A 120,537-nucleotide genomic window follows, 5' to 3' on the forward strand; every position below is an offset into this window, starting at 1 on the left:
CCACGTTGTCACAGATGGCAAGATTTTCTTCTTTTAAGGGTGAATAATATCAAATTGTATACACACACAGACGTCACATTTTCTTTATCTGTTTGTGAATGGAAATTTAGATTTTTTTCCATATCTCAGCTGTTGTGAATACTGAATTGAACATGGAAGTGCAGATATGTCTTTGAGATGCCGGTTTTATTTCCTTTGGATATATACCCAGAAGAAGGAATTACTGAATCATAAGGTAATTGTACTTTCAGGTTTTTGAGGAACCTCCATGTGTCTTCCATAATGATTGTAGCAATTTACATTCCCACCAACAGAGTATAAAGTTTCCCCTTTTCTCCACATCTTCATCAGCACTTGTTATTTTTTGACTTTTTGATAATAGCCATTCTAACAGGTCTGAGGTGATATCTCTTTATGACTTTGATCTCCCCTGCCCCCCCTCTTCCCCCTCCCCCTCCTCCCCCTCGTCCCCCCTTCCCTCTCCTCTCTTCCTTTGTCATCCAGGCTGGAGTGCAGTGGCACAATCTTGGCTCACTGCAACCTTGGCCTCCCAGGTTCAAGTGATTCTTGTGCCTCAGCCTCCCCAGTAGCTGGTATTACAGGCACATGGCACTACGCCCGGCTAATTTTTGCTTTTTTAGTAGAGACGGGTTTCCCCATGTTTGGCTGGGCTGGTCTTCAATTCCTTACCTCAAGTGATCCGCCTGCCTTGGCCTCCCAAAGTGCTAGGATTACAGGCATGAGCCACCGTGCCAGGCCTGGTTTTGATTTTCATTTTCCTGATGATTAGTGATGTTGGGTAGTTTCTCATATACCTGTTGGCCATTTGTATGTCTTCCTTGGAAAAATGCCTATTCAGGTCCTTTTCCATTTTAAAATCAGGTTAGTTGTCTCTTTGCTATTGAATTGTATGAGTTCATTATACATTTTGGATATTAGCCTCCTATCATATGGTTTGCAGATATTTCCTCCTGTTCTGTAGGTTGCCATTTCATTTTATGGATTGCTTCCTTTGCTGTGCAAAAATGTTTCAGTTTGATGTGGTCCCACTTATTTTTGTTTTTGTTACCTATGTTTTTGGTGTCACAGGCAAAAAAATCATTGCCAAGACCAGTGTCAAGGGGCTTTTCCTTTCTGTTTCCTTTTACAATTTTTATGGTTTCATATCTTACATTGAAGTCTTTAATCCATTTTGAATAGAGTTTGACATTGAAGTCTTTAATCCATTTTGAATAGATTTTTGTCTATAGAGTAAGGTAAGGGTCCAATTTCATTCTCTTTGCAAGTGAAAATTCAAGTTTTATAGGGATTGCATTGAATCTGTTGGTTACTTTTGGTAGTATGGACATATTAACTAACCATCATAGTCCTTTCAATCCAGACATGCGGTATCTGTTTCTTGTGTCTTTTTCAATTTATTTTTATCAGTGTTTTATAGTTGCCAGATTACAGATATTTCACTTCCTTGGTCAAATTTATTCCTAAGTATTTTATTCTTTTTGATGCTGTTTCAAATGGGATATTTTTCCCCTTAAATTCTTTTTCAGGTAATTCATTATTACTATATAGAAACACAACTGATTTTTGTATGTTGGGTTTATGTTCTGCAACTTTGCCAATTTTTAAAAACACAAAAATTAGCCGGGTGTGGTGGTGGGAGCCTGTAGTCCCAGCTACTCAGGAGGCTGAGGCAGGAGAATGGTGTGAACCTGGGAGGTGGAGCTTGCAGTGAGCTGAGACTGCACCACTAGACTCCAGCCTGGGCAACAGAACAAAGACTCCGTCTCAAAAAAAAAAAAAAAAAAAAAAAAAAAATTGCAACTTTACCCAAAAAAAGTATTATTATTTTTTTTTGGTTGGTATGGGTTTACTACATATAAGATCATCTGCAAACAGAAACATTTTTAAATTTCTTCCTTTCCAATTTGGGTGACTTATTTTCTAATTGCTCTATTTAGGATTCAGTACCAAGTTGATTAGAAATATTAAGAGTGGGCATTCTTGTCTTCCTTGTGATCTTAAAGGAAAATATTTCAGCTTTTCACCACTGAGTATGATGTTTGCTGTAGGCTTGTCATGTATGGCTTTTATTATGTTGATAGTGTTTATTATGTTTATTACATGCCTTCTCTGCCTAATTTGTTGAAAGTTTTTAACATGAAATGTTGATTTTGTCAAATGCTCTTTCTGTATCTATTGAGATGATGTGATTTTTTTAAACTTCATTCAGTGAATGTGGTGTATCACATTTATTGATTTGCATATGTTTAACCACCCTTGCATCCTACAGTTAAATCCCACTTAATCATGGGGGAAGATTCTTTTAACATGCTATTGAATTCAGTTTGCAAGTTAGTATTTTGTCAAGGAATTTTTGCATCTATGCTCATCAAGAATATTGGTCTGTGTCTTTTCTTGTGGTGTCCTTTTCTGGCTTTGTATCAGGGTAATGCTGGCCTCATAAAAGAAGTTTGGAATCGTTCCCTCTTAAATTTTTGGGAGATCTGAAAAGAATTGGTATTGATTCTTTAAATGTTTGGTAAAATTGACCAGTGAAACCTTCTGGTCCTAGGCTTTTGTTTGCTGGGAGATTTTGATTATTGATCCAATTTCCTTGCTTATTATTGGTCTGTTCAGAATTCCTATTTCTGCATGATTCAGTCTTGGTAGGATTGTATGTTTCTTGAAATCAGTCAATTTTTCTTGCTTATCCAATTTAAGTGTGTTTGTGTCTTATGATCGTCTGATCTTTTTTTTTTTTTTTTTGAGATGGAGTCTCACTTTGCCACCTAGGCTGGAGTGCGGTGGCCTGATCTTGGCTCACTGCAACCTCCGCCTCCTGGGTTCAAGCGATTCTCCTGCCTCAGACTCCTGAGTAGTTGGAATTACAGGTGCCCACCACCACACCCAGCTAATTTTTGTATTTTTAGTAGATAGGGGTTTCACCATGTGACCAGGCTGATCTTGAACTCCTGACCTCAAATTATCTGCTTGCCTCGGCCTCCCAAAGTGCTGGGATTACAGGCATGAGCCACTGCACCTGGCCGATCCTTTGATTTTTTGTGTTATCAGTTGTAATGTGTCCTCTTTCATTTCTGATTTTGAGTCTTTTTTTTTCCCTTAACCAGCTGAAGATTTTTTTTCATGTTGTTTTTCTTTTCAAAAAACCATCTCTTAGTTTGTCCATGTTCTAGTTTCGTGAGGCATAATATTAGGTTGTTCATTTGAGATTTTTTCTTTTTTTTTTTTTTTTTTTTTTTTTTTTTTTTGAGACGGAGTCTCGCTGTGTCTCCCAGGCTGGAGTGCAGTGGCGTGATCTTGGCTCACTGCAAGCTCCGCCTCCCGGGTTCACGCCATTCTCCGGCCTCAGCCTCCCAAGTAGCTGAGACTACAGGCGGCCGCCACCACGCCCGGCTAGTTTTTTGTATTTTTAGTAGAGACGGGGTTTCACCATGTTAGCCAGGATAGTCTCGATCTCCTGACCTCGTGATCCACCTGCCTCGGCCTCCCAAAGTGCTGGGATTACAGGCTTGAGCCACCGCGCCCGGCCGAGATTTTTTCTTAACGTAAGCATTTATTGCTACAAAATTCCCTCTTAGAACTGCTGTCTCCCTTAAGTTTTGATATACGGTGTTGTGCTTCTCTTAGGTTTTGATATGTTGCATTTTTGTTTCTCAATTTTTTTTTTTTAAATTTCCCATTTGCTTTTCTCTTTGGCCCAGTGGTCATTCAGGAATGTGTTTATTTCCATGTATTTGTGAATTTTCCAGTTGTACTCCTGTTAGGATTTCTAGTTTCACTGTTAGAAAAGATACTTGATATGGTTTCAATCTTGTTAAGGCTTGTTTTGTGGCTTAATATATGACCTATCCTGGAGAATGTTCCTTATGTGTTTAAGAATGTATATCCTGGCCAGGCGTGGTGACTCAGTCTGTAATCCCAGCACTTTGGGAGGCCGAGGTGGGTGGATCACCTGAGGTCAGGAGTTCGAGACCAGTGTAACCAACAGGGTGAAACCCCATCTCTACTAAAAGTACAATACAAAATTAGCTGGGCATGGTGGCGCATGCCTGTAATTCCAGCAACTTAGGAGGCTGAGGCAGGAGAATCACTTGAATTGGGGAGGCGGAGGTTCCAGTGAGTCAAGATTGCGCCATTGCACTCCAGCCTGGGCAACAAGAGCGAAACTCCCCCCACCCCCCGCAAAAAAAAAAGAGAATGTATATCCTGCTCCTGCTGCGTAGAATGTTCAGTATATGTCTATTAATTAGGTTTATCTAATCTAAAGTGTAATTCAGGTCCGGTGATTTGTTACTGATTTTCTGTTTGGGTATCTATCCACTGTTAAAAGTTACTAAGAAAATAAACACTTAAAAAAAACCAAAAGAATTAAAATGGTACACTATAAAGGTGGTAAAAAAGTAATAGAGGAACAACAACAAAAAGACATGAGGCATATAGAATATAAATACCACAGCTGGGTGTGGTGGCTTATGCCTATAATCCCAGCACTTTGGGAGGGCAAGGTGGGTGGATCACTTGAAGCCAAGAGTTAGAGACCAGCCTGGCTAACACACAAAAGCCATCTGTATTAAAAATTCAGAAATTAGTCAGGCATGGTGGCATGCACCTGTAGTCCCAGCTACTTGGGAGGCTGAGATGGGAGGATTGCTTGAGCCTGAGAAGTCAAGGCTTCAGTGAGTTCTGATCATACCACTGCACTCCCGCGTGGGCAACAGAGTGAGACTCTGTCTCTCAAAAAAAAAAAAAAAAAAAAAAAAAGAAATGAAAATGGCAAACAGAAATCTCACCATATCAATAATTACATGAGATGAGAGTGGATTAAACACTCCATTCATAAGTTCAAAAGGTAAAGATGGTTGGGTGTGATGGTTCACACCCGTTAATTCCAACAGTTTGAGCAGCCAAGGTGGGAGGATCACTTGAGCCCAGGAGTTCCAGACCAGCCTGGGCAACAGTGAGACCCTGCCTCTATTTTTTTAAAAAAAGGTAGAGATTACAGCTACTCTGGAAAATGATTTGCCACTTTCTTACAAAGCTAAATGCAATTTCCATATGACCCAGTAATTGTACACTGGGCATTTATCCCCAAGAAATGAAAATTTATGTTCACACAAAACTCTGTACAAGAGTGTTCACAGCAGTTTTATTTGTAACAGACAAAAACTGGAATCCACCCAGATGTCTTTCACCTTGGGAATTGTTAAATTGTGGCACATCCGTACCATGGAATACCACTCAGAAATAAAAAGGAACAAATTATTGGTATATGCAACAACTTGGATCAAACTTGAGGGAATTATACTGAATGAAAATTATACTGAGTTAACCCTGCAAAGTTCTAATCTTTACAATTCCATTTATATAACTTTTTATTTTTTTTTCATTTTTGAGACAGAGTCTCACTCTGTCACCCAGAGTGGAGTGCAGTGGCACAATCTTGGCTCACTGTAACCTCCGTCTCCTAGGTTCAAACAATTATCGTGCCTCAGCCTCCCAAGTAGCTGGGATTACAGGTGCGTTCCACCACACCCAGCTAATTTTTGTATTTTTGGTAGAGACAGGATTTCACCATGTTGGCCAGGCTGGTGTGGAGCTCCTGACTTCAGGTGATCCACCTGCCTCGTCCTTCCAAAATGCTAGGATTACAGGCGTGAGCCATTGTGCCTGGCCATGTGTTATCAGTGTTTTAAAACATCTGCAATAGGGCCAGGCGCGGTGGCTCACACCTGTAATCCCAGCACTTTGGGAGGCTGAGGCGGGCGGATCACGAGGTCAGGAGCTTGGGACCAGTCTAGCCAACATAGTGAAACCCCGTCTCTACTAAAAAAATACACAAAAGCCAGGCGTGGTGGTGTGTGCCTCCAATCCCAGCTACTCAGGAGGCTGAGGAGAATCGTGTGAACCCAGGAGGCAGAGGTTGCAGTGAGCTGAGATTGCACCACTGCACTCCAGCCTGGGCAACAGAACGAGACTCCGTCTCATCAAAAAAAAAAAAAAAAAAAAAAATCTGCAGTAGGATTTTGTATTTTTTCTTTGATTAAGAGATTTTGAGGGTCTTAAAATACCAAGCATAATAAGATAGATGTTCAGCACAGGATTATGCTGTCTATCCATTTGTTTAAAGTTTACTTTTAATATACAGTGTTCTGACTTTTTCTCAAACAGGAATTGTATATTTCATGTTGTTTATTAGTGTCTACTGTGAAATGGAGGGGCGTGTCTTTACTTCCATCCCATCCTTAAACTATTTAGTTTATTTATTTTTTTAAATTTATGTTTTTTTTTTTTGAGATGGAGTCTTGCTCTGTTGTCCAGGCTGGAGTGCAGTGGCGCAATCTTGGCTCACTGCAACCTCTGCCTCCTGGGTTCCAGCGATTCTCCTGCCTCAGCCTCCCAAGTAGCTGGGGTTACAGGCATGTGCCACCACACCCGGCTTTTTTTGGGGTATTTTTAGTAGAGATGGGCTTCACCACGTGGGCCAGGCTGGTCTTGAATGCCTGACCTCAAGTGATCCACCAGCCTTGGCTTCCCAAAATGCTGGGATTACAGGTGTGAGCTTCGGCGCCCAGCCAACAATTCTTTATCTAAGGTCATCCTCTATGGACCAGAGAACTCTGGGAATTTCTTGCCTCTCGGGACCCAGAACCAGAGAAACAGCAGAGCACAGGGTGACTTGTGGGTTCCCACAATCAGAAGGCCACTCAGACCTGCTGTTTCCCACCCCTGACAGGCAACAGAAGGCCTCCAGGTAAGCCCATTCCTTCTCCAGATGCAACTGGGACTCTTCAGACTACCAGACAGGCTGCACCACCAGCAAAGGGGATGGATACAGGCGCCACACCAACAATAAGCAACCAGGGAAGGCTCCATATTCCTTCTGGGCCTGGGGCTGCCTTTTCAAAGGAAAAATATCTAAAAAGGCAGAACCTGCAAGAGAGGTGCAGCTACGTCAGTGACCTGACCAAGGAAGGCCCTTTGTCCCTGCAGGTTTGAGATGGAGAGTCTCCTCCCAACCCAGACACAGAGGCAGAGGTGGTGGAATAGGTGAGGGGATACTGGGAAGAGGAATCCTTCCAACCCCACCTCACCGACATCTCCCCTAGCCCACCCCACCCCACCCCACCCCACCCCACACACTACCACAAGCCTGGTAAACCCTTCTGCACCCTCAGCCAGCACCAGCAGAGAGCAGTGGCACTAAATCCACTGAGGAAGTAAAAGCAAAACCTTAAAGGCTCCAATAATCAAACTATCATTGAAGCCTCCTCCCCAGTCCACAAAATAGTCTAAGGCCCACATGCCAAGCCCAAACAAAGTGCTTCCTTGCTAAAATTAAAGATGTAAATAGCACCTTGCATTACATAACATGACAGACAAAAGGGCCAGGATACAATCATCACACCATGAGCCAAGAAAATCATGACTTGAATGAGGAAAGACAATCAACTGACCCCAACTGAAATGAATCAGAGGTTGGACCCATCTGAAAAGGATCTTAGAGCAGACATCTTTTTCAAATGCTTCAGTGATCATTTACAAATTTTCTGCAATCAAATGAAAACAAAATTTAAAATTTCAGCAAAGAAATAAAGGTTACAAAAAATGAACAAATGAAATTATGGAACTAAAAATACAATAATAGAAGTGAAAACTCACTGGGCACAGTGGCTCCCGCCTGTAATCCCAGCAATTTGGGAGGCCCAGGCAGGTGGATCATGAGGTCAGGAGAGCAAGGTCATCCTGGCCAACATGGTGAACCCCCATCTCTACTAAAAATACAAAAAAAACTTAGCTAGGTGTGGTGGCGGGCGCCTGTAGTCTCAGCTACTTGAGAGGCTGAGGCAGGAGAATTGCTTGAACCCGGGAGGTGGAGGATGTAGTGAGCCAAGATTGTGCCACTGCACTCCAGCCTGGTGCAAGACTGAGACTCCATCTCCAAAAAAAAAAAAAAGTGAAAACCAAACATTGCTAGATTTTCTTAATATTAGAATATTAGAATTGAAATGAGCAAGATCATTCTAGTGCTTTCCTTTTCATCCTATTATATTGTGTTGTTTTTAATTACAAGTTAAAAATTTTTTTATACAGCCATATTAATCTGTCTTGTTTTTTCTATTGCTTAATTCAAAATGTATTCTGCAGACATAGTGGCTGAATAAATTTAGAAAGAAAAACAAGATCCAACCATATGCTGCCTACAAGAGACTCCCTTCAACTGTAAGAACACGCAGACTCAAAGAAAAGTGGTGGGAAAAGGTATTCTATGCAAACAAAAACAAAAAGGGCAAGAGTAGCTACACTAATACAAAATACTTAGACTTTAAGCCAAAAACTGTAAAAAGAGAAAAAGAAGACCATTATGTAAAAGGCCATATCAAATAATCAATACAGCAGGAAGATGTAACAGTTACATATATTCATCCAACATTGGAGCACCTAAATATATAAAGCAATTATTAATAGACCTAAAGGGAGCAATGAAGTCTATATGAATTTTAAAAGTCAAAAATTGTATCAATTATCTTTTCTAACCACAATAGAATAAAACTAGAAATCAGTAACAGGAAGAATTTGGAAACTGTACAAATATGTGAACATTAATATGTTCCTGAATAACCAATGGGTCAATGAAGAAATTTAAAAAGAAATTTAAAACTTTCTTGAGAAAATGTAAAAAGAAATTTAAAACTAAAAATGTTGTTTCCATATGAAAATGGAAACACAACATTCCAAAACCTATGTGATACAGCAAAAGTAGTTAAAAAGCAAGGGGACAAAGTTAAAGTGTAGAGCCTTAATTAGTCTTCTATTTGCTTGTCAGTTTATGCAAGCAGTGTTAAGTTGCTATCAGTTTAAAATTAAGTTATAAAATAGTATCACAAGCCTCATGATAACCTCAAATAAAACAACACATAAAAAGGATACACACAAAGTAAGAAGCAAAAAAAAAAAAAAAAAAAACCCATATCAGAGAAAATCAATTTCACTAAAAAGAAGACAGGAATAAAAACAAAACAAGACAGAAAAAAAAGGGAAGAGAAGACCACAAAACAACTGAAAATAACAAGATAGCAAGAGTAAGCCTTTACTTATGAGTAATAACAATGACTGTAAATGGACAGAACTCTCCAATCAAAAGACATACATGGCAGAATGGATTAAAAAATAAGACCCATTTATCTGTTGCCTACAAGAAACACACTTCACCTATAAAGGCACACATAGGCTGAAAATAAGGGGATGGAAAATATATTCCCTGCCAATGGAAACCAAAAAAAGAACAGAAATAGCTGTACTTATATCAGACAAAATAGACTTTAAAACAACAACTATAAGAAGAGACAAAGAAGGCCACTATTCAACGATAAAGGGGTCAATTTAGCAAGAGGACGTAAATATTGTAAATATTTAAGCACTCAATACCGAAGCACCCAGATATATAAAGGAAATATTATTACAGTCAGAGAGCTAGAACTCAATACATTTATAGCTACAGACTATAAAAAAGCTATATAAAAGACTATAAAAAGTACTATTAAAGCTGGAGACACCCCACTTTCAGTATTGAACAGATCTTCCAAACAGAAAATTAAGAAGCACTTAACTTAATCTGCATTATAGACCAAATGGACCTAATAGATATTTACAGAATATTTCATCCAAGAGCTGCAGAATACACATTATTCTGCACATGGCTCATTCTTAAGCACATACGATATGTTAGGTCACAAAAGAAGTCTTAAAACATTAGAAAATTTAAATAATATCAAGCATCTTCTCTGACTAGAAAGGAATAAAACTAGATACCAACAAGAAGAGAAATTTTGGAGACCATACAAGCACATGGAAGTTAAACAATATGCTCCTGAATGACCAGTGAGTATTAAGATGAAAATTGAAAACTTTCTTGCAACAAATGGTAATGGAAACACAATATACCAAAACTTACAATACACAGAAAGCACTGCAAAGGCAGAAATTTATAGCTATAAGTGCCTACCCTCAAAAAAGAAGAAAATCTTCAAATAAACAACTTACAAACTAGAAAAGTAAGAGCAAACTAAATTCAAAATTATGAGAAAAGAAAGATCATAACAGAAATAAACAAAATTGAAATAAAAAATACCCAAGATCAACAAAACAAAAAGTTGGTTTTCTACAAAGTTAAACAAAATCAAAACACCTTTAGCCAGGCTAGCTAAAAAGAAAGAGAAAATTCAAATAAAATCAGAGATAAAAAGGAGGCATTACAACGGATACTGCAGAAATTCAAAGGATCATAACTTACTACTACATGCCAATAAATTGGAAAACCTAGAGAAACTGATAAATTCTTAGACATAAACAACCTATCAAGATTAAACCATGAAAACATCCAAGACCAGAACAGATCAGTAGCAATAACATTGAAGCCATCATAAAAAGTCTCCCAGTAAAAAAAAGCCCAGGAACTGATGGCTTCACTACTGAATTCTACCAAACATTTAAAGAACTAGTACCAATCCTACTCAAGCTATTTTGAAAAACAGATGAGGGAATACTTCCAAACTTATTCTATGAGGCCATTATTACCCTGATACCAAAATCAGACAAAGACATCAAAAAAGTAGACCAGTATCTCTAATTAATATTGATGCAGAAATCCTCAACCAAATACCAGCAAAGCAAATTAAACAATACATTGAAAAGATAATTCATCATGATCAAGTGGGATTTATCCCTGGGATGCAAGAACGGTTCAACACACAATCAGTGTGATACATCACATCAACTGAATAAAGGACAAAACCATATGATTACTTCCACTGAAGCTGAAAAAGCATTTGATAACATTCAACATCTCTTCATGCTATAAATTCTCAAAACACTGGGTACAGAAGAAACATACCTCAACATAAAAGCCCATATATGAGAGACCAACAGCTAGAATCATAGGGAATGGGGAAAAACGGAAAACCTTTTCTCTAACATCTGGAACATGATAAGGATGTCCACTGTCACCACTGTTACCTATCATAGTACTGGAAATCCTAGCTAGAGCAATCAGTGCAGCCCCCTATACCATCCCCAACCCACCCCCAGCCTCAGGCAATGCAGCACCCGGTAGCATCCCTAACCTGCCTCTGGCTGCAGGCATTGTAGCCCCCCCCCAACCATGGCTCACCAAACCCGCCCCCACTATGGGCTGTGCCAGCAGCTGATAGTGTTCCCAACCCGCCCCCTGCTGCAGGCAGAGTAGCTGCGGATATGCACCTACCCCGCTGCTTTTCTACCACTCTAGCTGCAGTCTTCCTCGTGGCCACCAACTTCAGTGAAGCTCAAGCTCCAGCCTCCAGCCTGTGGCAGGGGCTCCCTCTTCTCCTGTAGCAGGGCACAGAGAAACTTCCGCTGCAGGCAGCCCTCCTACTGCTCAGGCAGCGCTGCAGTTTCCATCTTCGCCACCCACCACAGTGAGGTGAACTGTGGAACAGCAAGCTCCAGCCTCCACCTACCACAGCGAGGAGAGCTGCGGAGCCGAAGCCGCAAGCTCCAGCCTCCAGCATGCCGCAGGTCGGGCTTCCAAGCCCGATATGGACCAGCAGAACCAACAAACTCAGAAGAGCCTGGAATGGTCTAAGGCCGCCTTAGCATGCTTTATATACCAAGGTTCCTGGACTACATGTTCTGATTGGATGAGAGCAGATCTTAGGCTAACCAATCAGAACATGATAATAAAGTCCAATCAGAATAGGCTTAGAGGTTTTCTCTCATCCAATCAGAACATGGGTGGCCACGACAGAGACGGAAGTGTCGCCAAAGTGGTAAGACCTGGGCAAGGCAGAGCTGCTCCCTGCCCTTCTACAGGAGGAGAAAAGGGAGCACCGCTGCCACAGGCTGGAGGCTGGAGCCTGCAACACCATGGCTCGCCTTGCTGAGGTTGGTGGTGGTGATGGAGACTGCATTGCGCCAGCTGGGAGTGGTAGAAAGGTGAAGGCAGGGTAAGTGCGTATCTGCTGCTGCACTGCCTGGCGGTGGAGAGTGGGTTGGGGGCACTATTTGGGGCATCACTGCCTGCAGCGGGGAGTGGGTTGGGGTGCTATCCAGGGCTGTGCTGCCTGCGGTGGGGGGCAGGTTGGGGTGCTATGCTGGGCATTGCTTCCCACGGCCAGCAGCAGGTTGGGGGCACTACTGGGTGCTGCAGTGTCTGAGGCGGACAGGGATTAGGGGTGCTATCGGGGGATACACTGCTGGTGAGTGGGGGGTGGTGTTTAGGGCACTATTGGGGGATACACTGCCGGTGGGGGTTAGGGAAATATCAGGCTGCACTGCCGATGGCAGAGGTGGCTGCCACAGTGGTGGTTTCTAGGGAAGGAGCCAGACTCGAGACTCCTGGTTGTGCTGTAGTGTGGCGGGTGCACAGCATTTCCATGGGAATCTAGAACACTGCAGGACCTCCACACCCGCTGTAGTGTCTGGATCTGCGTCCTCTCATTCTGTGTGGCAGAGACAACCTGGGACCCCCAGGCATGGAGTAGCAGGCACCATGGGCAGACAGGGCCCAGTGGGTGGAGGCATCAGGAATGGAAACCGGCACTTGAGTGTGGGGGGAGGTGGCTGGGTCTGAGTTTCTGCTGTTCCTGGTCCTGAGGACCGCAGCCCCGTTGCCCAGCAATTCCTGTGGAGTGGGTAGCCAGCCACTATGGAGTCTCCAGTCCCCACCCTGGGCCCCAGTTCCTGGCCCCTTGGGCCAGAGGAGAGGCTGGACTTTGGAGGGTGTGAGTGCCTTCCGTGAACCATCCCCTCCCACCCAGTGGCCAGCCTAAGGTGAGGCTTTGCTACCTCTCTCTCCATCCTGTTCTAGGCTTTTCTGGCTTTGCAAGCCAAGCTGCTCTGTGCCAGGAGGAGGAGCCCCTGCTACACTCTGGAGGCTGGGGCATGCCACACTGTGGCTCACCTCGCTGCCACCACCTGCTGCAGTGGGTGGCCGTGACAGAGACTGCAGCGCACTGGAGCAGTAGCAGCGTGGCTGATTATGGCCAGGGTCAGGGCAGGGATGTTGCAGTGGCCAGGGGGTAGGAACCTTGTAGGGTGGGCCGGTGCATTGAGGGCGACAGCAGGAGTGGTTGTATTGGCATTGGCGCTAGTGGTGGCAGCCCCAACAAGTCTGCGGTCAGGGAAGTGGGAGTGGGAGAGCAGTGGTGGCCTACCTGGCCTGGCGTGGGTAGGAAGCTGTGGGTGCTGTATCATGGGCCTCAGTGGCAGCAGTGGAGGCACAGCCAGGGTAAGGAGGAGTCCTTCCCGTTTTCCTGCAGAATCCGAAGTCTCTTCCTCCTGCTGACACCTGAGCCAGGTGTGAGTGGAGCCTTATTTCACTCTTTAACAAAACTGATGGGGTGACTAAAATTGGTGTATCTTTTTGCTTGTTTTTGTTGTTGTTATGACAAAGTCTTAAACTTTTTCAAATTTCTTGAATCAAGGAGGGGAATCAAGGTATCGTAATAGGCCTTCCGATTCCCTCACCTGTTCTTTTTCCTTTCTTCCAGTCTGTTTTTTTCTTTTTCTCATCATCATCTTCTTGTTCCTCTTTATTTGCTTATGCCGCTACTTCTATTTTTTGTTTCTATTCTTGTTTCTGCTCCTCCTCCTTTTGTTTGCTTTTTCCCAAGCAATGGCATTAACAAACAAAAATGGAGTTAAAAGTAATCTACTTGTCAGTGTGTTGTATTTTAGAAATAATCGGTCCCATTAATATGTTTTAGAGATTTGCATAATTCTGTAGTTACTTGAATAGCTATGCTTTCCTGATCCAGTTAATGCATTCTAAGTAGTTACTCAAGGAATTTTAAAAAAGGAATTGAAAAAACGATACAATATAGATTTGTTTCTTTAAAGTAGTCAATAAAATGCATAAACTTCTAGATCAAAAAAAAAAGAGCTCATACTAAAGGTTGTAATACTAGGAATAAAATAAAGCTCAATACTGCAGGTTCTTAACGGCAAAAATTAATAAAGCATTGTTTTTGGTTGTGAATCCTGGCCTTAAAACAGACACAGGATCCCCCCTTCCTTTTTTTGTTGCAAAGATGTGGTGACAAACAAGGTTTGCTCATGCAGATAATGCTCTTGAAAATAGTGGCAGAAAAATACCATAAAGGGAAATATAGTTCACTTAATGATCTCATAAATTGGAACTTAATTCTTCCCTGTGCCTCTTGCCTATCTCCGGACTAACATGTGAGAGAGGTGAAACGGCTGTTTGCTAACAATATTTTACTTGATGCTTCTTTTTTTAAATTCCTTGAGTAACTACTTAGAACGCATTAACCGGATCAAGAAAGCATAGCTATTATTTCTAAAATACAACACACTGACAAGTAGATTATTTTTAACTCCATTTTTGTTTGTTAATGCCATTGCTTGGGAAAAAGCAAACAAAAGGAGGAGGAGCAGAAACAAGAATAGAAAATTTTATTTGAAGATGACTCTAGGACAGTAATTCTACTGCCAGTTCTTCCTTAGGGTGCTAATGCCAGGAAACATCAGTAGAGGAGTGGGGAACAGAGACAGGAAAGGAATGCAGCAGTTAAAGGAAACTTCATCAAGAAAGTATCCACTGTGGCAGCCAGGACTCAGCCCGGCCGGTTTCCTCCAAGAGACAGCATAGAACATGTGCCTCAGAGTCATTCCAGCCAGAGAAAAGGAGCTGGGGTATTTATCCACCAATACCCACCAGTCACTCCTTGGGGTTCCTTTCAAGGGCATGATTCCTCCAGAATGTCCTGCCTGTGCTGCAAGGGTCAGACCTGGGATTGAGGGCAGGGCCCCTGACAGTGCCTCCAGCAGTGAGCAGGAACACAGCCTGGTGTGGAGAGTTTCAGTCATTCAGTGACTCCAACGCGCGTGTGCACACACACACACCACACTCCAACACCAACACAGTGCATATGTACATACACATACATGCATACATGACTGTTACCCACTTAGATCCTTGTGAATCCATGGAATAGAAACAAAAAATAGAAGTAGCGGCATAAGCAAATAAAGAGGAACAAGAAGATGATGATGAGAAAAAGAAAAAAACAGACTGGAAGAAAGGAAAAAGAACAGGTGAGGGAATCGGAAGGCCTATTACGATACCTTGATTCCCCTCCTTGATTCAAGAAATTTGAAAAAGTTTAAGACTTTGTCATAACAACAACAAAAACAAGCAAAAAGATACACCAATTTTAGTCACCCCATCAGTTTTGTTAAAGAGTGAAATAAGGCTCCACTCACACCTGGCTCAGGTGTCAGCAGGAGGAAGAGACTTCGGATTCTGCAGGAAAACGGGAAGGACTCCTCCTTACCCTGGCTGTGCCTCCACTGCTGCCACTGAGGCCCATGATACAGCACCCACAGCTTCCTACCCACGCCAGGCCAGGTAGGCCACCACTGCTCTCCCACTCCCACTTCCCTGACCGCAGACTTGTTGGGGCTGCCACCACTAGCGCCAATGCCAATACAACCACTGCTGCTGTCGCCCTCAATGCACCGTGGAATAGATGATAAGGCGGGAATCAGAGGGAAGAGCATAATTAAGGGGAGTGAAAGTCTTGGGAACAGAATGCAAATTTGGGCAGAAAATGAAGGGGGAAGTGGAGTGGTCTGGACACCAAATGCCTGCTGGGTGGCATCTGCTCTACACAAACTGTCACTAATTCTCCAAGCAGCCTTGTGGGGTAGAAGAAATTTCCCTCAATTTACATATGCAGAAATGTAGTTCAGAAAAGAAAACTGATTTTACTAATGTCTCATATCAAGTTAGTGGGTGATAGATATGGACTCCCAGATCTGTCCACAAAGCCTACAAATTCTCCCTTGTTAGGCAGGCTGGGCACCAGGCCCTGCTTCTAGGCTCCGCTCCTTTTCCTGCTAGTCAATAATGGCAGAATTGACAGAAACGTTATCCCCCTTCACCACCTGAAGCAGAGCCAATGAGAAGGGCTGGGGAACATCCATGAGGCCCTGCACCCACCATTCAATGTCTTCAGGATTGTGGTCCCTCAGGACTCTTGCAGCACGTGCTGGCAGCACTCGCAGTGTCTGGGTGTCTTGTGAAGTTGTACAGGATCTAGTAGAGGCCACTGGCTGTGCAGTCATATCCTAAGAGGCAGCCAGGTAGGTTTGGGCCACTTGGCTGCTTCAGCACCAGAGGATGGACAGCGCCCATGCATCCAGGCCCTGGGGAGACTGGGGAAAGGGAAAGGAAGGGCAGAATGGAGTGATATAGGGTCCATCTACCATGTCCCTGAATGGAGAGACCCCTGTTCTTACAGTAGTCCACAATGGGACCACCACTGCCACTAATGAAGATGCCAGCCTCCATATATGTCCTTGTCTGACAACTCCTTCCCACTTTCATCCTGGAGACAAGACCTCTGAACACACTAGCTTTGAGGGTACCTGAGTGTAACCTGAGATAGTTCCTGAAGACTTTTCATCCAAGCAGAATCCCTCCCTTGCCATCTCCAAACCTGCCCCACAAGCTCCCTCCCTGGTCTCTTGGCTCTTGTTTGCCGCTTCCACTCAGCCTTCTACAGTCATCTCTAAAACGTGGCTGACTGTCCCTCCTTTATCCAGCACCTTCCATGGCTCCCCAGAGCCCTCCAGATCAAGTTCAAGTTCTTTGATCAGACACTTGATCTCAAGCTGCATTCCACCTCCTGAATTAAGATCCCGGAGACGCCCACCTTGCCCAGCACAAGTGCATCACTGAAGTCCGAAGTCTTGAACATGGCCTTGGCCTTAAGGGTGTCACCAACACCCTGGCTAGTAAGGGTGCAGTGCTGCTCCACGATGATGGTGTCTAAAGTTGTGCACCAGGTCATAGGCCCTGCAGAAGTATCACCCCTCAGGAGTGAGGTAGCACAGGAAGTCTGTGCACAGGCAGATCTGCTGATGCCATTAAACTATGAGGGCATGGAACTCCAAGATGGTGGCAACATAATCACTAGAATTCTTGCAGAGTGAGGCTGGGGAGAGGAAGCAGCTGCACAACACATATGAAACCCTAGAAGCAGTTCCCAGCCAGAATCTCAGGACCACATTATATCCAGATACGGGTGCCCTCTGAGAACACTTCTCTCTCTGCCTCCTACTCTGAGCTGCCTCCTGGCCCCACATGCCCCAGCCTGGCCCAGGGCTTGGAGCCCAGCAGATGTTCCTTCAGTCCATGGTGTTGACTGCTCCCTGGGCCAGGAGAGCCCTTGGTGACTCTGTGACTCCTCCTGTGGAACCCCTGACTGTGCCTTGGGACCTCCCAATTCCCATGGGAAGCCCCCACAGCTCTGGATTGCCCCACCAGCCCCATAGGCCTTACTTGGTGCCTTAGCCCTCCCAGAACATGACATGTTTCTCAGAATGTGGTTGATGTCCAGGGCCATCTGTGGATGTTTGCTGGGGGCCTCTTGTTGTTCTCCTTTATGGTCTGTAGGGCAAGCAGGGCCAAAAGGAGAAACCAAGCCAACCTCAGAATGGACAAGCCAACCTCAGAATGGACAAAAGGCTCACTGCCACAAATGGTAACCACCAAACAGTCAGCAGTGCTTCTGGAAAGAAAGGTTTCATTCTGCAAAATGCTCCTTGTTTGGCTTCTTTCTGAAGCCAGGGAAGGGTACCAAGCCCAGTTTACCTCCGGTGCCTACATTACCATCTGTGCCTAGGATGTGCGATGGGCCCCTGTTCCCACTGCAGGGTTGACGTTCCCTCCAGCTGGAGACCTGGGCTCCTGACACCGCCTGACCTGTTCGTCCTGCTCCGGATGAGGGTGGAAAGGCTGTACCTGGTATTTTCCTAGGTCCTTGGTTTCCGCCGTCCAGACATCCAGCAGCAGTGACCATGCCCAGCCGCACACCTCAAAGTGGACTCCCCTGTAGAGCAGCTGAGACGTCTACAGACAGAGGAGTGCCTGGTGAGACAGGCTGCGGGGTCTCCGGGGAGGACCGGGGGCCAGAAGATTCTGGAGGTTTCCAGTCTTGGGCTCTGTGGTTCCTCAAAGAGGTTAGGTTTACCTAAAACCAGGCCTCCCCTCCCACGATTCAAAGAGTGGATGCGTGCTCTGCATCAGGAACTCTGATCTGGACCTATTTTTTCATTTAGGCCTCCAAGAGACAACCCTTAATCTCTGAGCTAGGGATGGCCCAAGCTCTGGCATGAGATTCTCTTCTAGAAACGTGATGCTTGCAGGGACAGGTGGAAAAGCTGGTGATCAGGCCTGCTGCCCTCCGGGTAAGGACAGTGTGCCACCCACCCTCTGAGAGGCAGGTGGTGCCAGACCACAGCACTGGGTGCCTGTACACCTGGCTCTGCAGACACCGGTCATGGAGGTCCTCCCCTCTTCACATTATTACCTTCTTGCTGTTCCTAGACTTCTTCTAGTCATTAAGCACTTTGGGCCATTTTTCTGTGCATCTGATCTGACATTTTTGCTCTCAGATGGAATGCGATAAAGTAAGCCAAGCCACCAGGATTCCTGGAGGGGACCTGGGGTGCTGGGTCTTGGGCTCCAGGGCCCTGATGGGACTGAACTAGAAGGAGCCAGGGAAGGAAAAACACTGGGAGTGGGACCCTATGACCCAATGGCCATTGGTGGCCTGGGTCCCAAGACACCCTGTCCTCAGGCCACAGACACCATGGGCTTTGGTCAGGACCCAGTCTCCCAGTAGTGTCCTGGCACTAGCGGGTGCTGACCCCTGAGCCACAACCGCAGTTCTGGGTTTTGGGTTTGGTAAAACCAACTCAGGGACAGAGTTCTGGGGTTGGGTTTGGCAGAAACCATGGTGCCTCCCAGGGATGGTGTGTCACTCCTACTTGCCATGAAATGGCACACAGGCTGTCCTCCTGCCCATCCCATCCTGCTGGACAGGATGAAAGAAGTCAGGGAACAGACAGGGTGGACATCTGGGGTGCAGCGAGAGGCACGTGCATGCTGGGAGGTCAGACCCTGCAAGGACTGTGGGGGCATCAGGTAGAGTGGGCTCCAGGTGTACCCTCAATGCACTGGGCAGGTCTCAGGCCAGGTTCCCTGGACCCCGCCTGGGTGATGTGGTCCCTCCCTGGGGGACTGCTGTCAGGCCCCAGCCACCCACCCTGGGCAGCACTGTCCCAACTCAAGACTAAACTTTCTGAGTCCTGAGACAGGAAAGTGCTGTCCAGGCCTGACAGACTGGGAGGACCTGTTAAGTCCTCCATCCCTAGACCAGCCTTCCACACAGCATGGACAGTCTCCTACCTTTACCTTCAGGGCACTGACTGACCCATCTCACTCTAAGGCAACCAAGGCAGAGCTGAGGACCTGTGCCAGGCTAGGAGCCAGTCCCCCACCATAAATGCGCCTGAGGGAAGCACCATTCCTGTCTCAATCCTCCACAAGTTTCAGCCCAGGAGACACACAGGTAAGGGAGGATGGAGCCTCACTGCTGGCTGACACTGGAAAAGCTGGACCTGGGAGAAGAGGGAGCGCAGGAATGCCAGGGGATGCTCCAGGCCCATGGAGAGCTCGGGTTGCACCATGGGGCTGACACTCCTGGGCTGGAGGCTGTGCCCTCTGCAGGATCTGAGAAAGTCCAGACCTGAGATAGGACAGTGCTGCCCATGGTGGGTGGCTGGGGCCCGACAGCAGTCCCCCAGGGAGTGACCACATCACCTGGCTGGGGTCCAGGGAGCCTGGGCTGAGACCTGCCTGGTGCACCTGGAGCCCACCCCACCTGACACCCCCACAGTCCTCACAGGGTCTGACCTCCCAGCATGCACCTGCCTCTCCCTGCACCCCAGGTGCCCACCCTGCCTGTTCCCTGGCTTCCTTCATCCTGTGCAGCCCATAGACTGTGACCATCTCACCAGCCACTCTGGCCCTTCCTCCTGGTCCCCTTCTCCCAGGTCCCGCTTTTCCAGGGTCAGCCAGGAGGGAGATTCCATCCTCCCCTCCCTATGTGTCTCCTGGGCTGAAACTTGCAGTGGACTGGGACAGGGATGGTGCTTCCCTCAGGCCCATTTAGAGAGGGGACTGGCTCCCAGCCTGGCACAGATCCTCAGCTTTGCCTTGGTTGCCTTAGAGTGAGATGGGTCAGTCAGTGCCCTGAAGGTAAAGGTAAGAGACTGTCCATGCTGTGTGGGAGGCTGGTCTAGGAATGGAGAACTTAACAGGTCCTCCCAGTCTGTCAGGCCTGGACAGCAATGTCCTGTCAAAATCTCTGAGCAGGATCTCCCAGGTCCATCCAAACACCTGCTTTGTCCACTTTTGACTGGGTCTATGGGCACCACTGGGCCATCCCAGCTGTCCACAGGGCCCTTGATAATGTGCATTGCACCTGACATCTCCCAGCAGTGCTCAGTAGCCCCTGCTGACCAGATCCCTGCTGACCAGATCCTGCACATCAGGTCCTCACTGATTAGAATCCCATGACCAGCCTCACTAACCAGGCCCCCAGTGACCAGGACCTTACTGACCAGGGGCTCACTGACAAAGCCTCACTGACCAGGTCCCAGTGATCAGGTCCTTACTGATGAGGCCTCACTGACCAGGTTCTTACTGACCAAGTCCTTACTGACAAGGCCTCACTGACCAGGTCCTTACTGACAAGGCCTCACTAATCAGGTTCCACCGATCATGGCCCCACAGATGAGGCCCCACTGACCAGGCCTCCAGGGAACAGGCTGCCACTGACCAGACCCCTACTAACCAGGCCTGAGGTGACCAGATGCCCCTGACCGTGACCCTAGTGAGTAGGACCCACTGAATAGGCAACCACTGCTCAGATCCCCGCTGACCAGGTCACCCCATAAACCAGTGCTACAAAAGCCACCACTGACCACGCACGCTCTGAACAGGTCCCCACTGATTAGGTTCCACTGACCAGGCTGCCCTGACCAGGGCCCCACTAACAAGAACCTCACTGATGAGGACATGCCCTGCTGACTAGGTCCCATGTGACCAGCCTCCACGGAATAGCACCCCTTGACCTGGTCACCAGTGACCCAGCCCATGCTGACCAGGTCTCCACTGACAAAGTCCCACAGCCCAGTTTTACACTGAGCAGACACCAAACAAGTGGCTGCCACTAGGTCCCTACTCACCAAGACCCCATTACTAGATCCCCCTAATGAGACCCTCTCTAAGCAGACCCCTGCTGACCACGCCCCCAATAAATAGGCCTCACTGACCAAGTCCCAACTGACTAGTCCACTGACCAGGCCCACACTGATCAGGGGCCTTCTAACCACACCAGAAGGCCAAGCGGCAATGAGATATTTCATCCGGCAGGAGTAGGAGCAAGACAGAGAGAAGAAGGAGGTGCCACATCCTGTTATACAACCAGATCTCATGAGAACTCATCAGCATCAAGAAGATTAGCCACTGGTGAAGGAACCACCACCCACACCACTGCCCACTGTTTCCAGGCAGAAGCCTCCTGCAGAGGCAGAGCCTCTTGGGAAACTTCCACTATGGCAGTGCAGAAGGAAAATATGGGCTTGGAGTCCCCACACAGGAGGCCACCATCCTCCAGACCCCAGATTCATAAGCCTACCAACAGCTCACACCCTCAGTATGGAAAAGCTATAGGCACTCAATTCCAGCCCAGCCCATGAGAGCAGACATGGGGGCTAAAGCCTGAAAAGCCACAGTGCACTGCCCTAGTAGAGGTTTTCCATGAGCCTCTGCCTCTGCAGCAGGCTACTCCCCCTTCCTACTACCCACCACCCTCCCACCACCCTACTGCCAACCTACTCCCCACCCTACCCACCCCTTTTCCTTCCAATCCCAACCCCCTCCTGCCATGATTAAATCACCTCCCACCAGGTCCCACATCAACATTAAGGATTACAATTCACATGAGTTTTGGTAAAGAAACACAGTCAAACCATATTATTCTGACCCTGATACCCCAGAATCTCATGTCCTTCTCACAGAGCAAAATACATTCATGCCTTTTCAAAAGTTCCAAAAGTCTTAACTCATTCCAGCATTAACTCAAATGCAAAAAGTTCAACATCTCAACTGAGACAAGTTCCTTTTGCTTATGAGTCCCTGAATTAAAAAGGATGTTCTTTTCTTTCAGGGTGTAATGATGGTACAGGCATTTGGTAAGCTTTCTCAATCCAAAGGGAAGAAATTTCCCAGGAAAAAAACACAAATAGGACCACAGGCCCAATGCAAGTCCAAAACCCAGGAGGCCAGTATCCATTTAATCTCACAGCTCCAAAATCATGAAGAGAACTCACTATCATAAGCACAGCAACAAGGAGGTTGTGTTTAATCATTTGTGAAGGATCCATCCCCCACCACCACTTTTCACCCCTCACCCCCACCATAATCCCCTCATTCTCCCTACTCCCCACCTTCAAACCCCTACTCTCCACCATGATTAAATCACCCTCCTCCAGGCCCCACCTTTAACATTCCCCATTACAATTCCACATGAGTTTTGGTAGGGACACAGAGCTAAATTTTATTCTGTCTCTGGCTCCCAAATCTGATGTCCTTCTCACATTGCAAAATACGACAATGCCTTCCCTACAGCCCCCTCAAATCTTATATCATACCAGCATTTATACCAAGGTCCAAAGCTTAAAGTCTTATCTGACACAAGGCTATAGTCCCTTAGGCCCATGAGCCTCTGAACTATAAAGCAAATTAACTACTTCCAAGGTACAGTGCTTGTGCAGGCAATGGGTAAGCTTTCTCAGCTGAAAGGAAGAATTTTGCCAGAAAGAACAAAACATAGGACTTACAGGACCCAGGAAACTCCAAACCCAGAAGGCCAGCCATTCAATCCTACAGCTCCCAAATCATCCTTTTTGAAACCTTGTCCCACATCCAGGGCACAGGGATGTGAGGGCTGGGCTCTGAAGGCCTTGGGCAGCTCTGCCCCTGTGGCTTTCCAGGGTTTATGCCCCATGGCTGCCCTCACGGGCTGGGTGGGTGTTGAGTGCCTATAGCTTTTCCTGACTGATGGTACAAGCTACTGGTGGGTCTATGAATCTGGGGTCTGCAAGATGGTGGCCTCCAGTGTGGGGGCTCCAACCCTATTTTTCCTTCTGCACTGCCCTAGTAGAGATTTCTTGTGAGGTTCTGCCTTTTTGGGATGCTTTTGTCTGGTCACCCAAGCATTTCCATACATCTTCCAAAATCTATGAGAGGCTCCCAAGTCTCTAGTCTCAGAAACCGTCCACCCAGTGACTTAACACAATGAGGAAGTTACCAAGGCTTCTAGCCTGCACCCTCTGAAGCAGTGACCCAAGATGCATCTGTGCATTTTCAGCCGTGGCTGGAGCTGGAGCTGCAGGGCTGCAGGCAGCAGTGTCCTGAGGCTGCACATAGAGGGGAGTCACAGGACTGGCCCTGTAAACCATTCTTCTCTCCTAGGCCCAGGGCCTGTGACAGCAAGGGCTGCTGCAAAGGTCTCTGAAATGCCTTAAAAGGCTTTTCCTATTGTCTTGGCTATTAGCACTGGGCTTCTTTTTATGCAAATTTCTGAAGCCTTCCTGAATTTTCTCCCTGAAAATCAGCTTTTCTTTTTGACCACTTGACCAGGCTGCAAATTTTCCAAACTTTTGAGTTCTGTTTTTCATTTAATATAAGAGTTGGGACTCGTTTAATGTAAGTCCCATCCAGAGGTCATTTGCTCAGTCACACATTAGAGCACAGGCTATTCGATGCAGACAGGACACCTCTTAAGCTTTGCTTCCTAGAAGTTCATTCCACCAGATACGCACTAAGTCAAAACCCTCAAGGTTAAAGTTTCACAGATCTCCAGGGCAGGGTCACCGTGCAGTCACATTCTTTGCTACAGCAAAAGGAAAGTAACCTTGGTTTCTGTTCCCAGTAAGTTCCTCATTTTTATCTGAGACCTTCTAAGTCTGGCTTTCACTGACCATTTTCTTGTCAGCCTTCTGATCACAAGTATTTAACAATTCTTTACAAAGATCCAAACTTTTCCTCATTTTCCTGTCTTCAAAGCCCTTCGACCTCTCCGGATCTCTGCCTGCTACCCCCTTCTGAACTACTACATTATCAGCTATCTTTATCACAGCCTGGCAATGTGATAAAGGAAGACAAGTCCATTTTCAGGGGGAAAATTCAAGAAGGCTTCAGATACTTGAATGAAAAGAAGCTGAGTGCTGATTGCCAAGACATTAAGGAGAAGGCCTTGAAGACATTTCATACATCCACTTCCCAGTACTAATTTTCTCTATGATCATAAAGAAAAGAGGTTTAATGGCTCACAATTCTTCAGGCTGTAAGGAGACATAGTGGCTTCTGAATCCGGGAGGACCCAGGAAGCCGCCCAATCTTACCAGAATGTCAAGGGGCAATGAGATGATTCATGTGGCAGGAGTAGGAGCAAGACAGAGAGAGGAAAGATGCCCTATTATACAAGCAGATCTCATGAGAACTCAGTCTCACAAGGTCAGCATCAAAAAGATGGTGCTTAACCATTTGTGAAGGATTCGCCCCCAACCCCAACTCCTACTGTTTCCAGGCAGAAGCCTGATGCAGAGGCAGAGCCTCTTGGAAAACCTCTACTAGGGAAGTGTGGAAGGAAAATATGGGCTTGGAGCCCCCACACAGATGGCCACCAACCTCCAGACCACAGATTCATAGACCCACCAACAGCTCACATCCTCAGTGTGGAAAAGCTGTAGGTAGTCAGCACCAGTCCACCCATGAGAGCAGCCACAGGGGCTAAACCCTGTGAAGCCACAGGTGTACTGCCCTAGTAGAGGTTTTCCATGAGCCACTGCCTCTGCAGCAGGTTACTCCCCCTTCCTATTACCCGCCACCCTCCCACCACCCTACTGCCAACCCATTCCTCCCCACCTTACCCAGCCTTTTTCCTTCCACTCCAACCCCCTCCCATCTGTGATTAAATCACCCCCCCAGGCCCCACCTTCAACATTTGGGATTACAATTCCACACGAGTTTCACAGGGACACACAGCCAAACCATATTATTCTGACCCTGATACCCCAGAATCTCATGTTTTTCTCACAGAGCAAAATAGAATCATGCCTTTTCAAAATTTTCAAAAGTCTTAACTCATTCCAAATGTAAGAAGTTCAAAGTCTCATCTGAGACAAGGCTACATTCTCTTCTGCCTATGAGTCCCTGAATTCAAAAGGGATTTCTTTTCTTTCAAGATACAGTGATGGTACAGGCATTGGGTAAGCTTTCTCAATCCAAAGGGAAGAAATTTCCCAGAAAAATCACACAAATGCAAGTCTAAAACCCAGCAGGACACTATTCACTCAATATTAAAGCTCCATAATCATCAAGAGAACTCATTATCATGTGGACAGCATTAAGGAGATAGTGTTTAACCTTTTGGAAAGGATGCATCCCCTATCCTCATCTTTCAACCCCACCCCCAAAATAATCTCCACCCACACCCTTACCTCCAAAATCCATGCTTCACCATGATTAAATCACCTTCCACCAGGTCCCCACTTTCACATTCCGCATTACAATTCCACATGAGTATCAGTAGGGACACAGAACCAAATCATATTATTCTGACCCTGGTTCCCCCAAATTTCATATCCTTGTCACACTGCAAAATACAATGATGCCTTCTTTACAGTCTCCCAAAGTCTTAACTCATTCCAGCATTTACTGAAGTGTCCAAAGCCCAAAGTCTCATCTGAGACAAGGCTGCAATCCCTTCTGCCCCTGAGCCTCTGAAATACAAAGTTAGTTAACTACTTTTAAGGTACAATGACTGTACAGGTATTGGGTAAGAAAAAACTTTTTCTAGCCAAAAGAAAAAACTTTGCCAGAAAGACGCATAAAACACAGATCGGACTTACAGACCCCATGCAAGTCAAAAACCCAGCAGACCAGTCATTCCATTGTACAGCTCAAATCATCTCTTTTCAATCTAAATCCCACATCCAGAGCACAGGGGTGTGATGGCTGGGCTCCCAAGACCTTGGGCAGCTCTGCACTTGCGGCTTTGCAGCGTCTTTACCCACAGCTGCCCTCATCGGCTGGGCTAGTGTTAAGTACCTGTAGCTTTTCCACACCAAGGGTGCAAGCTCTTGGTAGGTCTATGAATCTGGGGTTTGCAGAATGATGCTTCCATGTGTGAAGGTTCCAACCCTATATGTTCCTTCTGTACTGCCCTAGTAAAGGTGTCCCATGAGGGTCTGTCTCTTGGAAAAGCTTCTGCCTTGAAACCCAGGTTTTTCTGTACATGCTCTGCAGTCTAGATGAAGGTTCCCAAGGTTCTAGTCTTTTGCTCTGTGCACCTGTTGGCTTAACACTATGTGGAAGCCACCAAGGCTTGCAGCTCGCACCCCTGAAGCAGTGACCCAAGCCGTACCTGTATATCTTTCAGTTATGGCTGGAGCGGGAGCTGCAGGGATGCAGGCAGCAGTGTGCTGTGGCTGAGACCAGCAGTGGGGCCTTGCAGCTGGCCCAGGAAAACATTTTTCTGTCCTAGGCTTCAGGACCTGTGACAGCAAGGGCTGCTGCAAAGGTCTCTGAAATGCCTTCAAGGCCTTTTTCCCATTGTCTTGGCTATTAGCACTGGACTCCATTTTATACAAGTTTCTGAAGCTTTCTTGAATTTTCCCACTGAAAATCAGCTTTTCTTTTTGACCACTGGGCCAGGCTGCAAATTTTCCAAACTTTTAAGCTCTGCTTCTCTTTTAAATATAAGTTTCCACTTGAGGTTATTTATTTGGTCACACAGAAGACCATGGGCTGTTGGACACAGACAGGACACCTGCTGAGCTTTGCTGCCAAAAGTTCATGCAACCAAATTATCACCCTCAAGTTCAAAGTTTCAGAGGTCTCCAGGTTAGGGGCATCATGCAGCGATGTTCTTTGCTAAGGCAAAACAAATGTAACCTTGGCTCCTGTTTTCAGTAAATTCCTCATTTTCATCTGAGACATTGTAAGCCTGGCCTTCACTGTCTATCCTTCTGTCACCCTTTTAATTATAACTATTTAACAAGTCTCTACGATGGTCAAAACTTTCCTTCATCCTCCTGTCTTCTTCTAAGGCCTCCAAACTTTCCAACCTCTGGCTGTTACCCTCTTCTGAACCTGCTTTTACATTTTCATCCATCCTTGTTGCACCCTGTCAATGTGGTGAAAAGAAGAAATGTCCATTTTCAGGGGAAAAATTCACAAAGGGATTGGATATTTGCATGAAAAGAAGCCGAGTGCTGATTGCCAAGACAATAAGGAAAAGGCCTTGAAGGCATTCACAGCTCCACTTTAGAGCACTAATCTTCTGTAAGATCATAAAGAAAAGAGCTTGAACTGGCTCATGGTTCTGCAGGCTTTAAAGGAATCATAGAGGCTTCTGCTTCTGGGAGGAATCAGGAAGCCTCCCAATCATACCAGAAGACCAAGCGGCAACGGGATGTTTCATATGGTAGAAGTAGGAGCAAAACAGAGAGAGGAAAGAGGTGCCACACTCTGTTATACAACTAGATCTGCTGATAATTCACTATGACAAAATCAGCATCAAGAAGGTGACGACGCTTAATCATTGGTGAAATATCTGTCCCTACCAACACCCCCACCCCACCACTGTTTCCAGGTAGAAGCCTGTTGCAGAGGCAGAGCCTCTTGGACAACCTCTACTAGGGCAGTGCAGAAGGAAAATATGGGCTTGGAGCCCCCACACAGGAGGTTACCATCCTCCAGACCCAACATTCATAGACCCACCAACAGCTTGCACCCTCAGTATGGAAAAGCTACAGGCACTCAAGACCAGCCCAGCCCATGAGAGCTGCCATGGGGGCTAAACCCTGAAGTCATAGGTACACTGCCCTAGTAGAGGTTTTCTACGAGGCTCTGCTTGTGCAGGAGGCTACTCCCATGTCCTACTACCCACCACCATCTCACCACTTTACTGCCAACCTACTCCTCCCCACCCTACCCACTTCTATTTCCTTCTACTCCTAACCCCCTCCCGTCCATGATTCAATCACCTCCCACCAGGCCCCACCTCCAACATTCGGGAATACAATTTCCCATGATCTTTTGTAGGGAAACACTGCCAAACCATATTATTCTGACCCTGACATCCCTGAATCTCATGTCCTTCTCACAGAGTAAAATACAAACAAGCCTTTTCAAAAGTTTCCAAAAGTCTTAACTCATTCCAGCAGTAACTCAAATGTAAAAAGTTTAAAGTCTCATCCAACATGAGGCTGAAGTCCCTTCTGCCTATGAGTCCCTGAATGTAAAAGGGAGTGCTTCTCTTTCAAGATACAATGATGGTACAGGCATTGGGTAAGCTTTCTCAGTCCAATGGGAAGAAAGTTTCCAGAAAAATAACACACTTGGGACACAGGCCCAATGCAAGCCCAAAAGCCAGGAGAGTATGTATTCATCACGAGGACTGACTTTCACATAGACAGCATTAAGGAGATACTGTTTAACCATATGTGAAAGATCTGCCCCCCAGCCCCATCTTTCACCCCCACCCCCAACGTAAACCCCCCAAACTCACCGCATCCTCACTTCTAATCCCCACTGTCCACCATGATTAAATCACCTTTTACCAAGCACCACTTTTAACATTCCCCATCACAATTCTGCATGAGTTTTGGTTGGGACGCAGAGCCAAATCATATTGTTCTGCCCCTGGCCTTCCAAACCTCATGTTACTCTCACTTTGCAAAATACAATGATGCCTTCTCTAAAGTCCCCCAAAGTCTTAACTCATTCCAGCATTTACTCAAATGTCTGAAGCCCAAAGTCTCATCTGAGACAAGGCTGCAGTCCCTTTTGCCCCTGAGCCTCTGAAATACAAAGCAAGTTAACTACTTCCAAGGTACAATGCTTGTACAGGCATTGGGTAAGCATTCCCAGCCAAAAAGAAGAAATTTGCTAGAAAGAAGCACAAAACACAGACGGGACTTACAGACCCCATGCAAGTCAAAAACCCAGCAGGCCAGTCATTCCATCCTACAGCTCCAAATCATTTTTTTTGAATCTACATCCCACATCCAGAGCAGAGGGTGCTTTGATGGCTGGTCTCCCAAAGTCTTGGGCAGCTCAGCGCCTGTGGCATGGCAGGGTCTTTCCCCAAAGTTGCCCTCATGGGCTGGGCTGTTGTTGACTGTCAGTAGCTTTTCAACACTAAGGGTGCAGGCTGTTGGTGGGTCTATGAATCTGGGGCCTGGAGAATGGTGGCTCCCTGTGTGGGGGCTCCCACCCTGTATGTTCCTTCTGTATTGTCCTAGTAAAGGTTTACCATGAGGCTCTGCCTGTTGGAAAAGCTTCTGCCTTGAAACCCAGGACTTTCCCTACATACTCTGAGTCTAGATGAGGACTCCGAAGTTTCTCGTCTTGTGCTTATGCACCTGCTGGCTTAACACTATGTGGAAGCCACCAAGGCTTGGAGCTTGCACCCCTGAAGCAGTGACCCAAGCTGTACCTGTGCATCTTTCAGCCATGGCTGGAGCGGGAGCTACAGGGATGCACGCAGCAGTATCCTAAGGCTGCACATAGAAGAGGACAATGGGGCTGGGCCAGGAACCATTATGTCCTAGAAAACCATTTTTCTGTCCTAGGCTTCAGGGCCTGTGACAGCAAGGGCTGCTGCAAAGGTCTCTGAAATGCCTTCAAGGCCTTTTTCCCATTATCTTGGCTATTAGCACTGGACTCCATTTAATACAAATTTCTGAAGCTGTCTTGAATTTTCCCACTGAAAATCAGCTTTTCTTTTTGACCACTTGGCCAGGCTGCAAATTTTCCAAACTTTCAAGCTCTGCTTCTCTTTTAAATATAAATTTCTACTTGAGGTCATTTATTTGGTCACACAGAAGACCAGGACACAGAGAGGATACCTGTTGAGCTTTGCTGCCAAAAGGTCATTCCGCCAGACACACCCGAAACCATCACCCCTCAAGTTCAAAGTTTCACAGGTCTCCAGGTTAGGGGCATCATGCAGCGATATTCTTTGCTAAGGCAAAACAAATGTAACCTTGGCTCCTGTTCCCAGTAAACTCCTCATTTTCATCTGAGACCTTAAAGCTTGGCCTTCACTGTTTATCCTTCTGTCATTCTTTTAATTATAACTATTTAACAAGTCTGTACAATGGTCCAAACTTTCCCTCATCTTCCTGTCATCTTCCAAGCCCTCCAAACTTTCCAACCTCTGGCCGTCATACACTTCTCCACCTGCTTCTACATTTTTAGCTCTCTTTGTTGTAGCCGGTCAATGTGGTAAAAGAAGTCCATTTTCAGGGGGGAAATTCATGCAGGCTACAGATATTCGCATGAAAAGAAAATGAGTGCTGATTGCCAAGAAAAGAAGGAAAAGATCTTGAAGGCATTTCATAGCTCCACTTCAGAACACTAATTTTCTGTATGATCATAAAGAAAAGAGGTTGAACTGGCTCATGGTTCTGCAGGCTTTAAAGGAATCATAGAGGCTTCTGCTTCTGGGAGGAATCAGGAAGCCTCCCAATCATACCAGAGCACCAAGCAGCAACAGAATATTTTATATGGCAGAAGTAGGAGCAAGACAGAGAGAGGAGAAGGTGCCACACTGTTATACAACCAGATCTCATGACAACTCAGTATCACAAGGTCAGCATCAAGAAGATGGTGCTTAACCGTTGGTGAAAGATCCACCCCCACCACATAACCACCCCCCACTGATTGTAGGCAGAAGCCTGTTGCAGAGGCAGAGCCTCTTGGAAAGGGCAGTGCAGAAGGAAAAGATGGACTTGGAGCCCCCATGTGGGGGGGTCACCATCCTCCAGACCCCAGATTCATAGACCCACCATCAGCTCACATAATCAGTGTGGAAAAGCTACAGGCACTCAAGATCAACCCAGCCCATGAGAACAGCCATGGGGCTAAAGCCTGCAAAGCCACAGGTGCACTGCCCTAGTACAGGTTCTCCTTGAGGCTGTACCTCTGAAGCAGGCTACTCCCCCTTCCTACTGCCCACCACCCTCCCACCTCCCTACTGCCAGCCCGCACCTCCCACCCTACACACGTGTTTTTCCTTCTACCCCCACCAGTCTCCCATTTATGATTAAATCACCTCCCACCAGGCCCCACCTCCAACATTCGGAAATACAATTCCCCATGAGTTTTTGTAGGTAAACACAGCCAAACCATATTATTCTAATTCTGACACCCCCAAATCTCATGTCCTTCTCACAGAGGAAAATACAAACATGCCTTTTGAAAAGTTTCCAAAAGCCTTAACTCATTCCAGCAGTAAATCAAATGTAATAAGTTCAAATCTCATCCAACACGAGGCTGCAGTTCCCTTCTGCTTACGAGTCCCTGAATGTAAAAGGAAGTTCTTTTCCTTCAATTTACAATGATGGTACAGGCACTGGGTAAGCTTTCTCAATCCAAAGGGAAGATTTTCCCAGAAAAATAACACAATTGGGACACAGGCCCAATGCAAGCCCAAAAGCCAGCAGGAGAGAATTCATTTATCACAAGAACTCACTATCACACAGACAGCATTAAGGAGATAGCGTTTAACCATTTGTGAAGGATCTGTCCCTGTCTCCATGCTTCACGACCACCCCCACCATGAACCCCCATTCTTCCCACACCCACACTTCCAACCCCCACTGTCCACCATGATTAAATCACCTTCCACCAAGCCCCACCTTTAACATTCCCCCATTACAATTACACATGAGTTTTGGTAGGGACACAGAGCCAGATCATATTATTCTGCCCCTGGCCCCTGAAATCTCATGTCGTTCTCACACTGCAAAATACAATGATGTCTTCTCTACAGTCCCCCAAAGTCTTAACTCATTCCAGCATTTACTCAAATGTCTAAAGCCCAAAGTCTCATCTGAGACAAGGCTACAGTCCCTTCTGACCCTGAGCCTCTGAAATACAAAACAAATTAACTACTTCCAAGGTACAATGCTTGTACAGGCATTGGGTAACTATCCCTAGCCAAAAAGAAATTTGCTAGAAACAAGCACAAAACACAGATAGGACTTACAGACTCCATGCAAGTCAAAAATCCAGCAGGCCAGTCATTCCATCCTACAGCTCCAAATCATCATCTTTTGAATCTACGTCCCACATCCAGAGCACAGTGTGGTGTGATGGCTGGGCTCCCAAGGTCTTGGGCAGCTCTGCACCTGTGGCATGGCAGGGTCTTTCCCCACAGCTGCCCTCATGGGCTGGGCTGCTGTTGAGTGCCAGTAGCTTTTCAACACTAAGGGTGTAAGCTGTTGGTGTGTCTATGAATCTGGAGTCTGGAAAATGGTGCCTCCCTGTATGGGGGCTCCAACCCTATATGCTTGTTCTGCAATGCCCGAGTAGAGGTTTAGCATGAGGCTCTGCCTTTTGGAAAAGGTTCTGCCTGGACACCCAGGCTTTCCCATACATACAGTCTAGACAAAGGCTCCAAAGCCTCTAGTTTTGTGCTGTGTGTACCTGCTGGCTTAACACTATGTGGAAGCCACCAAGGCTTGGAGCTTGCACCCCTGAAGCAGTGACCCAAGCTACACCTGTGCATCTTTCAGCCATGGCTGGAGCTGGAGATGAAGGTGTAGGGGTGCAGGCAGCAGTGTCCTGAGGCTGCACACAGCATTTGGGCCATGGGGCTGGCCCAATAAACATTCTTTTTTCCTAAGACCCAGGGCTAGCGAAAACAAGGGCTGCTACAAAGGTCTCTGAAATGCCTTCAAGGCCTTTTTCCCAATGTCTTGAATTATTAGCACTGGGCTCCTTTTTATGGAAATACCCAAAGCCTTCTTGAATTTTTCCCCTGAACATCAGCTTTTCTTTTTGACCACTTGACTAGGTTGCAAATTTTACAAAGGATTAAGCTCTGCTTCTCATTTAAATGTAAGTTCCAACTTAAGGTCTATTTCTTTGGTCACACATAATACACACAAAGCTGTTCGACGTAGGCAGGACAACTCTTGAGCTTTGCCGCTTAGAAGTTCATTCCACCAGATACACCCTAAATCTTCAGCCTCAAGTTCAAAGTTTCAGAGATCTCCAGAGCAAGGACGCTGTGCAGATAAATTCTTTGTTAAGGCAAAACAAAAAAACCTTGGCTCCTGTTTCCAGTAAGTTCCTCATTTTCATCTGAGACCGTCTAAGCCTGGCATTCACTGTCCATCCTTCTGTCAGCCTTTTAATCACAACTATTTAACAAGTCATTACAATGGTCCAAACTTTCCCTCATCTTCCTGTCGTCTTCCAAGCTCTCCAAACTCTCTAACCTCTGAGCATTACCCATTTCTGAACCTGCTTCTACATTTTCAGCTATCTTTGTCACAGCCTGTCAATGTGCTAAAAGGAGAAAAGTCCATTATGGGGGTACTTCAAGAAGGTTTTAGATATTTGCATTAAAAAAGCCCAGTGCTAACAACCAAGAGATTGGGGAAGGCCTTGAAGGCATTTCATAGCTTCACTTTGCAGTATTTTCTGTTTGTACAGAAAGAAAAGAGGTTTAATTGACTCACAATTCTGCAGGCTGTAAGGAAAACATAGTAGTTTCTGCTTTTAGGAGGACTCCGGAAGCCTCCCATTTATACCAGAAGGCCAAGTGGCAATGAAATGTTTCATATTCCAGGAGTAGAAGCAAGACAGAGAGAGGAAAGAGGTGCCACTGAAAGAAACCAGACACATTCCTCCATATATCTCCCAACTCCCTGAGCCCAGCACAAACACATTCCTCCATATGTCTCTCAACTTTAGAAAAACAACACCTGGAAAATCTCCGATAAGGACACAGCGAGAATCAATAAAAAATGCTAAATGTATAGTGTTAACCAATTATAGTGCTGTAACCAAAAGAATTCCCTTGTTCCTCTGTAACTTTACATATCCTGTTTACATCAGGCTATAAAAAGCAAGCACTCGCATTGTTCCGGGCCCTCTTGCATGCTGTGGAATGGAGGGACCAAGTTCGAACTTGCAGTAAAAGATCCTTGCCGCTTGGCTTTGACTCTGTACTCTGGTGGTCTTCTTTGGGGAACAAACGACCGGTCTGGGCATAACACCACATCCTCTTACACAACAAGATCTCCTGAGAACTCAGTGTCAGGAGATCAGCATCAAGAAGGTGATGCTTAACTATTGGTGAAGGATCCACCCAATACCCTTCATCCACCCTGTACTGTTTCCAAACAGAAACCTGAGGCAGAGGCAGAGCCTCTTGGAAAACCTCTACTAGGGCAGTACAGAAGGAAAATATGGGCCTGGAGCCCCCATACAGGATACCACCATCCTCCAGACTCCAGAGTCATAGACCCACCAAAAGCTCCCACACTCAGTGTGGAAAAGCTACAGGCACTCAACAGCAGCCCAGCCCATGAAAGCAGCCATGGGGGCTAAAGCCTGCAAAGCCACAGGTGCACTGCCCTAGTAGAGGTTTTCCATGAGCCTCTGCTTCTGTAGCAGGTTACTCCCCGTTCCTACTACCCACCGCCCTTGCACCACTATACTGCCAGCCTACTCCTCCCCACCTTACCCACTTCTTTTTACTTCCAACACCACCCGTCTCAAGTACATGAATAAATCACCTTCCACCAGGCCCCACCTGCTACATTTGTAATTACAATTTCCCATGTGTTTTGGTAGGGACACAGAGCCAAACCATATTATTCTGACCTTGATTCCCCGAATAGCGTATCCTTCTCACTGAGTAAAATACATTCATGCCTTTTCAAAAGGTGCCAAAAGTCTTAACTCATTCCAGCATTAACACAAATGTAAAAGGTTCAACATCTCATCTGAGAAAAGGCTACAGTCCCTTTTGCCTGTGAGTCCCTGAATTTAAAAGGGAGTTCTTTTCTTTCAAGGTACAATGATGGCACAGACATTGGATAAGTTTTCTCAATCCAAAGGGAAGAGATTTGTCAGGAAAATAACACAAATGGGATCACAGGCCCACTGAAAGTCCAAAACCCAGCAGAACGGTATCCGTTTAATCTTACAGCTCCAGAATCATCATGAGAACTCACCATCATGAGGAAAGCATTAAGGAGATAGTGTTTAACCATTTGTGCGAGATCCTCCCCCAACACCCACCTTTTACCCCTCACCCCCACCATAATCCCCCCATTCTCCCTAATTCCCACCTTCCAACACCCACTGCTCTCCATGATTAAATCACCTTCCACCTGTCCCACTTCTAACGTTTCCGATTACAGTTCCACCTAAGTTTCTGTAGGGACACACAGCCGAATCTTATTCTGTCCCTGCCTCCCCCAATCTCAAGTCCTTCTCAATTTGCAAAATACAACAATGCCTTACCTACAGTCCCCGTGGTCTTAACTCATTCCAGCATTTACTCAAATGTCCGAAGCCCAAAGTTGTATCTGAGACAAGGCAGTCTCTTCTGCCCCTGAGCCTCTGAAATACAAACAACTTAACTACCTCCAAGGTATAATGATTGTCCAGGTATTGGGTAAGAATTCGCAGCCAAAAGGAGCATTTTTGCCAGAGAGAAGAACAAAACACAAATGGGACTTACAGGTCCCATTAAAGTCCAAAACCCAGCAGGCCAGTTATTCAAACCCACAGCTCCAAAGTCACCCTTTTTTAATCCTTGTCCCACATCCAGGGCACAAGGGTGTGAGGGCTGGGCTCCCAAGGCCTTGGGAAGCTCTGCACCTGTGGCTTTGCAGTGTTCAGCCCCCGCAGCTGCCCTCACGGGCTGTGCTGGTGTTGAGTGTCTGTAGTTTTTACCCATAAAGGGTACAAAGAACTTGGTGGGTCTATGAATCTGGGGTCTGCATGATGGTGGCCTCCATTGTGGGGGCTCTAACACCATATTTTCCTTCTGCACTGCTCTAGTAGAGGTTTCTCATGAGGCTCTGCCTTTTTGGCAGCCTTCTGACTGGACACCAGGCACTTTCATACATCTTCTGAAATGTGTGTGGAGGATCTCAAGCCTCTGGACTAGTGCTCTGTGCACCCAGTGGCTTAACACTATGTGGAAGCCACCAAGGCTCACAGCTTGCACCCTCTGAAGCAGTGACCCAAGCTGTACCTGTGCATCTTTGAGACAAGGCCAGAGCAGGAGCTGGAGCTGCAGGGAGCTACAGTGCTGCCTGCATCCCTGCTGCACACAGCAGCAGGACCATGAGGCTGGCCCAGGAAACCATTCTTTTCTCCCCAGGGCCTGTGACAGCAAGGGCTGCTGCAAACATCTCTGAAATGCCTCCAAGGCTTTCTCCCCCATTGTCTTGGCTATTAGCACTGGCCTTCATTTTATGCAAATTTTTGAAGCCATCATGAATTTTCCCTCTGAAAATCAGCTTTTGTTTTGACCACTTGGCCAGGCTGCAAATATTCCAAACTTTTGAGCTCTGCTTGTCATTTAAATATAAGTTCCAACTTAAGGTCATTTCCTCGGTCACACAAAAGAGCACAGGCTGTTTGACACAGACAGGACACCTCTTGAGATTTGCTGCCTAGAAGTTCATTCCACCAGATATCATCACCCTCACTGAATCATCACCCTCAAGTTCCAAGTTTCACAGATCTCTAGGGCAAGGTCACCCTGCAGCCACGTTCTTTCCTACAGCAAAACAAAAGTAACCTTGGCTCTTGGCTCCTGTTCCCAGTAAGTTCCTCGTTTTCATCTGAGACCTCATAAGCCTGGCCTTCACTGTCTCTCCTTCTGTCAGCATTTTAATCACAACTATTTAACAGGTCTCTACAATGGTCCAAACTTTCCCTCATCTTCCTGTCTTCTTTCAAGTCCTCCAAACTCTCCAACCTCTTGCTGTTAGCCACTTTGAACCTGCTTTTACATTTTCAGCTATCTTTTTCACAGCCTGGCAATGTAGAAGGAAAAAAAAGTCAATTTTCAGGGCAAACTTCAAGAAGGCTTCAGATCTTTGCATTAAAAAGACCAGTGCTAATAGCCAATACAATGGGGAAAAGGGAAAAGTCATTGAAGGTATTTCATAGCTTCATTTTGCAGTACTAAATTTCTGTATGATCATAACGAAAAGGGGCTCATGGTTCTGTAGGCTGTAAAGAAAGCATAGTAACTTCTGCTTCTAGGAGGACTCAGGAAGCCTCTCAATTATACCAGAAGGACAAGCAGCAATAAAATATTGCATATGGCAGGAGTAGGAGCAACACAGAGAGGAAAGAGGTGTCACATCCTGTTATACAACCAGATCTCAAGAGAACTCAGTATATCACAAGGTCAGCATCAAGAAGATGGAACTTAACCATTGGTGAAGGATCTACCCCGCAACACACCTCCACCCCCTACTGTTTCCAGGCAGAAGCCTGATGCAGAGGCAGAGCCTCTTGGAAAACCCCTACTAGGGCAGTGCAGAAGGAAAATATGGGCTTGGAGTCCCCGTGCAGGATACCACCATCCTCCAGACCCCAGATTCATAGACCAACAGCCCACACCCTCAATATGGAAAAGCTACAGGTACTCAATACCAGCCCAGCCCATGAGAGCAGCCACGGAGCTAAAGCCTGCAAAGCCACAGGTGCACTGCCTTAGTAGTTTTCCATGAGCCTCTGCCTCTGCAGCAGGCTACTCCTCCCTCCTACTACCCACCACCCTCCCACCACCCTATGGCCAGTCTACTCCTCCCCACCCCTTTTTCCGTACTCCCCCACCCTCCTCCCATCCATGATTAAATCACCTCCCACCAGCCTTCACCTCCAAAATTTGGGATTACAGTTCCACATGAGTTTTTCTAGGGAAAAACAGCCTAACCATATTATTCCGACCTTGACCCTTCCAAATCTCATGTCCTTCTCACAGGGTAAAATACAATCATGCCTTTTCAAAAGTTTCCAAAAGCCTTAACTCATTCTAGCATTAACTCAAATATAAAAAGTTCAAAGTCTCATCCAAGACAAGGCTACAGTCTCTTCTGCCTATGACCCCCTGAAGTTAAAACGGAGTGCTTTTCTTCAAAGGTACAGTGATGATACAGGTATTGGGTAAGCTTTCTCAATCCAAAGGGAAGAAATTTCCCAGAAAAATATCACAAATGGGACCACAGGCCCAATGCACATCCAAAACCCAGCAGACCATTATTCATTCAAACTCACAGCTACAAAATCATGAAGAGAACTATCAGAAGGACAGCATTAAGGAAATGGTGTTTAACCATTTGTGAAGGATCTGCCCCCAACCCCTGCCTTTTCCCACCATAATTCCCCCCAATTCTCCCCACCACCCCTACCTTCCAACCTCCACTCTCCACCATGATTAAATCACCTTCCACCAGCCCCCACCTTTAACATCTCCCATGACAATTCCACATCAGTGGGACACAGAACCAAATCATATTATTCTGTCCCTGCCCCCACCAATCTCATGTCTTTCTCACATTGCAAAATACAATGATGCCTTCCCTACAGTCCCCCAAATCTTAACTCATTCCAGCATTTACTCAAATGTGTAAAGCCCAAAGTTTCATCTGAGACAAGGATACAGTCCCTTCTGCCCATGAGCCTCTGAATTATAAAACAAGTTAACTATTTCCAAGGTACAATGATTATACAGGCAACATGTAAGCATTCCCAGCCAACAGAAGAAAAATTGTTAGAAAGAAAAACAAAACACCGATGGGATTCACAGGATACATGAACCTCCAAAACCCAGCAGGCCAGTCATTTAATCCTACAGCTCCAAAATCATCCTTTTGGAATCCTTGTCCCACATCCACGGCAGAGGGGTGTGAGGGCTGGGCTCCCAAGGCTTTGGGCAGATCTCCACCTGTGGGTTTGCAGTGATCAGCTCCTGTGGCTGCCCTCATGGACAGGGCTGGTGTTGAGTGCCTGTAGCTTTTCCACACTGAGGGGGCAAGCTGTTGGTGGGTCTATGAATCTGGGATTTGAAGGATGTTGCCTCCCTGTGTGAGGGCTTCAACTTGATATATCCCTTCTTTCCTGCCCTAGTAAAGGTTTCCCATGAGGCTCTGCGTCTTGGAAAGGCTTCTCCCTGGACACCCAGGCTTTTCTGTACATGCTCTGGACTATAGACGTAGGCTCCCAAGCCTCTAGTCTCTTGCTCTGTGCACCTCCTGGCTTAACACTATGTGGAAGCCATCAAGGCTTGGAGCCACCGCTGAAGCAGTGACCCAAGCTGTACCTGTGTATCTATCTTTCAGCCATGGCTGGAGCTGGAGCTGCAGGGATGCAGGCAGCAGTGTCCTGAGGATGCACACAGCAGCGAGGCCATGGAGCTGGCCCAGGAAACCATTCTCTCCTAGGCCCCAGGGCCTGTGACAGCAAGGGCTGTTGCAAAGGTCTCTGAAATGCCATCAAGGCCTTTTCCCCATAGTCTTGGCTATTTGCACTCGGCTCTTTTTTATGCAAATACGCTAAGTGTTCTTGAATTTTTCCCCCTGAAAATCAGCTTCTCTTTGTGACCACTTGGCTAGGCTGCAAATTCTTCAAATTTTTGAGCTCCACTTCCCATTTAAATAGAAGTTGCAACTTGAGGTCATTTCTTAGGTTGCACATAAGAATACAGGCTGTTGAACGAAGAGGACACCTCTTGAGCTATGCTGCCAAGATGTTCATTCCACCAGATACATCCTAAATCATCACCCCCATGTTTATAGTTTCACAGATCTCCAGGGCTGCCAATCAAATGTAACCTTGGCTCCTGTTCACAGGAAATTCCTCATTTTCATCTGAGACTTTTTAAGTCCGGCCTTCGCTGTCCATCCTTCTGTCAGCCTTCTCATCACAAGTATTTAACAATTCTTTTCACTGGTCCAAACTTTTCCTCATCTTGCTGTCTTCTACGTGTTCCCAACTCTCCCGACCTCTGTCTTTTACCTACTTCTGAACCTGCTTCTACATTCTCAGTTATCTTTGTCACAGCCTGGTAATGTGGTAAAAGAAGAAAAGTCCATTTTCAGGGGAAAATTCACGAAGGCTTTCAGATATTTTCATGAAAAGAACGTGGGTGCTGGTTGCCAAGACAGTGGGGAAAAGGCCTTGAAGGCATTTCATAGCTCCACTTCACAGCACTAATTTTGTGTATAATCATAAAGAAAAGAGGTTTAATTGGCTCACGGTTCTGCAGGCTGTAAAGGAAGCATAGTGGCTTCTGCTTCTAGGAGGACTCAGGAAGCCTCCCAATCATATCAGAAGGCCAAGGGGCACAGAGATGCTTCATATGGCAGGAGTAGGGGCAAGACTGAGAGAAGAGGTGCCACACCCTATTATACAACCAGATCTCATGAGAACTCCATATCACAAGGTCAGCATCAAGAAGATGGTGCATAACCACTGGTGAAGGATCCGCCCCTCTATCCCCACCTCCACCTCCACTTCCCACTGTCTCCAGGCAGAAGCCTGCTGCATAGGCAGAGCCAGATTCACAGACCCAACAACAGCTTGCACCCTCAGTGTGGAAAAGCTGCAGGCACTCAACACTAGCCCAGTCCATAAGAGCAGCCACGGGGGCTAAAACTTGCAAAGCCACAGGTGCACTGCCCTAGTAGAGGTTGTCCATGAGGCTGTGCCTCTGCAGCAGGCGACTCCCTACTCCCACTACACCCCACCCTTCCACCACCCTACAGCCAGCCTACTCCTCCTCACCCTACCCACCCCTTTTTCCTTCCACCCGACCTGCCTCCCATCCATGATTAAATCACTCCCGCCAGGCCCTCTTCCTTCTGTCATTCTCCAATCCCTCCAAACCCTCTCAGTCTTTGTTTGTTACCCACTTGGAACCTGCTTCTACTTTTTCAGGTATCTCTAGAGTGGGGTTGGCTATGTAGTAATAACACAAAACCTGATATAAGGGGGGAAAATTCAAGACTTCAGAAACTTGCATATACAAAAGCCCTGTGCAAATTAGCCAAGACAAATGGAAAAAGGCCTTCAAGACATTTCACAGCTCCTCTCTGCAGTTCTAATTTTCTGTATTATCGTAAATAAAAGAGGTTTAACTGACTCGGGATTCTGCAGGCTGTGAAGGAAGCATAGTGTCTTTTGTTTCAGGGAGGAGTCAGGAAGCCTCCTAATTATACCAGAAGGCCAAGGAACAATGAGCTGTCTCCCATGGCAGAAGTAGGAGCAAGACAGAGGAAAGAGGTTCCACAGCCTGTTAAACAACCAGATCACATGAGAACTCACTATCAGGATAGCATCAAGGGGATGGTCCTGTATCATTCGTGAAGGATCTACCCGCACCATTTTAGGACTAAATCTTTTTCCACCTAGGCCCCACCTCTAACATTAGGGAGTATAATTCCACATGAGTTTTGAAAGGGACATAGAGACAAACCATATTATTCTGTCCCTGACCCTACGAACTTCATGTCCTTCTCACATTGCAAAATACAATCATGCCTTGCCAGCATGAGTCTTAACTCATTTCAGCATTAACTCAAAGTTACAAAGTCCAAAGTCTCATCTGAGTCAAGGCTACGGCCTCTTTTCCCTATGAGCCTCTGAAATAAAAAGCAAGTTCACTGCTTCTAAGGTACAATGATGGTACAGGCATTGTGTAAGCTTTCCATATCCAAAAGGAAGACATTTCCCAGAAAGCTTCTTATTTCTATCTGAGGCCTCCTCAGCCTGGCCTTCACGGTCCATGTTTCTGTCAGGATTTTTGTCACAACCATTTAACCAGTCTCTAAGATGGTCCAAACATTTTCTCATCTATCTGTCTTCTTTTGAGCCCTCCAAACTCTTAAAATGTCTGTCCATTACCTAGTTCCAAAGCTGCTTCCACATTTTCAGGTATCTTTATAGCAATGCTCCAGTCCTTATTTGCCATTTTCTGTATGATTCATTTTGAAAAAGACGTTTAATTGGCTTATGGTTCTGCAGGGTGGACAGGAAGCACACTGGCTTCTGCTTCTGGGAGGCCTCAGAAATCTTTCAATCTTCGTGCAAGGTGAAGAAAGAGAATTGTCTCACATGGCAAGAGGAAAACATGCAGAGTAGGGAGGTGACATAGAGTTTTCAATGACCAGGTCTCATGAGAAGTCACTCATGATTGTGAGGACAGTAGCAAGAGGATGGTGCTAAACCATTCATGAGAAATTTGCCTTCAGGATTCAATCACCTTAGACCAGGATCTACCTTCAACATTAGGAAATATAATTCAACATGAGATTTGGTGGGGACATATATTCGAATTGCATCATCAGTCTTTGAGTATAAAGAAATCCACATCAGGCTTTATACAGCCAGCTTCTTTGAGACTCTTCACACGGTTTGAAGTCTACAGCATATATACTAAAATATTCATACTTTAAAAAGCGATAAAGTAAGTGGTATCTTTCTTCCAAAAGTTACACTGGTAGTGTAGGCAATCATAGCATGATTTAGTTCATCTTTGCTACTCTTTCTATTCTATCACCATATTAACTGTTTCCTACACAATTCTATATTCAGCTGAGTTTCAACTGAGAACAAAAGCATCCTTGTCCTACCACCAACAGCTGGCATTAGCTCTTTTTTAGTGTTATTATTCTGCTGTAGAAAGTATCCTTGAACTGGAAACAGTCCACAAAGGAGTATCTAGTCATTTAACACTACCAATTCCTGGGTAACTTTTTGAAAAACTAGTATCTCTTGTTGTAAGAAATACTGCATCTGCGAGTCCACGTCTCTCATTTGAATTGGATGGAAGCAGTGAATTTCAGCCAAAGTGGCCAAAAAAATCCTGTTCCTGTGATTCTGGCGTCATCAGCCTCTGCACCTCTGTCTTCCCTTCTGCCACATGTTGCCTGCTCTGCATGACTTTGGTAAGGGCTTCCTTGTGTATACGGATGATGTCCAGGATTTTGGTCTGGTGTCCCTGAGACAGCACTAACAGGTCCATGACTGGGTCCAGGTCCTGCCTGGGCTGATTGGCAAAGAGCCAATCAGTGTTGAAGGCATCTCTGGTGAAGTGATGGCCTGCTCCAGCTCCAAGACCTGGCCGAGGCTGAAGAACTGGCTGCCTTCTGATGCTCTTTCTTAAAGCCTGTCACCGTCATCTGCTTGCATGTCAACTCACTGGCTGTGAAGTTGAGCTGAGCGTCCTGCTGTCCATCTTCTTGGTGAATCACTCGAAGCTGTCAATCTTGCTCTCCCACTCCTAAAGGTTGAGGGTCATCCTGGGGGTGGGCTCAGGGTCAGGAAGAAGCTGGAATTCACCATCTCATCCTTCTCAGCCTACCTCTTGCCCTGTCTCCAGGCTCTTCAGTGCTGGTGGGGCACATCAGGAAGTGATGGAAGATGTGGCACTGTGCCCGCACCCAGAAGCTGGCCGTGCGGTTCATCCACTAGATTGGGCCCTTTCTGTACTTGAGCAGTCCTCCTCAAGATGGCCTGTGGTCTGCCTCTTGGCACCCAAGAAGCCCACAGTGCTGTAGGAGCCCTGAAGCATGGACTGGGGCCCCAAGGGCAGCGCACACCCTGCTCCTGAGCCTGCTGCTCATTTTCTCTATGTGGCTCCATTTGTAGCACAGTTGTTGCACTGAGGCCTGTGCATGCCAGGCAAGGCCAAACTGGCTCAAAGAGCAACCAGCCACCTCTGCAAGGGTGTGCCAGGAGCAGGTGGACCAGCCACCAACCTCACTCGCTGCCCTCAGGGTAAATCAGTAATTCTGCCCTGGAGGTAGGGCCCCAGTGCCATCTGCTTTTCCTCAGGCCTCCGCTCCATCAGCCATCAGGTGGCAGCTACTCAGGCTGCGGGACCTGGCCACCCCTGCTTCCTTGAGTGGGTGAGGCTGGTGGCTGGTCTACCTGCTCCAGGCACACCCTTGCAGAGGTGGCTGGTTGCTCTTTGAGTCAGCTTGGCCTTGCCTGGCATGCACAGGCCCTGGGTATTAACAAGCTGCGCTGAGTGAGCTTGTCCTGTCTTGTGCCAAATTCTAAGTCTGGCCAGGGCCACAGAAGGCTGAGTCCCCTGGGTGGTAATCCTGGCTGCTGCTGGAGGGCCCACAGTGCCTATCCCCTCCCAGGGCCCAGGATGAGGCCCGACTGGGTCAGGACCCTTTAGATACGGATCTTGTTCCCCAGGAGGGGGCCTCTGTCCCACAGGTTGGGTGAGAAAATGTATGGCATGCTGCTGGCTGCTAGGGTTGTTGGGAGGCCACGTTTACCCTTTCCTCCAGGGATATCAAAGTTTCCAGCTTCCCCTTTGAGAATGACTTCCCAAGGGCCAGGTGCCATCTGGGGCTGCAGGGCAGCCGTCCGCATGCTGCCCTGGCTTCTTCCATGTTGTGCTCATCACTATCCACCAAGGGGGGTCAGATGCAGGCACCATGCAGGGCAGTTGTCTCTGGACCTGCGTCTTGGCTATCATGGAGCCACACTGGGCCTGGTGACAAGGGCCCTGATGGGGTTGTCCTGGGGTTGTCCAGAGGAGATGCAGAATGGAATTGCTGTGAGGATGAATGAGATGACTCTCAGCACAGAACAGGCACCTGGTGAATGCTCAGGGATTACCCTCAGTAGCTGCCCAGAGGCCAAAACCACCCACCTGATAGTGACTGTCCCCAAGCCAGGAGGAAGAGAAGAGAGCAGGTCCCACTCACCTGAGTCTGATCAGTCAGCTATGCTGAGATGTGCCTCTCACCTAGAAAACAGTCCTTCACGCAGAGCCACCCACAGACACTGCTGTGTGTCTCTTACTGCTCCACAACACAGAGGTGATGGGGACTCAGCAATAGCGACATTGTGGGATGACACAATCCACCACAACGGGAGCCTGCTTGGGTCAAGAGTGCTCAGAGTCAGTGTCCTCTATCCCCTGAACTGACATGTGTGCATGCATTGTGTTTGTGCATGCGTGTGTGTGTGTGTGTGTGTACATATGGGTGTGTGTGTTTGTCTTGCTTCTCTGGCCAGGCCTAGCTGCTCCACTCACAGGTGCACCCATGTCCTCATCACTGTCACTACCAGGGCCCAGGGCCAGGATTAGAGCCTCCACAGGTGCTCCCCAAACTCTACCCTCCCCACTGAGGGTTGTCCTGGGGATGCAGACAGAGGAAGGGCACCGGGCAGAGCAGAGAGGGCTGGCACCCTCTCTAGGTGGAACCCAGGTCGTGTGTAAAGTTGTAGGTCTGTCTATATTCAACACATCTTCTCACATTCTCTTTCCAGCAACCGTCCAGGGTGTCCTAACTCAGCTTCCCTACAGATGGAGGCAAGAAGGCTCCACAGACAAACCCCCTGCCTGAGGTCACACAACGGCCAACTGGCCAGGTTCCTACTGACCAGGTGCCCCCAACCAGGTCCCCACTGATGAGGCCCCTAATGACCACTTCTCCATTGACCAGGTCCCACTGACCAAGTCCCCACTGACCATGTCTCCCTAACCAGGCCCCCATTAATAGGCCTCATGGACCAGACCCCACTGACCAATTTCCCACTGATCTGGTCCCCATTGACTGGGTTCCCACTGACAAGACCACAATTTACCAGGTTGCCGCTCACCCCAACCCCACTGAACAGTTCTCCATGGATCAGTGCCCAGCTGACCAAGCCCTCTCTGACCAGGCCCTCACTGACCAGGCTCCAAGCCACTAAGGCCCCACACTGACCAGGCCCCTAATATACTGAGTTGACCCCACCAACCAGTTTTTTATAGTTTATGTTTCAACCGATCAGGCCCCACTAATAAGGCCACCACTGACCAGGTCTCTACTGGCTAGGCTTCCAATGACTAGGTCACCAGGTCCCCACTGGTGAGGCCTTCACTGAGGAGGCCACTGCTAACCAGGTCCCTGCTGATCAGGTCCCAACTGACCAGGTCCTGATGACCAGGTCATCTCTGACCATGGTCCACTGATGAGGCCCCTGAGCAGTGGTGCTCAAAGTCTCATTACAATGCCCCCATCAGCCCACAGACCCTCCCTCCCTGCATGTGTGCCCAGAGGTCAGGCCTTGGGGGTTTTCTTGGGCCCCAAGGCCTCTCCTCCAAGACACAGGGAGGGACAGTCAGCCTCAGGCTCCAGGTACCCAGCTTCACACTTGCCCCCCAAGGCCCTCTGGGCCCATCTCAAAGGAGATAGTGAGATGGCCTGGCACTGCCTGGACATGCCATGTAGCCTATTCCTGAGTGTCAGAGTGGGAAGAAGGAAGGGACATTTGGCAGGCAAGACACCCTGTTCTTCTGGGTCTCCCAGGCCCTTCCCGCAGAGCCCCGATCTAGAGACACAGCACAAAGGTTGCAGAGAGACTAATCCAGAACCCTTGAGGCTGAGCCAGAGACCACATGAGGATTGTCCCCAGACAGCTAGAAGGTCCTTCGCTAGTTTCTTGGTACCTCAGTGGATGCAGCAGTGGTTCTTCTGTTGGGGACTAGTAAGTGTGTGCTGGGGAGCGCTCACCTGTGTTTCCTCGGTGGCTCCAACTCTGCTTCTAAGAAAAATCACTCATTCCGGCCCTGGGGCAGAGAAAATACAAGATTAGCTTAGAATATTTTATGCCAGAAAGTTAAAAAGTGCTGACAGAGTAACAGGGACAAATCAAAAAGACACAAAGTCAGCTTGAAATGTCTACTACTGACCTAATCTTGGGGAATTGGAGCACAAGAATCATAAGCTTTCCCTTCTCCTTTATTTATTGTTTTTGTTTGTTTGTTTTTGAGATGGAGTCTCGCTCTGTTGCCCAGGCTGGAGTGCAGTGGCACAATCTCGGCTCACCGCAAGCTCCACCTCCCAGGTTCACGCCATTCTCCTGCCTCAGCCTCCTGAGTAGCTGGGACTACAGGCGTCCGCCACCATGCCTGGTTAATTTTTGTATTTTTAGTAGAGACGGGGTTTCACTTTGTTAGCCAGGATGGTCTCGATCTCCTGACCTCGTGATCTGCCTGGCTTGGCCTCCCAAAGTGCTGGGATCACAGTTGTGAGCCACTGCACCCGGTCTTATTTATTGGTGTTATTTCTCCATGTAGAACAAAGAAGAGAACAAGAAAATCATCTGGCAACCATCATAGTAATACTTGTTCAAACACAAGTCACCCACGAAATGCTAAATCTAATGGGTTTTGAGGAGTAACCAGATATTTACAGAGCCTCAAAGTATTTCCACACAAAATATGGTTGAACTACACATTGAAAATCATAACATTAGTATGGACAAACCTGGCAGGTACTCTTTAAGTCTCCTACTATATAGAGTAATAAAAACTGTAAAATGCAAATAAGCCTTTGATGACCTTTACTAAAGTATCAACGATGACTTGGTTGTTTGGCTGTTTAAACAGCTGACATTTGGGCAATTTGAGTATGCCCAACCCAATAATACTGGTGTTCATTTGCAAGATCCACTTAAAACTTAAGAAGGCTAAAAAATGTCACTTAAAATACCATATAAATTTTCAACATACATATGACACAGAAATATTCTAGTACATGAAAAATTTAGTAAAGATTGTGATGTTATATATTTTATGAGAAACAATTAAAATTTCATGTGAATAGCCCAGTAATAAAGTTTGATTATCTTTTAAATCATACAACTTTTCCTTAAGATTTTCTGGTTAAATATTCTCTTCATTAGATGTGGCTTACCAGTGGATTCTAGAGAAGAAAGTAGATGGGAGCAAGTGCCCAACACAGCAAAAGCTGGAAAGAAAAAGAAAGAATTATGTTCTTTACCTAATACATTTCAGTTAACTAAGTGTGAGTTTAAAATGTAAAGAGTTGAGAACATTATCAGAGTTAATAAGAATGAGAAATATGTATGTACAATTACAATCCAAAATTACTATTAAATAATCTACACATAGCGTAAATTCTAACTGTGGTTAAATATCACAGCTTTTTCATTCTTCATTCATGTACTCAACAGCCACGTTCTAAGGTACTGAAACTAGCACTGGAATTACAAGATGAAGATGGCATGGTTCACCTCTCAACAGTCATATGCTATAACCTAAAAAACAGACAGGCAGGCAATGTCCATATAGAGTCACAGATACCATGACAGGTATACAGCAGGGCACTACTGGAACACACAGAAGGGACACCTATCCCACTTTTGTGTCAATATCATGGGCTTTCTGGTGGAGGAGATCCATAGGTTGATGCCTAAAGGACAAGGAAAAGCTTGCCAGATAGAGGGAAAAGGCAAAGGCAAAGAGCCTGAGGTGACCAACAGCCCGGTGGAGTTCTACTCCATCCACTTTGGTGCTAGAGCAAAGGGCAGAGTGCGGTAAGTGGTGAGAGACAAGGCTGAGTAACTTGACAAGAATTACATTGACATGGGTGTTTTTATTTCATGGTGAAAATTTTGGAACTTTTCTTGAGAACAGATGTAAGTCAATGACACAGTAAACGACAGGAGATTTAAAATATAACCTGTCAAGCGACTGCTTATGAAGGGTTATTGCTCAGTTAAGTATTTCTAAATGAGTCTGAGGTCTGTTGGCCTTCAATCTCCACCAAAACCCTGAGAACTTGATGATGCCTTTGTTTTCGGAGAATCCTTTCAGTGTGCTGGCTGACAGTTCCATGAGGATGGCAAAAGTGAAGAAATTGTAGAGTCAGTGAAAAAGAGATGGATACACTTCTCGGGAATTTTTTAAGCTATGGAACATGATGAATTAATGGTGCATAAGTATACTCTTCATTGTGAAAGTTTTTGTTTTCACATCTTTCATTAGATGTGTGTAAGAAAAAGATACTGAACATAGTATCTACTAACCCACAATGAAAAGGAATGCCATCTGCTATTTACACTTTATTACTAAAATAAACCTAAATTTAATTAATAAATTTTGGCAACATACTTTTCTTTGTTTCTCTAATTATTTGTTCTACACAGTCCGGCTCCACCTAAAATAAGTAAAAAAAAAAAAATGTTTAAATTAAACAAGAGACAGTATCATGAGAATAATAAATCACTTACAAAATGTGGCCTTTAGTATTTTTAGTGACTAGACATAACATGAAGTTTGCTTAAATAGAAAAATAATCACATAATAAAGTAAAATTTCTACTTAAGTTTAGATAATAGGGGATGTATCTGTGTAATGCTGTTTAGAGTAATCTGACAAAAATAGATAATATTGGTCTGTTGGATATACATAATTTTAGAAAGGTGGTGTTTTATTAGTACAAAGGTTAAACAATGGCAGGGCATGACAGCTCATGCCTGTAATCCCAGCACTTTGGGAGACAAAGGTGGGCAGATCACAAGGTCAAGAGATCAAGACCCATCCTGGCCAACATGGTGAAATCCTATTTCTACTAAAAATACAAAAATTAGCTGGGCATGGTGGTACGTGCCTATAATCCCAGCTACTTGGGAGGCTGAGGCAGGAAAATCGTTTGAACCCAGGAGGCGGAGGTTGCAGTGAGCCGAGATCGTGCCACTGCACTCCAGCCTAGTGACAGAGCGAGACTCCATCTCAAAAAAGAAAGAAAAAAAAAAAAGTTAAACAATTAAAGTCATATTTTGCAATGAATGCATTGCTTTGAAATTCTTAGCAAAACTCTGTCCTTTATAAAAGTTCAATCCAATTTTTTACTTCAATAAATTTTTTCTTAAAAAGAAATTTATATTCTTTACTTATAGAAAAAAATTTTTATAGTAAATTTTTCTTGCTTTTTTTTTTTTTTCCTAGTTTGTATGCTAAATTAAAGTGGTACCAGTGTAAGTTTCTTCCAAAGGTATATTGAGGGATGCTGAGGTTTGGAGTACAATTGAACCCATCACACAGGTGGTGAGCATAGGACCCAAGAAGTAGTTTTTCAATCCTGGCCCACTCTGTCCCTCCCCGTTCTTATTTCCCAGTGTCTACTGTTCCCATGTTCACGCCAATGTGCACCTAATGCGTAGCTCCCACATATGAGTGAAAACAAGATATTCGGTTTCTGTTTCTGCCTTAGTTTCCTCAGGATAGTGGATTCCAGCTGTATCCATGTTGCTGCAAAGGACATGACTTTGTTCTTTTCATGACTGCATAGTACTCCATGGTGTATATGGAATTTTCCAATCTACCTTGGATTTTCAATCACCCAATCCTTGGGTGCACCTGGATTGACTCCATGTCTTTCTATTGTGAACAGTGCTGCAATGAACATACAGGTGCATGCATCTTTTTGTTACAATGATTTATTTTCCTTCAGGTATACCCCTAGTATAGTAATGGGGTTGCTGCATGTGGGATTACATGTGCCTGCCACCACGCCTGGCTAATTTTTATAGTTTTAGTAGAGACAGGGTTTCATCATGTTGGCCAGGCTGGTCTCAAACTCCTGGCTTCAGGTGATCCATCTGCCTCAGCCTCCCAAAATGCTGGGATTACAGGCGTGAGCCACCGCACCTGGCCAAGCACAAATCTTTTAACAGAAAAATGGAAATGAATCTTTCAGTGTCTTGTTTATTTAATTCATAAAATGCACTTATTTTGGATTCTATGAAATAATAAATATCTATGTGTGGTTAAGTGTTTGGTTGCCAGTCATTCACTTGTGATTATGGGTGGGAAGAGTTAAGATGGTGCAAAGAAACTTTAAAAGTGGTATGGGCTGGGCATGGTGGCTCACCCTGTAATCCCAGCACTTTGGGAGGCTGAGGTGGGTGGAGCACAAGGTCAGGAGCTTGAGATCAGCCTGGCCAATATGGTGAAATCCCATCCTTACTAAAAATACAAAAATTAGCTAGGTGTGGTGGTGGGCACCTGTAGTCCCAGCTACTCGGGAGGCTGAGGCAGGAGAGTCACTTGAACCCAGGAGGCGGAGGTTGCAATGAGCTGAGATCATGCCACTACACTCTAGCCTAGGCAACAGAGCAAGATTCCTTCTCAAAAAAAAAAAAAAGGTGATATGAACCACAGACAAACTACAATCAAGTAGAGTAAGACAAAGCATCTCAAAGTATACCATCAGTTAGTAGGCAATAACATGCAATTTCTAAAACCTAACTTAAATGCAGCTTTTAAAGAAATTTTAAATGTGTCAGTTTAGTCACATTTATTGAATAAACTTAGCAAATGGGTATCTCTTGAAAATGAGAGCTCCAGTGAATTAAAAAATGTAAAGTTCCCATTTCCTTTCTGTGTTAACACAGGTAATTATAATCTTCACTTAACATGCATAAGTCAACAGAACAACTCAGTATTTCACCAAATTATAAACAAGAATTATATTAAAGAAATGAAACCCAAAAGAGAAATGGTCATATAACTAACCTCAGTCAAGGAGTTCTCGCAGTTATTTGAAGTCTGTGGGTTTGAAGTAGGAATTCTTATGGGTGTTTTGGAAATATCTTTTCTGTTGAGTCCTATACTATTAAGATTTTCAATACAAGGTAACTCTGGGTCTGGCCTTATAGGAAGAGTGCTGAGAAAATATTTCATCCGCTCTTTCTCCATAAGGAGCTTGGTGCTGATCACTGCTATTTTCTTATTCGATCTGTAAAGACAGCAAAGACAAATGCTTAGTATTTCATTTTTCCTTAAATGATTCTTAACGACTTGCATTTTTAAAACAGTTGCCCGAGAGTAAACCAAATTACCCACTAAACACTGTTTTCACAAGAAGATGTGTGAGAGCCTACCTCTTGTAAGCAACTTTAATTTTAAAATCATTCTAAATAAGTATATTGCTTCTAAAGTGATTTCTACTGAGCAAGAAGTTCAAAGTCGACAGGGAAGAGAAATGGTTATCAGTGATGTACAGCTCAACAGGTAACCCAGCTGCCTTCTACAATAGCTCTACTTGTAAGATTCTACAGATTCCTTTAGAAATACTTGTATTTGAAGGGTAACTATATGGGAAAATGAATATGTTAATTTGCTTGACTATAAGAACGACTTCACTATAAATAATTATATCAAAACATCATGTTGTACTCCTTAAAGAATGTAGATTAAGAAAACTAAAATGAACAAAAATAATCTGGAAATACTTGTGTTTTGTAAACCAGTTTCAGGTTTCACCCTTGTACATTTCACTCATTATCCAAGAACACTTAAGTATTTGGCACTGAGGAATAACTCAGAGCAACAACTCCTGGGGGAGAACCAGATTGGTTGGTTGGTGATCCAAGAGAACTAAAGCATCTCTGAAGGCAATTAGCCCTCAGCACTGTGACCAAGGCACTGTAGGTGGGGCTTGTTCTTTCTGCCTTCCACATACCCCTTCAGGCTGAACATGGTGTTTTTCTTTTAACCACCTTGTGGATTACACTTCTTTTCATTCCTGTGATAATTATTCCCTATTTCACAAGGACAAGTTGCTGTAACTCCTTGAAAATGTTACACAAATAGTCTTTCTTGAGGCACCCTCTAGTGATAATACTAAAGATCACAATCAAAAACAGTTCTTGCCTCAGTGCCAGGATGTGCCCAGAGTAGAAGCACAACTCGACACTTTGGGTTTAGGTTGTGATCTACCAAAAAATAAACTCTTTAATATTTCTATTTAGGGAAATTCTGGCAATTTTATAACAAGATCACTTTATTAATTATAAAGCTTCAAAAATACTTAGTGAAAAAAACTAACAGGTCAGGTTAACTACATGAGACTTCGGGGAAAAAAGCCATACAAAAGCAAAAAAAAAAAAAAAAAAAAAAAGAGCATAGAGACAGAAACTATCCTTGAAGAACATTTTAAAGGTAAGATTATTTACTAACATTGTTTTCCAAAATTACATTATCAGATTAGCAGTCACTTCCTACTGATCTCCTGAAGCCATCTCACTAAAAATTATACTTTCAAAACAAATTAATGAGCTTAATTCATTTTCTGTTAGTGTGTTTTGACTTACTTCATTAAATTTTTTGACATGGAATTGTTAGCTTTCAATGCTACTGCAAAGGCTTCCTTATATTCTGCTAATTCGGTTGTAACCTCTTCATAAGCAGTTTTCATTTCGGAGAATTTACATTCCACATCTGTAAGTGTGAGTTCCTTCTTATTTAGTGAAGCTATATTATCCTTGTTTAACTGCTCTAATTGTTTTTCATATTTTGCTTGTTCCTAAAACAAATGAAAAGAATACACTTTTAAAACAATTATAACCTAATTACCATATGTTTGCTGCCTTTCATTTTGAGTCAGTGATTCAAAGAGCAATTTTGAATATGTTAAAAAGAGGCTGAAGCTTAAAATATTTATCAGCACTATCAACAAAACTAATAACTGAATTCAGAATTAAATCTGATTTATAAAAATTTGAAATCATAATTATGTTAGTATTAATGTAATCTGGTCCTATAAAAAGTAATAGAATCCATTTATAATTTTAAAAAGTGAACAATGAACAACGTAGCTTAAGACCAATCCAAAAGTATCACATAATTTCTAAATCACAGTTTTATCTTATGCCAGTTGGTCTTAATCATCAAATGACTCTATAGTGAGAATCATTACTTTGAAATACTGATTTTGTTATAATAATAATGTAAATTTAAATATTTAAAAGAAAAAAAAGATGCCACTTGTTTTCTAGAACTCTACAAAGCAAATTGCTCTAAGGGAGGCAGAGGAAACACAATATATACATATTCAAAATATAATTTGCAGTGAAACAAATGAAAGCACATTACAGATAAACTTACCTGACTTTAAAAACTAACCTGTAAATGGGTTTCTTCTAATTTTTCTATTATCTGCATTGTCCTTTCATCTAGCTCTGATTTATATTCTTGTACTTTACCAAGTTCTACCATATTGTTTTCCATATGTGTCTTAAGAGTTAATACTTCTTCTTCCAACATCTTTTTATCCTCCTCAAGTTTTTCACATTTCTCTTGTATTTTTCTCATAGATAAAAACTCCTGTTGAAGAACTTGATTGTCTTTAGCCAAATTGACACATTTTGAAGACACAGCTTCCTTCTCGGCCGTAAGATCATCAAACTGCATGAATAAAATAATAGAGCTTGATAGTGAAGCAGGCTTCGAATAATCTAATACAAAACCAGTAACAAATTTTGAAATGCATTTACTTGCAATAACATGTTATCAATAATGTAGCACAGTCTTCAAATGTGAACCCTTAAATTACTCAGAATTTTAAGAGCGAAGTTAAAGCTACCATGAGTCACAAAAATACACGCTCTACTATCATCATCTTTGCCACAGAACACCTGCGCTTGATCTTTTCATTTTTCCGACGATTTGTTTTTGTTCCTCCTGAAACGGCACTGAGTGGGTCTCTCAGTGAAAAGTGTCCAACCCCTTCCTCACGGCCACTCCCCAAAATTTGTCAAAAAAAGTTTCACAGCTATCACATCGTTATTTAGGCCAAAGTGGTTTCTTAGTGAAAACTGTCCAACCCCTTTCGTCACGGCCACTCCCCAAAATTTGTCAAAAAAAGTTTCAGAGCTACCACATTGTTATTTAGGCCAAGGTGGTCTCTTAGTGAAAAGTGTCCAACCCCTTCCGTCACGGCCACTCCCCAAAATTTGTCAAAAAAAGTTTCAGAGCTATCACATTGTTATTTAGGCCAAAGTGATCTCCTAGTGAAAAGTGTCTAACCCCTTCCCTCACAGCCACTCCCCAAAATTTGTCAAAAAAAGTTTCAGAGCTATCACATTGAGTTATTTAGGCCAAAGTCAATAAATTGCTCTCAGAATAAGACTTTGAAAATAATATGATACTCTAGGCTAGGCCTGGTGGCTCATGCCTGTAATCCTAGCACTTTAGGAGGTTGTGGCAGAAAGATCACTGGAGGCCAGGAATTTGAGATCAGCCAGAGCAACATAGTGAGACACTCATCTCTACAAAACAATTTTTTAAAATTAGCCAGGCATGGTGGCTCAGGCCTGTAGACCCAGCTAGTTGGGAGACTGAGGCAAAAGGATGGCTTGTACTCAGAGTTCAGGGCTGCAGTGAATTATGAACACATCCCTGCACTTCTGCCTGGATGACAGACAAAGACCATATCTCAAAAAACCACAAAATAATGAATCCTGTAAATAAGGATTCTGATGCCATAAGGCTTTTCCTAAACTGCAAATGTTTCATGCTAATTTGAATTGAATTTTAAGAAGTAATGATTCTTGGGGTAAAGGCCATAGAATACAGCACCTAGAAATAAATCCACATATTTACAGCCAACTGATTTTGGACTAAGGTGCCAAGAACATACATTAGGGAAAGGACACCCTCTTCAAATGAAAGGCACTGGGAAAACTATCCATATGGAGAATGACACTAGCTTCCTATCTAGCACCATATAGCAAAATAAACTCAGAATCAATTGATGACTGAAATGTAAGGCCCAAAATTATCAAACTACTATAAGTAAAGATAGGGAAAATGCTTCAGGACATTAGTCTGCACGAAGATTTCTATGGGTAAGACATCAGAAGCCCAGGCAAAAAACAAACGATAGACAAACAGTACTACAACTGAGTGAAGAGAAAACCTGTAGAATGGAAGAAAATATTTTCAAGCTATTCATCTAATAAAAGGTAAATATCCAAAATATACAAGGAACTCAAACACCCTCACAGTATAAAAAATAATCTGAGTTCAAAACTGCGCAAAAGATCTGATTAGTTTTTCTTTTTTTAAGAAAAAAAGAAATACAAATGGCCAATAAATACATTTAAAAATGTTCAGTATCACTAATCATCAGGGAAATACAAATCAAACCTAAAATGTGATATACTCTTGCTCCATTTCGAATAAATGGCTATCATAGAAAAGACAAAAAATAACAAATGCTGGTGAGGTTTCAGAGAACAGTAAACTCTTACATGGTGTTGGTGGGAAGGTAAATTAGTGAAGCCACTTAGAAAACAACATGAGGATTTCTCAAAAAACTAATAATGGAACTGTCGAGGGATCCAGCAACCCCACTACCGGGTATTCAGGCAATAGAAAAAAACCAATAGATTACAAAGATACCTGTCCTCATATGTTCATTGTAGCACTATTCACAACAACTGATGTAATAAATCAACCTACATGTCTATCAACAAATGAATGGACCAAAAATCGTGGTACACATACACAATGGAACACTATTCACCATGTAAAAAAATGAAATCCTCTTATTTGTGGCCATTTGGATCAGTCTGGAGGATATTATATTAAGTGCAGACACAGAAAGATACATACCGTACATTCGCACTCATGTGTGGGAGCTAAAGAAAAATTGAGGCTGGGCATGGTGGCTCACACCTGTAATCCCAGCACTTTGGGAGGCTGAGGCAGGTGGATCATGAGGTCAGGAAATCGAGACCATCCTGGCTAACATGGTGAAACCCCGTCTCTACTAAAAATACAAAAAATTAGCTGGGCGTGGTGGCGGGCGCCTGTAGTCCCAGCTACTCGGGAGGCTGAGGTAGGAGAATGGCGCGAACCCAGGAGGTGGAGTTTGCAGTGAGCTGTGATCGCACCACTGCACTCCAGCCCGGGCAACACAGCAAAACTCCATCTCAAAAAAAAAAGAAAAGAGTAATTGAGGGCTGGGCAACACGGCTGATGCCTGTAATTTCCTAGCACTTTGAAAGACCAAGGCAGGAGAATCACCTGAGACCAAAAGCTCCAGAGCAGCCTGAGCAACACAGAGAGACATCTCTACAAAGTGAAAAATCAGACAAGTGCAATGGTGCATGTCCACAATCCCAGCTGCTCAGGAGGCTGAGGTGGGAGGATCACATGAGCCCAAGAGTTTGAGGCTGCAGTGAGCTATGATCAAATCACTGTCTCTAGTCTGGGTGACTACAGTTGCCCGGAGACCAGACTTCACTAGCAAGACCTCGTCTCTTAACAACAATAAAAAAGCTCATAAAGATAGGGGATGGGAGTCTGGTTAATGGATACAGAATTACAGTTAGATAAGAGGAATGAGTTCTGGTGGTCTGTGGCATTGTAGGCAAATATGGTTAACTATGATTTATTGTATATTTTTAAAAAGCTAGAAGATTTTGAATGTTCACAATTCAAAGAAATGAGAAATGGTTGAAGTAGTAAATATGCTAGTTGGCTTGATCATTACGCACTATATACGTGTATCAAAATGTCACTCTATAGCCCAAAATTATGTATATACATGTCAATTAAAACAAAAGAGAAGCTATATTTATCCCATCAAAAGAATAGAATATGGGCCATCCTTACTGACTTCCTTCTAATGAATAGAATGCAGTAAAAGGGATACCATGTGGCTTCCCTATCTCAGACTGCTTTCCCTTCAAACTCAGCCCCCAGATTGTGAGAGAGATCAGACCACAGAGACAGCCTGGGAGTGCCAGTGTCAGTGTTCATGCTGCCTGCCCCAAGCAAGGTTCCAGCCAATGGCCAGCATCAACCATCAAACGCATGGGTGAGCAAAGCTTCAGATGATGCCATTTCCCCAAATGATCAGCTGTTCCTAGGGAAGCTGAGGGGAGCAGAGGCAAGCTGTCCTGGCCAAGCTTTTTCCAAACCACAGGTTCATGAACTAAATAAATGTTTTTCTTTTAAGCTAAAAATCTCTGAGTAATTGTTAGAAAAATAAGTTTTAAAAAAAGACAACAAGAAACATAACTTATACAGCAGAAAAGACTCTCCTTTAAAGTAGGATCTAATAAATGTTGAGATTAATTTATTGATGACAAACATTGAGAAGCAGCAGATAACCAGGAAAGAGACATAAGCTGCTGAAGAGGAACTTTTCCTAAAACCCCCTTCAATTACGAACTCTGATAATAAGGCAAGGGTGTCTCCTTACAATTTCCCCTCAAGTTATAGACTGCGAAGCAAGAAGACATATGATTTGAAAAACAACTAGAAATACCTGGTTACATAACCAAAATCAGATATTTATGTGATTTCAATTAACGAAAGTTCTAAAAGAAGCTTTGATCCGGGCACGGTGGCTCACGCCTGTAATCCCAGCTTGGGAGGCCGAGGCGGGCGGATCATGAGGTCAGGAGATCAAGACCATCCTGGCTAACAGGGTCAAACCCCATCTCTACTAAAAATACAAAACATTAGCTGGCCGTGGTGGGCGCCTGTAGTCCCAGCTACTCAGGAGGCTGAGGCAGGAGAACGGCACAAACCCGGGAGGCGGAGCTTGCAGTGAGCCGAGATTGCGCCACTGCACTCCAGCCTGGGTGACAGAGCAGGGCTCCATCTAAAAAAAAAAAAAAGAAAAAACAAAAAAGAGAAGAAGCTTTGAGTATTTATTAATCAGTCTAGTATTCAATTTTCATTTTCCTTTTTCTCAATGAGGAGGAAATAAGGAGAACACTATGGAATGATTTTTAGACTTCACAAAAGTAAAATAAACATAGTGAGGTTTGAGTGTTAAGACATCAAATGCAATTTCTCCTTTACCTTACTCCAAGCCTGTTTGTATGGAGAAGTTAAGACAATCCCATCTCTATGTTATACCACAATGCTTCTCTATAGCACATAACTTGGCTCTGATATTTTGAAATTCAAAATACCAATCTACCATTTGTCTCTGATAAATTGCTGAATATTACCTGATTTTTAACTGCTGCGCTCCTAAAACTTTTCTTGGAATGAGTTAAACTTTTTATTCCAAGAATCCTCTAGTAAGCTAGAAAGCAGAGCTGTGCATCTCTGTTTCAGTCAAAGGAGGTCAATACAGAAACTGTGGTTTCTGAGAATGCAAGATCTGCACCAAGAAAAGGATTAGCCACAGTGCTACTCAAGAGAACCAGCTACCACGTGGCAAGAGGATCTGCGAACTGGAAGATGATGACTTCACTTGGTTTCCACTGAGGAAAGCTGGCAGCTCAGACTTAAACTTCTCCTTCCTGGATGGTAAATATCTATGGATGATTCTATGAATTATAATGAATTAGTAAAACATAATGCACTAAACAGTAGACTATGTCAGCAGATCCTGTGACCAAAATTTACTGAAAACGAAACTATAGAGGGAGGCACTGGATAAGAGACTAAAGGTTTAAATGGAGAAAAAAAAGAAAGAAAGTGTGTCTTGTAAGCCTGACTTGCCATTGTGTCTTAGAGTAAGTAAGGTATAAGCTGACCACAGACTCCTTTGAGACACAAAAGGTGAAGTTAAAGATATTTCACTACATTTAATTTTTATTATGACATTAGACAACTGGTAATATGCAACATGATTGAAAAAAACCTTTTCATTAAATTTGATTTGGTCCTAGTATAAGAATAGACATAAACAAACTAAGAATTGATAATCTAAAAATAAGCCTGCACATTTACAATTGATTTTATACAAGGTTAACAAAAAAACAGAATGGGAAAAGAATAGTCTTTTCAATAAATGGTGTTGGAACAACTGGGTATACATGTGCAAAAAATATATATATAAAGTTGGACTCTCACCTAATACCATATCTAAAAATTAACTCAAAATAAAACAGTTAACTGTAACAGCTAAAACTGTAAAACTCTCAGAAAAAAACATTGGTATAAATCTTTGTGACTGCATTTGGCAGTTTTCTTAGCCTTGACTCCAAAGCAAAAATGGATTCAATGGACTTCAAAATTGAAAACCGCTGGGCCTGAGAAGACAGTATCAAGAAGTGAAAAGGTAAGACACTGAGTAGAAGAAAGTATTTGAAAAGCATATATCTAATAAGGGACTTACATATATAGGATATAGAATTCATAAATAATAAGATAACCCAATTTTAAAAATGGGCAAAGATTTTGAATAGATATTTCTGCAAAGAAGATATAAAGATGGATAATAAGCACATTAATAGATGCTTAATGTAGTTAGTCATTAGGAAAATGTAAATCACAACCACCTTGTGGTATCACTTCACACCACAGGATGAAATCTTTGTTCAATAAAAAAGAGAAAATAAGTGTTAGGAAAAATGTAAAGAAATTAAAACCCTTATCCAATGCTGCTGGGAATGTAAAGTGGTGCAGTCACTTTGGAAAACTGGCAGCTCCTCAAAAGGTTAAGCATGAAGTTACCATATGACCCAGAAATTCCAGTCATTAATTATATACTCCAGAAAAATAAAAACATATGCAAGCACAAAAACTTATACAGCAGCATTATTAATAAAGTCAAGAAGTGGAAAGAACCCAAAGGTCCATCACCTCACGAATGGATACATAAAATGTTTAATGTATCCATACAGTGGAATATTACTCAGCAATAAGAAGAAATTAAGTACTGATACTGATAGAAGCAGGAGACAGCAAAATGCCTAGGCAGATACAGCACAGTCCCCAGAGAATCTCCAACCAGGCCCACAAGTGTCTACACCAGACAAAACATTTGGTGCAGATAAGGGAACCGGCACAGGGTTTTGCCTGGACATGCCAGCAGCGGACCAGAGGCCCACATGCACTGGGGGGTTGGGGTGGAGCCACCAGGAATTCATGCCTTATGCAGAGGAGGAGCCTGGCCTCTTCAGCTCATGTGTGCTGGTCCTGGTATTCAACTGTGAGGTGGAAATCTGATTGCAGGACCCTTCTCTTTGCTGAGAGCTTCCCTTTCACTTAATAAATTCTGTCCTCCTCACCCTTCAATGTGTCCACGTGCCTAATTTTTCCTGATCATGAGAAGAACCCAGATTTAGCTGAATTAAGGAGCAAAAATCCTGCATCAATACCTGCTATAGCACAGATGCATCATGAAAAATTATGCTGAGTGAAATAAGCCAGTCACAGTAGACCACTTGCTTTTTATTTCAGAGGCTTATAGGCAAATCTATACAAAGAAGGTGGGTGGTTACCTAGGGCTGAGGGAGGAACAGAAAACTAGTGAATATGGCTAAATGATATGGGGTTTGTTTTTAGGGTGATGAAAATATTCTAAAATTGATTGTAATGATGATTGCATAACTCTCTGAAAATACGAAAAGTCAATGACTTGTATATTTTAAATGAGTGAATTGCACGGTGTGTTAATTATTTCTCAATAAACCTGTTGCACCCCAAAATTTATTTGATACTAGTGATCTGGAGACATGGGCTGCTTGGTTTCAGACCACTGGCCAGGGTTCAAGACATAAGAGAATCAACAGCATGTCTTATAAGATGTATAGTGTGTATATATATATATATATATATTTTTTTTTTTAAGTATCCTTTTTATTAGCATCAAGTCTGTAAAATTAAATGAAAAATCTTTCACCGCTTAAAGCACTGAGAGATTTATATTGAGGAGAAAGACCTTGTATTCTTTTGCCCCAGTTTCTATCTAAAGGGTCTGGGAATCACACCCTTCAAATTATCAAATCTCATCAGACAGGTTTTATTAACTCTTATGATGTGGCTTACTTTCTAACGTGATTCTGGTACAGCATCACAGAGAGAAGAAGCTGAAAAAAATCAAAGTATTTTACCCCCAGATATATATATATTTTTGACACATTTTGAAATGGCTGTTGCAGGACCAAGAAATTGAAATGACTGTACAAAGCTGTCTTCTGTGGGGGAAACTGCATCTGTAAGAAGTCTTCATTAATGTAGCCCAATCTCTCCCTTTCTAGGTCTTCCCAGATCTAGGGAAGATTAACTAAGAGCCTGATGCATTTAAAGTCTGAAAAGATATTTTTACCCTCTATTTTCTCTGAGGGCTGCCAGCTATGAGGCTTTGTCTACATAATAAGAACCTTAACCTCCGTAACCACCTTATCTTAATTAAGGCCTTCCTTTCTACCTATTTCCAGTTTTAGACAACAGATTTTCTTTACCAATTGTCACCTAAAGAATCCCCAAAACCCACCTATGACTTGTTAGCCCCTCCTTTTTGATGTCCCACTTTTAGGCTGAGCCAATGTCTGCCTTCCTCATATTGATTTATGATTTTCCCTACACCTTCTGTCTGCTGGAAATGTACAAAACCAAAACCAAACTGTAATCTGACTGTCTCATGAAACTTTCTCAAGAGCTCTGGAGATTCAGTAATCCAGGGCCACAGTCACCATATTGGCTCAGAATCAACCTCCTTAAACATATTATGGCTGAATTTGGGTTTATCCATCATTAATATTTCCCCAAATTACATAATTTTAATCCCCAAACTGATTTAAAATTACCTTATGTTGGAATATAAATTATCCTATTACAAAGATACATGTATTTGTATGTTCATTGCAGCACTATTCACAATAGCAAAGAAATGGAGTCAACCCAGATGTCCATCAATGATAGACAGGATAAAAAAAATGTGGTATATATACGTCATGGAATACTATGGAGCCATACAAATGAGATCATGCTCCTTGCAAGACATGGATGAACTTGAAGCTGTTATCCTCAGCAAACTAACTCAGGAACAAAAAACCAAACACTTCATCTTCTCACTTATAAGTAGGAGCTGAATGATGAGAACACATGCACTTGGGGTGGGGAACAACAAACACCTGGGCCTGTTTGGGTCAGGAGGGAGAGCATCAATATTAATAGCTAACACCTGCGGGGCTTAATACATAGGTGATGGATTGATAGGTGCAGCAAACCACCATGGCACACGTTTACCTATGTAACAAACCTGCACGTCTCGCACATGTAATCTAGACCTTAAGATAAAATAATTATTTTTAATTACCTTCTGTTTTAGCTTCTTAAACAGAATATCCATTTTCAGTTGATCTGTATTTAAGTCTCCATGGCAACTGAAGTCTTCATTTCCAAATACATTTAACATATTTATTGTCATTTCTAGGCATTTCTTATATCTGCAGAAATGTACAGAAGTAGTAAGTCAAGTATTTGTAAGAGTAAATATTTAATAATTGTTTAAACAGATATTATGTTATGGCATATCAAAGAAACAAATCTATAAACTATGATCCTCTCAGTTTCAACTGAACATAGTTTGAAAATATTCTATATGAAATTATAATCTTAGATAAATAATATGAACAACAATTTTATGGCATACATAGCAGGTAAAGTGATACGATAGCCATACAGTTTTTTTTGAGATGGAATTTCACTCTTGTTGCTCAGGCTGAAGTGCGATGGCGTGATGATGGCTTACTGCCACTTCTGCTTCCTGGGTTCAAGTGATTCTCTTGTCTCAGCCTCCCAAGTAGCTGGGATTACAGGCATGTGCCACCATCCCTGGCTAATTTTGTATTTTTAGTAGAGATGAGGTTCACCATTTTGGTCAGGCTGGTTTTGGACTCCTGACCTCAAATGATCTACCTGCCTTGGCCTCCCAAATTGCTGGGATTACAGGCATGAGCCACCACACCTGGCCTAACCATACAGGTTTTTATAAATAAACTATTCACATCCATTTTGGTATGCTAAGATAAAATGACCTATTAGTAAATATACGCCATAACCCAGAGATGAGTAACTAAGATAAAAAAAAGTAAAACACATACATGTTTGAAAAAGACACAAAAATACATTTTGATATCCGATGACCACAGTCTATAACAAGAAAAAAAAGTACACACAAAAAGCATCAAGAAGGTCATTCAATGTAGAGAAAGAGAAGTAAGGAAACATCTTTAATATCTGAGTTGAGGAGAAAAAGAAAACAGGCAGTTTTAGAAAAAAGGAAAGGTGGAGACAGATATGTGATGATTTAAAGACTTTGAAGAAGAGATCTAGAGATCTTTACTGACATAATCCAACAAAATGAAAGAGATACAAAACCATGTAGAGAAAGACAATGACAGAAAAATGTTGAATAGAATCAGAGAACCAACTTAAGTGCTCAGTAAATAAATAGAAAACTAGCTGTGTTCAGGACTTCAAAGACACATTCCATTTTTTTTTTTTAATCTGTGATCAAAACATGAATGGTCTTTTACTCTTTTTCTTTAGGTTATACATATATTTATACATATGTATAATTTATTTCTGTAAAACAAGTTTAGTAAGATGTATACTTCATGTATACAATGGAGGAACCCATGTAAAATGAGTAAATTTCCATGATATGTTTTATATCTAAAAGCAAAAGAAAGAAGCAGAAACCAAATACAAGCTATATATCAAGATAAATTTTGATGTTAAAGAATGACACAAATAGGTCTTTAAAAAATATGAATGCAGCAGAGAAGAACACTGTAAAAGGAAGAAAAGATGACCAAATACAGCAAAAATATCTTCAGAAATAAAAATTCAAACTAGGTCATGAAGAGTGCACTTGACATCACATGCCCAAAGCATTGTCATTATTGTTTTCAAAACCATTAAAGAATACGTTGCCAAGCACAATGGCTCATGCCTCACTTTGGGAGGCCGAGGCAGGTGGATCATGAGGTTAGGAGTTCGAGACCAGCGTGACCAACATGGTGAAACACTGTCTCTACAAAAAATATAAAAATTCGCCGGGCAGGGTGGTGCACTCCTGTAATCACAGCTACTCAGGAGGCTCGGGCAAGAGAATCACTTGAACCCAGGAGGTGGAGGTTGCAGTGAGCCGAGATTGTGTCATTGCACTCCAGCCTGGGTGACAGAGCCCGACTCTGTCTCAAAAAATAAATAAATAAATAAGTGTAATGTTTCGGCATTCAAAAAAATTTTGAGATCGCATTGTTTCTTTTTTTTCACATATTTTTAATATGAATGTTTTCATCCCAACTTCGCCATAGCACTTAGCTGACTTCTGCCCCGTTTCTCCCCTTCCACTGGACTCTGTGACACATGGTCTCATCCAGAGATCTATTTTTCATCAGTTATTGTGTTTTTATACTGAAATTTGATTTTTTAATAATTCCAACAAAAAAGTGCAAGGGTCATGGACTCCTGCTCACATGCCTATAAAGTTGCGTTGTGAGTTTCTGAAATACATTTTAAAATACAATTCGTTTAATTATGAAAATGCAGACATAAAATGAATTTGTATCTAGGTTTTAGTCAAGTAAAGTTAGAGTTAAATCAATTAATAAATGGTTAAAATGTCCTATAATATGAAAACCATACCCAGTTGTCTCTTCTTCTAATTTATGATTTTTCTTTCTTATTTGATCCACATTATAGTCCAGTGATGATCTTAACTCAAAAAGTTTTCTGAATTCTTCATGTTTTTCTTCAGGCTTGAAAACAAAGGGTTTAAAATTATTTTTGCAAAATCTAGAGCCCCTCTTTTATCTTAAAAATATTATTTCTCATAAGTTGACGAATAATATGTATTTAGGCAGATATATAAAGTGCGTTTTATAAACCTGATGCCAATAAGGACAGATTTCAAAAATAGTCATTTTCTTAAAACAGCTAAAAATGATTCACACTTTCATCATTATCTTTTCTGAAATTTAAACTGCCAAAAATGTTTGTTAAAAATGAGAATTTTTACACATAAAATACTAAGGGTTAGTAAAAGAAAAAAAATAAAGGTAGCTATATTTACATTTTAGTTTTTAAAGATGCTCTAGAAACATTGTCATTAATAGTTTAAGATATTCCAAGTTAAATTACATCTTATTAAGATGATTTTTAGAAAACTCTTACTAGTTCCCATTACATTTTTGATCCTCATCTATCTTCAGGCTGAGCTAAATACTGTCATCCTCTGTAAGTATTCACCTGTGGGTTTGTCTTTCCATGTCTCTTTACCATTTCTCTTTAAACAAAGTTTATTTTTTCTATAATAAACAAATAATAACTTTTGTCTAGTTTTTGTGGCTTTTCTATTATCCTGTTTCTCCCCTTCCATTGGACTCTATGACACATGGTCTCATCCAGAGATCTACTTTTCATCACTTTGTATACTGAAACTTGAGATAAACCAGTGTATGGCTCTTTAGAGCAAAACCTAGATAACAGACATCTCGGTTGCTTGGCAAACGTCATGTGTAATCCTGAGTTATGAACCTGTCACAATTTAATTAATTGTTCTGCTCTGTATCCGTGCTTTCACACCACTCTAACTGTAAGCCTGCTTCAAGCTAGCCCACCCTCTTTTTGAGGTGTGCATAAAAAAAGTCAAGTGCTGTCTTTGTTCTGGGCCCAGTTTGTCAAAAGTTGAGTCCACTGGATCTGAATACACTCAATAAAGATATCCTCCTGTATACACCTCAAGGTCTGTCTCTGGTCCTCCTGATTCCACAACAGCGCGATCTCCACTCACTGCAACCTCCACCTCTCGGGTTCACGTGATTATCCTGTCTCAGCCTCCCGAGTAGCTGGGATTACAGGTGCCCACCACCTCACCCAGCTAATTGTTTGTATTTTTAGTAGAGATGGGATTTCACTATGTTGGCCAGGCAGGTCTTGAACTCCTGACCTCATGATCCGCCCACCTCGGTCTCTCAAAGTGCTGGGATTACAGGCATGAGCCACCATGCCCGGCTGCTACTCCTCTTTTTAAATTCTCTCAGAACTCCTAAAATCTCCAAAGGTTAACCTGGATTCCCTAATATATATTTCCAACTCTGACCTTTTTACTGAGGCTTCTTCCTTCTAGTACACATATTATAGACAATATTTTCAAACACACACTCATACATTGCTACTTGGTGCAGATTACTTTTGTAGATAGTGAATCTTGTCTATTTTATGTTGATTCTTATTGATGTTACTTTGAATATAGTATTATTTTCTAATCTTGAAGGGGGGCTGTCTCACCCTTAGGATATTGACCAGTATACTTTGTACTTTTTCCTTCTTTTCTTTTCTTTTTTTTCCTTTTTCTTTGGATATTGACCAGTATACTTTGTCCTTCCTTCCTTCCTTTCTTTTCCTTCTCTTTCTTTCTTTCCCTTTTTCTTTCTTTCCTTTCTTTCTTCTTCCTTCCTTCTTTCCTTCCTTCCTTCTCTCTCTTTCTTTCATATCTCTCTCTCTCTTTCTTCTTTTTTTGACCACTATACTTTGTCCTTTTTTTCTTTTTCTTTCTTTTTTGTTGAGATAGAGTCACAGTCTTTTATCCAGGCTGGAGTGCAGTGGTGTCACGTCGGCTCACTGCAACTTCCATCTCCTGGGTTCAAGTGATTCTCCTGCCTCAGCCTCCCAAGTAGCTGGGACTACAGTTGCACACCACTACACCAAGCTAATTTTTGTATTTTCAGTAGAGACAGGGGTTTGCCATGTTGGCCAGGCTGTTCTTGTACTTCTGGCCTCAGGCAATCCACCCACCTCAGTCTCTCAAAGTGTTGGGATTACAGGCATGAGCCATGGCACCCAGCCCTTTTTTTCTTGTATAATGAAAACTTTCCCATGAGAATCAGATTATCAATTGTTTGCCTTTGTTTCCTTCTAAAGAATTTCCTTTTCCATAGAGATATGGCATGATGAACATCTTGTTCTACAGTTTCTTTCTGGGGACACTCAACTATATCATTGGGAAGCTCCAGTCAAGTAGAGATCTCCCTTCTTCCTAATCGAGATTCTTCATCTCAAAATGGTGTCCACCAAATGTCTTATCCAGGTAGTCTCTTGCTTAGGAACTCATGAAATAAGAACCTTCTGGAGAAGTTAGAAGCTATTGACTGAGATGGTTTAAAGCTGTCCCTTATTATATGTTTTACTCCCAAGGCAGACATCACAGTGGCTAATAATTCTATGCCTGATGTCTAAATCAACTCTATGCGAATCTATAAAAAACATTTTATTTATGAGACAGAGTCTTGCTCTGCTACCCAGGCTGGAGTGCGATGGCTTGATTACCGCTCACTGCAGCCTTGATATTCTGAGCTCAAGTGATCCTCCCACCACAGCCTTCCAATGTAGCTGGGATTACAGGCATGCACCACCATGCCTCATCTGTTAAAAAAAATTTTTTTTGGTAGAGTCAGGGTCTCACTTATATTGCTCTGGCTGGTCTCAAATTCCTGGGCTCAAGCACTGTTCTTGCCTTAGCCTCCCAAAGTGCTAGAATTACTGGCATTAACCACCTCACCAACCAGGTGTTCCATGCAATGGTTTGAGAAGCAGTTCTACACAGAAGCCAGAAGGCCTGGGTCTGAATCCCAGCTCTACCAGATACTAGCTGTGTGAACTTGAGAAAATTAATTTTCTGTGTCTCCGGTTCTTTATCTATGAAATGGAGAGAATAATACCATCACTTCACTGGGATGTTGGGAAGATTAAACCGGGGACTGACATGAAGTACTTAGAAGAGTACATGGTGCATGGTGAGCTACAGATAAGATTTGCTTAGAAGCACTTAGAAGAGTCCATGTACATAGTGAACTACAGATAAGATTTGCTATTAGCATGGTAATTTTTACTTTTTTATATCTTGACAATTGTACACGTTAGGCAGGTGGCATTCCAATGGGAGTAGTCTCCTATAGCTGCACTGAATCATTCTTCACACCACTGAAAGTGGCAGCAAATGGGGAGCGCATAATTTATAGCTTACTTTTCTCTCCATATGACTCAGTGGGCAACAGTCATGTACGTAGTACAATGTAAACAGCACCTCCTGGATTGAGTAGTACATAACCGACATGACCAGCAGAGACAGGCTGAGCCACGGAGCTGAAAACCCTGGACTCTATTGCTAAATCAAGGCTTCTGAATCAATTCCCTCCCAGAAGCTGTTGCTGTGGCACTGCTTTCACGAGTACTCTGCTGAGCGCTCGGATTAAGGGGCTGTGCTTTCATCAGACAAGCTGCACCCAGAACTGTTCAGCTGACAAACTGGCAACCATCCAGAAATACAGTTTTGGCTACATAGTGAAGGAAGGCAAATTTAGATTCTTTTTTCATACTGAGAAAAACATGAGCATTTGATTGAACAATTCTCCTTTATTAGACTAATTGGTTTTAATTTCATATTTAATTGCTAAAAATACACTTAGAATAAAAAGACTTACTGTGTTAATGTCTCAAAGAAGAAATAATTGGTATGGTATATTTTGTTCTATGCTAAAAGCTGCCAAGCTAAAATATTTTCAATTTACACAAGGATAGGTGACATGCATGTCAGATATTATTTTCCCTTTAAGCAAATTTATGATGAGACAAAATTATCTTCCATCAAAAATAAAAGCCATGTCAAATTAAGGGCTAAGTTATTCTGCAGACTGGGCAACAAGTGCTGAGATGTAAGGTCAGTGAGAGTAAGAACAGTCAGAGAAAGCTTCATGAAGAGGAAATTGCCTGCCAGGTCTGAATGAATGAGGCTAGATGAGCAGGAACTGAGAAGGCAGGAAGGACAGCATGGGTAAAACTGGGGCTGACATCTGCCCAATTAACGCTAGGATAAAGTCCAATGGCAGAGAAATAAAAACATACATCCATACAATAACCTGTAAATGAATGTTCACAACAGCTGTTTTCATAATAGCCAAAAAGTGGAAACAACCTAAAGGTCCATCAGCTGACGAATGAATGGAAAACTGGTGTAGCCATGAAATAGACTATTATGAGACAATAAGAAGGAATAAACTACTGATACGTGCTACAACATGGATAAAATTCTGAAAACATTCTGCTAAGTGAAAGAGCCAGTCAGAAAGGACTTCATATTGTATGACTCTGTGTATATAAAATATGCAGACCATACACATCTATGGAGACAAAAGTGGACGGTGGTTGCCTATAACTGGGGTAGATGGAGAGACATGGGGTAGGGGTAGGTGGAGAGACATGGAGAGGGGTTGCAGTCATGGCTAAGAGATGTGGGGTTGCTTTTCAGAGTGGCGAAAATGTTCTAGCATTGATTGTGCTGATGATTACACAATGCTGTGAATATACTAACAGACACTGAGTTATACATTTTAAATGGCTGAACTGTCTGACATGTGAATTATCTCTCAGTGAAATTGTTTCAAAAATCTCATGGTAGGATCAAGATAATTTTCTCAGCTCTCTATTTTGGATGTACATGCTCTATCAGATCTGAATATTTTTATGCCATTACAGTATATTTTAAATGAAAGGAAGATGAAGGCAATGCCTAACTTTTCAAGCAGTTTGTGAATTAATCTAAAACGTGTGCATTTCAAAGAACAGTATGATGACCTTTCTGTACAAGTTAACCTAGAATCCATGAAATGAATAGGCACAGCTTCTGTGTCCATTCACAAAAGTGAAGAAATAAGACAACTTTCTGCAATATTCCATTAAACATTCTCCTCTGACTCAATCTGGCTTGCCTCACCAAGACAATAAGGAAATTATCTAAAAATACTGTTTAACAGGAAAAAAGTCAATTTTCTGTGAGGAGTGATTTATCATTCTCAACTTTCCCAAGAGTAAACATTGTAAGAGAAAACATATGCAACTATTTTTCAAAATGTCAGAACAAAAGCCAGAGTTGAAGAAATAAGTACGTTATAAAGATAATAAAATGGTAATAATCAATTATAATGAAATTACAAAAACAGGCTGTCCACTGAAATTAGTATCCTAAACACTTTATATTATTCAACCAGCCACAGATTAATGGTCTACATGTTAAATTCCATACATACTTGACTTCCTACTTGAAATAATTTCTTCTTTGAAGCCCGTGTCTCATCCAAATTAATGTGACAATGTGATGTACCTTCCAGTGGAGATTCTGACATAGAAAATTTGTTAAGGTGATCAGCCAGTTCTTCTTGAAGTCGTCTCACAATCACCTGATAAAATATTTTTGTTACCAATTTTATAAAGTGCCTTATTATTAAATATGTTAATATTTAACTCTAGCATACATGCTTTGAAAATTATTACCACACACACAGATTCACTTTCTTTTCCTCATACGTACACATTCTTCTTTATTACTGAATTCAGTGAGGGGCACAGAAGGTGTTATCTTCCTGCCAAATCATTCTCTTACATGACAGATGGATTCAGCCCGCTATTCATTCACCTTAGACCCTCAACTCAACCTGAGTTCCTCACATATTCAGTCACCTATTGAAATCCTTCCAACAGATTCCTATCTCAGAATAAAAGTAAATTTCCAACGGCCTTCAAGGCCCTAGGTAACATGGCCTCTAACTCCCTCCCTGACCTCAGCTCCTACATCTGTGTCCCATACTCACTTCCATCCCACTCTCCGTTAACTCTGCCACCCCTCATTAGTCTGAAAATGGGGATTCAATGTCAAACTCATAAATCACAGACAGCTACAAGTATCCTTGTATGGGAAAGAGTTATATCTAAATGATAGCCATTGAGACTTAAAATGTAAATTATGAGCTAATTATTCATAAAATATTCACAATAAATTATAAATACCTACCAGTGGGAACATTATATCAAATTTTTTTTTGCTAAAATTTGTGACATTTATTCCAAATTGTGATTTTATAACAAGTAGATGTCTTTAAAATTCTAAGTGGTCAGAAAAATACATAATGTGAGACTGACATATTTTCAGACTTAAGTCACATTGGTATGAATCAAAACAAAGTTATACCAACCAAAATACATAAAAGAGAGAGTCACTAAAGGAAAAGCATCACAAGACACAGCAACAAACTTCACTTCATCTGGGAAATCTAGAATTAAGTGTCAAAGCGGCTCACTTAATTGAATCTTAATTTCAAAATACACATTTCAGGTACAAGCATTTCCATTTACCTGCTTCATTATGGTCTTAGAATGTGGCAACATAAAGACATTAAATTTATTATTTCAGTAGTATAAGACTACCTCCCTTATCAACATTGCTCTGTATCTACTAAAATTTCATTGGTGACATAATGTCTTTACTCAAAGGAAAGCATCTGCCAGTTCTACCTTTTATTTTCTGGAAACAAAGTATGTTTCCAAGCTGATACAGTAAACATATTTTTTTGGTTTTGTATTAAAACAGCTTTGTGGAAATATGATTTTTATTAAAACAGCTTTGTTGAAATACGATTTATAGAATTTATCTGTTTTAACAAACAGTTCAAATATTTTTAGTAAATTTACTATGTCGTGCAACCATCTCTACAATCCAACTTTAGAACATTTTCATCACTCCAGGACAATCCCTCATGCCCATTAGCAGTCACCACCCATTTCCAGCCCCAGCCCTACACAAACATTAATCTTCTTTCTGTTCCTATACATGTATTTCCTGGATGATTCATGTAAATGGAATTATACAGTATGGTAAACACATTTTCATCTATTTATTTTTATATTGAACTAGGTTCAACATACAGCCAGAATGAAATGCTTAAATTTGTTTCCAGAAGGTTAAAAACAGTTTTCTTCATACTTACTTCTCCTTCTGCTTCTTCTTTTTCATACTGAAACAGTTTTTCTTTTAAATAATTATATTCATTCATTAATTCCATATTTTTTTCTTCTGTAAGATCTTCCTTTCCATTCTCAAGACAGTCTTCTTGGATATTAATGACTATCTCTTTATTATTGCCTTCCTTATAAGCATCCTTTAGTTGTTGTTCAAGCAATAGATTTTCAAGTTCTTGATGTATTCTCTCCTCTAAAGAGTTCTGCTTTCCAAAGGATTGACTTTCTTTAGCTTCCTCATTTGGATGCATCTGCTTCATTTCCTTTAATCGATACTGCGCTTGCTTTAGGTCCATCTGTACACTTTCTAAAGCCAGTGTCTTTTCCCTGAGAGCATCTCTTGTCTCATGAAGCTTACCTTTTAAGGTATTGAACTTCACCCGAGCTTTAGAAAGTTGTTTGGTAAGCAACTCATTCTTATCTGTTAATTGAGAAATATTGGAATCCATTTTTTCATGTACAGAAACATCATCTGCTCTCCATAAAACTAGTTCCAGGTCTTTTCTTTCCAAAATTTCATTGTACTCATTTATAGCAGTGGCCAGGCTAGAATGGAGGGATTCAACTTCAACTTCTAGTCTTTCTTTGCTGTGTTTTTCCTTCTCCAATTTTGAATTCATCCTTGTATTCTCAGCTTTCAGTTCATTAAGCTGTTGCGAATACTGGGCCGTTGTTTTTGTTATCATTTCGTCATTGAGTCTTACACTCTTTTCAAAGTTAGCATTCATTTCTGTAATACTTTTAATTTCCTGAATATATTCTTTTTCCTTTCTGAGACTGTCATTTTTTATTGTGTATAATTCCTGTTTGAGCATGGCAATGTCTCTCTTCAACATGTAATTTCCATACATCACATCCTTCTTTCTTCCATAACTTTGAGAATCCTAAATAAAACAAAACAAATTTTTAGCTAGCACTCAACAAAATAACATATCATGGTTATTTCTGAAGTGAAAGAACAACCTGTACATTCATGGAATTAAAAGTTGCTGTAAGTGGATATCAAACTGGAGAAAAAGTTGAAGTAAAACCTTGAACCTTAGCATACATTTCAAAAAGTTCAAAAATTTATTTGATGTCAGGCCGGGCGCGGTGGCTCAAGCCTGTAATCCCAGCACTTTGGGAGGCCGAGATGGGCGGATCACGAGGTCAGGAGATCGAGACCATCCTGGTGAACACGGTGAAACCCCGTCTCTACTAAAAAGTACAAAAAAACTAGCCGGGCGAGGTGGCGGGCGCCTGTAGTCCCAGCTACTCGGGAGGCTGAGGCAGGAGAATGGCGTAAACCCGGGAGGCAGAGCTTGCAGTGAGCTGAGATCCGGCCACTGCACTCCCGCCTGGGCGACAGAGTGAGACTCCGTCTCAAAAAAAAAAAAAAAAAAATTAAATTTATTTGATGTCAATGAATCCATAAAAGTAAACACACACACACACACACACACATACACACACACACACACACACACACACACTCTAGAGAATTTTTAAGAATATCAGAATTGGAAAAACCTTTCTCTGAATTACAACAAACTCAAAGCATAAAGTTAAATGTTAAAAATTTTGACTAAAATCTTGAAAAAAGAAAATTGCATTTATACTCTGATATCTAACCCAGACACCACCCTAGAGCAAGAGCTTTACCTCCACATCTATTTGGACAGATAAAATCTCTCAAAGTTTTAAAAGTTCTGTTTCTCTGATCATATTCTATTGTGATTTGACTCAACATTTTTTAGTCAGTTGTAAGAATTACATTTACTAAATCATAAATCTAGACATTGTACTAAGCACTTCTACATACATACATTGATGAACTTATTTAATCATCACAATCCTTAAAGAAGAGAGGTTAAAAACATAAGCAAGCTGCAGGATTTTCCTCAGGGCTTCTGATTCTACTTCTAGTTCTCCATCAGATCACAGGTACTTCTGTGGTGTAAATGTATCAACACAAAAACAGAGAAACAAAAAGACACAGGCATAAAATGTGTCTTCTGTCTTTGTCACCTGGATTCTCCATGAAATAGCCAGATTGAGAGGATGTGACATGTGGGGCTTCAGAAACAGAAAAGAAGCTTTCCCTTTTCTGCACTAAGCTATTCTTTTCCCCACTGTTTGTTCTCCTTATTTTTTCATTTGGATCCTGGGATACCAAAAAAGTGAAGGTGCTCACTGAAATAGAGGAACCAAAGTTTGCCACAACACAAGGAGCTGAGTGAAACTGCTGAGTTGCTAGTGCAGAATCCTGGAAAATGAGATGTTCCTCAAATTTACATTCACTTACCACAAAAGTTTATAGCTGGAAGATATACAGTATAGTTGTCCACTCTAGCCCCATTATCTACTTGATAAGGGAAGTAAAACCAAGAAATATTAAGTAACTCACTCAACGCTCCTAAGGTGGCATTACCTAGCATTTCGTGGCACCAAAAGGGAAGATACAATTACATGTTGCTGAATTACATAAATTACCAGATAAATGCATTAAATTCATCAAATAAATTAAAGGTGTGACTTTGGCAAAGCAATTTAATGGCTCAGAGGGTGGTGGGAGGCCTCATCTGCTTTTACTTTGAAAGAAAATCTCTAGATTTTTGTCTATCTTTAGAACACAATGTACAGAACTCAGCCTTCTACTACAGAGTCAAATGCTAAATTTTTGGCTGAGGAGTTATGGTACTTATATGATAAAATCATACATCTCAAAACCTACCATATTTTATGAAACAACATCATGTAAAAGTCTGATTCAACAGAAACATTGGAGAGTGATGATTTTTTTAAATATGTGAAAGTATATATATTTGTTTCCAAAATTATTTAAAGTGGCCATGATGGAATTATAAGTTTAAACAGTTTGAGTCAAACAGATAAACCTGCATGCATGAAGCACATTAAACAGACGTCTTTGGCTGGAAATATTTGTTGCAACTCTCAAAGTCAGACACATTTTCATGTCTCTTCTCAGTCATTGCTTCCCTCCCATTGTATTACCATTTTATCATTTAAATAAATGTAATTCATATTAAAATGAATATAGAAAAAAGAATCTAGACATTATTTCTTTAGCAATTTCCCTTATGCTTATCTAGTTCAGAAGGTCACATGGTATATGGTTAAATAATTTTCCCAGCGCATATGCCACTTGGAAGACTCATAGTGAGACTTAAGTTGATCAATGAGCAAAGATTATGGGAATGTTTTCCAGAACTGTCATTTAGATAGCAGCACTAATCTACTTTGACACGTAACTACACATTTAGATAACCCCACTGTAACTATACACATGAGATTTTCTTGAGTAGAGAACCAGAAAGAATCAGATAACTTATAATAAGAGAAGCAGCAAGGGAACCTCTTTCTTTTTATAGTTGAACTTCTTTTCTTCAAAGCCAGGACCTCTACTTGTAACAAGCTCACCTCAAGCTTAAGCCTTTGCATATCTTGCTGTAAGTCTTCTTCTACATATGCTTTTGATGTTCTGTCACTATGTGGTGGAGAATAACTCACATTTTCTAATTCGGGTTTCATGCTTTTATAGATATTAGCAGTGGGACTGTCACATGTGGGTCCCTGAAACACACTTGCCAGTCATCTTCTAAGCTTTAGAAGAGCTTCTAAGTTCCATATGGCTTGTGGAACAAGCGCTGTATTGGTTTTCGGTTTTTGTAAGTGTCTGTAACAGCAGAAATACTGTAGCTTTCTATCCATATTACATGCTTCAATTCTTTGAAGTGAGCAAACCACAAACCAAAATGACTTTTTGCATCTCTAGACTGAGGCCAATGTCTAATGTCTAATTTCCAATCTGTGGTATTTTGGGTTGTATTTTCTTGTCATTTGAATATCAAACTCTTAGTCTTCTTTCATTTCAGCCATAACTACTGGGTTCCTTAATTTTTCAACTTCTGTATCATTACAACAATTCTCTTTCTTCTTCATCTCTGTGAGAAATGGCGACATGTCTGGTTTGTTACAATTTTTACAGTCTGATTTATTTTCATTTGAATAAAGCTTAGAAGACGACTGGCAAGTGTGTTTGAGGGACTCCGAGTGTAAATGCAATGACAAGACCTGAGTGAGATGGGCTCGTTCTGTTCAGGCAATGCCTGGAATACTACAGAGTTAAGACACTCCAGGTGTATCTGCTTCCTCAGGGATATTATCAGGGATATGATTCATCAGATTACGGGGCACTCCCTTTAACTTTGTCCCTCTTTAGGTTTACAACGTAAGAGCTCTTCCTCTGGACAAACAGTAATTTTGGATTTTTCAAAACTTTCAACAATCTTCAGTTGAACTTTTTTGTAATGAATTTTTTTTTTGGGATGGACTTTCACTCTTGTTGCCCAGGCTGGAGTGCAATGGCATGATCTTGGCTCAACACAACCTCTGCCTCCCAGGTTCAAGCGATTCTCCTGCCTCAGCCTCCCGAGTAGCTGGGATTGCAGGCATGTGCCACCACATCTGGCTAATTTTGTATTTTTAGTAGAGACGGGGTTTCTCCACGTTGGTCAGGCTGGTCTCAAACTCTCAACCTCAGGTGATCCGCCCGCCTAGGCCTCCCAAAGTGCTGGCATTACAGGTGTGAGTCTTTGTAATGAATTTTAAAGGAAGTCCTGAATATACAGATGTATCGTCTTTATTACAATTTTTACCCAGTTCTGGTTCTTGAGACTTTTTTTTTTTTTTTGCAGGTGCAAAAGTGAAAATTAATTTGCGTCTTTTGTTTCTCAGATGTCTTTTCTGACAGGGTGCATGTTTAAAAATTAACTCTAGTCTCAATTAAGTATGAACAAAGAAAAAATAGAAAATAATTAAAATTGAACTGTGAAACTTAATCTATGTTTTACTACCCCTAAGTTACTGGATTATAACTAAGAAGTAAAAAATAATTTGCCTTGGCTTAATATAGGAGAAAAACATGAGTCAGGAAGCTTAACTCTGTTTGTTTGGAGTAAACTTAATTCATTATGAATTAAATCTGACAGAAATGGGTTCATAGATGATATGTAGTATTCTATAGGCTTTCTCTCTTCAAAGGATTTTTACCTCAGCATACCCTAAATAGTGAACCCCTACAGTGAATTAATATCTCTGAGGATTAACTAAAGAGTTGGCAAATGCTAAATTATTAGAAGCCAAAATGAATACCAATCAGAAAGACAAGAAAATTTTTAGATTCTACTTCAAATATTGTACTGTAATATGACAGTGTTATCTAGAAAGTTATCTGCTTATATCCAGGTCTAATATATTCTAAGCTCCACTAGTGACAGTGGGTTAAAAAATTTTAATAGCATTTTCTATTTATGTTAAAACAAGAAAGTTATTGTTTGTACTCTGACACCAAAGTCCCTTTCTGGAAGGCATGATTCTCTCAATAGGCAGTTGGGCTGATTTTATGACCCCATCCTCTCCCTGAACATAGACACCAAAGGCAACCAGAAACCAAAAAACAGACGAAGTCTTTAACCTCAGCACTGGTGACCAGCAACATAAAACTGCAAAGTTCGAACCACTGGGAACCACTCCTTTAACATGAGGTGAACTCAGGGGCCATCACTGTCCAATTGTTCATAATTTCTCTTGCTTAGTAATACAACTCCATTTCTGATGTTACCTTCTTTATCATGAAGAAGGTTATAAAAATAAAAGAGCAAAGCGACTTCTGGAAATTTCTGGCCTCAATTCCAAGGGTACAGATAGCTATGAGTTACTACAGACTGTAAGAATATTTTAAATTTTATAACTGGCTAAAATGTTTTAAAATTCAATATGAAATTACGATCTGTTGGATTCTAAAAGGATAGCCTATAAGGTCACTTCATTTGGACTATGCTATGGTATTAAAGAAAAACAAACAAACAAACCAATAGTAAACCAGAAATTTAAATTGCTATATACCTGTGGCTGTTTATTTCCACTTCTTTCAAGCCTTTCTTGCTTTTCCTCTGAAGCCACTTTTAAGTTGTGTTCTGCTGACAAATCCATATGTTCAGTTAAAATGAATGACTTAGAATAAAGACTATAATCTTTATTAAAATGGATACAAAATAACATACTTTTATTTTATAAATTGAGAGTTTAAATGAAGCTAAATGTTTATTGGAATATTTACATTTTTAAGAAGCACTTCTAATTACCTAAAACTTTAACAAACCACTTGGGGAGACACTAGATATCAGCAGGTTCAAGACATGCAAAAGTCTCAGGGTCACCCACAAATTATTCCACCCAATGTAAATAAACAAAACTGCTGGAAACAAAACAAAATTTAAAAATACAGTGAAAACATAAAGTAACACTTTACCATTCTCTACTTCATAATAGTATCTTTTAAACAACATGCTAAGTTGTTATTTACTAATAATTTGCAAAATTTTTGTTACTGTTACACCTTTATAATGTACACCCTGTTTTTTACATCTGAAATGTTTTCCTCTACTATTCTGATAAATGTATTTTTGTGTTGTAAGACTCAGAATGTAGGCTGGGCACAGTAGCTCACGCCTGTAATCCCATCACTTTGGAAGGTCCAGGTGGGATAACTGCTTAAAGCCAGGAGTTTAAGGCCAGTCTGGAGACCATAGTGAAATCCTGACTCTACAGAAAATTTGCCAGGTATGGTGGTGTGTGCCTGTAGTCCCAGCTACTCAAGAGGTTGAGGCAAGAGGATCCCTTAAGCCCAGGAGTTTCAGTTTGCAGTGAGTCTCGATCATGCCACTGCACTCATACACAGATGACACAGTAAGAACTTGTTTCCAAAAACAGAAAAAGAAAAAAGGAAAAAAGGCTCAAAATGCTATGTGAAGTCCTCCTTGAATCTGGCTATCATTCTCCACATACACAGGCTCTCCGTCCTTGGGGCTCCCTTAGTCCATTTTTCTAGTGTCCATTTTTCTAGTGTCACTTCACCATCTGAACTGCGCATCATGTTTTTGCACGTCTATCCCCTTTGTTGCTAGACTGTAGCAATCATCTTTGTATAAGGTCTTTATTTTACTAAATGTTTAATTGAGTTCCTGCTAAGTGGTAGGCACTGGGGTTTAAAGAATGAGAATAAAAGCTGTCAGGGATGGTTTTTCTAGAGATCATGCATGGGCTGAGACTTAGACAGTGAGGTTCACCAGATTAAAAGAGGCAGAGGGCAGGAAAGATAGTACATGCCAGGCAGTGGCAAGAGAGGGAGAGAAGTCTCCCAGAGTGTACGTATTTGTCTACATGAGAGGGACGGTGACGGGGGCATCACCAGCAGCTCAGTAATGCCAGAAAAAGAGGCAGACAGAGAAAGGGCTGCAGATGGAGATTTGGGCAGAAGCCAGTTTCTGAAAGCCTTATATAAACCAACTATTACTGTTGTTTCTTAAATTTATAAAAAAAGCAAAACAAATTAGAAACGCATAATTCCAAGAAAAAGACCAACATTTTACTTTATTGTATCTTATCCTATTTGACTTGATTTTTCTTAGAGATGGGGTCTCACTCTGCCACCTAGGCTACAGTGTAAGGTTGCTATCATAACTAACTGCAGGATCAAACTTCTAGGCTCAAGTAATTTTCCTGCTTTAGCCTCCCAAGTAACTGAGATCACAGGGGCAGAACACCACACCCAACTACAGATTTTTAAAAAATAGACACAAGATTTGGCAATGTTGCCCAGGCTGCTGGACCTCCTAGCCTCAAGGGATGCTTCTATCTCAGCCTCCAACACTGCCAAGATCACAGGCAGGAGCCACCATCCCTGGCAACACCAATATTTTCAAATGAATAAACTGGAGCTCCACCGTTTTATTTTATAATGGATGGGTGAAAACCTTGTAATAGACTCATGGACTCCATGGATTTGTGACAAGGAAACTACAGCATTAACTACGGCTGAAGCTTCCCTTGTCTCCCCGTCTCTTCACATGGTTAAGAGCAGAGACACTCAAGTGTCTTACCTTTTGCAACTTCTTTTCCTTTTTTCAAATTTGCAGGCTTCACAGCTGCTGTTTCTGCCAAACATGCAAGCTTGTTAGCTATTCCTTCTAGAAAACATCATCCCTCTGCCTCCTTACCTGGCAAAGTTTCACTCACTCTGCATGCTTCCCCTAAATCCTACCCATTTTTTTAGAAGCTTGCAGTCATCACCACAAATTTAAAAGTGCATGGCATCTAATGAACATAATAAATTTCTAGTAAATAATAACTATATGCTCCCAGGTGACACCTATCCTCCATCTACCCTCTACAAAATGGGTCAGCACACTGCAGACCACACGCCAAATCCTGCCTACCATAAGTTTTTTCTCAGTAAAGTTTTATGAGAGTACAGTCATGCCTATTCACTGACATGCTGCCTATGACTGCTTTCACACTACAATGGCAGGGTTGAGTAGCTACGACAGAGATCACATGGCCTTCAGCTGCTTAAATCGTTCTTGAAAGAGAGAGAGAGAGAGAAAGAGAGACCACATGGCCTAAAATATTTCCTATTTGGCCCTTTACAGAAAAAGTTTGCCAATCCCTGCTTTATACCCTGAACAGAATGCCCTAATTCTCAAATTGAATCTAATGCCTCCCCTGCTCACAATTTTCCAATGAATTTCTAGAGCAAACACTGCTGGCTCCCTAACCAAGAGCAGTTCCTTGTTGTTTCTTGCTGGAGAATCACAAATCTATTTGGATATTTATTATCTCAATACTCCTCTCCAGCTTCAAAAGGTAAGTGATTATTCAAAGCTAATCACATAACCACATTTGCTTTCTCAGTGCCTGGTTTAGGAATGAGTATGTGGTGTGACCCAGCTAATAAAATTTTACAAAAAGGGCTGAGCACGGTGGCTCATGCCTGTAACCCCAGCACTTTGGGTGGCCGAGACAGGCGGATCACAAGGTCAAGAGACCGAGACCATCCTGGACAACAAGGTGAAACCCCGTCTCTACTAAACATAGAAAAATTACCTGGGCTTGGTCGCATGTGCCTGTTGTCCCAGCTCCTCGGGAGGCTGAGGCAGGAGAATTGCTTGAACCCGGGAGGCAGAGGCTGCAGTGAGCCGAGATCGTGCCACTGGACTCCAGACTGGCGACAGAGAGAGACTACATCCCCCCCCAAAAAAAAAAAATTACAAAAAGTCCCCTGCAAGGTTCTGAGTTTTCTCCCAATTTAAAAGACACATGTGAAGAAAAGCAGCCCTTCCAGCCTTTAGATACTGTCTTGTGAGAACATGATGTTTGGAGCTGTTGCTAAGTAGCCAACCATGAAAGGAGACATGAACAAGACACTGTCAACAGCATAGCTGAAAGAGGAACATGTGGGATCCAATAATATCACCGGACAACCAAAACAAGCCTGGTTCTTATGGTTTGGCCACTGTTATGTCCTCTAGTATCTGCAGCCAAAAGCATTCTACCTCAGAAGTTTCCCCTGGCCTACAGGATAAGATCTACTCAGTTCTATACTATTAAAAGTCTTTTACTGGACTTGTTTCTAGACACAGGTAAACCAACAACAAACTCTCTCCTAAGCCTGCCTTCACTGACACACACTGAACACGATAAATACGTAATAAATAATAACTGTGAGCTGTTTTCACCTCATTACCAAGCTCTCCATATGTATTTTTTTGCACTAGTAAATTTGAACTGCTCATAAACTCTACAAAGTTCACTCAGGTGTCCTATCTTTTGAACTTGCTCCTCGTGTTTTAAAACTTTCATTCCTCGTGGCTGCTGCTTCTGTCAAACATGCAAGCTTGTTAGATACTCCTTCTGCCAAGCATCATCCCTCTGCCTCCTTACCTGGCAAAGTTCCACCCACTCTGCACACTTACCCTAAATCCTACCCACATTTTAGAAGCTTGCATTCATTACCACAAACATAAACGTGCTTGGCACGTACTGAACATGATACATATATAATAAATAATAACTATAAGCTCCCAGGTGACATTGGACACACAGTAAGCACTATTTAAGGTGGTAAATAAATAACAGTGGTAATAACAATCTCCTAACTGTATTTTTTAAATGTATTTTTTAACATTGGAAAAATGCTTAGTCTATAAAAGATAAATGATAGTTATTTTTTAAGTGGACAAGTATATGAATTAAAATATTTTTCTTAAAAAGTCTGTTAAAAAACACAAAAATTAAATAGTTATCTATATTCTAATATTCTATTATGAGCACCTTAAAGACAAAAACTACGTCAATTCCATCTTTGTCTCGTGCATTTGCCAAACCTAACTTATAGAAGTGGTTTGATAAATATATACTAAATTAACGGTGTCTTTATACAGTTCAGACTGTACAACACATTAGGTGTTATACTTTTGTTATTGTGAACCATTTTTATAATTTTATTATAATTTAAAAAAATTTTTTGAGCCTAGAGTTTGGTTATTGGAATATTTATTATGATCATCTCTTGCCTAATGGTTACCAGAGTTTTTTTTTTGTTTTTTGAGATGGAATCTTGCTCAGTCACCCAGGCTGGAGTGCAGTGGCACGTTCTCAGCTCACTGCAATCTCCACCTCCAAGGTTCAAACAATTCTCCTGCCTCAGCGTCCCAAGTAGTTGGGAATATGGGTGCCCACCCCCATGCCTGGTTACTTTTTGTACTTTTAGTAGAGATAGGGTTTCACCATGTTGGCCAGGCTGGTCTCAAACTCCTGACCTCAAGTGATCTGCCTTCCTTGGCCTCCCAAGTGCTGGGATTACATGCATGAGCCACCACGCCCAGCCTGGTAACAGATTATCTTGTCCCAACAAAATTACTATTATTATAATTATCCAGCATATAAAAAAACACAGCTTGTTCTAAGAAGTGAATATATCTCATGAGGTTCCAACTTATGGTGAATAAATTAAAAGTAGACCTTGTTTGTATAAGAATATGTAACATAATTTCTGCTTCTCGGGAAGGGATTACTTTTCTGTCTTCTGCATTCAGTAGGTATCTTCAGAAATAATCTCCTATTTGTATGGGTGCACAATGGCTCAGTTTTATGGTTCTTATTGCCATTTGTTTATGGTATCAGAAAGGGATTGTTGAATTCCCAGTTCTAAAGACAGTTACTTTCTTAGTGACACAGATTCCTGTGTAATACACTTGACCCTGAACAATAAGAGTTTGAACTGCAGGGGTCTACTTATATGCAGATTTTTCTTCTGCTTCTGCAACCAAGAGACAGCAAAACCAACCATTTTCTTCCTCCTCAGCCTAATCAACCTGAAGATGATGAAGATGAAGACCTTTGGGAGGATTCACTTATGTTTATGAATAGTAGGTATGTTTTTTTCTTTTCTATGATTTTCTTTGTAACAGCTTCATTTCTCTAGCTTATTTTATTCTAAAAGCATAGTATATAATAATGCAACACATACCAACTATGTGTTCATCGACTGTTTATGTTATCAGTAAAGTTTCCAGTCAATGGTAGGCTATTAGTAGTTATGTTTGGAAGGAGTCAAAGTTATACTCAGATTTTCAACTGCACAGGGATCAGAGTCCCTAACTCCCACAACATTCAAGAATCAACTGTAATTAACATTTATTTACTAAATATAAACCATTTACTATAAAAGTTAAATAGAAGATCCATTTGCATAACAAGTGCAATTTGTAACAATGTAATTATAGAGGAAAATGCAACATGTTAACTTAAAAATCTAATTTCTTATTTATATTAACACAAAAATATAATGTAGAATTTCAGGGATCATAAACGAATTTTTTTCAGAGAATACTGTTTGAGATTGAGAACTAACTTCTTAAATAACTGAATTCTAAACTAAAGAAATTAAATTTAAAAAATTAATTTATACATAAATATACATATTTTAAACTGCTCTTTTATGATTAAAAATACGTAATCTTACTTTTTTTGGTTTTTTTCGGAGATAGAGTCTCGCTCTTTCATCCAGGCTAGAGTGCAGTGGTGCCATCTCAGCTCACTGCAACCTCCACTTCCTGGGTTCAAGTGATTCTCCTGCCTCAGCCTCCCAAGTAGCTGGGATTACAGGCGCCCGCCACCATGCCCAGCTAATTTTCGTATTTTTAGTAGAGATGGGGTTTCACCATGTTAGCCAGGCTGGTCTCAAAATCCTGACCTCAGGTGATCCACCCGCCTTGGCCTCCCAAAGAGCTGGGATTACATGTTTGAGCCACCACGCCTGGCCTGTAATTTTGCTTTTTAAAATCAGTAAGACCACCAAGAGAAATGAGAAATTTACTATCAGAAGTCTTACCTTGATTGTCATTTCGAAGATGATTTTTAAGTATCTTATTTTTATGTTCCAAAATTTGTTGTTGAATGCTATGCATAATAAATGTAATAAATAAAATTAGTATTTTAATAGTGATATGAAAAATATTTACCAAACATATTAAATTCTTAAAGCATTTCAGACAATATCAGAGCTAATATCAGAACTCTAATGTCCAATACACTTTAAAATTTTAAGCTGTATAAACTTATTAAGCTTCTAATTAAAGAAGAAAAACAGGAAGTACTCATAAACTGAGAAAAACATAGCTCAGTAAGTTAATTCTAATTAGCTTAACAGCCTGGAAACCGTCCTGCACTCAGAGTAAGTCCTCGCTCTGTGACCAATAGGTATTTTGTTTTCAGACCAGTTGCTTCTCTTAGGCTCCACGGCTTCTTCTAAAAAACAAAGATTTTACTACTTGACTTCACTAGGTTGTTAGGAGGATGTAATGAGGTAAAATGTTTAAATGTTCAGAGAAATAGTAAAGCAATGGAAAAATTTATTCTTGAGCTGCATTGCTGGAACAATTTTGGAATCTCAAATAAAACCTGATGGGTGTTTTTTCATAGGTTCTAATATTTGAATGTCACAGTTTTCAGAGAATATTATTAAGTGCTAATTTTGGTTATTAGTTCTATTCATTGTGGCTTATAGTTCAGAGCATTTTAGCTAGCTCATAACTTATAACTAAATTTATATATAAATATATTATTGTCTCATTAAAACATATAACCTAATTGTCCCCTATTACTGAGCTCATCAATCACACCAAGGGCAGAAAACTAATAGATGTCAAAACCTGGCTGGGACAACTACCATTCCTTCTCTACCTCCTCAAACTCAGAGCCAGCAGGTCTGTGTCAGAGGCTGCATCTTCTGGGTCCTCTCCGACTGACACACAAGACAAAGCCTTTCTTGTATTGTTTTTCAGTTCCATGAAAGAGATGCAAGTTGATGTTTCTTCTCCGACTGACACACAAGACAAAGCCTTTCTTGTATTGTTTTTCAGTTCCATGAAAGAGATGCAAGTTGATGTTTCTTCATTTCCAAGTCATGTACTAACAACATATTTGCATGTAACATCCCTTATGCCACTCAGCTCTGTTCTCATTTCACAGATCACCTTACATGAATACTTCTATAATGATCATAATAACAATTTCCATATTGGGTGACTCCTGTTTTGGTTTGACTCACATTATTTCCTTGAAGCTAGTTAACAAAGAGTCAAATGACCTTCTGGGGACCATGCAACATGTGGAATGCTTTCTGAATTTGTGTGCCATCCTTAGGCAGCAGGCATGCTTATCTGTTCTGTAATGATCCAATTTTAGAATATGTGCTGCTGAAACAAGTATAAAGCCCTGTTTTATACACGGATACTCAAAAGTCATGGATGAGGCTTAGCTCTGTTAAATCTAAATTACCTACTTTAGATACAGAGAATTCTGTTGAATGACTTCCTGTGAGGTAGAATTTTAAAATATTTTAAAAATTTGAGGTGGAGATGCAAAGAGCCTGACAGGTTTTCATTATTATGGAAACACATTACTTGAGGGGCCAACTCCAAGTTGGTGCTCATTACTCTATTGAAGGATAATGTGGAACATTCTGCTATCTAACAAAAGGCTACACGGGACAGAAAAAAGGCTCAAGGTACAGATGTGACAACAAAAGGCAAAGGGACCTCTGCTCTCTTCCTGCAATGTTATTTGAACATCCCTGACTGTTGAGTACAATCCAACTAATATTTGCTAGAGAAAAGATGGACATTGGTCTCAAAGGATAACATACCATGAAGGTATAGGCTAGGCCAAGCTAAGACGTGGGCTACAAATAAGGTTTTTAGTATTAGGGAGAAGGTCAATTTACTCACTACGTGTGTGGGTAAAGCTAGGAGGCCTTTCTGCCAGAGCAGGGTGCTGGGAACAATGGCTGAGCCTATCTATGTACATGAACTAAAAAACACTGTAGCTGTGGACACTGTGTATGAGTCACCATGAAGAGAGAGGGATCTGAATCAGTAAGGGCATACTGGTGGCAAAAGTCAATCATTACCAGATTGCAGGACCAGTTACAATGGCAGCAATACAGGAAGTGAATCAATGGAAACAACAGAATGACTAGAACGGCCTTTTCCCCCCTTCTTCTGACTTGTAAAGCAAGATTGTCTTCCTTGGACTTAGGGAACCCCTTAGCTTTTTGAAAAATCCAAAGCAGGAAGGCATAAGAGATAGCCCCAGGGAATAAATACAAGATTTTCTGCTAAACTGGACATTTCAAGACCCAACAACTAATTTGGAAAGTCAGGCCAGCCATGGTGGCCTTTGCGAGACCAAGGCAGGAGAATCACTTGAGCTCAGGAACATGGGCAACATAGTGAGACTTTGTTTAAAAAAAAGAAGAAAGAAGAAAGAAAAAAAGAAAGTAAAAGATGTGACATTATTTATGTCTCACATACAAGGGTAATACTTGGAATGAAATGAACAACACTGAGATCCCTAGGGATAAAGGTCTTCAAAGATTCTGAAAGAATCTTGCACTCATTGCTACTTCTAACTAGTCTAGCTTTCTGTTTGATTTCTGGCTAAAAAGTGGACTAACTTGTTGCCATTCCAAACTACTTCAACCAAACTATGAACTCTCACCTAATGTATAAGATGCAATATTTGTAATTATTTTAAACCTTAATGTAGTATTAACCTAATATAAGCATATACCTTCTCAAATCACAACAAACAGCATAATCCTCAGCAGTTTGGCCAAACATGTCTTGAGAAAAGATATTTATATTTTGCTGAAGGAGGAGGCTGACGATACTTGATGAGCTATGCTGCACAGCAAGCATGAGGGCTGTTCTAAAATAACAAAGAAATAACAGCACTCAAGAACTTTAATAAAGATATTTAATTAGCAAATTGGATACACTTTACCGATTTCATATCTTGCCTCTCAGGATAGACATAATAACCATTTACATGTACTAGCTTATGTGTATAAGCATCTTGGGTGCTCAAGTGTTCATCTTGGTAAATTACCACCAAGGCTAGAAGGCAGGGACAACAAGGAAGCTTCTTGTCCCACTGGGATATGACATAATACAAGCTCTTAATTTATAATCCTTTGATGGCGAAGAAACTGTGCTAAGGTCACTTATCTAAAGTAGGCAAAGATTTAGATGAAGATTTCCCCATTGCTTTCCTAGTCTGATATATTGTAATTCAAAGTCAGCTAGGGATCAAACATGTAAGAGCTATCTGCAGGCTGAAAACAACAGCAACAACAACAATAATAGTGATAGTAGTTGTTGTAAACTGAAAGTTAAAGTCTATGCTTTATAAAATTAAGAAAATACAAAACCCCTTTAGTTATTATGATTACAGGACCAAAAACATCAGATTACAAATAACAGTCTATAAGAAAAGATGAATCCTACTATATACTGTTTTTGATGTTGCTCAGTCCAAATAACTGCTTTTCTACCTAACTGATTATTTGTATTATTTTTTACTATATGTCAATAATTATAAGTGAATCTTATTAACATTTCTCACTTGAGTTACCACTCCAGAACACTCAGGTTTTTAGGAAATAAACAAAAAACAACAAAAAAACACAAAAACTATTGCACCTTCTGAAATTGTCAACGGCATGTATATTTGCCTGGTTCTTCAATAAAAATTCCACCATTTGCTGTCTCCTAGAATTTATAGCAAACAAAAGTGGAGTGTTTCCCTCCTGTAAGAAAGCAAAAACAATTTATAATTCACAAAATTACATATTTCTCAACTGAACTAAAAATCTTCTATAAGATGCTATGAACTTAAACTTACAATATAGAAAGAAAGTAAATGCAAAGCAGTCCCTTCCTTTTCACTCCTCTGTGCTTTCCCACACACTGCCTTGCAAACACCCCTCCTCTGCCTCCCCACGTTAACTTTGGTCATCTCCAAAACTCACTTTATTTACCAGTCCCAAAAATCCTTGCTTCTATCTCAGCATTTAGCACAGTATATTGTAATTATTTCATTGTTTCCCACTGAAACCAAGAGCTTCTTGAGGGCAAGGGCTGTATCTTTTTTCTCTATAACCCTAAAACCTAAGACATAGTAGCAAATGCTTTAAGTTTTTAAAATAAATTAATGATTTAAATTATCTCTAGAGCAGTGTTTCTTAAACTACATTTCAAAGAATATTTGTTTTACCAGAAGAACTGTACCCCAACGAAAAGGTTCCATGATCATCTGCATTTGAGAAGTATTACAAAACTGTATTACATGGCCAAAAATCTAGAAATCCCTTGAACTTTGCCTAATCTCAATTTGACAATACTTTTTGTGGCAAACATTAACACTTTAGGAACTAGAGTTTCAGGGACACAGTTGTCAGAGCTTTGCAATACAAGTGTAGGTTTCCTCTGGGTGGTACAAACTTGCTTGATTCACTTGCATCAATGGTGTCAGGATGTCAGTGTCAGGCACTCCTGATGCAAAGGGGCTACTAAAGAAATGAGCTCTGAATTAAGAGAGATTGGCTTCAAATGCACTTATTTTCCTTACTATTAAATAGTGCATGGGATTTTTCCTAATACAAGAGGATAGATTTTTATCTTAACTTAGAAAGTTCAGTATGTTCTGTGTAATACAGACCAGTTAAAAATTTTTGAAAATAAATATTAAAAAGCAAAGCTCAGTAAGAAATTTTATTCTCAATTATAATGATAATCCTGGGATGCTAATGCAACTTTACTTTTTAAATCCATTTGTATTGGTTTCCATTTAAATTGCTATTTAACATTATTTTTTTACTTTAGGCAAAATATAAATCAGAAATAAAAATACAATGGCTTCTCAATAAAAGTTCTAATACTCATGTATAGGGCTTATTTCTAGCATAACAAAAGCCAGTAAGTTACTTGCTTTTTTGTTGTTTGTTTTGGGACAGAGTCTCACCCTGTTGCTCAGGCTGCAGTGCAGTGGTGGCATGATCTCCCCTCAATGCAAGCTCTGCCTCCTGGGTTCACGCCATTCTCCTGCCTCAGCCTCCCAAGTAGCTGGGACTATAGTTGCCAGCTAATTTTTTGTATTTTTAGTAGAGACAGGGTTTCACCACGTTAGCCAGGATGGTCTGGATCTCCTGACCTCGTGATCTGCCTGCCTCGGCCTCCCAAAGTGCTGGGATTACAGGTGTGAGCCACCATGCCCAGTCGTCACTTGCATTTTTAAGGGACATTGCTGAGAATAAAGATATAATGTCTGCAATATTCATAATCTATCCACTTCTCAGCAGGCATAACCTAAAAAAGGCTTCTAGGCATTCTTATGAGAAGATAACTATTTGTGGTATAGATATAAAAAAAGAGTTAAACTTCTGAATTCTAAAATCCAACTCTATAATTGAGGGATTTATATAAACTATAGACTATATATTATGAACCAATATATGCTGTCTTGAAAAACTTGATATCTTTATGAAAATATACTATAAAAAAGGAGTTGTAAACTCAAATACTTGTAAGGATGAAGGAGGTTACCTAAGTAAGTGAAGTACTCAGGTGGGCACAGTAGCAAACTGGAGAATATGTGCCTCCTACACAGGGCAACCTCTGCACAGCAGACTAAGCACTGATGCAGTTCAGGGGACACTAGATTTGATTCTTAAGCCTGAGGTCCAGATTTCTGCATGAGTCTACTAAATTTTACATGTTGACTCAATTTAAAAAGGCAAAGAACAAATCTATGTGCCACATGTAGACTATAACCCTTGTGTTTTTATATTTGCTATGAATGTGTTACTAAATTGTGTATAAACTAAGTATTTGCATGTGGAACTTTTTCCTTCTCTAGTATCATATGTTTAATAAAAAAACTCAGGCCCTGAAATATACATAATAAAAATTGCTGTTAAGACTCATAATACCCACCTCAAGAATTTTCCCAACATTTATTCATTTGCAATCTATGTGTATATCATTTTCCCAGATTGTTAACCAAATAGATAATTAGTTCATAGGACTGCGGAAACTAAATTATTAAAAGAATTTCTATTGTATTCTTACTGACTTCAAGGATTTCAGTGTTTAAAACTGACATCCTGATTATGCCAAAGCTCTATAAACTTAACAGACACACTGAGATAGTCCCTAACACAACTTCAACTGAAAAAAAAAAAGGTTCAGGATTTGCTACTAACCTAATTGAGAAAATCTCACTTGTAATGAACATTTGTTGACACATAATCACTAGAATGGTGACAGAGGAACATGAAATTGTGAAAGGGTCAGCCTCTACTTATTGAAAGATTACCCACAAGCAAATTGCTGAAGACTCTCTGAATGGCAGTGAATGATTCATGGTGGGAAGGAAAGAGTGTTATTCTGTAAGCTGAGAGCTGTTGCCAATGATATTTCCTTTCACTTCCCAGTCACAAACGTAGAGAAAGACAGATAAGTCAGGCTAATGTTATTGGAAAGGAGACCTTTGAAGAAAGTAGCACCTATCAAATGCCAACTCTTTTAGAGATTTCTTATGTCTTTGAGATATGGGAATTTATATACTGCACTTATCTATTCTGTGCTTCTTCATCAGGAGTGTATTTGAATGCTGAGGTATTTGTTTTTGCTCTTGTTGTAAGAGACAAGATTTTTGGATTGGCGCCATGTTACAGGAGAATAATTGCACAAGCCTCTTCCTGGCAATGTACAGCCTATTCGTGTAAGATAAAAAAATTAGACTATAAATTCTAAGGGGCAGGCGGATCACGAGGTCAGGAGATCCAGACCATCCTGGCTAACATGGTAAAACCCTGACTCTACTAAAAATACAAAAAATTAGCCGGGTATGGTGGCGGGCACCTGTAGTCCCAGCTACTTGGGAGGCTGAGGCAGGAGAATGGTGTGAACCTGGGAGGTGGAGCTTGCATTGAGGGGAGATCATGCCACTGCACTCCAGCCTGGGCAACAAGGTGAGACTCTGTCTCAAAACAAACAAACAAAAATTACTATGTTTCTCAGGCTGGACTCAAACTCCTGGGCTGAAGCAATCCTCCCACCTCAGCCTCCTAAGTAGCTGGGACTGCAGGTACATGTCATTGTGTATGACTTCAAGAAAATATTATTAACCATACACGTTCAGAACTTATTAGATCTATTACATCAAAAACATCAGGGGAAAGCCTACACCTGTAGATTTTTGACAAAATTTCCCCAGGTCACTGTAATGCACAATTCTAGCTGAGAATTACTGCAGCAGACAATCACTTCCGTTTCATCTCTCACCCACACGGCCAGTATCCTTTATCAGTTGGGATGTGGCCAGAAAGAGAAGAGTATGAGATAGAGTTTTTTATTAAAACTCCAGTTAATTTTCCTGGGTGTGGGTATAACAGGGACAAGTAAACTCAAAATCCCAGTTGATTTTGCTATTTATAAGTTCCTTATCTCCCACCTTCCCACCAAGATATTCTAGATTTGAGAGTTTAGACTCTTATCTAAGTGACTGTTTCTGCCAGGATGGGTAATAAGTCAGTTACTAATTTGTTCCACCCTTTGCTGAAGTGTTTCTCACCTCATCACCATCTACTCACTGCCAATCTGGTTTCCTCAGAGTCCTCTAAAAATTAATCTTTAGGCAAGTTTCAATCACTCTATTTACCAAACCAAAAATGATTACCCCAAAGCTGAAGAGCACTTTGTCTCAATACATCAACTGGGAAAACAACAAACTGAAAAACAAAACCTCTTCTTGGCATTTTCCCTCATTACCTAATTTCCAAGTGACCTGCATGTTTTTGATTGCTCCCCTTTTCCCTTCCCATTTTTCCCTCTTAAACCTTACCAATGAAAGATACATCCTTTTTTTTAGAAAACTGTCAGCAGCAGCAAGATTTACATTTATTGTAAGTTGCTTTAGTTTTCAGTTTTAAGATAAAACCTGTTTCCAGGGTAATTTTTTTCCTGTGATTTTTAAAATACTAATTAGAAAAAAATATATATACCTGGGGTAGGAAACAAATATTTGAAAAGAAGTTTTACCTTAACAAATTCACAAATATTTCCCATAAGTGCACTAAAAAAGCTGTGCCCTCTAATGCTTCTTTAAAACTATCAATATTTAAAATAAAATTTTAGACAATTATTTCAAAATATTTTTATTCAGAAACACTTGAGTTCCAAATATGAAAAACTGACTCTTACCTATGTCAATGTTAAAACAAACATTTTGAAAAGAAAGTTGATCGATCTATACCTCATTTAGTGCTTCAATATTTGCATGGTGGGAAAGCAGTTTCTCTGCCAGTGAAGTCCCCTTATTATACACAGCATAATGGAGAGCAGTGTTGCCGTAGATATCCTTAATGTTTGGATTGGCGCCATGTTCCAGGAGAATAATTGCACAAGCCTCTTCCTGGCAATGTACAGCCTATTCGTGTTAGGTAAAAAATTAGACTATAAATTCTAAGAATTCAAAATACATATTCCACAGGTTTCACCAACTAGTTATATTTAAATGAGATAAATTAATTTTAACTCTATGTATTTAAATCAAATTCATTTCATGCTGAAAGAGTTGGCTACTATATACCTTCATTAACGGTGTCCTGTTTAGTCTGTCACAGATGTCGATCTGGCAACTTCTGCTCAGCAAGAGAGTGACCACTTCCACACGGCCATGGGCACAGGCCAAATGTAGAACAGTCCTAGGAGAGTAAGAGGAGATTTCAGGAAATTGTAGTGCAATATCTCAAAACCTACAATGGTTCATGTAATTGTAAACAATGAATGGCAGTTATTCCTCTGCTTTCAAAACAAATAATTTTCTTTTGAAGAAAGTACAATATTTATTAGCTCTTACTGCTCCCTACCTTAATGAAACAGCAGCCTATTTGGATAGAATGAGCTTGGTGCTTGGATTCAGTTCAACTAGGGCTTGAGTTCTACTTTGAACTCGGTCACATACCAGCTATTGCTTAACCTTTCTGTGCCTCAATTTCCACATTAATAAAATAAAGATGACAACAGTAGCTAGCTCACAGGACACCATTATGATGCTTAAATGAAAATCTATGTAAAGCATTTAGAACCATTTCCAGAACAAGCAACAACTCAATAACTGTTAGATTTTTGTTTGTTGAGACAGGGTCTTGCCCTGTTGTCCAGGCTGGAGTGCAATGGTGTATTTATGCCTCACTGCAGCCTGAAATTCGTAGGCTCAAGCAATCCTCCTGCCCTAGCCTCCTGAGTAGCTGGGACCACAGGAGCGCACCAGCATAATCAGCAAATTTTTAAAAATTTTGTGTAGAGTAGGAATGTCACTTTGTTGCCCAGTCTGGTCTCAAACTCCTGGCATCATGGGAACTTCCCACCTCAGGCTTTCAAAGTTCTGGAATGACAGGTGTGAGCCACGCACCCAGCCAGATGTTATAATTATTACTATTACTACTACTTAACAAAAACATTTTAATTAAGTAAAATGATATAATTATTGCTATTTTGCAGGATGATTTAAAGGTTAGGTCACATTTTAGCATATCTGATATTGGAATGGCATTTATAATTCATAATTTTTTATAATTGGTAGCATTTAAAAAATCATCTTATTAATATAGAAAATAGTAGGGTATTACACAATCCATGAGGCCTTACATTAAGTAGAATACGGTATACACAGCAGGTCTAGGGCAGTTCTAGGCATCTAATTGACACTTAAATACATTTTAATTCCTAAAAGTACCATGGGGAACGATCACTGAAGTAACAACATATTTTTTAAACAAATTACTTCTTACTTTGATTTTTAAAAACATGAAGCTAAAGAAAACTAATGATTGAGATGAACAGGTATGGCTCATTTTAGTCAACACTTAGATTTACAGAATATATGCAAATCAGACTTTCCAATTATTAATAATAGAATTTAAGACTGATAAATTTTCAAAAGGGCAGTTAAAGGTTATCTCTTACTGTTTTCTACCTTCAGAAATGCTTTTGCTTGAAAGGTGGGAGGAAAAGCTTCAGTGAGATTAAGTCCTACTATTCCCATTTTAAATCTCTCATCTTGCTCAGGTAGAACAGGTAAACATAAAGGTTTTAAGTATGGAAGGGTCCTGAGAGATAGTGCAAAATGTCTGCTACATAACAGGTTTTCAGGTTATGTTTGATGAATAAATGGATTGACAGAATACAGTTGGGGATCCCAGTATTTTTAAATACAACTTCTATAAACCAATATTTTCGTGATAGTAATAATATTTGCTGTTTGTTATTTTTATAAGACTACAACTATAATGAAATGATTAATCTATCATTGTTTGCATATGCACATATGTAATGAATCTATACATAAGAAAAACATATATACATAAAAATATACATAAAAAATATATACATAATAAAATCTGCAAGCACAGATAAAAAGATTCCCTTTTTATTTCTGAAGCTAAAAGTTCAAACAAGATAACTCTCAATAATAATATAAAATAGTGAGAAATTATTTTTATCTATACAAGATTCATATTTCTCTCTTCCCAAATATTATTCCATTAATAATAAATTTTTACTAGAAGTTTCATAAATGCTCACTTCAGAAATCAAAGGTAAGAAAAAGGAACAAAAGACTTTAAAATACAAATGCTCAGAAGTTACAAATTTTATCCTATTTTGTACATAATTTTGGCTAACACAAGACCATAGTATGTTTGTGTGTATGTGCAAGCAAACTGATTTTTTTTTCCTCACTGGCTATAACAAAATACATCTTCACACATCAACATACTTCTCGACCTACTGCCACCTTCAATGGCCACATATCCATTCTATCGGTTCTTTTTTTTTTTTTTTGAGACTGAGTCTCGCTCTGTCACCCAGGCTGGAGTGCAGTGGCCGGATCTCAGCTCACTGCAAGCTCCGCCTCCCGGGTTCACGCCATTCTCCTGCCTCAGCCTCCCGAGTAGCTGGGACTACAGGCGCCTGCCACCTCGCCCGGCTAAGTTTTTGTATTTTTTTTTTAGTAGAGACGGGGTTTCACTGTGTTACCCAGGATGGTCTCGATCTCCTGACCTCGTGATCCGCCCGTCTCGGCCTCCCAAAGTGCTGGGATTACAGGCTTGAGCCACCGCGCCCGGCCTCTATCGGTTCTTAATATAAATGCTGAGAAAAACAAAGTGCATGTATCTCTATTTTCTAAAGGTATTTTAATGCAATGGAATTGATGGGTAAAAGGCATATACATTTTTAAAATGTGGTAATTATCTCTAAATTACCACTTGAAAAGTCATCAGCAACTTAAACTTCAAGCAGCAGTATAAGTACCACTGCTCTTTATTCTCACAAACATTGTGGATAGAAAACAGTCGCATTCCTCTTTCAACTTAAATTCTCTTATGAGAAACACTAAGGATTTTTTCCTATGTACATAAGTAACTTGTGGATCTGCAAAAAGGTACTTTGCTCACTTTTAGAGTTCTTTTCTTGTGGATTTGATTGGAAAGAATTCCCTGTAAAATAAAGATGTGTTTTTTTATCTGTATATATATAACTGATCTATATATATAACATATTATATTAGTAATATATACAATTTGTTATATATATAATCAGTAAATGTTTTATATATAATCATTAAATATCATATTATAAAGAATAAATTCCCTGTAGGATGAAGATACACTTTTCAGTTGAATATATATTTTTATATATTAGTAAAAATATATACAGTAAATTTTTTCAAGTGTGTTATCTTTTGTTAATTTTTTTCTGATACACAGGGGATTTTAATTTTTAGTTTGCTAAATCAACTTTCAGAATGCCTGCTCGCGAGGTCATTCTTAGGAAGGCCTTTGTTAACATAAAATGTACCTGTATAAATAAGTCTTTGTGTTTTGTTTTGGTACTTTTCTCATTTTGCGTATGTAAAAATTTCAGTCTAAATTCCATCAGGAACTCATTTTTGTGACATAAAGTTTCATTAGTTTTCTTCACACAGCAGGCATATTATTAATAACTCATCCTTTCCTACTCATCTGAAAGGTTACCATTATCAATCCCTATGCATGTATCTTGCATATATTTCAGAGTTTTTGGATTTCCTATTCTGTTCCATTTATTTGTGTTTACAGCTATTAGTAAATAATTAATTGTGGGAATTAATAGCACATTTTGGTATCTAGAGGAGCAAGTCTTTTCACTCCATTATAAACATTTTTAAAAGTCATCACAATAGTAAGACAGACAGCAAGTGTCATGCACAAATCATAAAACCTCGATATTTTCATTCGGTTTATGTAAAACTGATAAACATAGAAAGAGCTCACATTTTGAGAAAACTGAGTCTTCCCATTCAAGGAACCCACGTCCCACTTCCAAGTGTCCCTCTAAGAAGCCGCAATAAAGAACCTATCTACCTAGGTGGATTCGGATGTGAAACCGACACAGGGTTTTATCTGAGAACTCTTCGCCTACTGAAAATGGCTCCTGGTATTTCTGACATGCGAATGAGTTCTCATTAGGCATCTCCCTATCATGTATATGACCCATGTTTTAAACGTGTATATGCTTAACTTCGTGAGTTAAATCACTCAAATTCTCCACCAAGCGCTACAGGCGGGAAATTGCCAGCGATGGAAAGCAGCTGAGGCTCCGTTTGGCTCCTCGGCTCCGAGGGTGCCGGCGCCCTCCAAGGCCCCCGCCTCAGGGGCTGCGGTGAAACCAGGCCTGGGGCCCCCCTCCCACCGCGGGCTGAGCCCCCGCTACCTGTCCTTTCTGTCGCGGGCGTCCACGTCCCGAAACCGCCTCAGGCAGCGCTCCACCTCCGCGGCGTCGCCCTTGATGGCCGCCCTGTGGATCTTCCGCAGTTCCCAGTCCAGGGTGTGGTACCCGGGACCCGCGTACTCTTTGTCCCTGGAGCTCAGGAGCGCCTGGCCCAGGCCTCTCCCGAAGCTGAAGAGCTTCCTCATGGTGGCGACTTCTCAGACGCCCACAACCCGCTCCTGAGCCGCCGCGGCCCCTCGTGGCCTTTCCACCCCCACTCAGTCCCAAATCCGCGATCCCCCCACCAACCTGCGATCCACCCGCAAATCCAAGATCCACCCCCAAACCCGCGATCCACCCCCAAATCCAAGATCCACCCCCAAACCCGCGATCCACCCCCAAATCCAAGATCCACCCCCAAACCCGCGATGTAGCTCAGAATCCGCGATCCAGCCCGGTCCACCACAGCCTTCAGCAGCGACACTCGCAGCCTCCGACCTCTCAGACCGAGTGAGCCCCGCGAAGCGGTTAGGCGCGTGCCTGAAGCTCCGCGCTCCGACGTCTCAGACCGCGTGAGCCCCGCGAAGCCGTTAGGCGCGTGCCTGCAACTCAGCGCTCCGACCTCTCAGACCGAGCGAGCCCCGCGAAGCCGTTAGGCGCGCGCCTGCAGTTCAGCGCTCCGACCTCTCAGACCGAGCGAGCCCCGCGAAGCCGTTAGGCGCGTGCCTGCAACTCAGCGCTCCGACCTCTCAGACCGAGCGAGCCCCGCGAAGCCGTTAGGCGCGTGCCTGCAGTTCAGCGCTCCGACCTCTCACACCGAGCGAGCCCCGCGAAGCCGTTAGGCGGGCGCCTGCCGCTCAGCGCTCCCACCTCTCAGACCGAGTGAGCCCCACGAAGCCGTTAGGTGCGTGCCTGCAGTTCAGCGTTCAGACCTCTCAGACCGAGTGAGTCCCGCCGAGCGTTACGCGCGCGCCTGCAGCTCAGCACCCGCCGGGACTCCGGAAGCCTCTCCCAAGTCCGCGTGACCGGAAGGGGGCGGCTGCAGCTTGAGCGCAGGCGCCGCTGGCTTGCGGGTTCTCCTAGGCTCGCGCTGGACGTCCCGGAATCGCAGGCGCGAAGCCCGTCGGGCCTGAGGGTCCGCGTGGCCGTGACTCCTGTCCCGCTCCTCCTCCGAAGAGAGATCCGGGCTGCTGACAGGAGCCCTCCGCAGCCACCAGGGATGGGGCTGGGATCCGATTCCCGCCCTGGTGCAGCGGCCGCCGGGCAAACCGCCTGACTTGGCAGCAGACAAGGCGACATCTAGCCCCGGTACTGCGAGGCTGGGAGCGCCAGCCAGCTTGGGAGTTGCCAGGCAGCTGTTGCCAGCAGGTGGAGGGCGCCTGCAGCTTGGGCGCCCAGGTGGTGGAGCATGGCCTGGGCGGCCTCTGGATCGCGAGTGCACCTGGCCTGAGAGCCCGCCAGGCCCTGCCCCCGCCGGCTCCTGCTCTGCCGGAGCTCGGGACCTCTAGCCGGGGGCCCTCTGCAGCCACCGGGGATGGGGCTGAGGGCCGGTTCCCGCCCCTGTGCTGCCGCCGCAGGGCAGACCGCCTGGCTTGGCCGCAGCCACTGGGACGTCTGGCCCCGGTTCTGAGATACGGGGAGTGCGGGCGGGCTCGGGGATTGCCTGGAAGCTGCTGCCTGCACACAGAAGCCAGCTGCAGCTTGGGTGCCCAGGCGGGCTGGAGGTGCATGACCTGGTCTGCCTCGGGATCGCCAGCGCGCCCAGCCTGAGGCCCCCGGCCATGCCTCCCGCCCCACTCCTCCACAGGAGGGAGATCGGGGTCGCTGGCATGGGCACTTGGCAGTCACCCCGATTGGGGTTGATCGGGGGTTCTCAGTTCTCGCCCCTGTGCAGCCGCCGCCGAGCAGAATGCCTGGCTTGTCCGCAGCCTCTGGGACACCTCGCGGGCCGGGCGGGCCGGAGGGTGAAATCGCTGGGAGGCGGGTGCCTTCTCGCCCTGTGACGCCTCTGGGCCCCAGGGGCCGGCCTCCGGCGCACAGGGCTCCCCAGCATCCTGGGCGCGGGTCCGCTGCCCGCATGAAGTCACCTCAGAGAGGATGAACTTCGGGTTGCCTTGTCCGGCTGTGCTGCCAGGCGGGGCAGCTGACCTGCTGATGGGGTGGCTTTCTTCATCTTCTTGCCCACAGGACAGCGGGCTGGGAAGCCAGGGGCCGCCGGGACCTGGGGCTGGAAGCCGCATCTGCCCACAGCCGCAGCCTCCTGCACCTGCCATCCTGGCGGCGCCCTGGCGTCGGAGAAGCAGCAGGCGCGGAGCTCCTGCAGCTGCACCCCTGCAGCAACCCGTCCCGGCGCAGGAGGCAGTGGAAGGCGGCCTCCTCGCACGGCTCCTGCGGCCCCAGTACCAGGGGTGCGGCCAGCACCGCCCTCACCCCCCGCGTCTCGTGGACATTAGTCCTCCCTGGAGGCGGCTGGACTTGAGCAAGGCTCGCAGCGATCGGCCCCGCGAGGACTGGCATCCTGGGCTCAGGGTCCCGCACGCTGGCCCTGCGGCACCGCACCTTTCAGCAGCAGCTGGAATTCCTGCAGCAGCGCCTCAGGTGGGATGCTGGGACCCGGGGGTCCTGGCAGGCAGAACTTCAGCGTCTTGTCTTGGCCCCTGCTCCTCTTCTTGTTGTTAAACCTTTGTCACTCTGCCACGAAAAGCATCCAGGCGTCCTTGATTTCGACACTGCGTGCACGCTCAGCCGAGCTCATCGGAGGGGCGATTCTCCCCAGGGCCCGCGGGCAGCTTGTTCCCTGGCAGCGGCTCCTCCTGGACGCAGCTCCTTGTGGGCCCACCAGGCTCAGGGGAGCCAGGGCCTGCCGCGGCTAGCAGGCCTGGAGAGAGGAAGAGTAAGGCGGGCTCTGCAGGGCAGCGGGCCGGGACCATGAGAGAGGCAGATCAGTCTGGGCTCCAAGCGCAGCCTCTCGGGATTCCCCGGGACCCACGGCTTGTAATGCGCTTTAATCTCACGCCTCGCCAGAGTGACAGCACGTCATCGTCACAGCTCAGCGACCCTGACCCGCTCCCACTCTCGCTGCAGCGGAGGGTGTGTAGGGGAGAAACGGACACAGGGAGGGAAACGCCCTGGGAAGGCGAACATCTTTTCATAAGCTTTTCCCTTTGTATATGCCATCTCTGATGGGAGCCTTTTTAGATCTTTTGTCCATTTACTAATTGGGTTGTTTGATTTCTTATTGTTGAGTTGTAAGTGGTTTTTAATGGTCTGGATGCCAGACAGGTGTTTGGCAAATATTTTCTCCTTGTCTGTGGCTTGTTTCTCCATTCTCTTAATATTTTCTTTCCCAGAGCACGAAGTCATATCAATATCTTCTTTCTTTCTTTCTTTTCCAATATCTTCTTTCATGGTAGAAATTTGTCTTTTATGTACTGTAGTGATGTATCTACAAAGTAATTGCCAAACCCAAAGTTACCTAAATATCTAATCCTTTTGTTATTTTACAGAAGTTTTACAGCTTTTGGATTTAAATTTAGGTCTACAAATTGAACTCATAAAAGTAGGAGTAGAATGATGATTACCAGATGCTGTGTTGCTGGAGAGAAAATGGGAAGTTGTTCACACGTGCAAAGATTCAGTTAAGCAGGAGAAATTCATTTTGAAATCTATTGCACAGCAGTATGACTATAGTCAATAATAATGTACTGTATATTTCAAAATAACAAAAAGTAAATTTCAAATGTCTAACCACAGAAAATAAAATTGAGGTGATGGATATTTTATCCTCAATGTAGTCATTCCTTGTTTTATACACATATCCAAGCATCACACTGTACCCCATAAATGTATGTGATTATGGTTTGACAATTTCAAATATTATTAACTTAAACATGTGTCCTCTGAGTTAATTTTTGAGGGGCAAGGTCTGTGTCTCAATTCTTTTTTTTTTTTTTTTGCATATACGTATATATACATACATGCAATGGATTCATCACTGGTTTTGAAAAAGCTACCCTTTCTCCTTTGAACTGCCTTTAACTTTTTGTAAAAGATCAATTGACTGTGTTTGTGGGCTCTTATTTCTCTATTCTGTTCCATTGATCACTTTGCAAGTCCTTGAACTTTGTTCCTCCCCTACAATATTGTTGGCTATTCTGGTTAGTTTGTCTTTCTATATAAACTTTAGAATTGGTTTGTCAATTTCCACACAATAATTTGTTCATGTTTTCACCAGAGTTGTATTGAATTTATAAATCACATTGAAGAGAACTGACATCTTAACAACACTGAGTCTTATTTTGTGAACACAATATCTCTTCATTTATTTAGATCTTTAATTCCTTTCAACAGATTTTATAGTTTTCCTCACATAGAGCCTGCCCATATTTTGCTAGATTGTGTCTGTTTCATTTTCTTGATGTTAATGAAAATGATATTGGGCTTTTAATTTCAAATTCTTATTGTTCATTGCTGGATGTAGGACAGCAATTGATTTTGTATATTAACCTTATACTGTGCAACCTTGCTATAATCCAGAAGGGTTTTTGGCTGATACTTTTGAGATTTTCTACATAGAAAATCAATTTATCAGCGAGTAAAGGGCATTTTAATGCTCCCTTTCCAATCTGTATGCTTTTTATTTTATTTTCTTGTCTTGTTGCATTAGCTAGGATTTTAGTATGATGTTGAATAGGAGCAGTGAGAGAGGATAACCTTTCCTTGCTTCTTATCTTTTGTGTAAAACATCCCATTTTTCACATTATGTATGATATTGTCTGTGGGGTGTTCTTTTGGTATATGTTCTTCATCAGTTGAGGAATTTCCCTTCTATTTCTAATTTGCTGAGAGTTTTAACCATGAATGGGCTTTGGATTCTATAAAATGCTTTCTTGATCTATTAATACAATCAAATAACTTTTCTTCTTTAGCTAGTTATGTGATAGATTGCCTTAACTATTTTGTGTTAAGGCAGGCTTGCATACCTGGAATAAATCTCACTTGCTCTTGGTGTGTAATTCAACAATGTATTGTTAGATTTAGCATGCTAATATTTTGTTGAGAATTTTTGATGAGAGATATTTGTCTGAACATTTGTTTTTCTTTAAATGTCTTTTTCTGCTTTTAGTATAAGAACTTCATAGAATGAATTGGGATATTTTCCTTTTGCTTCTGTTTTCTGGTAGCGATTGTAAATAATTGTTATCTTTTCTTCCTTAAATGTTTCATACAATTCGCTGGTGAAATGCTCACACCTGTAATCCCAGCACTTTGGGAGGCCAAGGTGGGCAGATCTCCAGGTTAGGAGTTCGAGACCAGCCTGGCCAATATGGTGAAACCCCGTCTCTACTAAAAGTACAAAAATTATCCAGGCATGGTGGCATGTGCCTATAGTCCCAGATACTTGGGAAGCTGAAGCAGAAGACTGTCTTGAACCTGGGAGGCGGAGGTTGCAGTGAGCCCAGATCATCCCACTGCACTCTAGCCTGGGTGACAGAGCGAGAGTCTGTCTAAAAAAAAAGACAAAAAGAAAAGAAAAGAAAACGTATTGTTTTATTATACAGTTAAAGAAGAAGGTGTGCATAGCCATTGATTTTTCCCTACATGGTAATGTATATGTGGCACCTGGGTCACATGTGGAATTAGGGGAAGACTGTCCTTTTCCTTTCTCCTTTCGAGCTTATTGGTGGTGTCAGTGCCCTTCTGATCTGTGTTCCCCACTTCCACTCGCTTCTCCCTTGTTACACGCCTTTGACTTTGAGACTCCTGCCACCACGCAACATGACTCTACCGATGTCCATCATAGTCCTTTCCCTTCCTGTAGTCGCCGGCTTCTAATCACTGCTCCCCATGGGCAGTCTGATAATTCTTGGAAAGTGACTCATGGTTCCTCGACTTTTTTTAACCCAATAACTTTTCTCTCCACTCCATTGCAAGGTATAACATCAAGGTGCAAGTCATGAAATCACTGGTCATATCTTGCAACTTCTTACACTTTATCATAAAAATCTTAGGCACTTAACCCATCTTTCTGTCCGCACTGCCATATCTTTTAACTATCATATGCTTGCACTTCCTGAAACACTTTCCCAGTACTTGGGGACCTCCATTAATGGTTTTGTCAATTTTTTTAACCCAGCCTGAATAAAAAAATAAAATAAAATAAATTCAGTGTAGTCCAAGGGTACTGTGTTTATAAAGTCAGCAATAGTGTACATTAATGTCCTAGGCCTTCATATTTACTCACCACTCACACACTGGCTCACCCAGAGCAACTTCCAGTCCTGCAAGCTCCATTCATGGTAAGTGCCCTATGTAGGTGTACCATTTTTTGTCTTTTCTACCATATTTTTACTACACCTTTTCTCTGTTTGGATATACAAGCACTTACCATTGTAATACAATTGCCGGCAGTATTCTGTATAGTAACATGCTATACAGGCATGTGGCCTCAGAGCTACAGGATATACCATGTAGCATAGGTGTGTAGTAGGCTTTATCATCTAGGTTTGCGGAAGTGCACTCTGTGGTTCACACAGTGATGAAATTGCGTAATGACACATGTCTCAGAATGTAGTACTGTCATTAAGAGATGCATGGCTTCATATATTTTTTACTCTGTTCTTATGCTTCTCTCTGTAGAACTTCAGTGACACAAATGTTAGGCTTTTTTGTATTGTTACACAGATCCTTAAGGCTATGCTCATTTTTCTTCAATTGTTTTTCTTCTCTATTGTTTATATTGAATACTTCTTATTGATCTATCTTTAAGTTCGTGGACTTTTTCCTTTGTCATTTCTATTCTGCTGTTGAGGTCATCTTGTGAATTTTTAATTTCAGTGTTTGTATTTTTAGTTCTGAAGCATAACTGTCTTTTCATTTGCAGGTTGAGATTTTCCTTGTTCGTTATTTGCTGAATCATTTTGGAGTATATCTTGGATATTTTGGATATCATCTTATGAGACTCTGGGTTTTGTTTAAAACATCAGGACAATGTGCTTTGCTGTTGTTTTAAACGGCAATCAGCTAGGTCAGATTCAATACGCAAATTCCTCCAATGGGCTGTAGTTCTATTGTTGGTTCAGAGCCATGTGGCACAAGCACACAGAGAAAGCGAGCAGTGAAGATTCACTCCGAACTCCTGGAACCATAGATTCTCGGGTTAGAGAGAAGAGTTTCCTTCCTTCAGAGTTGAAGGTGCTTCCTGTTGGTAGCTGTTGCTCTTAGCCCAGCTGCAACCACTGAATCACCACCACAGTATTGCTTAGGTTATAAAGAAAGGAAAGCAGAAAGATAGTAGGGAATTCATCCTTCTCTTTCTCACCTGTAGGGGCTCATTTTCCTTCCCCTCAGACCAGAAAGAGAGAGATACTTTGGGGATTCTTTTTGTCTGTAACCAGGATGTATTTAGTTTCTTTAAGCCTCCTCTGATTGGCCAGTTTTGTATGTTGTCTGTTTTTAGTTTTCAAAGTAAGAAAAATCTTATGATTCTCCTGATGCTTTATAAGTCTATGCTTTCAGATTAATGTGAAATATTATTTAAAAATAAGATTTCTGGGCTGGGCGCAGTGTCTCATGCCTGTGATCCCAGCACTTTGGGAGGCCAGAGGCAGGGGGATCATGAGGTCAGGAGATGGAGACCACTCTGGCTAACATGGTGAAACCCTGTCTCTACTAAAAATACAAAAAATTAGCGAGGCGTGGTGGTGGGCACCTGTAGTCCCAGCTACTCAGGAGTCTGAGGCAGAAGAATGGTGTGAACCTGGGAGGCGGAGCTTGCACTGAGCTGAGATCAAAGCCACTGCACTCCAGCCTGGGCGACAGAGGGAGACTCCATCTCAAAAAAAAAAAAAAGAAAAGAAAAGAAAAGAAAAAGAAAAAAAAGAAAAAACAAAAAGATTTCTGTAAAACTGAAGAGCATCCAAAGAAGCCTGCTTTCCACTTGCCTTCTGGCCATCTTTCCTTTCTGCGGGGGTTCAAGAGTTTGGAGGCGTTGGATCTGGCATCAGAGTGGTCACCTTCCCCTCTGATGGGGAAGCCCAGTGGCCTTAGGAATTAATGAAGTCGGTACTGAGGAAAGGAAAACTCAGAGGACCGAGGAAGCACCGACTTTACACGCCTGTGGACTGCAGGAACTCTTTATGGCAGGAGCTGGTCTTTTTTATTTTATTTTTTCTTTTTTTTCCTTTAAGTTCTGGGATACATGTGCTGAACATGCAGGTTTGTTATATAGGTATACATGTGCCATGGTGGTTTGCTGTACCTGTCAACCCATCATCTAGGTTTTAGCCCCACAGGCATTAGGTATTTGTCTTAATGTTCTCTTTCCCCCTTTTTCCTACCCCCTGACAGGCCCTGGTGTGTGATGTTCCCAGGAGTGGGAGTCTCTAAGGGGTGAAAGGAGAGAGAAAACAGACTGGACTAGCACTCTGCTGAGTTCCGCAGTGCTCTGGGTACCTAACATCGTGCCTTTGCTATTATCTCCCTGCTCGTGCCCCTGGGTTCACGTTCTAGAACAGAGCCCTGGGGAACCCAGGAGCTGTGGAAAGCCAGCTCTCCTTTGTGGCCCAGGAAGCACAGAAATTCTGCCAGCCAAGAGACAAAGAAAGAGAAGTAAAGCCAGCACATGGAGATAAGAAAGTGAACATAACTTCAGAGCAGTATCCAAGCAGGCCCAGTGAGGCATGCTTGGATCTTGACACAAAAATCCCTCTTCGACTTGATCCGGCTCTAGTGTAGATCTTTCACTTTAGCCCAAAGTGCCTCCTTGAACTCTCAAATGTATTCTGAGCTGAGCGCAATGGTGATTTGGGGTCAATCATGATCTTCCCCAGGGAGATTTTCTCTCTCAGAGCTCAGACCTTGCGCATGGCCCCTGTGACCCACCTCCTGGAACTGGGGGCTCTGGGGGAATGCCTGATGTGCCTCAGGACCGAACAGGCACGGTCCACCACCGCTTGTGCTAACTGTGGAAACAAAGGGTACATGGGGCATGTATAGGTCAAGGGTTATGTGCAATTTTATCAGAAAATAAATGTAATTTATTCTAACACTGAAAAATTAATTAGGTCCTCATGCTTCTCTTCTTTCTTTTCTTTTTTTTCCAGGCAAGGTCTCGCTCTGTCGTCCAGGCTGGAGTGCAGTGGCATAATCATGGCTCACTGCAGCCTTGACCTCCCTGGCTCAAGCGATCCTCCTGTCTCCCCTCACATTTCTTATGTCTGATTGACAGGGGGATAAAAGCACACATCTGGCACCTCTCCTTGTCCGGGAGGACTGGCCACAGAGTCATTTTGCGGAAGTTGGAGACGAGTACACTAGATGGGGCTATTGCCTTGCATTATACGATTCACACTGCATGGGGTGGAGAATTGAATTTCAGATGCAAGAAATGGGAAAGGAGGAAATAAAAACTTGGAATGTCCTAACCTTTCTGAAAATCCAAAAAGGCCCAAGGAAAGCTAGTTCAATTATTCCTACTATGACAAACTATGATACAGTCAGACATGCCCACTCTGGTGGGGTGTTCCCAGCCTGGGCTGCCCAAGAGATGGCAGCTATTCCAGGACAGATGGAGTGTGGACCCCTTCCCTGTAGTAAGCTGGGATCACTCTCAGGAATGACCATCAGCCCAGAGCCATGGGGCTTGTTGGATGCAGGGGTGAGTGGGGCTTGCAGAAAACAGCCCACCATCGATGCTCTGATATCCGAACGCCACTCTGGTCAGCTCGAGATTAAAATTTGGAGGTAGACCATCCTGTGTGGTCTATTGGTGAGATAGGGACTCAGAGGAACGCAGGAACCATCCACACTCTCGCCCTGCCATGGCTACCGGCCGCTCTGGCAAACCTTGGCTCCCTTTGAGTTCACCATCCTCATTGCTGCACCCTGTCCTTTTTCAGACACCTCTATTTTTCTCACACCTGGAAATTACACCTGCTGGCAGTCTTCAGAATTTTCCAGAGAGTTGGCAACTTGGGGCTCATTTATTTCTGCTCATTTTTATTTAGTTTTTTTACAGGTGTTGTGATCCAGGCAGGACATGATAGTAGCTCATCAAAGAGAGGCTATTTTGGGGAAGTGGAGCAGCTGCCGCTCATTTTGGAGCTGGGGTAGCTACCACTGCCACCACCACTGCAGCGGCCTAAGGAGTCAGTTTGGGAAGGTGGTGGTCACCATGCTTAGAGCTGTGCTTGGAAGTGACAAAAAGTGTTCTGGTACAGAAAGCCAAGACCGCTGAGCAGGCTGAGTGCGGTGATGATGTGGCTGCAGCTGGGAAGGCAGCCATGCCACAGGGGCATGCACCCCCAACTGAAGACAGCAATCTGCCCTCTGCCGCCTACAGGAACATGGCGGGTGCCCGCCGTTCTTCCTGGATTCTCATCTCCAGCACTGAGCAGGGAACAGGGAGGAATGAGAAGCAGCAGATGGGCAAAGAGTACTGTGGAAGACAGAGGCAGAGCTGCTGGACATCGGCAATGAGGTTCCAGAGCGGTTGGGCAGGTCTCTCATTCCCCACGCTACGCAACCTGAAAGCAAGCTGTTCTGCTTGGAAATGAAAGGAGATCATTTCAGGTATCTTTCTGGGTGTCGTCTGGAGACAATAAACAAACTACTCTGTTGAACTCCTGTTGTGGGAAGTCAGGGACCCCAAACGGAGGGACCAGCCGAAGCCACGGCAGAAGAACATAAATTGTGAAGATTTCATGGACATTTATTAGTTCCCCAAATTAATACTTTTATAATTTCTTACATCTGTCTTTACTGTAATCTCTGAACATAAATTATGAAGATTTCATGGACACTTATCACTTCCCCAGTGAATATCCTTGCGATTTCCTATGCCCGTCTTTACTTTAATCTCTTAATCCTGTCATCTTCTTTGTAAGCTGAGGAGGATGAATGTTGCCTCAGGACCCTGTGATTGTGTCAACTGCACAAATTGTTTGTAGAGCATGTGTGTTTGAATATGAAATCTGGGTATCTTTAAAAAAGAACAGGATAACAGCGATGTTCAGGGAACAAGAGAGGTAACTTTGAACTGGCCGCCGGTGAGCCGGACGGAACAGAGCTATATTCCTCCTCTTTCATAAGCAAATAGGAGAAATATCACTGCATTCTTTCTCTCAGCAAGTTACATCCCTGAGAAAGAGAATGCGCCCTGAAAGTAGGCCTATAGACGGCCCCTTTTTAAGGCATCCCGTCTTTTATGGTCGAAGCTGATGGGATGAAACAAGCCCTGGTCTCCTATAGTGCTCCCAGGCTTACTAGGATGGGAAAATTCCCACCTAATAAACTGTGGTCATACAGGTTACCTGCTCTCAAACGCTGTTTCCTGATAAGATGTTATCAATGACAATGCGTGCCCAAAACTTCATTAGCAATTTTAATTTTTCCTCATCCGGTGGTCCTGTGATCTCACCCTGCCTCCATTTGCTTTGTGATATTTTATTACCTTGTGAAGTATGTGATCTCTGTGACCCACACTCTATTCGTGCACTCCCTCCCCTTTTGAAAATCACTAATAAAAACTTGCTGGTTTTACGGCTAAGGGAACATCACGGATCCTGCCGACCTGTGATGTCTCCCCCGGACACCCAGCTTTAAATTTCTCTCTCTTGTGCTCTTTTCCTTTATTTCTCAACCGAGCCGAGACACTTAGGAAATAGAAAAAAACCCATGTTAAACATCGGGAGCGGGTTCTCCCGATAAACTCCCAGCAGCTTACCAGGAAGCATCTGAAATTAGTAAGAAAGATATGCAGCCTACACACCCGATTCGACTAGGCCTGGCACTTAATTTCTCAGCCTTTTGCTATGGGATTCTAAACTCTCCTGAAAAGGCCTGCAACCTGGTAAACATGGCATTTGATGAAGCAATTCCTGAGTTGGATACACTGAGTGAAGTGTCTTATAAAGACAGTACTCCCATCATGCAGTGACTTCGAGACAGTCTCACTCTGTGGACATCGGGAAACCAGGGAGACATGGGAGATGCTGGGGAGGGAGAGAACTATATCTGCCATGCCTCGTGATCTGTTCAGTGTCACCCTGTACCATCCACAACATCCCTTTGTGAGATTTAAAAAAAAAAGAATTGTACATCATCTTGTGATTTTTCACAGCCTCAGCCTAGCAAGAATGGTTCATGGGATAAACAGCTGGCATTGGTATCTAAAACCCAGATTGGCTGCATAAACACCACGGCATCCTGAAGTTTTGGTTTTGATTGACATTGGCAAGATTACTGTGTGTTTAATTTTCTTAAAGCGAACACTGTGGTGATGGGTTTTGAAATTCAGCACAATTCTTACTGATAGGAAAAATAGACCCTAATGTTGTGTAACTCTTTGCAAAGTTTAATCCAGTATCAAAATAGTCACTGAAATACAATTCCGTTGTAAAGTTATACAGAAAGTTATAGAGGTTGTGTTGTGATGCTGGGATGTGGAGTGAGACACCCTCATTTGGCATTCAAGTTTAATGATAATCACAGTGATGCTGCCTGTTAAGAGCTTACAGACACTAGACCTGTTTGGGCTATTGCCACTCAAAAGTTCATGACCACAAACGTCCACAGCGTCTTCCTCTGAGGAAATGCAAATCCTGAAGTTGAAACTCTTTGTGACAGACAACTGGCTTGTGACACCATGAAAAGTTCTAGTGCTCATATGACACACCTGACTTAACCCCCTTTTCTACAGCAATAGGAATATGTTACTGATTTGCAACTTGTGCCTCAATAGTGGAATTATTTTTCATTGTTAACACTGAGCTGAAAAAAATGCTGTGTGTTTTAGGAATGTTCTTGTCTGTTTCCTGGCATATATATATATATACACATACACATATATACACACACACACACACACACACACACACACACACACACACACATATATATATCTGGAGGAGTTTAATGAGATAATGCATACAAATTGCTCAGAACCCCAGTGGATACACAGGATTCACTGAGTGTTAGCCACCCTCATTATAGCACAGAAGTCCCTTCCCCCACATGTATTTGCCCCATATTCCTGGATAATACCTTTAAGAATAAGGTTCTGAGTCAGGCATGGTGGTGCATGCCTGTTGTTCCAAATACTTGGGAGGCTGAGGCAGGAGGATCACCTGAGCCAAGGAGTTTAAAGCCATAGTGTCCTGTGGTCGCACCTGTGAATAGCCACTGCACTCCCGCATGGGCAACATTGCAATACCTTGTCTCCAAAAAAAAAAAAAAAAAAAAAAAAGAAGAAGAAGAAGAAGAATATTCTGTAGAGATTGTGTTTCACTTGAGGAGTATTCAGTCTCCAGGTTCTTCCTAGCTTGGGGTTTTTATTATTTATTATTTATTTATTTATTTATTTATTTATTTATTTATTTTTGAGACAGGTTCTTCCCCATTATAATCTGAATCAATGACTCCTGTATGTATTTGTACCTCTTTTAAAGTTAAATTAACCTTCTTAAAAGTAATCCTATCGTCCCTGCTGGCAAGGGTCCACAGACTCCTGTTGGGACCTTTTGTGGAAGTTCCCCAGGCAGAAGACTCACAGTTTTTGCACAGCATAAATCTGATGTGGCACTACTGACTGTGGCAGGGGACAGACACTGTACAGGGGTGAGGGAATGGTCTGAGCTGGAAATGCCCCTGTTTGGAATGGGGCCTGGGACACACCCCTCATGGCGTTTCCTGAAATTGGGTCGAAGGGATCTGAAGCAGAGGGACCTGTGCAAAGGCCCTCTATCCAGAGGAAGCTAAACTTCTTCAAGGACCTGCCAGAAGATGAGATGTCTGGAACCCTGAAAGTAGGGGAGCCTTGTGCCAGGTGAGGTGCAGAGGTCAGCAGAGTCCAGGTCACAAAGGCCCTTAGGTGTCAAGGGTTTTAGTCTTTATTCTTAAAGGCTGGGTGGTCTTGAAGTAAAGAAGAGTGTGGTATAACAGGTGTATCAGTTATCTATTGCTGTGTAACAAATTACCCCAAAGGGCAGTGGCATAGAACAACTTATATTATCATCTCACGGTTCTTTGGGCTAGGAACTTGGTCATGGCTTAGCTGGGTCCTCTGACTCTCGGTCTCCCACAAGGTTACAATCCAGTGTCAGTGGGAGCTGCAGCTATCTCAAGGATTGCCTGGGGAGAGGATTCATATCCAAGGTTACCAAGTGGCTGTTGGCAGACCTCAGGCCTTTGCTCACTGCCGGCTGGAGGCATTTCTTCATTGTCTCATGAGCCTCTCCCTAAGGCTTCTCACAACATGGCAATTTGATTCCCCCAGAATGGGAAGGCAGGAGAGACAGAAAACATTCTTTTTGTAACCTAATCTGAAATGTGGCATTCTGTCACTTTTACAATATTCTATTCATAGAAACAAGTCACCTGATGTGGCCCACACTCAGGAGGAGATTGTACCAGGGAGTGAATGCCAGGGGGTGGGAATGTCTGGGTGCCAGTGGAGATGCTGCCTACCGCAGTGTGGAGAATGGATTGGAGGGGTCAGAATGAATGTAGAGAGAATTCAAAGGCTCCTGCAGGAGTCCAAGCAAGAGGATTGTAGACTGTAGCCTGGAAGAGGTCAGTAGCTATGGTGATGATGGACACCAAGTGGATATGTTGGAGAGACACTTAGGAGGTAAAATTGACAGGTAGTAGCTTAGAGATGGGTTGAATATGAGAGAAAAGGAAGAGAACATTACAGAGCATTCTTAGGTGTCTGTCTTCCACACTGCATAGGTTGGTGCCATTTGCAGAGTCAAGGACCATGAGACGAGGACCAGGTTAATGGGGAAAGATCAGGGGTTCCATCTTGAAGGGACTGGCATTGAAATCACGCACAAGCAACCTAAGACACTTACAGAGCACAACCACAGTGTTAGCTGCCAAATCAACGTTAGCAGCTGCTTGATATCTCATTTTTTCCTAGGGCCCAGTGAGTGGCTGGATGGGGTGACTGTTTTGCATGCAGGCTCCTAGCCTGGCTGCATAAGGCTGGGAACTTTATAACAAAACAGGCACCAGGACCATGGGCCCAGGAGATTCTAAGTCAGTGGGTCAAAGGGAACTAAGCAACTGATTTAAAACAATCAGGGTTTTTTTTTTTTCTGGTGCACAGGCAGGATGGAGAGTCCCTCAGAGGCCTGGGCTGAATTCTGATTCCTCCAAGAGTCAGTGCTTCCACCCCGTACGGCTAGGGTTCTCAGCCACCCTGGAGTTTGAACCCTGGGGCTCATAGGGTTCTAGTATGGTTGGGGAGAAAGATGGTAACCAAATTCTTGCAGTGACAGACACAGCAACCCTCCATAATGGCAATGTGCAGGATTCTGAAAACACGTCACAATGGAACCATGTTAATCCAGCGGCAAGGGGTCCGCCTTTTATAGGTGATCCTAGTCTTTGACCAAAGCCAATGAACTCCTCCCTCTTCTTTGATTTTCAAAGTGATAAAAGCAAAGGCAGCTTTGTCATGGTGAGCTACTTCTCGCAGGAGTCAGGATCTGCATCTGCAGACTATACAAAGACAACACAGATTAAAAGCACAATCATCATTGAAATCACAGAACTTCCAAGTGTGTTTATCCATTTTACTGGGTTACTAGCTGCTAATCTGTCTGCAGCTCTTTTAAGCACTCCAGTTCCTGGCATTAAAGTCAGGTGTGCCTGGAATGCTTTAAATATTTGTTCTTTTAATTTTGCAATATCCAAAAACAAGTTTGTAGAGTGTCTTTCTAGATGCTTTTTTATTCTTTCCCGAATTTTGATCTTATTAAGAACTATTAATAGTTTCTACAAATCCTTGTGTTTAGCTTCTAGAGCGGGCCATATCATTTGAGGTTGAGGTGCCACTATAGCTCCGTAGTTCCAGATAATAGGAACTCTTGCCGTACTTCTTATCATTTCTACCATCTGACCGTTTTGTTCAGATCATCTGAACATAGTGTGGCCATGGCATGCAGACTGAGAGGTGCAATTCAAGCTAACCATCCCCTTAGGGGATCAATTAATGATTCCATAGGAATCATTGTGCAGCACCTCTGCCTGTTCTGCAATGCAATCCTCCTAAACAAATATGTTCATTCTTTCTGGCCAGGTTCAATTCTGTTTACAAATAGGTTTTTGAGGGTGGTATGCCTCAATTATAGGAGCAGATTTGTTATAGTACATACTGAGATCGGAAAACATGTGTAACTGTGTCATAGAGTGATTACATCCAGGCATTATTACCAGCCAAGATTGATAAATATGCCCAACGAGTATCATTGCTCTCTGTGTCAGCCCTTGTTGAAGGAATACTCACGGCAGTGGTGATCACCGCCATCATAGCTACCATTGAATTACTCATTGTGACTGGTTGTCCCGCTTTCCTCAGGTTTTCTTCCGCCATCTGTGATAGCTTCTTGATCTGATCCCAGGTGGGTGGCTGTGTTCAATGGGTGTTGGTCGTGGCAGTTGGGGTCCTCCTCAGCATCAGTCTCAACATGGCTTCAACCAGGGGGTCCTTGGGATCCTCCTGGAATCTCTTCCTCAGCATCTGGCTCATAATAAGGTTTCAGGTGTCTTGATGATATCCAAATTGGTTGTTGATTTTGGCCTGGAGAAACACAAGCATAACCTCTACCCCAAGTTATTATTTATTATTTTACCTATTTCCCAACTTTTTGTTATCGGATCTCTCCACCAACCCAGTTGTTCTGCTTCTGTCTTTGCAGCTGGTTTCTGTAGATGCTGTTCAGCTGCTGATAACATCTGGCCTTTGGGCAGGCTCAAAAAATTTAAAGTTAATAATGCTAGATTCAGTTGTGTATGGGCTGTCCCATAATCCCTATTCTCCCCCTTTTTTGTTTTTGTCATTAGTTATTTATCTGTATGAAATAGTAACTGAGCATTTTAAATTAACTGTGTGGAATGAACCACATATGAAGAATCAGAAATCACATTAAAAGGCATATCAAAAGCAGTCAATACCTCAATTACAGCTACAAGCTCTGCTTTTTGAGCTGAAGTATAGGGCATCTGGAAAACTTTACTTTTCGAAGCAGAATAAGAAGCTTTACCATTACTAGACCCATCTGTAAAACAATGAAAACGCTTAGCAGACTGCAGGTTGTTTACCACAGGAATTGTAAATGCAAACCGTTCACAGTCTTGCTCAACTAAGGATATAGTAAAGAAACAATCTTTTAAATCTATGACTATTAAAGGCCAATTTTTTGGAATTATAGCAGGAGAAGGCAATCCTGGATGTAATGCTCCCATAGGTTCTATAACTGAATTGATGGCTTTTAAGTCAGTTAACATTATCCATTTACCTGACTTTTTTCTTAATTACAAAAACTGGAGAATTCCAAGGGGAAAACGTTGGAGCTATGTGCCCATTTTCTAATTGTTCAGGAAATAATTTCTCTAAAGCCTCCAGTTTCTCTTTACTTAGTGGCCATTGTTCTATCCAAATTGGCTTATCTGTTAACCATTTTAAAGGTATAGGTTCTGGAGGCTTAACAATGGCCACCATCAAAAATGATATTCTAATCTTTGGCAGGAACTTTGTCTTTCTGCTTGAGGCAGTTCTTTCAAAGCTTGCAAATTTTTTTCTAGTCCTATACCAGGGACATACCCCATTTCAAGCATTATATGTTGACTTTGAGGGCTATATAATTGTTCTGGAATTAGAACTTGTACTCCCCACTGTTATAATAAATCTCTCCCCCATAAATTCATAGATACAGAAATTATAATTGGTTGAAGAGTCCCAGGTTGTCTATCAGGCCCTTCACAATGCAAAATATAGCTACTTTGATATACTTCAGGGGCTTTACCAACTCCAGCTATGTTAAATTGAGCAGGTTGAATTGGCCATGCAGAAGGTTAGTGCTATAGAGAAATGATCTAAATGTCTGCTCCTATATCTACCAAACCTTTAAATTTCTTTTCCTGAATAGTTATTTCAGAGGTAGGACATTTATCAGTAGTTTGACTTACCCGATAAGCTGCTTTGCCTTGTTTATTTGTGCTTCCAAATCCTCCTGTTCATTTAATTTCACTTTTTCCCATTCCCACATAATGGCACAATCAGGAGCTGTGCTATGTGCTCTCCTGGCTCTGCCTTCCAGGGAACAGAAGTAGATACAACAATTTGAATTTCCCCATTATAATCTGAATCAATGACTCCTGTATGTATTTGTACCTCTTTTAAATTTAAATTAGACCTTCTTAAAAGTAATCCTATCGTCCCTACTGGCAAGGGTCCACAGACTCCTGTTGGGACCTTTCGTGGAGGTTCCCCAGGCAGAAGACTCACAGTTTTTGCACAGCATAAATCTGATGCGGCACTACTGACTGTGGCAGGGGACAGACATTGTACAGGGGTGAGGGAATGGTCTGAGCTGGAAATGGCCCTGTTTGGAATGGGGCCTGGGACACATCCCTCATGGCATTTCCTGAAATTGGGTTCCCACCTTGATCAAACTTAGAGTGACACTGATTAGCCCAGTGTTTTCCTTTTTTACAAATTGGACATATTTCAGACTCAGCAGTTTTCTTTTCTCCCCTGTCTGGCGGCCTGACTCACTGATTTTTTTCTACACTCTTTTTTAGTATGACCATGCTTCCCACAGTTAAAACAAGCTCCAGGTAATGGAGTATTTCCTTTATCCACTCTCAGTCCTGCCATTGCCTGTGCTAGCAGAGTAGCCTTATGCAGATTATCTCCAATACCATCACAGGCCTTGATATAATCAACTAAATGTGCTTTCCCTCTAATAGGTTGCAGAGCAGCCTGGCAATCAGGATTAACATTGTTGAAAGCTAATAACTGCAATACTATATCCTGAGCAGCCGAATCTACAATCATCTTTTTAAGAGACTCCTGTAACCAAGCTATAAAATCCATGTATGGTTCTTTTGGTCTCTGATTTATAGCACTAAAGGAAGGATATTGTTCTCCACATGAAGTGATTTTTTCCCAAGCTCTAACGCACACTCCTCTAAGCTGTTCTATGGCATCATCCTGCATGACCACTTGTGCATCTAAACCAGCCCAGCCACCAACCCCCAAAAGTTGGTTTGCAGTTATATTAATTTGAGGTTGGACCTGGGTATTGCAAGCAGCCTGAATGGAAGCTTCATCTGCCCACCAAGTTTTAAATTGTAAAAACCGAGCAGGAGTTAGACAAGCTCAAGTAGGAGCATCCCAGTTGGTAGGAATCATCCAACTGGAAACAGCAACATTCTTTAACAGTCCCATTACAAAAGGAGAATCTTGTCCATACTGATTAATAGCTTGTTCAAATTCTTTGAGTAATTTAAAAGGAAAAGGCTCAAATGTAGCTATAACATGTCCCTGTTGATCTGGGGGGTGTATTCTAACAGTGAACTGCCAAGCCTCTAAATCACCCTCGTGTCTAGCTTGCTGAATTCCTGCCTGAATAGAACTGAGAGCAGTCACTCGAGGCACTGCTTGAACAGTCACTGGGGCCACTACTTTTCCCCCAGTGTCCTCCAGAAAAGAAAGATCTGGAGGGTCAGGCCACTCTTTTTTTTTCCAAAATAATAATGAGGGGGTGCAGAAGGGTAGGGATGAACCTCTCCCTCCTTTGCTGCTTTAGCTTTAGCTGGCAAATAAACCTGCTCTGTAACCTCTTCTGTTATTTTGTTATACTCTCCTTACCCCTCATCATTAGTGTGAAAAAGTTCCAAGGTGGAACAAACCAGAACCCACACTTGTCCCATTGTTACCCTGATGCTTCCAAGCTCCCCCTCTTACTCAACACAGGGATTGCTTTAAGAGTACTCGGGTGTCCTCCAGCTTAGTTCCAAGTTCTCCAACTGTCACTCTGGCAACCCTTCTACCTGGATTTGAGACCCACATTGGGCGCCACTTGCTGAGACCAGCTCAGTCGGGGAGACCCCAACCCAGCAGTGCTAGAGGAATTAAAGACACATACACAGAAATATAGAGGTGTGAAGTGGGAAATCAGGGGTCTCACAGCCTTCAGAGCTGAGAGCTCCGAACAGAGATTTACCCACATATTTATTAACAGCAAGTCAGTCATTAGCATTGTTTCTTTAAATATTAGATTAACTAAAAGTATCCCTTATGGGAAACCAAGGGATGGGCTGAAATAAAGCAATAGGCTCTGGCTAGTTATCTGTAGGAGGAACATGTCCTTAAGGCACAGAGTGCTCATGCTATTGTTTGTGGTTTAAGAACACCTTTAAGCGGTTTTCCACCCTGCGTGGGCCAGGTGTCCCTTGCCCTCATTCCAGTAAACCCACAACCTTCCAGCGTGGGCATTATGGCCATCATGAACATGTCACAGTGTTGCAGGGATTTTGTTTATGGCCAGTTTGGGGCCAGTTAATGGCCAGATTTTGGGGGGCCTGTTCCCAACAAACTCCACCATTCACATGGGTTTGCTGAGCCTTCTTTTCCCACCATGTGAGATGAGGATAGCAGCTGCCACTAGGTTGCTGTATTGAATGGGATCCTGTTTGTGGAAGCACTGGAGTAATGCCTCAAAAGACTCCCAAACCCCAGGGTGGCTGAGGATGGTGCCACTTGGGCATTAATGTGCACAAAGCAGCTGCAGATCCTGTAAAATGTACCTTGTACTTCAGTCACCCTGGGTGGGGCGTGTGAATCTGCCTTTAGAGCACACTCCTATATGAGTCAATGCTCTGTTGTGTGAGTCATGGGTCCTCTGAGTGGTAAAGGTTGAGGAAATCTGCATGTGGTGTTAGGAATGACCTCCTAGTTGGGGTCTTCATGAGGTTGGCATTTGAGAAGATCACCACAAGATTACTTCATATTTGATAATTGGTTTCTTCTGCAATACTAATAACCAAAAGAAAAGCCATTCTAATCCCCAAGACAGCAATCATAGAAACAGTGAACCCTGCAGCTCTGAGCACTGTGATAATAAAAAGCAAGCAGCCCACTAGAGCATTGGTTAGAGAAAAATGGAACAGTCAAACCTGTGATTGCCATAAAGCACTGCATAAGCAGCATACGCTGCATGGGCAGATGAATAAATCAACCCCACCCACTGCAAATGCAGCATATTTCAACATGCTTCATTCCAAAGTACTTTTGATTAGAAAGTTTATTCAGGAGGTAAATGCAAATTACCTCTGGGTGTGTTCCCTTCAGCCAGCTGTTGAGGAATATTAAGTGCAAGGGTTCAGCACCCACAGATTTTATTTTGTGCAAGCCCAATGATGCACTGTTTTCTTAGGCAGGGATTTTGAGTATGTCTTTCAGAGCTGCAATTTTCAGCAGCACAGCCAGGGCGTTTAAAATGATGATCATGAGAATAAGATTCAGGTGATTGGAGGTGCTCACAGTTTCATAAAGAGAGTTTATGTATGGGATACAGCCCAGGATGGCACATGCCAGACCTCTTTTAAGTTGATGACATTTGCAAAAGGCTCTAACAAACAGAGCATGTAGAGAAATGAAATACATCTTGAAATTATGCACGTAAAAGAAATCAAGCTATTTGTGTTGTAGAGAGGGCTTGAGAGCAGAGAGAGGAGAAAGCAGAAAGGGTTTGCAGAGACCCCAGTATTCCAGAATAGCCTTGACTTCAAGGAGACTGCTCTAATGTCCCCATAATCACCCCAGTATTTGTCACACCAAAAATATCATTACCATGAGGGGCAGGCACTAACATTTATTTGTGCTCATTTTGTTTCCAGGCACATTATGTACTTTTTCTTTTTCTTTTCTTTTCTTTTTTTTTTTTTGAGACAGAGTCTCAGTCTATCACCAGGCTGGAGTGCAGTGGCATGATCTTGGCTCACTGCAATCTCTGCCTCCCTGGTTCAAGCAATTCTCCTATCTCAGCCTCTTGAGTAGCTGGGATTACAGGCATGCACCACCATGCCCAGCTAATTTTTGCATTTTTAGTAGAGATGGGGTTTCACCATGTTGGCCAGGATGGTCTTGATCTCTTGACCTCAGGATACACCTGCCTCAGCCACCCAAACTGCTGGGATTACAGGTGTGAGTCACCACGCCTGGCCTAGTCACCTGATTTTTGACAAAGAAGAAATGCAGTTCAATGGATAAAGGGACAGTCTTTTTTTTCTTTTTCCTTTTCTTTTTTTTTTAGATGTAGTTTTGCTCTTATTGCCCAGGCCGTAGTGCAATGGCATGGTCTCAGGTTACTACAACCTCTACCTTCCAGGTTTGAACAATTCTCCTGCCTCAGCCTCCTGAGTAGCTGGAATTACAGGTTCCTGCCACCATGTCTGGCTAATTTTTGTATTTTTAGTAGACATAGGGTTTTACCTTGTTGGCCAGGCTTGTCTTAAACTCATGACCTCAGGTGATCAGCCCGCCTCGGCCTCCCAAAGTGCTGGGATTGCAAGTGTGAGCCACTGTGCCTGGCCCAAAGGTACAGTCTTTTTAACAAATGGTGGTGGAACAACTGGATATCACATGCAAATGAAAAAAAAAAAAGGATCTAGACAAAGATCTTACACCCTTCACAAACTGAACTCAAAATGGGTCATAGATCTAAATATAAAACATAAAAGTAAAAAACTTCCAGAAGATAACATAGGAGAAAATTTACATGATTTTGGATTTGATTTGACGATGAGTTTTTGATGCTACATTGAAAGCATAATCCATGAGGGGAGAAAATAGGTAAGCTGGACTTAATCGAAATTAAAACTTCTGCTCTGTGAAAGAAACTGTTACGAGAAAAAAAGGCAAAGCCACATGGTTGAGCTTAGACATAGTTGTGAAGAGACACCAGCATGCTTTTTGTGAGTCATTTCCCTCCCTCTCTCTCTCTTTCCCTTTTATCCCTCAGGTCAGTGGGGAGTGGTTCTTTCTGCCTCTTTTGAGGTCCTTGTTAAGAGATGGAAACTTGTCACTAAAAAACACAGTTACGAATAAAATCCCTGAGTGCAGGTACTGGTCAACAGTGTTAAAAAGCTTCTGTATGTATGAAAATTTGCAGAAATAGAAAACAATATATAAATAACCTTTGAAGTGTTTTCTGTAATAAGTGTAAAACAGGATAATTTTGGAAAGCTTGGGAACACTTGCAAACTGGACCAGCCCCTTCAGAATAAAATGGCTCTTCCTGCTAGCTAAATCTATGTGGAACTTGCTGTGGGGTTGATGAGAACATCAGGCTCATTCATAGTTCCAGTCAGAAGAATAAGAGACTAGTGACATCCCGTAGGCCTAGTTCTCACACTGCTGAAGGAGCCTGACCATTCTGAAATCCATAGTCTTATTTCAAGAATGAGTGAAGGGGCTGGGCACGGTGGCTCATGCCTGTAATCCCAGCACTTTGGGAGACCAAGGCAGGCAGATCACTTGAGGTCAGGAGTTTGAGACCAGCCTGGTCAACATGGTGAAACCCCGTCTCTACCAAAAATACAAAAAAATTCGCCCAGTGTGGTGGCCCATGCCTGTAATTCCAGCTACTCAGGAAGCTGAGGCAGGAGAATCGCTTGAACTCAGAAGGCAGAGGTTGCAGTTAGCTAAGATCATTCCACTGCACTCCAGCTTGGGTGACAGAGCGAGACACCATCTCAAAAAAAAAAAAAAAAAAAAAAAAGGGGGTGAAGAAGTCTCCCTC

At 42.5% G+C, this 120,537-nt stretch overlaps 1 protein-coding gene, 1 non-coding gene and 2 pseudogenes across 26 annotated transcripts; 1 reads left to right on the top strand and 3 right to left on the bottom strand.

Moving 5' to 3' along the window:
* Positions 1 to 16,098: 16,098 nt before the first annotated feature.
* Positions 16,099 to 97,947, bottom strand: LOC102119531 (ankyrin repeat domain-containing protein 18A). Of its 25 annotated transcripts, none has more exons than XR_012424931.1 (21): positions 96,947 to 97,947; positions 92,781 to 92,895; positions 92,445 to 92,618; positions 87,830 to 87,936; positions 86,919 to 87,056; positions 84,178 to 84,245; positions 80,889 to 81,023; positions 79,886 to 79,939; positions 77,850 to 77,923; positions 71,912 to 72,826; positions 70,178 to 70,327; positions 64,740 to 64,852; positions 62,401 to 62,530; positions 53,505 to 53,786; positions 52,694 to 52,905; positions 51,114 to 51,336; positions 48,708 to 48,753; positions 47,488 to 47,541; positions 46,303 to 46,358; positions 17,828 to 17,935; positions 16,099 to 16,236 (listed from the first exon to the last, which is right to left on the bottom strand). XR_012424931.1 is itself a non-coding variant. In XM_045372927.3 (20 exons), the coding sequence occupies exons 1-19, from the start codon at positions 97,147 to 97,149 to the stop codon at positions 46,348 to 46,350; spliced, it is 3,204 nt and encodes a 1,067-aa protein (XP_045228862.2). In that variant the 5' UTR covers positions 97,150 to 97,947; the 3' UTR covers positions 16,101 to 16,236; positions 46,303 to 46,347. The 25 variants fall into 25 exon arrangements, 20 of the variants coding, with proteins under 20 accessions (XP_045228862.2, XP_045228856.2, XP_073874039.1 ...); XR_012424929.1 differs by lacking the exons at positions 16,099 to 16,236; positions 17,828 to 17,935 and adding exons at positions 44,071 to 44,352; positions 44,506 to 44,681; XM_045372927.3 differs by lacking the exon at positions 17,828 to 17,935 and having other exon boundaries at positions 16,101 to 16,236.
* On the bottom strand, positions 85,450 to 85,552 carry LOC123569243 (U6 spliceosomal RNA). Its single transcript, XR_006692890.2, has one exon. It is a non-coding gene; the product is annotated as a U6 spliceosomal RNA (small nuclear RNA).
* Positions 97,501 to 99,923, bottom strand: LOC141408689 (uncharacterized; annotated as a pseudogene).
* LOC107126481 (14-3-3 protein beta/alpha-like) lies at positions 99,872 to 108,552 on the top strand (annotated as a pseudogene).
* Positions 108,553 to 120,537: the final 11,985 nt, after the last annotated feature.

The sequence above is a fragment of the Macaca fascicularis genome, chromosome 15 (genome assembly GCF_037993035.2).
Source record: "Macaca fascicularis isolate 582-1 chromosome 15, T2T-MFA8v1.1".
Lineage (NCBI taxonomy): Eukaryota > Metazoa > Chordata > Mammalia > Primates > Cercopithecidae > Macaca > Macaca fascicularis.

Coding starts and splice junctions, on each gene's coding strand:
- LOC102119531 (XM_074017927.1), bottom strand. CDS start 97,149: ATGAGGAAGCTCTTCAGCTTCGGGAGAGGCCTGGGCCAGGCGCTCCTG. Junction 87,937..92,444: donor ATATTGAAGCACTAAATGAG/GTATAGATCGAT, acceptor GCTTTCTTACAG/GAGGGAAACACTCCACTTTT. Junction 79,940..80,888: donor GCACATGCGACCAAGCCCAG/GTAATTTTTCTA, acceptor CATGTTTGGCAG/AAACAGCAGCTGTGAAGCCT.